The following is a 144,179-nucleotide window of genomic DNA, read 5'->3' as shown; positions in this document are numbered from 1 at the left end:
ATATAATCAATATAGGATAAGGAACACTTACCCCAATTTTTTCCCGTAAAAATCGCCCAAAAATCGCCCAAGAACCGTGCTCCAAAAATCCAAAACGAAATGAATGAAATGACCATTTTTGGTCCTTAAGTTTCTGCCAATCCGTCACTAAAAGTCCATTTTTCGTCACTAAAAGTGTACCAAAAATAGCTCTACCAGTCTTACTTCAATTGATCATAACTTTATGTACAAATGTCCAAATGATAAATGGTTTAACTTTAAGGAAACTAGAATCCACCAACTACAACTTTCATGTTTTGCAATTATTCTGATTCCTTATGAATTGCGAGATATAAGCTCCCAAAGTCGGCTGCATGCATCAGAATTTCTGAGAATTTCTGGCAAAATTCTGGTGAAACTACTCTACTAGCCTTCATTCAATCCATCATAACGTTCTGTACAAATGTCCAAATAATGCATAGTTTAACTTTCTGGAACCTATAATCAAACGACTACAATTTTTATATTTTGCACATTTTCTGATTCCTTATAAATTGTGAGTTATAAGCTTCTAAAGTTGGCTCCACGCATGAAATTTCTGCAACAGAAATTTCCAGCACTCTTTGTCCGAAATCCATTCCGTTTACCTTCCGAAATCCACCCGAGACCCTCGGGACCTTAACCAATTATTCCAGCATGTCCCAAAATACCATACAAACTTAGTCGAGACTTTAAACTACATCAAACAACATCAAAACGATGAATCGCACCTCAAATCAAAATCTATGAACTTTGAACTTTCAAATTCTATATCTTGTGTCGAAACACATCAAATCAATTCGGAATGACTTCAAATTTTGCACACTAGTCATAAATGACATAACTGAGCTATGAAAATTTTCAGAATCTGATTTTGACCCCGATATCAAAAAGTCAACCCCTCGGTCAAACTTCCCAAAAATTCAACTTTCGGCATTTCAAGCCTAATTCCACTACGGAATTCCAAATATAATTCCGATCATGCTCCTAAGTCCAAAATATCATACGGAGCTGTTGAAATCATCAAAATTCTATTCCAGGGTCGTTTGCACATAATTTGATATCCGGTCACTATTCGAACTTAAACTTTTAATTTTTAATCAAAATTCCATATCTCGGGCTAGGGACCTTGGAATTTGATTCCGGGCATACGCCTAAGTCCCAAATCACGATTCAGACCTATCAAAATTGTCAGAACACTGATCCGAGTCTGTTTGCTCAAAATGTTGACCAAAGTCAACTTAGTTGAGTTTTAAAGCTCTAATTCACATTTTAATTCATTTTTCACCTGAAAACTTTCCGAAAAATTACTACGGACTGCACACGCAAGTCGAGTAATGATAAATAGTACTTTTTGAGGTCTTAGAATACAGAATTAATTATTAAATTTAAAGATGACATTTTGGGTCATCACATTATACCATCCAAATACCATCGCTCTTACTTTAACTCTCCAACCATTTACAGATTTTTCAACATCTCTTATTATACAAATCAAAATAGAGAGACATTAGAAATCATAGATTTTGTGATTTGGAAGTTTAGGATATTACAAATAAATTAATTTGATGATTTTATCATTTCCCAAAGAAAATAATTAGTTTGCTGATTTTTGCTTGTTGCGAAGTTAAAAGGCGAGAGAAAACAAAATATAAATAAACTAAAATTAGATAGACATTAATTATGTAAATCTATGCAATGACTATCTGCACCAGAGCTTTCAGTGGCAAGAGGAGAGAGAAACAGTGAAAATTGTACAAAAGGTGATTGGTTTTGCACCTACGTACTTCTGCAACTCCCACCGCACGTTTTACTATTTTTGATATTCATTAACTCCATCGCATGTACGCTCCCTGCTACAATATACATCCATTCTAGGGAAAAGTTTATTCTAGGTCTTACTCAACCAACAAAAGTTGTGTGAGACCATATTATTTAAAATAGACACATGGAGATGGGTCCTATTAACCAATTTGTTTGCTCCTTTTCTCCTTTCTTTTCTTTTCAGATTTTCCCTTTTCTTCTCTTTCTAGACTATACAAGTGGCCATAATATCTTGAAGCACACAATCTCCAAGCAATACTTTCATCTTCATATTTGTATACTTATAAACCAAATATCAACAAAATCAAACTTCACTTGACACTCATGGATTTATCTGCACCGAAAAATAAAAATAAAAAAGAGTTATCTTCCTTCTTTCATGCCAAACTGGGACCAATAATCCAAATCAAAAGTACCCTTACAGACTTATTCACCCTTATACCTTCATTTCCTCCAAAAACTCATTTATACCATCCAAATACTATCGCTCTTACTTTAACTCTCCAACCATTTACAGATATTTCAACATCTCTTATTACACAAATCAAAATAGAGAGACACTAGAAATCATAGATGTTGTGATTTGGAACTTTAGGACATTAGAAATAAATTAATTTGATGATTTTACAATTTTCAAAAAAAAATAATTAGTTTGCTGAATTTTGCTTGTTGCGAAGTTAAAAGGCGAGAGCAAACAAAATATAAATAAACTAAAATTAGATAGACATTAATTATGTGAATCTATGCAATGACTCTCTGCACCAGAGCTCTCAGTGGCCAGAGAAGAGAGAAACAGTGAAAATTGTACAAAAGGTGATTGGTTTTGCACCTACGTACTTTTGCAACTCCCACTGCACGTTTTACTATTTTTGATATTCATTAACTCCATCGCATGCACGCTGCTACAATATATATACATTCTCGGGAAAAGTTTATTCTAGGTCTCATTCAACCAATAAAAGTTGTGTGAGACCATATTATTTAAAATAGACACATGGAGATGAGTCCCATTAACCAATTTGTTTGCTACTTTTCTCCTTTCTTTTCTTTTCAGATTTTTCCTTTTCTTCTCTTTCTAGACTATACAAGTGGCCATAAAATCTTGAAGCACACAATCTCCAAGCAATACTTTCATCTTCATATTTGTTTAATTAAAAACCAAATATCAACAAAATCAAACTATACTTGACACTCATGGATTCATCTGCACCGAAAAATAAAAATAAATAAGAGTTATCTTCCTTCTTTCATGCCAAACTAGGACCAATAATCCAAATCAAAAGTACCCTTGCAGACTAATTTACCCTTATACCTTCATTTCCTCCAAAAACTCATTTATACCATCCAAATACCATCTCTCTTGCTTTGACTCTCCAACCATTTATAGATTTTTCATCATCTCTTATTACACAAATCAAAATAGAGAGACATTAGAAATTATAGATGTTGTGATTTGAAAGTTTAGGACATTAGAAATAAATTAATTTGATGATTTTATCATTTTCGAAAGAAAATAATTAGTTTGCTGATTTTTGCTTGTTGCGAAGTTAACAGGCAAGAGCAAACAAAATATAAATAAACTAAAATTAGATAGACATTAATTCTGTAAATCTATGCAATGACTCTCTCCACCAGAGCTCTCAGTGGCCAGAGGAGAGAGAAACAGTGAAAATTGTACAAAAGGTGACAGGTTTTGCATCTACGTAATTCTGGAACTCCCACTGCACGTTTTTACTGTTTTAATTATTCATTTACTCCATCGCATGCATGCTGCCTGCTACAATATACATCCATTCAAGGAAAAAGTTTATTCTAGGTCTCACTCAACCAACAAAAGTTGTGTGAGACCTTTTTATTTAAAATAAACACGTGGCGATGGGTCCCATTAACCAATTTGTTTGCTCCTTTCCTCCTTTCTTCTCTTTTTAGATTTTTCCTTTTCTACTCATTCTAGACTATACAAGTGGCCATAAAATCTTGAAGCACACAATCCCCAAGCAATACTTTCATCTTCATCTTTGTATAATTAAAAACTAAATATCAATAAAATCAAACTTCACTTGACACTCATGGATTCATCTGCACCGAAAAATAAAAATAAAAAGAGTTATCTTCCTTCTTTCATGCCAAACTAGGACCAAAAATCCAAATCAAAAGTTCCCTTGGAGATTAATTCACCCTTATACCTTCATTTCCTCCAAAAACTCATTTATACCATCCAAATACCATCTCTCTTACTTTGACTCTTCAACCATTTATAGATTTTTCAACATCTCTTATTGCACAAATCAAAATAGAGAGACACTAGAAATCATAGATGATGTGATTTTGAAGTTTAGGACATTAGAAATAAATTAATTTGATGATTTTATCATTTTCCAAAGAAAATAATTAGTTTGCTGATTTTTTCTTGTTGCGAAGTTAAAAGGCGAGAGCAAACAAAATATAAATAAACTAAAATTAGATAGACATTAATTCTGTAAATCTATGCAATGACTCTCTCCACCAGAGCTCTCAGTGGCCAGAGGAGGTGACAGGTTTTGCACCTACGTACTTCTGGAACTTCCACCGCACGTTTTTACAATTTTTGTTATTCATTTACTCCATCGCATGCATGCTGCCTGCTACAATATACATCCATTCTAGGAAATTTTTAATTTTAGGTCTCATTCAACCAACAAAAGTTGTGTGAGACCTTATTATTTAAAATAGACACGTGGCGATGGGTCCCATTAACCAATTTGTTTGCTCCTTTCCTCCTTTCTTCTCTTTTCAGATTTTTCCTTTTCTTCTCTTTCTAGACTATACAAGTGGCCATAAAATCTTGAAGCACACAATCCAAAAGCAATACTCTCATCTTCATCTTTGTATAATTAAAAACCAAATATCAACAAAATTAAACTTCACTTGACACTCATGGATTCATCTGCACCGAAAAATAAAAATAAAAAAGAGTTATCTTCCTTCTTTCATGCCAAACTAGGACCAATAATCCAAATCAAAAGTACCCTTGCAGACTAATTCACCCTTATACCTTCATTTTCTCCAAAAAATCATTTATACCATCTAAATACCATCTCTCTTACTTTGACTCTCCAACCATTTACATATTTTTCAACATCTCTTTTTACACAAATCAAAATAGAAAGACATTAGAAATCATAGATGTTGTGATTTGTAAGTTTAGGACATTAGAAATAAATTAATTTGATGATTTTATCATTTTCGAAAGAAAATAATTAGTTTGCTGATTTTTGCTTGTTGCGAAGTTAAAAGGCGAGAGCAAACAAAATATAAATAAACTAAAATTAGATAGACATTAATTCTGTGAATCTATGCAGTGACTTTCTGTACCAGAGCTCTCAGTGGCCAGAGGAGAGAGAAACAGTGAAAATTAATCAAAAGGTGATTGGTTTTTCACCTATGTACTTCTGGAACTCCCAATGCACGCTTTTACTATTTTTGTTATTTATTTACTCCATCGCATGCATGCTGCCTGCTACAATATACATCCATTCTAGGAAAAATTTTATTTTGGGTCTCACTCAACCAACAAAAGTTGTGTGAGACCTTATTATTTAAAATAGACACGTGACGATGGGTCCCATTAACCAATTTGTTTGCCCCTTTCCTCCTTTCTTCTCTTTTCAGATTTTTCCTTTTCTTCTCTTTCTAGATTATACAAGTGGCCATAAAATCTTTAAGCACACAATCTCCAAGCAATACTTTAATCTTCATCTTTGTATACTTAAAAATCAAATATCAACAAAATCAAACTTCACTTGACACTCATGGGTTCATCTGAACAGAAAATTAAAATAAAAAAGAGTTATCTTTCTTCTTTCATGACAAACTAGGACCAATAATCCAAATCAAAAGTACCCTTGTAGACTTATTCATACCTTATACCTTCATTTCCTCCAAAAATCCATTCAAACCTTCCAAATACAATCGCTCTTACTTTGACTCTCCAACCATTTTCAACATCTCATATTACACAAATCAAAATAGAGAGACATTAAAAATCATAGATGTTGTGATTTGGAAGTTTAGGACATTAGAAATAAATTAATTTGATGATTTTATCATTTTCGAAAGAAAATAATTAGTTTGATGATTTTTGCTTGTTGCGAAGTTAAAAGGAGAGAGAAAACAAAATATAAATAAACTAAAATTAGATAGACATTAATTTTGTAAATCTATGCAATGACTCTGTAACGATCCGACTGGTCGTTTTGAGTATCACAACCCTGTTTTTCCCTTTACTACTCAAATTGTACTTCACAATTATTGTGTGAATTGCCGGGGTAAATGGTTCGGGTCTAGTGAGGTTTTGGAATGAATTGGAACACTTAGTTCCAAGGTTTGAAGCTTAAGTTAAAATAGTGATCAGATGTCAACTTATGTGTAAATCCCCGTAATAGAGTTTTGATGATTCCAATAGCTCTGTATGGTAATTTTTGGACTTAGGAGGGTATCCCAAAAAATATTTAGAGGCTCTTACCGGAATTAAGCTCGAAATGCCGAAAGTTAAATTTTTGGGAACTTAGACTGGGAGGTTGACTTTTTGATATCGGGGTTGGAATCCCATTCTGAAAATTGGAATAGGTCTGTATTGTGAAATGTGACTTGTGCGCAAAATTTGAAGTCATTCTAAATTTATTTGATGTGTTTCGGCACAAGATATAGAATTTAAAAGTTCAAAGTTCATAGATTTTGAATTTAGGTGTAATTCACCATTTCGATATTGTTAGGTGTGATTTGAGGCCTCGAGTAGGTCCGTGTTATGTTATGGGACTTGTTGATATAGTTGGTTGAGGTCTCGGGGGCCTCAGGTGAGTTTCAGATGGTTAACGGATTGAGTTTTGAATTAGGAAGACTGCTGGAACTAAGCCTTTTGGTGTAATCGCACCTGCGGAACAGTAGTCGCAGGTGCGACGTAATGACCCGACCGGTCTTTTTGAACATTTGCTCTTCGCTCGGTTGTTTGAGGGCATGCCTAGCTCCGTATGATGTACTTTGACTTGTGTGAATCGTTGGTTTCGGGTCGCAAATATTTCGGAATCGAATTGGAAGAAGGAATTTCATTGTTGAAGCTTTAAATTGGGAAAGTTGACCAAAATTTGACTCTTTAGCATTTAACCCCGGATTCAAATTTTGATAATTCCAATAGCTCCGTATGGTAATTTTGGGCTTAGGAGCATGTCCAGAATATTATTTGGAGGTCTGTGGTAGAATTAGGCTTGAATTGGCGAAATTGGAAATTTGGCGATTTCGGTCGGCAGTGAAAAATTTGATATCGGGGTCGGAATAGAATTTCGGAAGTTGTAATAGGTTCATAGTGTTATTTGTGACGTGTGTGCAAAATGTGAGGTTATTCGGACATGGTTTGGTTGGTTTCGACATCGGTTGCCGAATTTGGAAATTTAGAAGTTCTTAGGCTTGAATCCGAGGGTAATTTGGTGTTTGGATGTTGTTTTGAGTTATTCGAAGGTTCGACTAAGTTTTTATGCTGATATATGACTTGTTAGTATTTTTTATTGAGGTACCGAGGGCCTCGGGGTGATTCCGGGTGGTTAACGGATTTGTCGAAGTTGGACTTTGTAGCTGGAGCTGTTGCTTCTGCTATTTCCGCACCTGCGGAAGAAAGGGTCGCAGATGCGAGGCCACTGGTGCGCGTGGGGAGTACGCAGGTGCGGGAGACGCTGGGCCAAGGGTGGGAACTCAGGTGCGAAGAATTGGCCACATCTGCGAGCTCGCAGGTGCGAGGCCTTGAGCGCAGATGCGGAGATGAGAAGTTTGGACTGGTTTCGCAGATGCGCACCTGTGACCGCAGATGCGAGTCCGCAGGTGCAAGGAAGGGGTCCACAGATGCGTAATCTGGGTGATTAAGTGAGTTGCGCAGGTGCGGCTTCTTGGACCGAAGGTGCGGTCGCACGGGTGCGAGAAAATGGCCGCATGTGCGAAAAACCTGGGCAGAAACCATAAATAGAACCCTTCGCGAATTTGGTTCATTTCCACCATTGCTATTCGGTTTTTGGATCTTTTGGGAGAGATTTGAAGAGGGAATCAAGGGGATTTCGTTGAGGTAAGTTACTTGAGACTTAATACTTGTATATATGGTGATTTTCCGTTGTTTTAATCATGGTAATTAGTGAAAATGAGGGATTAGGGCTTGAAATATTTGGAGAGTAATTTAAGGATTTGAAGGACCAAACGATATCGGATTTTGATGAATTTGGTATGGTTAGACTTGTGAGTGAACGAGCTTTCTAGTTTTGTAAATTTTGTCTAATTTTGAAACATGGGCTCGGGGGCCGGGTTTGAGCCAATTTCGGGTTTTGGTATAATTTTGTAGTTTTCTTGTGGAATTCATTCCATTAGCGCGTATTGATGGTATTGTACTGATTGTCAATAGATTCAGAGCATTTGGAGGCCGAGTACAGAGGCAAGAGCATTTCGGGTTAGAGATTTGACCGGTTTGAGGTAAGTAATGATTGTAAATCTGGTCCTGAGGATATGGAATCCCGGATTTCGTATCATTCTTCTATTTTGAAGTGACGCACATGCTAGGTAACGGGCGTGTGGGCGTACACTGTTGGGGATTTGTGACTTGGTCCGTCCCGTAGCAACTGTAAAGTTGCATACTTTGTTGAAACCATTTGATACTTATATGTTCTAGAAAGAATTTCTGTAAATTGGGCTGAATGCCATGTTTGGGCATTGCGCCAAAGCTGTTTGGACCCTTAGGGGCTGTTTCTTACCATCCTCTCATTGTTTTCGATTGAAAATCTATACTCAGTCATGTTTATACTTGTTTACCGCATAACTCAGTTTTATGACTCTATTTTGATGCATATAAATGTTTCGGGCCGAATGCCCTATTTTACTGAAATGCCCGAGTGGCTTGAGAGGTTTATGACTGAGTGAGGCCGAGGGCCTTATTTGTGAGGATGAGTGTGGATCGGGGCTACCCGCCTGCAGCCTATTTATAACTGAGTGAGCACGAGGGCTTGATTTGTGAGGATGAGTGTGGATCGGGGCTGCTCACCTGCAGCATACTTTATTATTATAGCACGTGAGTTGTCCGTGCAGCACGTGAGTAGTCCGTGCAGCACGTGAGTTGTCCGTGCAGATTATAGCGCTTGGGCTGAAGGAGCCCCTCCGGAGTCTGTACACACCCCCAGTGAGCGCAGGTACCTACTGAGTGCGAGTGCTGAGTGACTGAGAGGCATGAGTGATTGTGAGTTATGCCCGAGTAGCATGAGTGATTGTGAGGTATGCCTGAGTGGCACGAGTGACTGTGAGGTTTGCCCGAGGGGCTTTATATGAGTGATGTTTTGCTCGAGGGGCTGTTTATGATTTCATCATTTTTGCTCACCTTTGCATTGAGCCTTTGTTTGAAAAACTGTTGGAAAAAAAATGTCTTTAAATGATTTTTACTGGAACTGGGTTTAAACGAGATGTTTGATTCAAATCCTGATTTTTAAGAGCATGTGGTATTTTACTAATATTTCCTGATATGAACGTTATATGTTTTATTGCTCGTCACTACTGCCCAGTCTTTATTTATTGTTGTTACTTACTGAGTTGGCGTATTTGTACCTTGTGTGCAGATTCAGGTGTAGCTGGACACGGTAGCGGTTATTGAGTGTTCTGGTTGCAGATTTTCTTGGAGATAGCAAGGTAGTTGTTTGGCGATCGCAGCCCTGCTCTTCTCCCTCTTATCTTCTTCTAGTTGTATTTAACCATTTTCCAGGCTGAGTTAGCCTAGATATTGTTAGGCAGATTGTAGCAGATGCTCATGGCTAGTGACACCCCAATGTCGGGCTTTTCTTTTCCGCACTTCTGTTTTTCTTTGATTTGAACTCTTTTAATGGAGGTTTTATGTTAAATAACCTTAAAATTATCTTTAAAATGAAAATATCGGTTTGTTTTGGAAATGAGTCAGCTTGCCTTGTTCCACGATAGGCGCCATCACGACAGGGGTTAGTTTTAGGTCGTGATATGCGAGCTCGCAAGTGCGAGCAGGGGTGCACTGAAGCGAGGTGCGCAGGTGCGGAAGGAACTTCGCAGGTGCAGAGTCATACCTGCGCAAGAAGGAGCACAAATGCGGGCAGAGGGCTGTGAGGCATTGGTCACAGGTGCGAGGGAAAATTCAGCACCGAGGTAAGTGAAGTCCACAAATGCGATATTTTGTTCGCACAAGCGGAGGCGCATGTGCGCAAATATTGTCCACAGGTGCGAATTTACTAGGTAGAACCCTTTAAATTCGGGGTTTCGTAATTTTCACCCATTTTCGGATTTTGGAGCTCGGTTTGGGCAATTTTGGAGAGGAATATTTTTCACACAACTTGGGATAAATGTTCTTCAATCCCTTGTGGTTTTAAATGAATTAATCTTCATTTTTAGTGTAATATTATCGAATCTTTAAGAGAAATAGAAGGACATTTCTATAATGTCACAAAATGAATTTTTCAAGTTTGAATACAGATTTGGAGTCAGATTTGAGTGAAATTAGTATGGTTGAACTTGTAATTGGATGGGTTGTCATATTTTGGGAGTTTCGTCGGATTCCGAGACGTGGGCCCCATGGGTATGTTTTGGGGCATAATTTCGGTGTTTTGTGGAAAATATTAGTATTTTGATAGGAAATTAATTCCTATAAATTGTGTGGGCTGAATTAAATTAATTGTGGCTAGATTCGAGCCGTTCGGAATTTAATACGCGTAGAATAGAATTTCTGGAGCATGGTTTAGCTTGCTCGACATTGGATTCGGCTTGTTCGAGGTAAGTAACTCTTCTAATCTTGGAGCTGAGGGTATGAACCCTGAATATATGTATTACGTGGATTTTTGGGAGGTGACGCACATTCTAGGTGATGGGTGTGTGGGCGTGCACTATAGAAATTGTGACATAATTGTTTCTGTGGAATTTCGTAGTTATATAATCTTGGCATTCTCCACGCGGTTTTATGTGTTAAAGAAATTGAGCTGAAAAGAATATTAAAAATTATATTGAGACTATGTGCCAGTATTTTTGGACCCACAGAGGTCATATTATTGTGAATTATTTATTTTAAATTGAAAATTTATATTCAGTCATATTCATTTCGTTTCATATCATATCTTAGTCTCTGTTGTTATTCATTGATACATCATATCATCATTTTTGGGCTATTCTCATGACATTGTGAGCGAATGTGAGAGAGACTGAAGAGATTGATGACTGAGAGAGGCCGAAGGCCTGATTGTGAGTATATTTTTGGGATCGGGCTGCACGTCGCGGCAGGCCATGTTGGCTTTATATATACTATTACTATTATATGCATCGGGGCTGCCCACCTATAGCAGGCCTTATTGGCTTATTATGGCACGTGAGTTGTCCGTGCAAATTCTGATATGATATTATAGCACGTGAGTTGTCCATATAGAACGTGAGTTGTCCGTGTAGATTATAGCGCTTGGGCTATAGGAGCCCCTCCGGAGTCTGTACACACCCCCAGTGAGCGCAGGTACCTGCTGTAACGACCCGACTTGTCGTTTTAAGAATTTACGCCCCGTTCAGTGACTTAAGGTCTCGAGTAGCTATGCAATATGTATTATGACCCGCGGGTGTGGTCGAGTTTGATTTACTGAAAATTCAGAATTAAATTAAAAGAACAATCCTTATTTAGAAGCTTAAATGAAAAGAGTTGACTGAAGAGTTGACTTTTGAGCAAACGACTCCGAAATAGAATTTTGATGTTGTCAATAGCTCCGTATGGTGATTATGAACTTAGGAGCGTGTCCGAAAATTTATTTGGAGGTCTGTAGTGGAATTAGGCTTGAAATGGCAAAAGATGAATTTTTGGAAAGTTTGATCGGGGGTTGACATTTTGATATCAGGGATGGAATCCGATTCTGGAAATTTGAATAGGTACGTTATGTCATTTATGACTTGTGTTCAAATTTGAAGTCATTCCGAATTGATTTGCCGTGTTTCGGCACAAGATATAGAATTTGAAAGTTCAAAGTTCATGGATGTTGATTTGAAGTGTGTTTCATCGTTTTGATGCTGTTCGATTTGATTTGAGGCCTCAAGCAAGTTTGTAATGTGTTATGGGACTAGTTGGTATGATTGGTTGAGGTCCCGGGGGCCTCGGGTGTGTTTCGGGTTGGTTTCGGATCATTTGGAGTTGTTTTGGAACTGCTGATTCTGGTGTCTAGTTTCCTTCTTCGCGTTCGCGAAGGAAGTCCTGCATCCGTGAAGAAGCGATTTTGGGGGTGCTGGATTTGACCTTCGCGAACGCGAAGGAGTGGACGCGAAGGAGAACGCGAGGCAAGGTTTGGTCAAGCTTACACGAATGCGACACAGTGGTCGCGAATGCGAAGAAGGAAGGGGAGCCGGGACATTGAGCCATTAACCCTTCGCGAATGCGAAGAAAGAGGGCAGTTGGCTACTGCAAACCTGAGAGCTTGAACGCGAACACGATGATGTGCATGGTAAGGCCTTCGTGCACGCGACACTGGTCACGCGAACACGAAGAAGAAAAGCCTGGGCAGATTATGACGTATTGGAGCTCGGGATTAGAGCTCGGGATGAAGCGATTTTTGGGAGATTTTCGGAGGAAACAACAGGGTAAGTGTTCTTAACTCAATATTGGTTAAATTACCCGAATTCATGGTTGTTTGTAATATTTAATCGGTGAATTAAGTTGGAAAGAAATTGTGAAAACCCTCTTGATTCAATTTAAGATTTGGAGGTCGAGTTGTTATTGGAATTGAATAAAATCGGTATGGTTGAACTCGTATCGGAATGAGCGTTCATATTTTGTAACTTTTGTCGGGTTCCGATAACACCCGCGGAGAATGTAACGACCCGACATGTCATTTTAAGAATATACACCCCATTCAGTGACATAAGGCCTCAAGTAGCTACGCAATATGTATTATGACCCGCGGGACTTAGTCTCATTTTCCGTTCTTAACTCAATATTGGTTAAATTACCCGAATTCATGGTTGTTTTTAATATTTAATCGGTGAATTAAGTTGGAAACAAATTGTGAAAACCCTCTTGATTCCCTTATTTAGTTGTTCTCCTTGTGCCTATCATTCTTTACTGTGGTTATTCCTTGTGAATGAGTTCTACCGTTCTTGTGATTTAAATTCTTGAGTTGATAATTATTCTCTTCTTCTATTTCCTTTTTAAATCTTACGGAAATTTTAGTCTGTTTTTTATAAGAAAACAAACATTTAATATCTATTTACAATTTTATCCAATGTAAATTGTATTTTACGAAGGGCAAAAAAGGCAAACGACATTTCGATAGGGGCTTCATGCTTTTAATATATATATATATATATATATATATATGTGTGTGTGTGTGTGTATGTGTGTGTGTGTGTGTGTGTGTGTGTTCACAAACACCATATAAAATCACTGTAAGAAGAAGAAGAAGAAAGAGAAGAAAAAGGCCTGAAGTTGTTTAAACTTTGGGTACAAGTTATTAAAAAATTAAAAATGAGTACAGGGTGTTAAGAGTGTATTTGGGCTAGTTTAACCTAATAGTAGATAAAAAAGTAGGATAAATAATAAAACAATAATAATAATAATAATAATAATAATAATAATGGTAATAAAATACTTGTCTTCTAGAAGCTAATTAACGTGTATAGATGTAACGAGTCGACCGGTCATTTTGAGTATTTACGCTTCTTTCAACTATTTAAAGTCTTGAATAGTTTCATATGATGTATTATGACGTGTGTGAATTGTCGGTTTTGGTTTTCAGGTGTTTCGAAATTAGTTCGGAAGAATGAATTTCATGCTTGAAGCTTTAAGTTGGAAGAGTTGACCAAGTTTGACTCTTTAGTATTCGACCTCAGATCAGAGTTTTGATGATTTCGTTAAGTTCGGATGGTGATTTTGGACTTGGGCGTATGCCCGAAATTTAATTTGGATATTTCTAGAATGATTCCACGTCGTTTTTTCAAGTATAAATGGTATCATATAAAGCAAATGAACTCCAAATTCAGTTTTGATTAAATCATTAGATCTGTATTGAAATTACGGAGCCATAGCAAAAAGAATCGTCGAATTCGGACATCGTATGAGAGAGTTATGCCCATTTTCGTGTCGGAAAAGATTGTTATTTTTATGGGGCAGAGGCAAGTCGCATTTGACACCTGTGACTTGCCTGGACAGATTCTAAAACCGGGGGTTTCGGCCATTTTAATACATTTGGATCTATGAAGCTCGAATTGAAGCGATATTTAGGCGATTTTCACCATATGGATTGGGGTAAGTGATTCTAACTCGGTTTTGGTTAAATTACACGAATCTATTGTTGTTTTTATCAACAATTTAGTGCTTTGAGTTGAAAATAGTAGAAAATTTCATAGACTTTAATTGAGGATTTGAAGGCCGAGTTGTGGTCGGATTTGAGTAATTTTGGTATGGTTGGAGTCGTGGTTGAATGGGGGTTCGGATTTTGTAATTTTTGTCGGATTGCGAGATGTAGGCCCCACCGTTGACTTTTGATTGACTTTTCAAGCGGAGTTAAAAATTTTTATAAATTGTTAAATTGCAAGCACCGGAGTATATTTTGATTAATTTGCACGTTGTTTGGCTAGTTTCGAATCGTTTGGCTTGGAATTGAGGAGATAGGAAGGCATTCGGAGGTTGGTATGAACGGAATAGAATTTTTGGAGTATTGTTTAGCTTGCTCGGTAGCTGATTCAGCTTGTTTGAGGTAAGTGTTTTGCCTAACTTTGTTGAGAAAATTTTTCCTACTAATTGCCAGTGTTTGTTACATGCGGGGGTGATACATATATGAGGTGGCGAACATATATGCATGTGTCAGGGTTAATCATGCTCGAGGGTAAATTATACGATTTATTGTGCTTATAGAATTATGTGACACTCTTGTTTCATGTCTTCTTTGACTTAGATTTCTATGAATATGACAGTAAATGCTAGAAACCCATAATTTGATTAAAAATCTGACGGACTTTTCTGAAAATTATTAATGTGCTAAATCTGGACGTTATTATACTTAGTCACAAATACTACTCTACGACCATTATTCTTGAGATTTTGAATTCTATACATGAGTTGAAGATCATTTTTGAGACTTTTTGAAATACTGGAATAATAAGTACTTAAAGTTTATTGAATTGTTATTGGCTTGAAAGTCGTGATTGATGTTCAATTTGGAACATTCGTTTAAGCACTCTCCTTGATGTTATTTATGTTTCCTACCTTGCTTGTTAATGATATACATGTGCTTAGTAAGGAAGAGTGTAAAGCACGAAGGGTAATGTCGTGTCATTTTATATAATTATCATGTGAGGGAGAGTGTAAAGCACGAAGGGTGATGTTGTGCCATTCATATAAATTAATATGCACGAAGGATAATGCCGTGCCATTTCATTTACATTATCGTGCGAGGATGAGAGTAAAAGCACGAAGGGTAATGTCGTGCCATTATTTCTATATTATCATATGTTCATGGTACGAATGGGTTTCTGTGCATGTGAGGACAAGAGACATGCATTATATTGTGATGGCTTTTCATTGTGTATACATCAATGCCTTTATCTTGAGCTGTTATTGTGCACCTATGTTTTTGTCACGACCCAAAATCCTAACATGTCGTGATGCCGCCTATTTCGAAACTAGGCAAGCCAAAAATCTCAATAAAACAAAACTTCTCTTTAAGGTTGAAAATATAATATTTAAATACAATACAAACACTCCCCAAAACCTGGTGTCACTGAGTACATGAGCATCTAATATGAATATAAGTGTGAAAAATATAGTCTATAATAGTCTGAGATCAAATACAGTAAACAAAGATATAGAGAAGGAGAGACAAGGTATGCGGAATACGGCAGCTACCTCAAAATCTCCTAAAAATCAACCACTCGAAAAGATCAACACCCGCTATGTCCGGAAACACCTGGATATGCACACGAAGTGCAGGGTGTAGTATGAGTACAACAAACTCATCAAGTAACAATAATAAATAAGGAACTGAAGATAGTAACGAGCTACACAGTTATGGTTCATTTCGAGTAATTCCAGTAAAGAATAGACATGCTATCAAATCTGGCATATTAAGGTCAAATCAACTTTTATACAGTTCCTGTTCATGTAATGCATATATCAACAATCTTTCAGAGATTTCACAACAATGACAGATAGCAACTAAGTGCAACAATAAATGAAAATCAACTACAACCTCTTAAGATACCAATCACTCACTGGGCTCCCATCCCTCATCAGTCCCTGGGATCCCAGCCCTCATCACTCTCTTAATGTGTACCTGTGCTCACTAGGGGTGTATAGACTCTGCAGGGGCTCCTACAGCCCAAACGCTATAATCTGCACGGACAACTCACGCGTTGCACGGACAACTCACGTGCCATATTATAAATATCTGGATCCGCACAGCCAACTCACGTGATGCACGGCCAACTCACGTGCTATAGTATAATATAAGGATCTGCATGGCCAACTCACGTGCTATAGTATCAATATCTCACAATCAAGCCCTCGACCTCACTCAGTCATAAATCTCTCTAGTCTCTCGGGCTCTCAATAATCATGAAATCAGCCCAAACAACAATGATATGATGTATCAATAATAATAATAACAGAGACTGGGATAAAATGTGCAAGTAAAAACTGAGACTGATTACATATAGCATTTAGCAGGCAATTCAACAAGTACGCGACCTCTGTGGGTCCCAACAGTACTATCACATAGCCTAAGCATGATTTCTAACATGATTTACAGTCAAATTTTATCAACACATAGAGAGCATATAGCTAACAACAAATTATTCAACTTTACAGTTTCCTGGGACGGACCAAGTCACAATCCTCTCAGTGCACGCCCACACGCCCGTCACCCAGCATGTGTGTCACCTCCAAAATAATCTCATGATGCCAAAATCTAGGGTTTAATACCCTCAGGACCAGATTTAAAAGTGTTACTTACTTCAAAACGTGAAACTCTTTACTCTGCTATGCCTTTGCCTCGCAGATCGGCCTCTAAATGCCTCGAATCTAGTCACAAATAATTTGTTTCAGTCAATAAAATTTATTGGAATTAATTTCATAAGAAAATACTATTTTTTCATAAATATCCAAAATTTAGCTCAAACATCGCCCGTGGGGCCCACGTCTCGGAACCCGACAAAAGTTACAAAATCCGAAAGCCCATTCAACCACGAGTCTACCCATATCAATTTCACCAAAATACTACCGCAACTCGATCCTCAAATCTATAAATCTTATTTCCAAATTTCTAAGTTCTAATCTCCGATTTATACCTCAAAATCATGTAATCTAGTCGGATTATTAGATGATAATTCAATATTATGGAGTAGAAATTATCACAAGGGACTTACCTCAAGTTTTACTTGAAAATATATCAAAAATCGCCTCTCCCCAAGCTCCAATTTGTCAAAAATGGCGAATGGGACAAAGTCCCTGTTTTTATAATTCTGCGCAGACTACCTCGATCTTGGCCTTCGATCGAGGTCCTCGATCCTGGGTCTCGGACATGCCTTCGATCGTAGCCCTCGATCCTGGCCTCAATCATGGATCTCGACCCTGCCTTCGATCGTGGCCCTCTAACCTGGGCTCGATCGTGGCTTCGAGCCTGATCCTCAACCCTGCCTTCGATGGTGGCCCTCGACCCTGGGATCGATCGTGGCTTCGAGCCTGATCCTCGACCCTGGGCTCGATCATGGCTTCATGCCTGATCCTCGACCTTGCCTTCGATCGTGGCCCTCGACCCTGGGCTCGATCGTCCTTGATTTTCTGGGCTCGATTTATTTGGGCTCGATTCTGGTAGAAGAAATTTCCAACATAAGAAAATTGCAGCAGCTGTTGTAGTTCAATTTTTGATCTGTTAACCATCTGAAACTCACTTGAGGCCCTCGAGACCTCAACCAAATATACCAACAATTCCTAAAATATCATACGAACTTACTCGAATCCTCAAATTACCTCAAACAACGCTAAAACCATGAATTGCGCCCCAATTCAAGCCTATTGAACTTTGAAACTTTCCATTTCTGCAAACAACACCGAAACTTATCAAATCACGTCCCATTGACCTCAAATTTTGCACACCAGTCATAAATGATATTACAAACCTATTAAAATTTTTAGAATCGGATTTCGATCCCGATATCAAAAAGTCAACCCCCGGGTCAAACTTTCCAAAAATTCAACTTTCGGTATTTCAAGCCTAATTCCTCTATGGACCTCCAAATGTTTTTCTGGAAATGCTCCTAAGTCCAAAATCACCATACGGAGCTATTGGAATCATCAAAATTCAAATCCGATGTCATTTACACATAGGTCCATATTCGGTCCACTTTTCAAAATTAAAATTTTTAATTATGAGACTAAGTGTCCCATTTCATTCCGAATTCCTTCCATACCCGAACCAACTAACTGATACGTCATAAATCAATTGCGAGGAATAAATTGAGAAATAAATGGGGGAACAGGGTTATAACACTCAAAACGACTTGCCGGGTTGTTACATACTCCCCCTCTTAAACAAACATTCGTCCTCGAACGGGTTTAGAACAATACCTGGAGTCTCAAATAAGTGTGGATATTTGCTCCGCATCTCTTGCTCATTCTCCCAAGTAGCTTTTTCGACTGTCTGGCCTCTCCACTGCACCTTCACCAAAGCTATGTTCTTTGATCTCAACTTTCGAACCTGCCGGTCTAAAATGGCCACCGGCTCCACATCATAAGTCAAATTACCGTCCAGTTGTACTATGCTAAAATCCAGAATGTGAGACGGATCCCCGACATACTTTTGGAGCACGGATACATGGAACACTGGATGAACACCTGATAGACTAGGTGGCAAAGAAAGTTCATAAGCCACCTCCCCAATTTTCTTAAGTATCTCAAACGGCCCAATATACTGAGGGATCAACTTGCCCTTTTTCCCGAACCACTTCATGGGTGAAATCTTGAGCAGAACCTTCTCCCCAACCATGTGAACAACATCACGAACCTTCCTGTCGGCACAACTCTTCTGTCTAGACTGTGTCATGCGAAGCCGTTCCTGAATTACTTTGACCTTCTCAAAAGCATCCTGAACCAAGTCAGTACCCAATAGTCTAACCTCACCAGGCTCAAACCAACCCACTGGAGACCGACATCGTCTCCCATATAAAGCTTCATACGGATCCATCTAAATGCTTGACTGGTAGTTTTATTGTAAGCAAACTCTGCGAGTGGCAGAAATTGATCCCAGGAACCCCCACAATCAATGACACAAGCGCGTAGCATATCCTCCAATATCTGAATAGTGCACTCGGACAGTTCGTCCGTCTGAGGGTGAAATATTGTACTCAACAGAACTTGTGTGCCCAATTCTCGTTGCACTGCCCTCCAAAACTGTGAGGTAAACTGTGTTTCCCGATCTGAAATAATGGACACTGGCACACCGTGTAGGCGAACAATCTTGCGAATATAAATCCCAGTCAACCACTCCGAAGAATAATTTGTACCAACTGGAATAAAATGTTCGGACTTGGTCAGCCGATCTACTATCACCCAAACAACATCAAACTTTCTCAAGGTCCGTGGGAGCCCAACTACGAAATTCATGGTAATACGCTCCCATTTCCACTCCGGAATTTCAAGTCTCTGAAGTAATCCTCCCGGCCTCTGATGTTCATATTTTACATGTTGACAATTTAGACACCGAGCTACAAACCCAACTATATCCTTCTTCATCATCCTCCACCAATAATGCGGCCTCAAATCCTGATACATCTTCACGGCGCCTAGATGAATAGAGTACCGCGAACTGTGAGCTTCCTAGAGAATCAGCTCACGCAAACCATCTACATTAGGCACACATAGCCTTCCCTGCATCCGTAATACACCGTCATCTCCAATAGTGACTTCCTTGGCATCACCGTGTTGAACCGTGTCCTTAAGGACAAGCAGATGCGGATCATCATGCTGGCGCTCTCTGATGCAATCATATAAAGAAGACCGAGAAACCACACAAGCCAAAACTCAATTCGGCTTGGAAATATCCAAACTAACAAACTGATTAGCCAAAGCCTGAACCTTCAAGGCTAAAGGCCTCTCTGCTACCGGTAATATGCTAAGTTGCCCAAACTCTCTGCCTTACGACTCAAGGCATCGGCCACCACATTGGCCTTTCCTGGGGGGATAGAGAATAGTAATGTCATAATCCTTAATACCTTCACTGGACACTATATGTCCCAAGAATGCCACCGAACTAAGCCAGAACTCACACTTAGAGAATTTGGCATAAAGTTTCTCCTCTCTCAGCCTTTGTAATATAATACACAAGTGTTGTGCATGCTCCTCCTAGCTACGTGAGTACACCAGAATATCATCAATGAATACCACGATAAATAAATCAAGATATGGCTGAAATACACTATTCATCAAATGCATAAATGTTGTTGGGGCATTGGTTAGGCCAAAAGACATCACAAGAAATTCATAGTGGCCATAACGAATCCTGAATGTCGTCTTTAGAATATCCGAATCCCGATTTTTTAATTGGTGATACAAACCTCAAATCAATTTTAGAGAACACCCTCACTCCCTGAAGCTGGTCAAATAAATCATCAATACGCGGCAATGGATATTTATTCTTGACTGTAACTTTGTTCAACTGCCTATAATCAATGCACATCCGTATAGTACCGTCTTTCTTTTTCACAAACAGAACTAGTGCACCCCGAGGTGACACACTAGGCCTAATAAACCCCCTTTCAAGGAGTTCCTAAAGTTGCTCTTTCAATTCTTTTAACCTAGCTGGTGCCATACGATACGGAGGAATAGAAATGGGCTGAGTGCCCTGCATCAAGTTAATACAGAAATCAATATCCTTGTCGGGTGGCATACCCGGCATGTCTACAGGAAATACATCCGGGAAGTCTCGCACGACCTGTACTGAATCAATAATAGGAGCATCTGCATCAACATCTCTCATAAAGGCCAAATATGACAAGCATCCTCTTCCAACCATACGTTGGGCCTTCAAATAAGAAATTACCCTGCTAGGAACAAGACCTAGAGAACCCCTCCATTCAACCTTTGGCAACCCCGGCATCGTCAACATCATGATTTTTGCGTGATAGTCCAGAATAGCATGACATGGAGACAACCAATCCATACCCAGGATTACATCGAAATCAACCATACCGAGTAATAAGAGATCAACTCTAGTCTCCAGTTCCCCAATAGTTACTACACACGAACGATACACACGATCCACAGTAATAATATCGCCCACTGGTGTAGATACACAAACAGGTGAAACTAAGGACTCACAGGGAATATCCATATAATGAGCAAAATACGATGATACATATGAATAAGTGGAACCAGGGTCAAATAATATAGAAGCCTCCCTGTGGCACACTGAAACAATACCTGTGATCACTGCGTCTGAGGCAACAGCATCTGGCCTGGCAGGAAAAGCATAGAATCGAGCCTGCCCGCCTCCTGATCGGCCTCCCCCTCTTGGGCGACCCCTAGCTGCCTGAACCCCACCCCGAGATGGCAGGGTGGGTGGTGTAACTGTTGGTGCTGGTGTTGTCGGTCGAGAACTCTGTTGTGAAACCCCACTCAATAGTCTAGGACACTCTCTCTTGAAATGACCAAATTCTCCGCACTCGAAACAACCCTTCCTTTGACAGAACTGCTGCTCCTGATAACCCGAGGAATGACCCGCAAAAGCCTGTGCGGACGAGGCATGATGAGAACTTTGCACTGGTAGTGCACTGAATGAAGACTGGCCTGAGTGAGCACTGTAAGAACCATGGCTAGCTGATGCACCACGATGAGCTAGACGACCCGTCTGAGCATGTCTGTAAGAACGACCCTTACCACAGTAAAACTGACCCCCTGAAGGAACACAGCTGTAATCACCCGGGCCATGAGGCCTCTTAGCCTCTCTCTCTCCACGTTCCTGGCTACGAACCATCTCTATCTACCTAGAAATGTCCACTACCTCATCAAAAGTAGCACCAGATACTCTCTCCCTAGTCATAACTAACCGCAACTGATATGTGAGGCCATCAATGAACCTCCTAATCCTCTCCCTATCAGTGGGAACCAACCAGACTGCGCGACGAGCCAAGTCAGAAAATTTTATCTCGTACCGCGTCACGAACATATCACCCTGGCAAAACTTCTCAAACTGTCTGCGCAGCTCTTCTCTGCGGGACTGAGGTACGAACTTCTCCAAAAAGACCACGGAGAACTGATGCCAAGTAAGGGGTGTTGCACCAACAGGCCTACGTCTCTCGTAAGTCTCCCACCATTTGAGTGCAGACCCAGAAAACTGAAAAATAGTGAATGAGACCCCACTGGTCTCCAAAATACCCATTGTCCGAAGCATCCGTTGACACCTATCCAGAAAATCCTGAGCATCCTCTGACTCAGTACCGCTAAATGGTGGAGGTCGAAGCCTCTCAAATCTCTCAAGTCTCTTCTGCTCATCATCTGCCATAACAGGAACTACTGGGGCCTGAGTAGCTGCAACCGGATGGGCTGGTAGTGCCTTCGGTATCTGAAGTCATTGTAGTACCTAGTCTGGAGTACGGGCAATAGGGATATGAGTACCTCCCCCAGCCTGAGAAATGGCAGGTGAGGCCTGAGCCGAAACCACCTGAGCAAGGCCAGTGTAGGCTACCAATATCTGGGCCAAAGTCTCCTGAATGCCTGCAATCTCAATGGGCACAGCTGGTGCCTGAGCTGATCCTGTCGACTCAACTATATCTGGGATCTGCTCCTGTGCTGGAACAACTAGTGGTACTATAGGTGCCATTCCAACTGTGGTACGAGCTACACCTCTACCTCGGCCTTGGCTTCTACCACGGCCCCGGCCTTTCGCGGCCCTAACTGGTGGCACTGATGGCTGACCGTCCAATTCGGTAGTACGTGTCCTCACCATATATGAGAGAATAGAATAGCAGAAATTTAGTTTCCAGAATCAACAGATTCGCACGACAGAATACAAGAAAGTGAAATTTTCCTAAGGGTTCTGCAGCCTTTCAAAGATAAGTACAGACGTCTCCGTACCGATCCGCAAGACTCTACTAAACCTACTCATGACTCGTGAGACCTATATAACCTAGGCTCTGATACCAACTTGTCACGACCCAAAATCCTAACATGTCGTGATGGTGCCTATCTCGATACTAGGCAAGCCGAAAATCTCAATAAACCAAAACTTCTCTTTAAGGTTGAAAATATAATATTTAAATACAATACAAACACTCCCCAAAGCCTGGTGTCACTGAGTACATAAGCATATAATATGAATACAAGTCTGAAAAATATAGTCTATAATAGTCTGAGACTAAATACAGTAAACAAAGAGATAGAGAAGGAGAGATAAGGTATGCGGAATACTGCAACTACCTCAACCTCTCCTGAAAATCAACCACTCGAAAGGATCAACACCCGCTATGTCCGGGAATACCTGGATCTGCACACGAAGTGCAGGGTGTAGTATGAGTAACACCAACTTAGCAAGTAACAATAATAAATAAGGAACTGAAGATAGTAATGAGCTACACAGTTTTGGTTCATTTCGAGTAATTCCAGCAAAGAATAGACATGCTATCAAATCTGGCAGATTAATGTCAAATCAACTTTTATACAGTTCTTGTTCATGTAATCCGTATATCAACAGTCTTTCAGAAATTTCACAACAATGACAGATAGCAACTAAGTGCAACAACAAATGGAAATCAAGTACAACTTCTTAGGACACCAATCACTCACTGGGCTCCCAGCCCTCATCAGTCCCTGGGCTCCCAGCACTCATCACTCTCTCAATGGGTACCCGCGCTTACTGGGCGGGTGTACAGACTCCGGAGGGGCTCCTACAGCCCAAGCACTATAATCTACACGAACAACTCACGTGCCATAATATAAATATTTGGATCTGCATGGCCAACTCACGTGCTATAGTATAATATAAGGATCCGCACAGCCAACTCACGTGCTATAGTATAATATAAGGATACGCACAGCCAACTCACGTGCTGCACAGCCAACTCACGTGCTATAGTATCTATATCTCACAATCAGACCCTCGACCTCACTCAGTCATAAATCTCTCTAGTTTCTCGGGCTCTCAATAATCATGAAATCAGCCCAAAGAACAATGATATGATGTATCAATAATAATAACAAAGACTGAGATAAAATGTGCAAGTAAAATTTGAGAATGAGTACATATAGCATTTAGCAGGCAATTCAACAAGTACGCGACCTCTGTGGGTCCCAACAGTACTATCATGTAGACTAAGCATGATTTCTAACATGATTTACAGTCAAATTTTATCAACACATAGAGATCATAAAGCTAACAACAAATTATTCAACTTTATAGTTTCCTGGGATGGACCAAGTCACAATTCTCTCAGTGCACGCCCACATGCCCGTCACCTAGCATGTGCGTCACCTCCAAAATAATCACATGATACCAAAATTTGGGGTTTAATACCCTTAGGACCAGATTTAAAACTATTACTTACTTCAAAACGTGAAACTCTTTAATCTGCTATGCATTTGCCTCGCAAATCGGCCTCTGATGCCTCGAATCTAGTCACAAATAATTCATTTCAGTCAATAAAATTTATTGAAATTAATTCCATAAGAAAATACTAATTTTTCATAAACATCTGAAATTTAGCTCAAAAACTGCATGTGGGGCCCACGTCTCGGAACCCGATAAAAGTTACAAAATCCAAAAGCCCATTCAACCACGAGTCTACCCAAACCAATTTCACCAAAATCCGACCTCAACTCGACCCTCAAATCTACAAATCTTATTTCCAAATTTCTAAGTTCCAATCCCCGATTTACACCTTAAAATCATATAATCTAATTGGATTATTCGATGATAATTCAATATTATGGAGTAGAAACTATCACAAGGGACTTACCTCAAATTTTCCTTGAAAATATATCAAAAATCGCCTCTCCCCAAGCTCCAATTTCTCAAAAATGGCGAATGAGACGAAGTCCCTATTTTTATAATTTTGCCCATACTGCCTCGATCTTGGCCTTCGATCGAGGTCCTCGATCCTGGGTCTCGAACCTGCCTTTGATCATGGCCCTCGATCCTAACCTCGATCATGGATCTCGACCCTGGTCTCGACCCTGCCTTCGATCGTGGACCTCGACCTTGGGTTCGATCGTGGCCCTCGACCCTGGGCTCGATCATGGCTTCGAACCTGATCCTCGACCCTCCCTTCGATCGTGGCCCTCGACCCTGGGCTCGATCGTACTTGATTTTTTGGGCTCGATTTATTTGGGATCGATTCTGACAGAATAAATTTCCAACAAAAGGAAATTGCAGCAGCTGTTGTAGTTCAAATTTTGATCCGTTAACCAATTTTAACTCACCCGAGGCCCTCGAGACCTCAACCAAATATACCAACAAGTCCTAAAACATCATACGAACTTAGTCGAATCCTCAAATCATTTCAAACAACGCTAAAACCATGAATTATGTGCCAATTCAAGCTTATTGAACTTTGAAACTTTCCATTTCTACAAACAACGCCGAAACTTATCAAATCACGTCCGATTGACCTCATATTTTGCACACCAGTCATAAATGATATAACAAACCTATTAAAATTTTCAGAATCGGATTTCGATCCCGATATCAAAAAGTCAACCCCCGGTCAAACTTTCCAAAAATTCAACTTTCGGTATTGCAAGCCTAATTCCTCTACGGACCTCCAAAACTTTTTCCGGACATGCTCCTATGTCCAAAATCACCATACGGAGCTATTTGAATCATCAAAATTCAAATCCGAGATCATTTACACATAGGTCCATATCCGGTCCACTTTTCTAACTTAAAGTTTTCAATTATGAGACTAAGTGTCTCATTTTATTCCGAATTCCTTCCAGGCTCGAACCAACTAACCCGATATATCATAAATCAATTGAGAGGCATAAATTGAGAAATAAATGGAGGAACGGGGTTATAACACTCAAAATGACCGGCCGAGTCGTTACAGTTTTCTTTGTGACTTGTAGTCGTTGTTCTTTCTGTGTCCTCTACCCCAATTGTTGATGCGTTATCCATGCCTTCTGTCTCTTTAACTTGCAAATATTATGATTTTCTTCTTGTTTGTTGTATTTGCATCTAAGCCTTCTACCATGCTAATTAGTAAAATTTATATCCCTCATTCCTAATTGCTGTCATAATTTCTATGCCCTTTTTCACATTTTGTTTTTGTGGTCCATATGTACTGCTTCGTTCATTGTTGCTTCCTGTGTATCTACTACTTTATTTCTTTTATTATTATTGGCATTTCTCCCACCTAGTTAGTACTGTTATATGTATGCTCAGTGAGAAAGAGATAAATGCACGAAGGGTGTTGCCGTGCCAATTGATTTGATCTACATATATATATATATATATATATATATATATCGGGTGAGATATATATTAGGTGAGAATGAGACAAGTGCACGAAGGTATTACTGTGTCATTCGATGTGATATCCTGAATATATTCCTCACACCAGGAAAGTTATGAATTTGCTATTGTGATTTCTCCTAGTAATCTTTTTCTGCCTCGCATAGTTGTTTCATTATACCCTTATCTGTTATGTTCTATAATTGTTTCTATTGTTAGTATACTGCACAGGTTATAACAATGAATATCGTTGTACTAAAAATCCTCGCCACTGCTTCGACGAGGTTAGACAAAATATTTACTGAGTACATGGGGGCGGTTGTACTCATACTACACTTCTGCACCTTGTGTGCAGATTTTGGATGTTGATGTTGTGGTGTATGGGGGGAGCTGGCATTGAAGATGTTTCCGCAAGCCGGTCATATCTGCCTCTTGTTCTTGGTAGCTTTTGAATCATTAATCTATTCATGTATACTTCAAACAGATGATGTATTTTATTTCATATCAGCTTTGCAAATTCTAAATCTTAGAAGCTCATGATTTGTACTACTACTCCTTGGGGAAAATAGAAAGGTTCAATTATTTTATCATTTATGTTCCTCGATAAACCTAATTAAATTGGATTGTAGTGAATTGGCTTACCTAACGGGTTTGGTTAGGTGTCATCACGATTGGTCGAATTTTGGATCGTGACAATAGATTCCCTTCCGATCGGCACTTGTGTTTCAGAAGCTTATCGTGCTAAATGATAATTTATTTATTTTTGGCATGAAAACAGAATTTTTTATAACAATAATCTCAGAATCAACGTAGTCTCACAAAAAGAAATGAAAGCCATATTCTGATCATTCTAAACTAGTTCTAATTCATGGCCTGAGTACACTTATATATGTTAGATTAAGTATTATCATTATCTAAATCGATGATTACACTGCCTTTTTGTCATGACCCCAAATTCCCTACGTAGGATGTCGTGATGGCACCTAATCTCTAAGACTAGGTAAGCCTATAAATGCGGAATAACAATTGAAATATGAAATAAATAAATCTGCAATTCACATAATTATAACTCCCGAAACCCGGTAGAAATAAGTCACAAGCTTCTAAGAATTTATCCTTAATGTATCTATATATATCAGGGTATAAGGTAAATTAGGAAGCAACATAATAATGATAGAAGGGAACTCCACAGTCTGCGGACGCTGGCAGATATACCTCAAAGTCTCCGTACACAGGTAGCTCACTGATATTTGGACTGGTAGGATGTACCTGGATCTGCACAAAAAAATATGCAGAAGCGTAGTATGAGTACACCACAACGGTACCCAGTAAGTGCCAAGCATAACCTCGGTAGAGTAGTGACGAGGTCAGGTCAGGTCCTACTGGAATAATAAAAGACAAGGTGAAATGTTTAACAATATAATAAAAATGAAATGACAATGGAAATGAATCAAGTAAGTAGTATGTCACCAATTAACTACACAAAATAATGACAAATAATACCTTGTGAAAATAAAACAAATTTTTTTTCAACTTTAAGAAAATCACAACAAAAATGAAAGGCAGTTGCAGCCATAAATCAATATCAACAAGGGCACTCCCGAGGTTTCGCCTCGTAGTACCAAATCATAAATAAATTCACAATATCTCATTTTCCTTATATCACTACGGGAGCCTTCACATTTAATTTTAAAGAAAAATATTTTTCCCGAAATAGCATCCCGCGTTTTAGCCACCCTTATCACACCGCATGACTTCTGGTAGTTCCCCTACTAGCCACGCGTATCAATCTACCTTTATCTCACCGCATGTGTTTCAACACCCAGACCTTATACCACCACATGCGTATCAATATCATAAAATATCACAATCTGCACCTCAAGTGCTCAAATATTTCAATTTGCCAAAATAAACAATATCAACAATATTTTCCACAACATGGAGCTCACGGCTCAATCACAAAAATAATATTTCAAAATTTTTAATATGTTGCCTCCGTACCAAATTTAGAATATCAAATACATCATATTAATATTATTTAAATTTAAGAAAATCAACCTTCAAATAATGCACATAATAAGAGAATCCAAGTTTCAACTAAACACGTAAATTAATTAGCAGGAAAAGGTCAAGCAAATTTAAAGTATAAAAATCAGATCAATGATAAAGAATATAACAAAATAAAATAATTTAATTAATATGCAACAGTGATCTACATAATTTAAAAATATAATCTTCCACATTTAGCCCGTGTACACACTCGTCACCTTGTGTATACGACTTTCAGCACATTACAATTATCACACCAATACCAATCCTATGAGAATTTCCCACACACAAGGTTAGACAAGTCACTTACCTCGACTTGCTCCAATTTAATCAAGTAGTATGCCTTTTCCTTGATTTTCCGATTTCGGTCGACTCGAATCTAGTCATAATATTTTGATACAGTCAACAAAAATTATAGGAATCAATTTCATAAGAAAATACTACATTTTTCAATAAAAACTCGAAATTAACTCAAATATCGCATGTGGGGACCACGTCTCGGAATCTAGAGAAACTCACAAAATCTGACAACCCATTCAATTAAGAGTCCAACCATACCAGTTTCACTCAAATCCGACTCCGAATCGACACCGAAATGTCAAAAATTTGTTTCTATGAGATTTCTAAAATTTTCCCAAATTTCCATCTCAATACAGTAACTAAATGGTGAAAACAATGATATATTCGTGTATATTGACCAAATCCAAGTTAGAATCACTTACCCAAATATTTTTCCTTCAAAATCTATTAAAAATCGCCTCTCCTCAAGCTCCAATTCGTCAAAAATGGCAAATGGGACGAAGTTCCCCATTTTATAACTTTGTCTAGGCAGCCCTCGGTCCTGCCTCGATCCTGGGCCCCGATCATGGATCTCAATTCTGGACTTTGATCATGGCCCTCGATCCTGAGTCTTGAACCTGGCCCTCGACCCTGGACCTAGACCCTGGGCTCAATTTCTGGGCTTCGATCCTGGGCTCGATTTCCGGACTTCGATCCTTAGCTCGATTTCTGCATTTCCAGTAGAAGAAAATTGCCGCAGTTTTTGCAGCAGCTGTTTAAGTCCAACTTTTGATCTGTTAACCATTCGAAACTCACCCGAGGCCCTCGGGACCTCAACCAAATACACCAAAAAGTCCTAAAACATAATACAAACTTATTTGAAACCTCAAATCACATCAAACAACGCTAAAATCACAATTCACACCCCAATTCAAGCTTAATGAAACTTAAGAATTTACAACTTCTACATTCGATGCCGAAACCTATCAAATCTAGTCTGATTGGCCTCAAATTTTGCACACAAGTCATAAATGACATAACAGAGCTATGAAAATTTTCAGAACTGGATTCCGATCCTGATATCAAAAGTCAACTCCCCGGTCAAACTTCTAAACTTAAATTTCCAATTTTAGCCATTTCAAGCCTAATTTAACTACGGACTTCCAAATAATATTCCGAACACACTCCTAAGCCCAAAATAACCATACGGAGCTTTTGGAAATATTAAAATTCTACGGAGCTTTAGAACTTGGAACTAAATGTTCCAATTCATTCCAAAACCTCACCGGACCTAAACCAATTACTCTGGTAAGTCATATATCAGTTATAAAGTATAGAATGAGCAGTAAATAGGGGAATGGGGCTACAACTTTTAAAATGACTGGTCGAGTCGTTACATCCTCCCCATCTTAAAACAATCGTTCGTCCTCGAACGAGCATTGAGACATACTTGAAGTGGTGAAAAGATGAGGATAACGGCTGCGCATATCCTTCTCGATCTCCCAAGTCACCTCCTCGACCGGATGACCCCTCCACTAAACCTTCACGGAAGCAATGTTCTTTGACCTCATATTTTGAACCTGACTGTCCAAAATAGCCACTGATTCCTCAACATAAGATAGATCCTTGTCTAACTGAACTGAACTGAAGTCTAACACATGAGACGGATCGCCGTGATACTTCTGGAGCATAGAAATATGGAATACAGAATGAACTACAGAGAGACTAGGTGGTAGTGCAAGTCTGTAAGCCACCTCTCCAACTCTCTCAAGAATCTCAAAATGCCCAATATACCTAGGGCTCAACTTGCCCTTCTTTCCGAACCTCATAACACACTTCATAGGCGAAATCCGGCAACATCACGAACCTTCCTATCTGCATAACTCTTCTGTCTAGATTGGGATGTACGAAGTCGATCCTGAATCAATTTACCTTTTCCAAGGCGTCCTGAACTAAGTATGTACCCAATAGTCTAGCTTCGCCCGGTTTGAACCAACCCACTGGAGACCGGTACCGCCTACCATATAAGGCCTCATACGGAGCTATCTGAATGCTCAACTGGTAACTGTTGTTGTAAGCAAACTCCGCAAGTGGTAAGAACTGATCCTAAGCACCCCCAAAATCTATCACACACGCAAGAAGCATATCCTCAAATAGCTGAATAGTGTATTCAGACTGTTTGTCCGTCTGAGGGTGAAATGTTATGCTCAACTCAACCCGAGTACCTAACTCTTGTTGTACAGCCCTCTAGAACCGTGATGTAAATTGCGTACCCAGGTCAGAGATGATGGATACCGGTACACCATGAACTCTGACAATCTCGCGAATATAGACTTGAGCCAACTGCTTAGAATAATAGGTAGTCATCACAGGAATTAAATTAGCTGACTTGGTCAGCCTATCCACAATCACCCAAACTGCATCAAACTTCCGCTGAGTCCATGAAAGCCCAACAACGAAATCCATAGTGATCCGCTCCCATTTCCACTCCGAAATTTCTAACTTCTGAAGCAATCCACTTGGCCGCTGATGCTCATATTTTACCTGCTGACAATTGAAACACCGAGTTGCATACTCCACTATGTATTTCTTCATCTGCCTCCAACAATAGTGTTGTGTCAGGTCCTGATACATCTTTGTAGCACCCAGATGAATGAAGTATCGCAAACTGTGAGCCTCTTGGAGAATCAACTCACGTAAACCATCTACATTAGGCACACATAGCCTGCCCTGCATCCGTAATACACGGTCATATCCAATAGTGACTTCCTTGGCATCACCGTGCTGAACTGTGTCCTTAAGGACAAGCAGATGGGGGTCACCGTACTGACGCTCTCTGATACAATCATAACAAGAAGATTGAGAAAATACACAAGCCAAAACTCGGCTCGGCTCGGAAATATCCAACCTGACAAACTGGTTGGCTAAGGCCTGAACATCCAAGGCTAAAGGCCTCTCTGCTACCTGTAAATATGCTAAGCTTCCCAAACTCTCCGCCTTACGACTCAAGGCATCAGCCACTATATTGGCCTTCCCGAGATGATAGATAATGGTGATATCATAATCCTTAAGCAACTCCAACCATCTCTGTTGCCGCAAATTAAGATCCTTCTGTTTAAACAGATGTTGTATACTCCGATGATCGGTGTAGACCTCACAATAGACACCGTACAAATAATGTCGCCATATCTTCAAGGCATGAACAATAGTTGCTAACTCAAGGTCATGGACCGGATAATTCTTCTCATGTACCTTTAAATGTATGGGCGCGTAGGCAATCACCCTACCGTCTTGCATCAACACTGCGCCGAGACCAATACGTGACGCATCACAATACACATTATAAGACCCTGAACCTGTATGTAATACCAACACTGGGTTGTAGTCAAAGCTGTCTTAAGCTTTTGGAAGCTCTCCTCACATTCCTCAGTCTACCTGAACGGAGCACCCTTCCGGGTCAATTTGGTCATAGGTGCAGCAATAGAAGAGAAACCCTCTACAAATCGGCGATAATACCCCACCAAGCCAAGAAAACTCTCAATCTCCGTAGTTGAGGATGGTCTGGACAAACTCTGCACTGCCTCAATCCTCTTTGGATCTACCTTGATCCCCTCATACGAAACTAAATGACCCAAAAATTCCACTGAATTAAGCCAGAATTCACACTTTGAAAATTTTGCATATAACTTCTTTTCTTTCAAAGTTTGAAGCACAGTTCTCAAGTGTTGCTCATGATCCTTCTGACTCCGGGAATACACCAGAATGTCGTCAATAAATACAATGACGAAGGAGTCAATATAGGGCTGAAATACATTGTTCATTAAGTGAATAAATATTGCTGGGCGTTGGTTAGCCCAAATGACATTACAAGGAATTCATAATGACCATACCGAGTCCTAAAAGCAGTCTTCGGGATATCTGATTTCCGAATCTTCAACTGATGATAGCCTGAACGCAAGTCGATCTTAGAGAACACTCTGGCACCCTGAAGCTGATCAAATAGGTCATCAATACGTTAAACCGGATACCTGTTCTTTATTGTAACCTTGTTCAGCTGGCGATAATCAATACACATCCGCATAGAACCATCCTTCTTTCTTCACAAATAAGATAGGAGCACCCCAAGGCGATACACTAGGCCGAATGAAGCCCTTATCAAGCTACTCCTGTAACTATTCCTTTAATTCTTTCAACTCTGCTGGGGCCATACGATATGGTGGAATAGAAATGGGTTGAGTTCCCGGTAACAAATCAATACCAAAGTCAATATCCCGGTCGGGTGGCATACCCTGAAGATTCGCTGGAAATACATCAGGAAAATCCCTTACTATAGGAACTGACTCCACAGTAGGAGTATCAACACTAAGATCCCTCACATAGGCCAGATACGTATCACACCCCTTCTCAACCATTCGTTGAGCCTTAAGAAATGAAACAACCTTGCTAGGAACATGATCCAAGGTACCTCTCCACTCTAGCCACGGTAGACCTGGCATAGCCAACATCACCGTCTTGGCGTAACAATCAAGGATAGCGTGATAGGGCGACAACCAGTCCATGCCCAAAATAATATCGAAATCCACCATACTAAGCAATATTAAATCAACTTTGGTCTCAATACCACTGATAACAATTAAACACGATCGATACACGCGGTCCACAATAATAGATTTACCCACAGGTGTAGATACATAAACAGAAGAACTCAAGGAATCACGGGATACACCCAAATACAGGGCAAAATAAGATGACACATAAGAATAAGTGGATCCTAGATTAAATAAGACTAATGCATCTCTATGATATACCGGAATAATATTTGTGATAATAGAATCTGATGCAACGTCCTCTATCCTAGAAGGAAGGGCATAATATCTGGCCTGACCTCCCCCTCTAGGGTGACCTTTACCTGTCCGACCTCCACCTCTAGCTGGTTGTGCAGGTGGAGTGGCAACTGGTGCAGTAATCATGGCCTGAGAAGTCTAAGGGCCCTGTGGAATAGGTGGGGCCTGAAAAGCCTGTGGAGGTGCACCCCTCCTAAGTCTGGGGCAATCCCTCATGATATGACGAGTGCCACCACACTCAAAATAAGCCCTCAAAGGGCATGGCTGCTGGGACTGGCTCGGGCCTGATCGACTAGACTGCGCGCTGAAGGCACCCCGTACATGAGGTACAAAAGACACTAGCGGTGCATAATATGGAACCTGAGGTCTGGGAGTAGCCGGAATACCACTGGAAGCTGGAAGTGCTGAATGAATAGGACAACTCACATAGCCTCTACCATGATGGGCTGCAGTTGGGGCACGAGAATTATTATATGTGCCAGAATCTCGGGGTCTCTTAGCTTCCCTCTCTTCTCTCTCCCGGATCGGCATACCTTCCAATCTCCTAGAAATTGACACCGCCTGTTGATATATGATGTCTATCTCTAGCTCTCTGGCCATACTGAATCTGATACTAGGGTGGAGACCCTCAATAAATCTGCGAACCCGCTCTCGAATGGTAGCAACTAAGGCTAGTGCATGCCTAGCCAAATCACACTAATCGGAGCGCATATTTTGTCACGGTCATAGAACCATGGCGCAGCTGCTCAAACTCTGCGTGCCATGCATCTCTAAGACTCTGAGGAACATATTCCATTAAGAACATATCTGAAAATTGAGTCCAACTAAGTAAAGTTGCCTCAGCCGAACTATCCAACTCATATGCTCGCCACCACTAGTAGGACGCTCATCTAAGATGGAATGCCGTGAAAGAAACCCCACTAGAATCCACAATACCCATAGTACGGAGGATACAGTGACATTACTCTAGAAAATCCTGAGCATCCTCTAAAGCCAAACTGATGAATGTGAGAGGGTGATAATTCTTGTACCTCTCGAGCCTGAGCTGCTCCCCCTCTGAAACTGACGTCTTAACCTCAGGCTGAACTGGGACAACTAGCTGCACTGCTATAACCTATGGGACATGGTCAACTTAGGCCCGTGGATCGGGAGTAGGGGCGGCGGGATTCTGTGCTCCTCCCCCAGCCTAAGATGTGGCAGGAGCAAGTGGGATCAACCCTGTCTGAGCTAGAGTGCCAAACATGCTTAAAACCTGGGCAAAGGTCTCCTGAAGTGCATGAGTAGTAATAGGCATCTCAGGTGCCTGCTCTCCAACTGGAGCTACTGGTGGCTCTGCTGCAGCAGCATGAGCAGGTGCTCTGGTCGCACCACGTGGTCTTCCTCGGCCTCTGGCACGACCTTTGCCCCGGCCCCGGCCCCGGCCTCTTGCAGCTCCAACATGGGGCACGAGTGTCTGATCATCGGATCCAGTTGTGCGTGTCCTCACCATCTGTAAGAGAATAGAAAGACAATGGTTTAAAATTTTATAAGTCAACAAATGCGCACGATATGGAATCAAAGAAGTGAATATTTCCTAACAGTTCCATAGCCACCCGAAGATAAGTACAGACGTCTCTGTACCAATCCGCGAGACTCTACTAAATCTGTTTGTGACTATAACACCTATGAACCTAGAGCTCTGATACCAACTTGTCACGACCCTAAATTCCCTTTGTAGGATGTCGTGATGCAACCTAGTCTCTAAGAATAGGTAAACCTATCAATGCGGAATAACAATTGAAATATGAAATAAATAAATCTGCAATTTACATAATTACAACTCCCAAAACCCGGTAGAAATAATTCACAAACTTCTAAAAATTTATCCTCAATATATCTATATATATCAGGGTCTAAGGAAAACAAGGAAGCAACATAATAATGATAGAAGGGGACTCCAGAGTCTGCGGACGCTGGCACATATACCTCGAAGTCTCCGTACACAGGTAGCTCACTGATGTTTGGACTGGTAGGATGTACCCGGATCTGCACAAAAAAATATGCAGAAGCGTAGTATGAGTACACCACAACGGTACTCAGTAAGTGCCAAGCCTAACCTCGGTAGAGTAGTGACAAGGTCAGGTCAGGCCCTACTGGAATAATAAAATACAAGGTGAAATGTTTAACAATATAATAAAAATGAAATAATATTGGAAATAAATCAAGTAAGTAGTATGTCACCAATTAACTACGCAAAATAATGGCAAATAATACCTCGTGGAAACAAAACAGAATTCTTTTCAACTTTAAGAAAATTACAACAATAATCAAAGGCAACTGTGGCCATAAATCAATATCAACAAGGGCACTCCCGAGGTACCGCCTCGTCGTCCCAAATCATAAATAAATTCACAATATCTCATTTTCTTATATCACCGCGGGAGCCTTCACATTTAATTTTAAAGAAAAATATTTTTTTCGAAATAGCATCCCGTGTTTCAGCCACTCTTATCATACCACATGATTTCTAGTAGCTCCCCTACTAGTCACGCGAATCAAGCCACCCTTATCTCATCACATGCGTATCGATATCACAAAATATCACAATCTGCACCTCAAGTGCTCAAATATTTCAATTTGTCAAAATAAACAATATCAACAATATTTTTCACAAGAGGGAGCTCACGCCTCAATCACAATGAGTACAAAAATCTCACAAAAATATTCGGGAATAAATAACTCAACAAAAATAATATTTCAAAATTTTTAATATGTTGCCTCTGTACCACATTTAGAATATCAAATACATCATATTAATAATATTTAAATTTAAGAAATTTAAACCTTCAAATAATGCACAGAATAAAAGAAATCAAGTTTTAACTAAACAGGTAAAACAATTAGCAGAAAAAGGTTAAGCAAATTTAAAGTATAAAAATCAGATCAATGATGAAGAATATAACAAAATAAAATAATTTATTTAATATGCAACAGTGATCTACACAATTTAAAAATATAATCTTCCACATTTAGCCGGTGTACACACTCGTCACCTTATGTACACAATTTTCAACACATTACAATTATCACATCAATACCAATCCTAGGGAAATTTTTCCCACACAAGGTTAGACAAGTCACTTACCTCGACTTGCTCTAATTTAATCAAGTAGTATGCCTTTTCCTCGATTTTCTGACTCCGATTGACTCGAATTTAGTCATAATAATTTGATACAGTCAACAAAATTATAGGAATTAATTTCATAAGAAAATACTACCTTTTTCAATAAAAATCTGAAATTAACTCAAAAATTGCTCGTGGGGCTCACATCTCGGAATCCGGCGAAACTCACAAAAACCGACAACCCATTCAATTATGAGTCCAACCATACCAGTTTCACTCAAATCCGACTCTGAATCGACACCGAAATCTCAAAAATTCATTTCTATGAAATTTCTAAAAATTTTCTAAATTTCCATCTCAATACACTAATTAAATGGTGAAAACAATTGTGTATTCGTGTATATTGACCAAATTATTTTCCTTGAAAATCTATCAAAAATCGCCTCTCCTTAAGCTCCAATTCGTCAAAAATGACAAATAGGGCGACGTTCCCGTTTTATAATTTCGTCCAAGCAGCCCTCGGTCCTGCCTCGATCCTAAGCCTCGATCATGGCCCTCGATCCTGAGCCTTCGATTATGGCCCTCGATCCTGAGCCTCGGCCTGGCTTCGATCCTGGCCATCGACTCTGGCCTTTGACCCTGGCTCGATTTTTGGTCTTTGATCCTGGGATCGATTCCCGGGCTTCGATCCTTGGATCGATTTTTGGGCTTCGATTTCTGCATTTCTAGCGGAAGAAAATTGCAGCAGCGTTTGCAGCAACTGTTTAAATCCAACTTTTGATCCGTTAACTATTCGAAACTCACCCTTGGCCCTCGGGACCTCAACCAAATACACCAACAAGTCCTAAAACATCATACGAACTTATTTGAAACCTCAAATCACATCAAACAACGCCAAAATCGTAATTCACACCCTAATTCAAGCTTAATGAAACTTAAGAATTTCCAACTTCTACATTTGATACCGAAACCTATCAAATCAAGTCCGATTGGCCTCAAATTTTGCACACAAGTCATAAATGACATAACGAAATTATGAAAAATTTCAAAACTGGATTCCGATCTCGATATCAAAAAGTCAACTCCTCGGTCAAACTTCCAAACTTAAATTTCCTATTTTAGCCATTTCAAGCCTAATTTAACTACGGAGTTCCAATTAAAATTCAGAACACACCTAAGCCCAAAATCACCATACGGAGCTTTTGAAATCATCAAAATTTTATTCTGGGGTCATATGCACATAAGTCGGCAACCGGTCACTATTTGAACTTAAACTTTAAAACTTGGAACTAAATGTTCCAATTCATTCCAAAACCTCACCGGACTTAAATCAATTACTCGGGCGAGTCATATATCAGTTATAAAGTATAGAATGAGCAGTAAATAGGGGAATGGGGCTACAACTTTTAAAACGACTGGCCGGGTCGTTACACTTTTTTAGCTTTATCTTTAAAGTGAACAGATGGGACCCACAAGTCCAATTGTCAAATAATAAAGAGCCTCTTATGAGTATGATTGTGGCATGTGAAACATAAAATAAAATTTCTCCATTTAACCTTTAATTAAAGAGAAAATTTGATTTTACTCCGATCACTAATACTAGTAGAAGTTATAATAAGAGTAAGAAGGGCTTGCTTTATATGCGATGTATATAGCTTTTTTAAAAATAAAAACATCAGGTCGCCTATACTAGAAGCAACGACATGCAGAGAAAATATTTTTAAACCAAAACCGCGGTATTTCCTTATCCCCATTTCCTTCGTTTTCCATTTCTCTACAATTTCTCAGCTATCTTCACTCTCCAAAAAGATACTTAACCATCACTCAACTCCGTGTATTGACAGATTCCCAGTTCTTTACTTCTTGCATATATGAATCTCACAAATTCACTCCCTCCAAAATAGAATATATTTCTAGGATTTGAGTAAAACTTTTCGAAAGTGACATAATGTCTACTTATCGTCATAGACTTATCCAGGATTTAAAGGTGGTAGGCCGCGGGGCACATGAGCGAGTTCGGAACCCAAATATTGTCTAATTAGACTCAAGCGACCAAACTATGCCGAAAAAAAGAGGAGAGACAACAATATGTATAATGCGATAATTTAATGCGCTATCTCCCTTTCTTTAACGGACGTTAACGTATCTCTTTCTTTGTTCCTGAAATCCACATGGCGCAGAAAAGACAGATAAATTAAAACTAATGTACTAAACGACAAGCACAGTGCTGGGTGGTGCAATGGTTAAAGGTTCAATATAGAGCTGGTTTGGGCTTGATGCCAAAGGTTTGATTCCTTTCACCAACAATATTTTATTTTTCTATTTCTTTTTTATTTTTTATTTCTTTTCATTAATTGGTTTAAGTATATAGATATAAATGCTTTAATATTTATAATTACTTTTTAAATATTTTTCTTTTTAAATTTAATTATTAAATTTTTATTATATTTACACTATATGAATTTTATAAATCAAAATTCTAATTATATTTTTTATGTCTCCTTTTATTCCTTGGATATTGTAATTGTATTATCCATTTAAATTTTTTAAATAAGAATAGGTTTCTCTTATTATTAAACATAAACTGATTATAACCATTTAATTTTTAAAATTATAATCCATTAGGATTATTATTAGTTAAGTAATGGAATATAATTCTTATATTCTTATTAAGAAAACTAATTAAATGGTTGCACATCGACTAATTTTTTTCTAATAAGAATTATCCTAAACTAAACTGAATATAACCATTTAATTTATGAAAAATCATTTAATTAATTTTTCTAAACTAAATTTTCATAAACTAAAATGTATTATAACCATTTAGTTTATGAACAATCATTTAATTAATTATCCTGATAAGAATATAAAAATCATAATCCATTACTTAGTTAATAATAATTCTTGGATTATAATTTTAAAGATTAAATAGTTATAATTAGTTTATATTTAATAATAGGAAACTTATAATATTTATAATTAGAATTTAAATTAATAAAATTCATATGGTGTAAATAGAACTAAAATTTTAATAATTACATTTAAAAAGAAAAATATCAAAAAATAAATAAAAATCAGGCAATAGATTAAACTGTATATCTTATTCTCTTATGAAAATTGTAACTATAAAATTAAATTCATAATCCTAATTTGAAAATAAAAAGAGAATAAAATAATTTTGTTTTACATATAATACAAAATAACAACTATTAAAAATATCGATAGATTATTTTAATGAAATAATAAAAGGCTTCTCTTTTTTTTTTACTTTAAATGAATTCAAAAATCATAATTTTCTAATAAATATTAAATTATTTTAATTACATTGAAATGTAATTATAAATATTAAATTATTTATATCTAAATACTTAAACCAAATAATGAAAAGAAATAAAAAATAAAAAATAAAAAATGAAAAAGAAATAGTAAAATAAAATATTGCTGGTGGAAGGAATCGAACCTTTGACCTCAAGCCCTAACTAGCTCTATCTTGAACCTCTAATTGCACCACCCAACACTCTGCTTCTTGTTTTGTACATTAGTTTCAATTTATCTACCTTTTCTGCGTCATGTGGATTTCAAAAACAAAGAAAGAGGTACATAGCGCATTAAATTACCGCGTTATACATATTTTTGTCTCTCCTCTTTTTTCCGCCATAGTTTGGTCGCTTGAGTCTAATTAGACAATATTTGGGTTTCGGACTCCACATGAGCCAGTGTCGCAATTGGACTTTTAATCTTAAGAGTTCCACGCAAAATATATGACCATTTTTAACATATATACACTTATATATTTAAAAAATTTGCCAAAGTTAATGCGTAGGTCTGCCTTTACAATCACAGAGAAGTGAGAGGATATGCCGTGATTTTTCATTTAGTAGCTAGGAAATGTAGAAACAACCATGTTCATGCTTTATGAAAAAGATCATTGACATAATTACTTACTATTTTATAAGTTGAACTTAGTATTAGTATAATATACTATTAATTTAATATCGTTGTTAATTTTATTTTTGTTTACTTCAAATAATTGATAAAACATTTATTCTATTACAATTTTAAAGAAATATCTTCAAGAAATCCTCGACGGTTCAAACCATTGTTGTGTTTCACTCTCATCAAATATACCTTAAAATGGTCCATATAGGAATATCACACGCATGAACTATCGTAAGAGATGACAATGTGTATAAATAATTGACCCTATATACGCCACAATCCAAAACTCGAAAATAAGAAGAATAAATTAACAACCGGTTAAATTGACTTGACTATGTAAAAAGCTTTATAATATTAGCGTATATAACTTAAATTCCAATTAACATCCGCATCTACCAAAATTTATGTGCATAGTTTCATTTTCATATAAAAATGTAACATGCACGCTGATTACCACACCGTGTATTAATGTGCTTAAGATGTGGTAAGGATGGTTAACCATCATATAAAGAATACTCCAATATATACATACCATCAACTGAATTGAGACTTAGCACTCTCCATATGTTTAGGAATATTGAACATTAGGAGTATGAATAATATAACATTGGGTCTAACATTAGGTAGTCCAACATAAAAAAAATGAGTAGGGCCGGAGCTAGAATACCGGTTACAGTTCAGTTAAATTCGGTAGCTTTGGATTAAATTTTGTATTCGTTTAAAAAATTTATTAACTATATACAAGTTATTAATTTAGAACTTAAAAACTTAGAACGACTGAAATTTCAAACTCACAAGCTTCAAATTCTAACAACGATGAATGTGATTCTAATACATCAGGCAAGGCAGCTGAAGGGCCAAGTAGGTAAGGCCACCCCAATTCTCTGGGGCCAATTTTCTAAATTATGTTTTCTATGATTGATTTTCTTTCAAAAATATTGAATAATATAATATAAAAAAGTATAAAATACTTATAGGAGATGAATAGATAACTATTTACTCAAGGATTGAAAATGAATGTTGGTCAATTTATGGTATGACATTAATATTGTCTTTTCCTTTTTTCATAATAAAACTTGTATTTTTTTTTATTTTTTTCTCGTACAAAGCTATTTATTCCATAAAATACAAGGACACTGAATAAATTAAATTGTACATTCATTGTCATTACTATTTCTCAAGTTTTCAAGCAAGCACAGTAACAATAATAATTAACTAAAGCAGTGAAACTTTGCTTTGCATTTTTTGTGTGTTTTCACTTCATAGATGTAATTTTTTTCATTAAAATTAGAATTCAAATATGTCAGTATGAATAAGGTTACTCAACTTAAAAAAGATTATTATTGAAACTTTAATACTTTCATGGGTGGTCAAAAAAGATTAAATATGTTATTTATATTGTCGAATATAAAAGAACGATTAAAATAAATTTTATATATATATATATATATATATATTTCATTAATAATTTTACATCTAAAAAAGTTAGACAAAATAGAATTAAAATAAAAATTATATTTGAACTTTTTTTAAAAGTTTAAAGCCTCTTAATAAAGTTTGGCTTTATGCCACAATTTTTCTTGAGCCGCCCCTAATATCAGGTAAAGAAAAGTAGATCTTATATTTGATCTAAAAGCAGAACTCCAAGACTATATAAAGAAACCAGACATATATGTACATATTTTGTTTCTAGTGTTGTATGGCTCTAGTTTGTCCAGAGCATATATGTGTTAAAAAGTTTATTATAAATATAATAAATAATTTATTACACTGATTACATTATCTAAAAGATACTCCAAATAATTATATGAATCATTCATGATAAGTAAAATTAATAATATAAAATTTACTCCGTGAGTATATATAGACACACACAAAAAAAAATAGTTTAAGTAAAGAATGTTGCAACCTACTCAAGCAATGCTAATATACCGATGGAGACCGATCTAGGAGTTTAAATTTATAGTGTGCATGAGTATATATTATTCCTATCAAGTACTCTTCCTTTATATGATATTTTTTCATTATTGGAAATTTATTTTCAAAAAAAAAATGATATATCCCTGAAATTAAAAATAATTTAACTTAAATTTGTCATTTTACTCATAAATTTTATTCTTAAATGTGAACTAATATAAAGTTTTTATCTTAATGGGCCCACAGACTACGAATATCAGGCCATCCCTCGAACTTTATTAAGTACAAATTAAATAGAGTTTAAAGGTGAATGACCAGATGGAATATATGTATCTGTTTTAAGTTTGAATAGTTACTTTGGAAGATCAGATCAGTACCTAAATAAATCTCACTATCTTTTTGAATATTGTTCTTTTCTGGTTTTAAAAAGGATGCCACTTTATAAATTTCATCACCGCTATATATTCCTTTTCCCTTTCTTATAAATAGGGTAGAACCTGAACAACCCCATTTCCATCTAAACTCAGAGCTTCAAAAAAATTATATACCCCTAGTACGTAAATCTTCCTTTTTAGTTTCTGTCCTCCTTACATATTATTGTGTAAAACAATTAGTCATCGGATCAAAGTTCAATTTGTTCAAGGTAGAGGAAAGAAGGAATTCAGGATAAGAGAAATAGAGAAAGTAGAGAAATTGGCATCAGAAAATGGAGTAATGATATTCAGCAAGAGTACGTGCTGCTTGTGCTACGCAGTGAGTATTCTATTCCGAGAGTAATTAGGGGTGAATGCGTACGTGCATGAACTGGATCATGACTCAGATGGGAAGGAAATGAAATTAAAATAGTACCAGCAGTTTTCATAGGAGGGAAATTGATTGGTTCTACTAATGAAATCATGTCTCTCCACCTTAAAGGCTCTCTCCTTCAACTCCTCAAGCCATATATGCCTGTTTGAAAATTAATGAAAGGTTAAGGTATGGAACCACTAATATTAATTAGGATTTAATAGAAGAACCAAAAATGAATAAACTTGGGTCCATCACGTGGAGATCAAGGTCTTGATCCAGAATATTAGATTACTAATTTAAAAGTAAACATACCAAATCAATCATTAAATATTTTGTACACTCGCGCGCGACAACTATATGAATAGCGAGTGATAATTAAAGAGGATGAATTTAAAGGTACAAATTAAGGAAAAGAGGATTATAATTAAACTGTGGGTCCTACTCCTATTTATAATCTTACCTTAATAAACTTTCCAATTTCAAAAAATTACCTCCCGCTTCTTCTTCATTAATTCCCTTCTTTTCTTTTCTTTTCTTTCTTTACCCTAATTAATCTCCGCTTTGTCTTCTAAAATTGCCCCTGTTCCTTTGGATCGTTTCGACCAGGTATTTGAAGAATTCATTTTTTCCTTTGCAATAATATCTTTTTTAAATCATAATTTTGCAAGTTTATATTGAATTTTCAGAGCGTCAAATTCTCCTCAGTCTTTAAATCCTAAACGAACATTGGTTGAAACTTTTTATATATTACACTTTCCTGTATCATCAACTGCTTTCTAATTCCCCATGCGACGCCGACTTTCAATTTTGGACTTGTTTGTTAAGGCTAATCGCCTCTGTCAATTTATTTATGCATGGAAATATTAACTTTTCTAGTGTTCAAGGTAAAAATTGGTGCCTTTCCCCCCTTTGCTTATGGGATTGAAGTTCTTCCGGATCATAAATCTCTATCTGACTTGTGAATATTTTATCTAGTTATATCTCTGTGATGTTGCTAGCCCCTAATTACTAAACTTTATTTGCTTCCATTTTTTTTTTCTAGTTGTTTACTTTATTAGAAGTGGTGAAATGAACACATCCTTTTCCTTTTATCTTTAATTTAAAATAGATACTATGAATAATCTAATATAAGACTTGTAAATCTAATATAAGAGTTACATAGATGATTCCCGAGTAGTGTCACGCCCCAAACCCAACCCTGGCGCAACAGTCATCCGACGCTAAGGAACCGCACCAGAAGCACCTTATAAGATAGAGATTATGATAATTGTCCCCAAATCATTTAATAAATTATTAAGCAATAATAAGGTCAAGTTAAGTCAAAATAGAATAATAATCCCAGTTAACTTGTCATCAAAAGGTCAAAATCAACTAAGCATAGCATTCTACCCGACACTGCAGACTAACCCAGTCAAAACGACAATATTACCCACAGTGCTAACATATGTCTATGGAGCTTCTAAGAATAATGAAAGATCATCTATACTCGGGACGTAGCCCGGAACTAATAAATGGCGGAGTCCCACGAACAAGCACGAATCTGAAGGCAGCAAGTACTCCTAATTCACGTGATCCTCATGTACCTGCTCTTCTATGTCACTTAACATACCATAAAAAACAACAATAGTATGTCTGAGTACTGGATATTCAGTGAGTGTCTTTGGGCAAGAGTTCATATAATAAGATAAGAATAATAATACATAAAGTGAAACATTATCGAGGGAACATTTCAAATTAAATAAGCGGAATGAATCATGTACTCAGTAGAAATCAGCAGCAAAAGATCAATGCATTTCACATTCATTGTCTGAAAGTCCCATCATGCCAATACATGCCAGTGTCATGGTTGTTCTCCTCTTTAGACCTTGAAGTGGTTTTTTGTGAAAAGTTGTCCTCTCCAGTTATGCTTGTTCATTTTCGCAACTTTATTTGAGATGCCAAATTTGTTTCTCTGGTGTTTATTTCAGCTAATCTCTTCGGTAATGAACGGTGGTGGCACCTTTCTACTTTTGTTCCGTGGTCGTGTACGTATCTGTCCTTTATGACTCTACTGGATTTTTCCGACCCTATTTACATGTGAGCTGGTTGTTTGAAACAAGACTCCATGACCGAGAAAGTTGGAGATGAAGAAGAAGAGACAAGGAAAGAGAAATTGGAGCACTTGGTCACATTGACCAAAACTCTTTATCTCCTTTTGATACAAAGCAGCTGTCCATTTTGTCCACATTGTCCACTTTTCACTTTAGTGCATGTGAGCACGTGACCCACAAATAAGGATAGTATATTTATTGAATAGAGTAGTTATTTTTATATACTTTTATATACTATGTAAATAAGAATGTAAAAGCACGGGGTAAAAAAAAAACAGAAACATTTTTTCATCACTATCTTTTCTTTTTCAATATTCTTACATGGTATCAGAGCAGTGAAAGCTCGATCCATCAGTCGTCTTCCTCATCTTCATATCAATTGTAAACAATGTTGGATAACACTGCAAACACAGTGGCTCTGAACACCACTGGAGGAATCCCTACCATCGACTCAAACCATGCATATTTTCTTCATTCTGCTGATGCACCGGGAATGTCTCTTGTCAACACAGCTTTTGATGGAAAAGGATTCCAAGGATGGAGAAGGTCTGTGCTTATAGCACTATCTGCTAAAAACAAAATAGGATTCATCAATGGTGCTTGCCCTGCTCCAGCTCTCACTTCCAGAGACTATCAGCCTTGGAGCAGGTGTAATGACATGGTAACATCCTGGTTGCTCAACTCATTGCCCAAAGACATAGGAGACAGTGTCATTTACTCTAAATCTGCTAAAGATCTCTGGACCAGCCTTGAACATAGGTTTGGTCAGTCAAATGGAGCTAAGCTCTATCACCTGAGGAAGGAATTATCAAGGTTAGTACAGGGAACTAGTGACATAGCAAGCTACTTTACAAAACTCAAACATTTATGGGATGAATTGGATTCACTTAATTGTGATGTGAAGTGCAGTTGTTTGTGTGTCTGTGAAGGGAAGTAAAAATTGGAAAAGTCACTAGATGATGAAAGGCTTATTCAGTTTCTTATGGGTTTAAATGATAGTTATGGCCAAGCAAGGGGAACCATCCTAATGATGAACCCCCTACCAAGCATAAACCATGCATATTCCCTAGTATTGCAAGATGAAAGCCAGAAAGAAGTTTTTTCTAACCTACTCATTTCCCCAGATTCTTCATCTTTCATGGCAACAAATCAAAACGACTTTGCACAAAGGAGTGCAAGGCATATGCAAAGGAACCAAATGCAACATCAAAAGTTTGGGAACAACATCCAAAAAGTGACTAACTCTACTCAAAGAAACATAACTTTCAAGGGAAAGAAAACTAAGTTTAACCCTAATGTAACATGCAGTCATTGCAAGAAAGTAGGTCATACTGTCAGTGATTGCTACAGAGTTATAGGTTTCCCAGAAGACTTTGAATTCACAAAGGGAAATCAAGTTCACGCCAGAAGCAATGGAGCATTTCAAATTGAGGAATCAGATCAGAACAGCAGCAATCAAAATGAAGTACTCAATCAACACCTCTCACATGATCAATTTTCACAACTGGTACAACTAATCAAGCAGGTTAAAGGTGCAGATTCAGGAAATTCTGAAACAAATATCAATGCAAATGCTGTGGCTGGTACTATTGCTAGATATTCTGGAACTTGTCTTTCACTTTTTAATTCTAGTTCATGGATTATTGATTCTGGAGCATTTGAACATATGTGTTTTGACTCAAATGCCATTATTTCCTTGGCACCTCTCCCAGTTCCATTAAACATAAATCTGCCTAATTCTTTCAAAGTCATTGTCACTCACATAGAAAGAATATCTATTCTTCCTCATTTCATTTTAGAAAATGTATTACATGTACTTAGTTTCAGATACAATCTATTATCTGTTAACAAGTTTTGTTTACAATTTCATTCTATCCTCTTTTTACCTCTAGTAACTGTATGTTGCAGGGGCTTTTAGTGAAGAGGGCACAAGTTTTTGGTAAGGCAAGGGATGGGCTCTACCTTTTAGAACCAAGTAGAGTTAGAAATAGCACAAGTTTGGTACCACTTTCAGTTTTAAATCAAAATGTCTTTAGTCAATTGTCAATCTTATCTGCAAGCTCAGTTTCAGATGTAAGCCTTTGGCACATTAGGTTAGGGCATTTGCCCTTTTCAGCAATGAAACATCATAGTTTTATTTCTTTACCTTCTAACTCTGATTGTTTCTGTAAAATTTATCCTAAAGCTAGGCAAACCAGAATTCCTTTTCCATTAAGTCAAATTAAATCAACAAGGGCGTTTGAATTAATCTATGTAGATGTTTGGGGGCCTTACAAGGAATCAACTTACAATGGTTTTAAGTATTTCTTGACAGTTGTAGATGATTATAGTAGGGCAGTTTAGACTTTCCTTATGAGCACCAAAAGCAATGCTTTTGGACTCCTTAAAAATTTTCTCACAATGGTGGAAAGACAGTTTGGTGTAAAGGTACAAAAAATAAGAACAGATAATGCTTTTGAACTTAGGAAAGGTTCTCAGGAGGCAGCATTTTTAGCCTCTCAAGGAGTGCTACATCAAACATCGTGTTTAGCAACCCCTCAACAGAATGGAGTCGTTGAGAGGAAGCACAGACATCTTCTGGAAATTGCAAGGGATTTGTTGTTTCAATCTAAGCTTCATCTTTCTTATTAGGGAGAATGTGTACTAACTGCAACATATTTGATCAATAGGTTACCTTCTAGAGTTCTTAAAGGAGGGACACCTTATTTTGTTCTATTCAAACAAAAACCCTCTTCTGAACTATTGAAGTGTTTTGGTTGTCTTTGCTTTGTATCTACTTTGACTAGCGGAAGAGGTAAGTTTGACCCAAGGGCAAAGCCCTGTGTGTTCTTAGGTTATCCCTTGGAGAAGAAAGGTTATAAAGTTCTAGAGTTGGATACAAGAAGAGTAAGTGTATTTAGAGATGTATACTTCTATGAAAATCAGTACACTTTTGCCTCTACTACTACACCTACAGATTCTTTTTTTCCTGTTACATAATCCCTAGAACATAATGTAGACTCATCATCAGAACACATAAAGGATGAGCCCGTTATTCCTAGCTCACCCTTACCTTCACTGCCTACCTTTTCAAACACAAGCAACTCTAGCACTCTTCCTTTAACCTCAGGTACAAGTTCTATTTCCCAACCTAGATCATTTCCTTATTCACCCTTACCTATATCCCTTCCCGAAGTCAAGAAATCCACTAGAACATATAATCCACCCTCATATCTCTAGGAATATGTGTGCAACTCAGTCTTTCTCACATACCTCACAAACTCTTGCTTCACTGCACCAATCCAGCCCATGGTTCTACCCTTCACAACTCTTTCTCCTATCAATCAGTCTATACTTAATTCTACTTCCTACCTTGTTGAACCTACTTCTTACTCACATGCATCTTTACACCCAGGGTGGCAGGAAGCAATGAAAAAAGAATTAGAAGCTCCAGAACTTAACAAAACCTGAGAGGTTGTGCTTTTACCTAGTGGAAAGAAAGCTCTTCCTTGCAAATGGGTCTACAAAGTGAAATACAAGTCTGATGGATATTTGGAAAGATTCAAAGCTCATTTGTTTATTAGGGGAGATATTCAAAGAGAATGGACAGCTTTACTGAGACTTTTTTCCCAGTTGTAAAAATGACAACAATTAGGTGCTTACTTGTTATTGCAGTGAAAAAGGGATGGAAGGTGTCACAACTAGATGTGAATAATGCCTTCTTGCATGGGGATTTGCAAGAAGAAGTGTTTATGAAATTTTTAGTAGGGACAACACCACCTTCACCCAATCATGTCTATCTTTTGAAAAAATCACTATATGGAATGCGGCAAGCCTCAAGGCAGTGGTATGCAAGGCTCACTGCAGCCCTAAATTTTAAAGGATATTCACATTCTTTAAATGATTATTCCTTGTTTTTTAAACAATCAGCAAGAAGGATTACCATAGTTGCAGTTTACGTTGATGATATTCTAATCACAAGGGATGACTCTACTGAGCAGGCAAACCTCAAATCTTTCCTTCACTCTGAATTTAAAATAAAGGACCTAGGGGATGCACATTATTTTTTGGGATTTGAGATTATAAGGGAAGCACATGGAATAATTTTGACTCAAAGGAGTTTTACCTTAGATCTCTTGTCTGAATTTGATTGCATGAGCATCCGCCCAGTTTCTTCTCCCTTGAATCCTACTCAGAAATTGCGAGCAGATGCAGGGACTTTGCTCCAAGATCCCACTTATTATCGTCGGTTGTTAGGAAAGTTGAATTTCCTAACACACACCAGGCCGGGCTTATCTTTTGCGGTGCAACATCTTAGCCAATTCATGCAAACACCCCGTCAACCCCATTTAGATGTTGCATTTCATTGCCTCAGGTATCTCCTCAAGGACCCAGGATTAAGGCTTTTTTCTGAATTCAAAGCCTAATTATCAGCTCCTTGCTTTCTGTGATTCTGATTGGGGATCTTGTCCTAAATCTCGCAAGTCCATTAGCAGGTTCTTCATCAGCTTTGGGGGTTCTCCCGTCTCCTAAAAATCAAAGAAACAAACCTTAGTGTCATTATCCTCTGCTGAAGCAGAGTATAGATCTATGCGGAGAGTCACAACAGAGGTTACCTGGTTAGTTCGTCTATTGACTGATCTTTCGATTTTCCCTCCATTGCCAATAGATCTCTTCTCCGACAGTCAGGCCGCCATTCAAATCGCGAAAAACCCAATTTTTCACGAGCGTACCAAGCATGTAGAGTTAGATTGTCACTTTGTCCGACAACAATTTCTGGCCGGAATCATCTCTCTTTCTTACATTCCTTCACGTTCTCAGGTGGCTGACATTTTTACTAAACCCTTAGCAGGACCGGCACACAACTCCATTATTGGCAAGTTGGGTGTGGTTACACACCCCTCCAACTTGAGGGGGGGTGTTGGAGCTGGTTGTTTGAAACAAGACTCCGTGACCGAGAAAGTTGGAGATGAAGAAGAAGAGACAAGGAAAGAGAAATTGGAGCTTTGGTCTGCACGAAGTAAAGCTTGGTCACATTGACCAAAACTCTTTATCTCCTTTTGATACAAAACAGCTGTCCATTTTGTCCACATTGTCCACTTTTCACTTTAGTGCATGTGAGCACGTGACCCACAAATAAGGATAGTACATTTATTGAATAGAGTAGCTGTTTTTATATTCTTTTATATACTATGTAAATAAGAATGTAAAGGCACGGGGTGAAAAAAAAGCAGAAACTTTTTTTCATCACTATCTTTTCCTTTTCAATATTCTAACATTACATGACAATTTTAGTGATGGTTTACTTGGGGGTTCATATACTTTCGTGGTACTCTGTATGTTACTAGCGTCGCGAGATGTCACCTTGCCGGTTAATTGGTGCGAAGGCGAAATTTATGGCCGAGTCCATCCCTATGGTAGTTGCAGCAGCCTTGCGTCACCTTTTGGAGTTCAATTATTGTCATTTTGGTCTACTGCTAGGCTGCACCACATATTTCTATATATTTGTCCACTTCTTGCACGCAGCGTATGATATAACAGGGAAAGATGCATTGGGTGCAATAGCAATGTTGGTTCTTGTTCACGAGCTGAACAAAGAACTATTAGTTGGTGCTTTAGCTTTGAGCTTCTGCCTTGGTTTAAGTTTCTATAGATACATGACGTATTCTGCTCCTGAATTACCTAATCATCCTAAAAAGGAGTTGGAGAAGCTGCCTTGTTGATCTGAAGGTGCTCGTTGAGGACCTTTGTAGTATCTGATAAGTTATGAATTATTCTCTCTTGCTTTTGGTGTGATGAGTCTTTGATTTACATTTATTTGTTCTAGCTTTATGCTGTCCCGTTGCAGCTGTACATCAACGGAGAAAAGGAAAACATTTAGAAATAACTTCAACTGATCAATGGCCAACTATTTTATTCATAGGAGATTGAAAGTAAGCTTTGGGTGCCTTAATCTAGGGCAAACTTGGCCTAATAGATTCCCTAATAGACCGCAGTGTATGGACAAGGTGTACCTTACAAACGTGTGCCTTTTTGCAGGTTTTATGTATGATATTTGACTCAAATTATAACGGGTGGGGATAACATGATCAAATAGTATAACAGATGGTATTTTTAAATCTTTTTCGATAGTAAAGAGATATATTTAGCCATGTTTCCTTTTTTTGCCATGTTCCGTTTATTAATCGTCTTCTTTAACATCCTCAATAAGTAATGTCATTCCTGCACCTTACTTTATTTAAAGGTCAGTGTGCACAAAACATAAAAAATCAGGCGACTTTCTACGACGAAATGGACGACTGCTAATTGATATTTAATTATTATTTTAATATTATATAATGTTTAGTCGTATCTTAATGCAAAAATAAAATTTAAACAAAACTGCTTCTTGTTAAGACATTATAGAACTTCGACTTACAAGTTACAATTCGAACTTCACGAGTTTTTTCTGAATTTTTAAAAGAGCAAATAAAAGAAAATAAAGAAACGGCCATGTGACTATTATCTTTGGCTAAATTTTGCTCTCACATGCTATAAAGTATTACTTTAGTCCAAAATTATTTGATAAACAATTCAGATTTATAAAAATAGACGATCTTTTTTAGTCATAAAAGTTATATATATATATATATATACTATATTAAAAGTACGGCGACCCTTAGCGAAATATCGTTCACCTTTGTTACCTTTTAAAAATAGAGTTCATACTGGATAAAATATTAATTTGATTATTTTTTTAATATTTAAGAATTGTCATTTATTATTTTTCAAATATTTAACACTTTAAAATACTAAAATTTAGATTATTAAATCTTTCCGTATTTAAATTATATAAGAACTTCTAATATTTATATAAGAATTTCTAATATTTAGAAACTTCTAATAGTTTCTTCTGTCTACATTCATTTGATGTTTTATATTGACTCAGGTTAGGTTCAAAACTACTAATAAACATCATGTCTATAACTTTCAGCTTGTCTTCTTTAATTTTAATAACATCTCAATTTTAGTAAATAAATAAATTTTATTTAGGTGAAACATAATAATTAATTCTGAGTACAGATTTTAGAGTCATCTATTTAAATAGTTGGAAATAGAAGTAGAGTGTAAACCAAATATGTCGTTTGTTCATTTATAACTTTTAGTCTCCTACTTAAATAATTTTTTTTGTTCATCTATTTTTTGTATGATATTTGAAAATTACACTCAATAATAATAATAGTAAATAAATAAGAAAAAATTTAAAAATTTATAAAAGAGAGAAAAGAGAGAAAAGGCATGGTTGATAAAAGTCAATAACACAAATAATTCTATAAAACAAAGATTTAAAAGTAAAATGTGAGAAAAAATTTATTTGTATCCTTTGGAAATATAACTCTTAGTAGATAAAATTATTATTACATTTAAATATTTAAAATTTTAAAAATTGCATGGGCGCCCTATTTGGTCGCCTCTTTTTAACTTATATCCGTTTTGTTTTTCCGTTTGCATCCGTACCCATTTTTTTGTTGAAAGCGTTTTAAAAAGATGATTTTGCCCTTCTTTAATAAAAGACTATTGACAAAACTATAGACTGCAGGGTAAAATTTCAGCATGTTTTGGTATGAACTTTTAGCAAATGAACTAAAAAACTTCAGCATGCATTAGAAAAAACTAATTGAAAAATTATATACTGCAAGACAAAAACTTAAGCATGTTTAGTCTGAAATTTTAGCAAATGAACTAAAAAAACTTCAGCTTGTTTAGACTGAAGTTTCGGATAAAACTCATGACAAAACTGTAGACTGCATGACAAATTAAAACTTCAGCATGTTTTAGTAATAAGTTTTAGCAAATGAACTAAATAACTTGAGCATGCATTAGCAAAAACTCATTAGAAAATTACATACTGCAGGACAAAAACTTAAGCATGTTTAGTCTGAAGTTTTAGCAAATGAACAAAAAAAATTAAGCACGTTTAGTCTGAAATTTTAGCAGATGAACTAAATAACTTCAGCATGCATTAACAAAAACACATTAAAAAATTACATACTACAAGACAAAAACTTAAGCATATTTAGTCTAAAATTTTAGCAAATGAACTAAAAAACTTAAGCATATTTAGTCTGAAGTTTTAACAAATGAACTAAATAACTTAAGCATGTTTAGTATGAAGATCGGTTTCAGAGTTAGGAATGAGGGCTAAAGCTAAAGCTTTTGACTTGGTGTTAGCTAATTTGTGTTTTCAATAGAGGGAGGAACACTTGGTCACTTTCTGGAGTAAGGTAGCCAGGACTCAGATTGATTACCTTCTCCTTAGGGTAATAGGGGCCTTTGCACTGATTACAAGCTTATCTCGAGTGAGTGTGTGTCGACGCAATATAGGCTCTTGGTAATGGACTTGGAGGTCAAGAGTGTAAGGAAGAAGAGTGCGGTGTATGGCCAGCCTAAGATTAAGTGGGGAGCCTTGAGTAAGGAAAATGCTCAGGAGTTGGGGGAGAAGCTATTTTTCATGAGGGTCGGGAGAAGTAGCAGGGACGCGAGTAGTGTCACGACCCAAAATCCTAACCTATCGTGATGGCGCCTATGTGTTGATGTTTGTGGGGGGGGGAAATGTACGCACGGAGTGACGAGAGTCCGTACGTAGCTACTATTCCTGTTATGTCCGGGTAGTCTTAGGCTTACACCATGCCTTGTTGATATGATTATTGCTTTATGTATATTGTTTGGCTTGAGAAGGGCGGAATGGAGTGTGCTTATTAAATGTTTCAAAAGGAACTTGGAATTGAGGAAAAATAATGGGATCTTAAAAGTTTTCATTTGAATGTCGTATTTTGAAAAGAATGGGAGAGTACTATAAAAATTTATGAGATTCTTTGTGTAACCGCATCGCATGTATGATCGCGAGCGGGGTAATTCCTTAAATTTATGTTTGACCGCGTCGCATGTATGATTCGCGAGTGGGAGAAAATATATGCATCTATGGTTCGCGCCGTTCGACCCTCGGCAGTGCACAGTTTAAATATTTTGTTGGATCGGGCCGTACGACCTCGTCATAATTGTGCATGCTAATTATTTGGAAATTTTTCATGGTTTATTCTTTTTAAATACCTTGAAATGTAAGTTGCTAAATGGTATTACTGAAATTTGAGTTATAATTATGAAAGAAAGACTTATCTCTTCCTGTTGTTGAACTGACAGTATCATTCATGATATCCATGCTTAGTATAATGCTTTAAATTACATTGTTATTGGCCTAGTAAGTGTCAAGTCGACCCCCCGTCACTACTTCATCGAGGTTAGGTGGGATACTTACTGGGTACATATTGTTTATGTACTCATACTATGCGTATGTACTTAATTGTACAGGATCTGAGGATGGTGCATCTAGTTACCCGCCCGCCGCGCATACCTGATTTTTGACTGAGACTTCACGATGAGCTGCCCTTCTGAGCCGTTCAGCAACATGCCGGAGATTCTCTTTTATTTTATCTGTCTATTCTGTTTCAGACAGTAGGATAGTCATCTTTTGTATATTCTACTAGTTGCCCACACACTTGTGACACCAGATCTTGGCACGTATTAGTAGACTTTAATTTTTGGGTTATAATTCGATAATTATAACTGCTTTTAGATGTTTCCGTTGTTTGCCTTAAAAAATCCTTTATTTATTAGATGCTTTAAATATAAGTAAAGCTAAATGTCGGAATTTCTTAATAAACAAAAGAAAAAGAACGGGAAATCACTGAGTTGTTCACTATTGGCTTGTCCAGCAATGATACTGGACGCCATCACGACCTGACATGGAGTTGGGTCGTAACATTTGGATAGAAGTGTTAGAGCTGAAAATAAGTTGTTCATGTGTTTGGTAAAAAGTGCTTGTAAGCACTTTTTTTGTTAAAATTACTGTAATATTCTCAAATTTGTTAACATTATAGAAGAATTTATTACTACATTCTTTTTAACTTGATCCGTTGCAAAATAATTTAAGTTTAAACTTCTAGTATTTAAATATATAATATAAATAATATTTTAAATGAGCATGGGGGGGGGGGGGGGTTGATGATTAGAGGCAGCAATGCTTGAATACCGATGAGAACGACAATAAAGACTACAATGTATGTTCTCACGCTCAAGTACTAAGTTCACGCCCTTTCATTTTTTTACGTCGCTTTATTCCTATCTCAATTAAAATAGCACTCAAAGTGGATTGATTTAATGAAAATGTTGCTCAAGAATAAATAGCTAAAACATTTTGAAAACAAATAAAATTAAAAAAGAAATATAAATATTCTAACATATGTGTGACAAGGAAGAAAGGGAAAAAGCTTCGCATAATAATCTAGAAGCACCAAATTAGCAATAGCATAAATAAAAAAATGAAGGATGATAGCATAGAAATGGAGATGTAGGAACGAAGACAGATATGGTAGAACAGATGGAGATGGAGAAGACGCAGAACAAAGAAGAAATCAATAGAAATTAGGGCTTTGTACAGAAGGGGTACTTTTGAGATTATAAAATAGTTTAAAGGATAATATAGTAAAATGCTGGGTCAAAGGAAAATAAGCTATAAGCTAAAAAATAATAAGTTGGGATTACCCAACTTATCACTTTTGGCTTGTTTTAGAGCTTTTGGCTTAAAAGCACTTGACCTTTAAGCATATTTTAAGTTTGCCAAACACCTTAATAAGCTAAAAAATGACTTAAAAGCTAGTTTGACCAGCTTAAAAGCCCATCCAAACATGCTCTATCTTTTAGAACCAGTTCGAATTTACACCGGGAAGGTTTGCTACAGAAGCCATTCACCTTGTGAGGAGATTGTTGGAGCAATATAGGGAGAGAAAGAAGGACTTGTATATGGTATTCATACCTAGAGAAGGCCTTTGATCAAGTCCCAAGAGAGGTTCTATGGTGATGTATGGAGGCTAGCAGTGTCCCGGTGGCGTATATTAGGGTGATTAAGCATACGTACAAGGGAGAGAAGACTCGGGTGAGGACTGCGAGAGGTGACTCGGATCATTTCCTAGTGGAGATGGGGTTGCATCAGGGATAGACTCTTAGCCCGTTTTTATTTGCCTTAGCGTTAGATATGCTGACGCGACACATAAAAGGCGGTGTGCCATAGTGTATGTTATTCACTGATGACATAATACTGATTGACGAGACGCGAGGAAGAGTTAACGCTAGGTTGGAAATTTGGAGACAGACACTGGAGTCTAAAGGTTTCAAGTTGAGTAGGCCAAAAACTGAGTACTTGGAGTGCAAGTTAAGTGATGGGATGCTTGAAGAAGAAGTGGAAGTGAAGATTGGTACTCAAGTCATCTCCAAAAGATATAGTTTTAAGTATCTTGGGTCTATTATTCACGGTAATAGGGAGATTGACAAGGATGCTACTCATCGTATTGGAGCGGGGTATTTGAGATGGAGGCTCGCTTCGGGGGTTTTGTATGATAAGAATGTGCCACTTGGACTTAAGGGCAAGTTATATAAAATGGTGGTTAGACCAATTATATTATATGGGGCTGAGTGTTGTCCCGTCAAGAAGTCCCATGTCTAGAAGATGAAAGTAGCTGAAATGAGGATATTGAGTTGAATGTGTGGGCATACCAAGAATGACATGATTAGGAATGAAGTTATTAGGGACAAGGTAGGAGTGACATCTCTGGAGGACAAGTTGCGGGAATTGAGATTGAGATGGTTCGGGCATGTGAAGAGGAAAGACATAGATGCACCGGTTAGGAGGTGTGAGGGGTTGTCCATGGCGGGTCTGAGGAAGGGAAGGGATATGCTTAAGAGGTATTGGGGAGAGGTAATTAGGTAGGAAATGTCATTGCTTCAACTTACCAAGGATATGACCCACGATAGGAAGGTATGGAGGTCGAATATTAGGGTTGTACGTTGATAGATAATAGTGTGTTCCTCCTAAGCTTACCAATAGTACTAGGAATATTTTTTGTATTATTTTAGTTATGGTTCTTTATTATTAAATATTATTTCATTCGCGCTCGTTACCATATTACATTGTTGTTACCATTGTTTGCTACTTGGTAGCTTTATCTTATCTCCATTGTTCCTTCAACCGAGGGTCTATCGGAAATAACTTCTCCATCTTTATAAAGTAGAGATAAAGTCTGTGTACACACTACCCTCCCCAGACCCCAGTTATGGGATTACACGGATTTGTTGTTGTTATTGTTGTTATTGTTGTTGTTGTTATTTTTTGAAGTTTGTTATAGACAAATTACTTTTCACTCTTGAAGTTTGTCTAACTTTATCTATGTGCAAAATATAGTAGGTCTCAATAGTGGTGGAGGCAGGATTTCTGCTAAGAGGGTTTAAGAAAAGAAAAGGAAAAAAATTAGAAGAGACCATGGCCAGTAGGAATTGAACAAACAACCTTATAAAGGTTTTTGTTACACCCCATATTTTCGTGCGTGAGAGTACGTCATAGGTCAATTGATGTAAGCTCAGAAATGAGTTCATATTTGGAAGTATATAAAGTAAGTTAATCGTGTTACCTTGGAGGTTACAAATAGTTAAGATCATGAATAACAAGTACCAAGAGGGTTGGAAGGCTTAGAAGCTAAACGAATTGATGAAAATAAGTTTCGTCGGAAGTCGACAAGTTGAGAATGTTATAACATTTACTTTTAGGGTGAGACTAGGATTATTAACATGATAAGGAGGTTATTTTATGAGTTATTATATTCATATGATAGTCGTATGTTGAGATTTGAAGTCAAGCGAGTTGTGGAATAAAGGTTGGCAAAGGTCATCACAAGTTACATTCATAAATGTGCTGAAAGTTAGGTCAAGTGTAGCAGAGCTTTTCTCTCAATATAATATGAATTATAGGGTATCCACCAATAAAATTGGAAGTCTAAGAGTCTCGTTTCCAATTCAGTAAACCATTCGTCGATACGACATCGAAGTAGAGAGATATTCACATTTTCGCGAGACTACGCAAGCAGCTCCCTATGGGATCCACTTAGGCGGTTGATACATCTTGATATATATGTGATGCCTAAAGCCCATTTTAGATCATTAGTTTTCACTATCTTTAGACCCTAGACACCTAAAAACTTTCTCTCAGAGTTCTCTCATGATCCAAGATACAAACCAAGGGCAAACAATACAAATCAAGTGTCGGGAATCCCGTGATGCTAGTGAGTTTCTTGTTCTTCTTGTAGTTGCTGATTTTGGTGTGGTTCCAGCTGGTGTGGGGAGTTATTTAAAGTGTTTTAAGTTCTGTAATATACTCTCCCAATGTTTTCATATCAATCCTACATGATTTCAAGTCTTCCAAAGTGATTCTAGTACAGAGAAACCCGAATCGATTGCTAGTTTTGCTTCCTTGTTCTTGTGGCTATTTTGGAGGATTCTTCAAGTGAAGTAACCTCATATTTCATGTTGTTCTTATTAATTAAGGTAATAATCAGTCCCTACTTCATATATATTAGAGTTTCAAGGTGAAATACAAGTATTTACACACCAACTTGAACACAAATCTTGATTTAGTCCCTCCTTCTTTATCTTTTTGTGGGTTGTGTTAAGACTATATATATAGTTTGTTGTGGCTAGAAATTGTTAGAAATAGTTTGATTATGTTATTGTTGCTGTTGTTAATCTTATATATGTGCTAATTAAGTTGATTGAAGAATATAACATAAAAAATAAGAGGTTGACGATAAATGTTAAGGGGCTATGCGTATGGACTATTTTTGAAGATTATTCTTATGATATTTTGGGCTTTAAAGGATACGGTAAGCATAAGTATGATATTATAGATGTTATAGAAAGATTCATGGAAAAGGAATTGGATTCAAACCATATTTTGTTAATCGTAAATCGAGTTTGCCACTCAAAATAGTTGTGGAAGTAATCAGAGAGCTTATTGTGAATTATATTATTATTGTTTGGGATGTTTGGTGACTTTTAGTTACTTATGGGATATAGTACAAACAGGGACACTGTTGTCCGTTTTCTTGTAGAATATATATTTTGAAATATGAGAGTTACAAAGCTTATATGATGACGATAAAGTCGATTTACTCATTGTAGACGTAAGAAGATCATATTGAGCTAGGTTGACAATTAGAGAGAAGATTGCAAAGGTATGTTAAGGAACTTCCTTCTTTATTTTGGAATGATCTACAGTGAAATGAACGTAAACGATACACTATTTCTTAATAGATCGACTCCTAGCAACTAAGGTTTCCAATGTTGTTCTTTCCTTATAAAGTTATTCTAAGCATGTATGTATGATCCTTGAATCCTATTGATGTTCATGTTGATGGTATGGATGTCCATAACGTGAATAGAAGGTGCAAAGAACCTACGTCACTCCGAAGATTTAGAATGTGATTCCATGAATCCAGCATGCATTATATATATATATATATATATATATATATATATATATATATATATATATATATATATATATATATATATATATATTATTCTACCGATTCGCGCTATAGTCGGCCGGGTATGGAACCTATTGTGCAACCATTGATCAGTTAAATGTTACTGAGTTCCACATGGCCGGATACCATTCTACCGAGCCTTATAATGGCCGGGTACATTTTTACCGAGCCTATCACAGCCATGTACGTTTTTACCGAGCTATTACTGCTGGGTACAACATGATGATGATGATGATGCCCACAGAGGTGTATGTTTTTAAAGGCTTATGTATATATATGTATCATGTATTTCATGTCATTAGCCCTCAGAGGCGCTCAGATGCTACATGTTGTATCTCTTTTATCTCTCTTTATATTACTATTCTTATTTATTCTTTCCTATCTTATATACTTGTTACTTTATTCATCTTGACGTCGCTTTTGCCTGAGGACGATGTGTTTTATGCCTGCAGGTCCCGATAGACATGTTGACAGTCTTCCTAGTAGGCTATCAGCTCAGCGGAAGATGTTGGCGCACTCCACTTGCTCTGGAGTTGCCTATTTGGTCAGTATGCTTGGACATGTATTGATTGTTATTGCGGGGCCCTGTCCCGATCTTTATAATGTTTATGTGCTCTTAGAGGCTTGTAGGCAGATGTCATGTATATGGACACTTGTATGGCCTTGTCGGCCTATGTTTTGAGTGTACAAATGATCATGTCGGCCTTATAGGCCAGTATGTCACATGTATAAGTTTGTATATCATGTTGGGTCGTCCTATATCGAGTATCCCTTTATGTTTTATTCTGTTTATCTCATGAGGCCTTTCCGGCTCATTTACCCATGATAGAATGATAAGAAAGATAGGTTATGTTGGTACTCTTGAGTAAGGCACTGGGGGCCCGTCACGACCATTCGGTTTGAGTCGTGACAGTTTTGAACTCTCTTAACCACTGAGTTATACTTTTGAGCGATGCCAAGGGTATTCAAACTATAAAATATAAAGGTACAAATCAGATTTTGCCTTATATGTAATGTGTAATTTTTCGATGAAGGGGATTCGGGTGAACCCCCTTCCGTCCCTGGGTCCGAAGTCCGAATAAACCAAAGGGATCTCAGTAGAAAATAATTTAACTGAGATGAATCCTTTGAATAGTGATTATATTGATGTCTTTTTGCATGTTTGGGTATATATGATCATTTTCTATATAAAAGTTCTCCCCTTTACTTATTCTCTTGAGGGAACTTGTTTGTTCTTTCCGCTTTTCCCTCTTTTCCGCAGTTGAAGTTTGTTTTAACTCTCTCTTTCTGCAAAGCATAGTTGGTCCCAAATCCGGTTAAAAGAGAAATATTCCAGCATAAAATACTTTAGCTATGATGAATCCTCTGAATATTGAATTTATTAGGAGAGCGAAATGGGCACAGAGAATTCATAAAACCGACCCTATCTAGTTTGTGATTAAGGCATAGTAGATTGGTTGATTGATTACCACTTGAAGTTTTCTTTGACCCAAGGAAATGTGGAGAATGGAATCTCTTTCTCTCTAGTTTCTTAGGTCTCGTTTTCACTTATTGTACAGTTTCAAGAAAATAATGATGCTTTCTTAGTTCATGTAACGATGTTCGACCTATAATGCATATATTTAATCATTATTGCCTTATATTCAAGCACTTTTGATCATCTTTTGAGTATTAATTATATTACCACATGCCTAATATTATATTTTAACTGTGTAGGAATAATGCGTGTGAAGATGTAAAGATTTGGAGCAAAATTGAATATAATACGGAAGAAAAAGAAAGAAAATTAAAAGAATAAAAAAGGGGACATCTTTTGGTGTTTGTCCCCCCCAAGTGGAAGACATAAAAAATAAGGAAATACAATTCCAAGCAAAGAATTAAAGAAAGAAAAAAAAATGTACCAGCAGCAAAGAAAGAATTGGAGGAGGCAGAAACTTACTGCTTTCTGCGCCAGGGCCAGCGCCTCGCTCTGCCATGGAAGCTGTGTTGCGGGGGTTTTTCTTATTTCGCCGGTACAAGGTTATTTCGGCCCTACACTGTTCCAACTCATATAAAAGGGGTCCTAAACCTAATTTGGAGGAGATAGAACATATTTTTGGGAGTAGAGACGCCACTTTGAGAGAAAAAGACAACCCACGGAACACTCGGGAACAAGGATTCTCAGTTTTTCTTCATCTTCTCTTCATTTAACTTTATTGGTTATTAGTTCTAGAGTTTGGCTGCTACATAAATGTTGTAGTTTGAAGCTTGAATTGTTCTTATTATTTTATCATATTAATTTATTTATTCAATCTTGTGCTTAATTATTTGATTGTTTGATCACCAATTGATAAACTATCTACGAATCTAGGATTGAACTCGGGAGAGGAAATTCTAGATTGCATATAAGATTGAGTAGAGCGAGATCTTGAACCTGGGTATCGAAAACAGATTTGCGGTTAGAATAGGAATATACATAATTGCCTTGCTTGGTTATTATACAGAAATTATTAATGCGTTCTTGCTAATCCTAATTCCATAGGCGAGTAGTAATTCGGGAGAATACTATGAGTAATATTAACCCTATTAACCAATGAACCAGATAAATTAATTAAACAATTTAAGGGGAAGATTCAACGGGATTGTTAGCTAACCCATAGCTCTAGAATATCAACTCCCATTGAATTCGTGTCTAATTTCGCAAACTTGTTTCCTTTAATCTCTTAGTTTGTTACTCTAGATTAATTTTAGTTAAATATTCATACTTAGAGATTCGCTTGGATAAATTAATTGTGTTAGTTTAATTTAGTAAATAGTTAATCACAAGTCCCTATGGGTATAATATCTGGACTTACAATCTTATATTACTTATATGGCTACGTATACTTGCGTGTGCGTTTGGGAGCAACAAGTTTTGGCGCCGTTGCTGGGGACTTTGAAATTGACTATTTTGCTAGATTAGATTTTTACTTTTTATCTATTCAAGTTTTAATTCTAGTTTAGTGTAGTACTTCTTTAATTATTTTTTCTTTTTTTACATGGCATCTTGGAATGAGAATTGGTCGAATATTGGTTACTCTTATTTTGGTGATCCCTGTCCATATTGTGGAGGACCACACTTGTGTAAAAATTGTAAATTTTAATCTTATGAGTGAAATTTTTTGTAATGTGTGTGGTCATCAAGGTGGCCATTGGGATGGTTGTCCTAATTCTTTTTACCCTTCTCTGAGCCCTTATTATAATTTTTCTAATAATATTTGTGAATTTTATAAGAACAATGAAGTGGAGGATGTGGAATGTGTTGCTCGTATTATGGACATGGTAAGGCAAGTAGGTAAGAAGCAAGATGAAAATCAAAAGGCTATACAAAGAATTAGTGCATCAATCACGAGAATGAAGGTCGAGGCGGAAGAATTGGCTAAAGAGATCGAGTTCCCACAAGAAGATAATTTTGAAGAAGCGGACATAGTGAGCCAATCGTGGCTAGAGGAACAAGCTCAACTGATAAAATTTTAAGTGTTTCTATAGAATGGTCTTTCAAATATGGCAGAACAATTGATAAAAGGAAGAACTGAGTTCAAGCAAGAGATAGACCAATTTGGCTCAGATATCCATGACATGCATGCTCAATTGAATAAAAAGATTGAGGCGTCTGATGCCCAACAATAAATTATTGTGGATACTGACCAGCTTATGGAGCAAAAAGAGGAGTTCCAATAATTCGACCAAAATAGTATTGATGATGCCAAGGTTGACAAAGTGTGCAAAAGTGAGGATGTTAAAAGTGAAGTGGTTTTAGAGTTTGAGCACATCAGACCTCATTCTAATAATTTTTCAACATTGTGCTTGGTTGGTGACACGAGAATTGATCCATTCGAGCCTATGGAGGAGTCAATGGATGGGGAACAAAGTACAAATATTCTAAAATTTGTAATGCCATGGAGACAAAATGATATCCCTCACTTAAGGGCCAAGAAGTGCAAGATGCGATATTTATTGCTTGATTCCTTTATTTTTACACTACCACCCCAGGAACGTAATAGAAAAATTGATGTAAAATTAGAGGCGCAATTTATATCCTCAAACTAGAAAGAAAAGTTGTGAAAGTGATGGCGTTGTGCCGCGACGTTAAATCAAGTGCTTGTTGGGAGGCAACCCAATTCTGTTATTTCTTTTTATTTTGCTTAATTTTTTTATTTATTATTGTATTATTTTGTAGTATTTTTTTTTTTGTGTTTTGTAGGAGTAGGAGCGTGGAATCAAAGCCAGTAGGCATGTGCCAAAGCGAGGAGGTGGTTGAAACTAAGTGTGAGGTGCCCGCACAAGGATCATACATGGGAGAAGTCTGAGTATCCCGTGAGCTGTTAGTGCGTCGGCCTTTGGCCTACCAGGGAGTCTCTTTTACCCTCTTATTATTTATTAGATGCATTGAGGACATTGCACAATTTTAAGTGTAGGCTGAGAAGATTGTCAGAGTGATTTTCTGTGCTATCCTAGTTTAGTTGTAGTACTCTTTCTTAGTGTAGTAGTTTTTGTGTAAAAGAAAATTGAAAAAAAAAACAAAAATTGAGGGAAAAAATAGAAATTTTGGATTTTTCCCGACGATAGATCTTGTGGATAGCTTCTTAAGGGATTAAAGTCCAACAAAAAAAATCCAAAAGAATTTTCTTTTTGCTATAGTTAGTTTTAGTTAGGTAATAACCCGCCTTGGTTTTTCTTTGTGCATTGGTTCTTTTCTAGGGGATGTAACTTGAACCGGGTAAGTTTTTTCATATTTAGGATTAGATTTTTTTTTCGAGTAGTAAAAGAGGGAGAAGAAAAACCTCGGTGACTTGTTTGATACTAGCATATTTAGGCCTGAGTTTGAGTAGCACTTTCCTTTGAGTGCTTGAGTTATGAATAAAATAGCAGATTTTCTGATACGTAGACTCAGGATTGTGACTCTGTATATAGCTTATTCTTATTTTGTCATTCGCTATGATCCTGTCTGTCTTAGAGTAGAATTGATCCATCTCGATTGATACTTGTGCCATGTGTGGTGAGAATTTCTTACGTATATTCCATATTTTGCATTTTGGTTTAGAACTTGCCCTGCATGTTATTGAAGAAAAATAAAAGTGTTGCTCTGTTTAGAAGATGATAATAAGCTTTCTTTGATATATCTTATGAATTTTAGCCTTTTCAGATATTGAACAACTAGTTAGCTCTTTGAGCCTGTAGTCTTTTGTCTGGAAGCCGTATTTTTGCCTTGATCCTTTTGTTGAATCTCTAGTTTTTGCACCCTGCTTCCTTGAACATTATTTCTTGGCTATGATATTAATTGATTAATTTGAAGAAATGGATGATTAAGTAAAAAATGGCGACCAACGATAGCTGAAAGTGATGAAAAGGCCCTCTTGAAAAGAATGTTACATAAAAAAAATATTTAAAAAAGGAGGAAAAAAATTGCTTTGTAAAACAAATAAAATTTTCTTGATATGAGGAGAATACTTGTAAAATAATAGATGAAGAGAGGGCTGGAAAATAAAATTAAGAGATGAAAATAATGGGTGATGAAGTCTAAAAGTGCAAAGTACTTAGGGAAGTGTAAGTCACTATTATATAATTATCCTACCCATCCACTAGCCAACATTACAACCCGTTAAAGCCATATTTGATTATATTCAAGTACACTTAATTAGTAGAGGTGTACATAATGGGCAAGCTTATGGTTCATTGTGTATACATGCAAATTCGTTTGAGTGCGAGAGTTGTTCTTTGATGCTAAGTCCTTAAATTATATTCAGTCTTTGATTTGAGAGTATGAACTTTTTTATTCATGTGAGGGAACTTGTTTCATGATAGATAGGTGATGTTATTAGCTTTATTTGACAGAGTTGGTGAGCGAGCTTAAATTTGGTGAGTTAGAGTCCCTCTCTGATGTTAGGAGGTTAGAAGTTTATTGTTTTTTTTGTGACTTGTATATCTTGCACGATGATGAGGAAGTGTATATCTGATGGTTTGAGTTGCTATAGGGCCTAATTGTTAGTATCAACCGAAGTGGTGGTCTTCCTAGGCTTGATTTATTGAGAGTGGTTTTAATGCTTACTCGAGTACGTGCAAGAGTCTAAGTGTGTGGTGTTAATGTTCGGTCAAAAATACATATATTTAACCATTATTGCCTCATATTCTAGCACTTTTGATCATCTTTTGAGTATAATTATATTATTGCGTGCCTAATATTATATTTTAACTATATAGGAATAAAGCGGTATGGAGATGAAGAGATTTGGAGCAAAATTGAATAAAACGCGGAAGAAAAAGAAAGAAAATTAAAAGAATAAAAAAGCGGGGACACCTTTTGGTGTTTGTCCCCCCAAGTAGAAGACATAAAAAACAAGTAAATACAATTCCAAGCAAAGAATTAAATAAAGCAAAAAAAAAAAAACGTACCAACAGCAAAGAAAGAATTGGAGGAGGCGGAAACTTACAACTTTCTGCGCCAGGGCAGCGCCCCGCACTGCCCTGGACGCTGTGTTGCGGGGATTTTTCCTATTTCATCCGGGACAAGGTTATTTCAGCTCTACACGGCCTCAACTCATATAAAAAGGGTCCTAAACCTAATTTGGAGGGGATAGAACATATTTTTGGGAGTAGAGACGCCACTTTGAGAGAAAAAGACACCCACGGAACACTCCAGAACAAGGATTCTCAGTTTTTCTTCATCTTCTCTTCATTTAACTTTATTGGTTATTAGTTCTAGAGTTTGGCTGCTACATGAATGTTGTAGTTTGAAGCTTGAATTGTTCTTATTATTTTATCATATTGATTTATTTATTCAATCTTGCGCTTAATTATTTGATTGTTTGATCACCAATTGATAACTATCTACGAATCTAGGATTGAACTCGGGAGAGAAAATTCTAGATTGCATATAAGATTGAGTAGAGCGAGATCTTGAACCTGAGTATCGGGAACGGATTTGCGGTTAGAATAGGAATATACCTAATTGCCTTGCTTGGTTATTATATAGGAATTATTAATGCGTTCTTGTTAATCCTAATTCCATAGGAATATAGGCATTAGGTTAGCTTGAATAGGCAAGTTGTAATTTGGCAGAATACTACGAGTAATATTAACCATGTCAACCAATGAGGCGGATAAATTAATTAAATAATTTAAGGGGAAGACTCAACGGGATTGCTAGCTAATCCATACCTCTAGAATATCGGCTCCCATTGAATTCGTGTCTAATTTCGCCAACTTGTTTCCTTTAATCTCTTAGTTTGTTACTCTAGATTAGTTTTAGTTAAATATTAATACTTAGAGATTCGCTTGGATAGATTAATTGTGTTAGTTTAATTTAGTAAATAGTTAATTACAAGTCCCTTTGGTTACGATATCTGGACTTACAATCCTATATTACTTGTACAACCATGTATACTTGCGGGTGCGTTTGGGAGCAACACGTAGAATAGATAGTAAGTTTTATGTTGTATGCTTGTACAATGTAGGAACAGAAAATCTTGCCATTGCTTGAGCAACAATTAAAAATTTAAACATTAGTTGTCAAACAAGAGATTTTTCGAAGATGTCTCCTTCTCTACATCAAGTTTTACTATTGAGTTATGAATCTTGTTTCCTTTTACCATAATGCCAAAAGTAATTTTTTTACAGAGCAGTATTTGCTCAAACTTCTTGCTAGGCTTATGGTCATCTATGTTCATTTTCTATTAGTACCGGTGGAATAGGATGCTGCTAAACATTATTAAACTTCAACTGAAACAATATTATGTCTTTTACATGGTAAGTCCAGTTGAAATGAAGTTCAGAACTAAGAATATCAGTATTGCAGATATAAAATTAATTACTTATCTGGTTGTGAGTACACTGTAACTCTGAAGTGTGTTGTTCTCATTTGGTTGTCAAAATTAAAGTATCTGGTTAATGTTATGCATGCCTCAAGTTACTGTTATTACGCTCAGAAACCTTAAATCATCACATTACCTTCCTATACACTATTTAAAACCTTATTACCCTCCCTACTTATGTTTCAATTTAATTACATGGCCATATACAATTTATCAATTATATACAAATAAGTTTTAAATGAGTATCCTTTTATATTAGGAATTGAATAAGGAATATCATTTATTTTTCTAAACCTTTATACTTGCCTACTCTCTCTCCGTTTCTCTACTCTTCTTCTCGGTTTTTTCCCCCAATTTTTCTTCATTTGATGTTCTCTATTTTTTTATACTTTCTTGTTGTATAGAGTTTTGATGGAATTCATCAACGGATTTAAATCGTTTTAACTTAGCAATTTCATTTCATGTTGCACAATTGGTATTCAAATTGAAATTGTCAATCAATAAATTTTGAAGATGTTTGACTCTCCACCATTGACATCCATTAAAAAATTTTGAAATCGAATTTGGGTTTTCAAAAATCATTATTTGTTTGGATTGAGTGTTGTTGCAAACAATTGGGAATATTGTTTGGAGTTTATATCTCAATTTTGAGAGTGTTTTGGTGAAGATTAGACTTGATTTTGGCTGAATTTCAGATTGAAACTCGAAAAAGAAGAAGAAGAAGAAGAAGAAGAAGAACACATGACATACAATATACTTACGAAATTGTAGTAAAATTGTATTATAATTGTATGTAAATTGTATTCTGTTGCAGTTATATATATACAACTATTATAATTATACAACTATTTTTCAAACTATTATAATTATACAATATATATAGTTGAAAAATAGTTGTATAATGTATGGATCGTTGTATAAAATTCGTATTTAAGTCATCAATACTATCTTTTTACATAAAGTTATTGATTTATATCAAAATTATATTAATAGAGTAAGTTTTGATTGGAATTTTAGAGAGGAAAAAGCACACACCACAGACAAAATATATACAAATCAGATACAAAATATATACAAAAGACATGTTGTATAAAATTTGTATTTAAGTTGTATGATATTGTAGTTGTATTTAACTGGGTAGAAATAATGTATGAAAGTTGTAGATAAGTTGTAAATAAGTTGTATAATATATAATTAGTTGTATGAAATTTGTTTTTACTTTGTATGTTATTATAGATATTCAAATTTGCGTTAAATTTGTACGAAATTTATTTTTAATTTGTATGTTGATGTACCATATATTGTTCTTTTCTCAGTTGATTTTATCTTCTCTGATGTCTGAGGAGATACTAAATTTTGTTCAGCCGCAACATTCGATGGAGGTTTTTCGTCGCCTACTTTTGGAGACATTACCTTCTCCTGGTTGTCCGAAAAATTCAGTCTTTAAAATACACTAGCTATAGCATAACACAATGTTTGCTCAAGAACATAACTTCAACACAAGTTTTGAGTTTTCTAGCTAGTCGCTGGCCATTTTTTCAGATGTGTTCTTTCATTTTTAACCATATTAATCTGTTGCGCTACCACTTGATCGAGACTTTCACAAAATAAACAAAAGTTTTTATGACAAGTAGTCAGCATAAATATCGTCATAAATCCTATTCCAGTATTAAATCCACCATCAATATAAAGAGAAAAAAATATCCAAAAAAGAAAGATGACAACTTCAGCAGTATCTCATGGATTTGACGAATGTATTTTGAAATAATTATCAAACATAAATCCCTAAATATAAGTTCGATCCGGAGAGAAGAGGGGAGAGAGGAGAGAAAAAAGGAAAAAGGTGTAACTAAATCCCTTGATTGAAGGTACTAATAATGGATTATGAGCCTTTTAAGGTGAAATGTATATAATTTATAAGTAATCCTTGTTTAGGTGGGTTATATATAAAATTAGAATAATTTTGGTAAATAAGTTTCAAATATTGTATAGGAACGAAAAAATCCCAATTTAAAATGCCAAAGTCCACAACCACAAGATCATCTAAATACTTCGGATATCAAGCACACTGAAAAATTTAAGATGGATTTTTCTGTTAAATTTGATAAATAGTGCACTTCAATATTTTATTTTATTTTTGAGATTTTGGTGTCAGTACAATTTCTTTTTATGTTTATTCATCTAAGAACCTTTCATTTAAGTTTTACCTTTTGATAATTTTTCTTTTTGAAGGGGAGTCTTGGCTTAATTGGTAAAGTTGTTGTCATGTGACAAGTAGGTCATATGTTTGAGCCGTGAAAACAACCTCTTGCAAAAATGAAAGGTAACGCTGCATACAATAGACCATTGTGGTCCGGCTCTTCCCCGAACACAATACATAGCGGGAGCTTAGTACACCGGGCTACCCTTTATAATTTTTCCTTTTGTTTTAAAACCTTGCTGGAAGAAGTTGATGCACTAGATGCTTCACTTGTAAATTTATAAAGAGAAAAAGGTTAAATTTTACTTTGCAAAATGATCTACATTTACCTTCCAAAGTTGGATCATTCGTAGCCTACCGTAACAAAAGTGGTACATATATACCCCTATTGACTAATAGTCAACTATTTAAAAAATAATTAGTTTCACACTATTTTGTTATCAAAAGAGGCAAATAGCATAGTGATCAATTATAACAACAAAGGTAGTCGAAAGAGACTTGTAAAAAAGAGCATGTTTCAGTTTAAGTATATATTTATTTTTTATTTTTTAATATTATTATTTTGATTATTAATTTATATAACCAAAAAGAGTACAATTAATTTTCAACTCAAGTACTAATATATAGATATAATCGTTAGAGACATATTTGCAAGAAATAGAAATTGGAGATATAATAAATTTATTTTATAATAGAAATATCAAGTGAAATCTAGATCCCAACAATTTTTCTTATATTGGTGGAAAACAAAAATACTTTTCTCTATTACTCCATTTGTGCATTATTTTTTTGTATTTAACTCACTATATTTTTTTTTCTGATTCTCTCAAATAGTAAATAAAACAAGAGTCATCTATAAAATAGATGCTGAAAAAAAATCTATAAAATAGATAAATTAATCTGTGGGATCGACATTTTTCTACACTACTATTTGACAGAGTTTAAAATTTACATATGCTAGTGACTCTTCACTATACAAGTTGCAAAGTTTCTCTAGATCTAATAAAACAGTAAGCGAATTGAAAAATATTAGCAAAAATCATTCTATTTCAACCCATAGAAATCAAAATAAGACAAACATGTTATGAATATCATAATTTATATCTAGTTTAGGCCATCTGTCAAAACAGTAAATAAAAACCACTTGGTAATGACCGTAAGAGCCAAAGTAAACTGTAAGAAGCAAAAGAGACACAGTAAGAAATATAAACAGAAGACCAGAGCAAATTGACATAACTATAAACCAAGTAAGCAGCAAATTTAGCAGTGAAGATTCAGATTCATGGTTCAAACTAAAGCTGTCAAACTTGCCGGTCTGGCCCGGGTCTGGCCCGGGTCCGGACCGGTTTTAGTCCAGACCGGACCGGTACGAAGGGGTCGGGCAGGGCTGGGTTGGGGCGGAGACCGGAATATGCCGGGTAGTATTTTGGTACCGGGTAACCGGAACGACCCGCTATGGTCAAGTCACATGGGAACCAGTTAACCGGACCGGCCCAGACAGGTAAAATGACTTTTTTGATTTTTTTTATAATTTTATCAAGTTGACGATTGTTATAAAAAAAAATTAAATAAACCCAGCCCGGCCCCTTAGGCCCGGATCGTTCCGGTTCAATATTTGACCGGATGGGACCGGACCCGTTAAGCCCGATTTGAAAAAACCGATAATCGGCCCAGATTGGTGACCGGCCGGTCACTTTTTTACTCAACCCGGCCCACCCCTTTGTCACCTATAGTTCAAACACAATGCTAGGACTGTAAAATCCCCAACCCAGCAAATAAACCTCTGGACATTTAGTTCTCAGCCCCTAGCCCTTTATTTTCTCTCAATATCCTCAAATCTGCCAGAAAATTCCTCCTTTCCATCCAAACCTAGAACCAACAAGAGTAGAAAAAGCGTCTAAGCAATTTACCAAAACATGTTTAGCAATCTCAATGATAAGTAAAACTAAAGGCACGTAGAATCTGTGAACATGACACAAACCAGTACAATATGCTCTCACACTTCATCCATTAGCTTTGAAGTCTTGATTTGAGCTCATCAGCCACCGCATCAATGAACTCTTCGGTGCTTAGGTAAATGATCTCTTGAGAGCCTATAAGTTTTTTTGAAGAGCAAAATATGAGAATAGCAACTCCAAGATAAAAGCTTAAAGAAAGAAATATAAACAATAAAAGACAAGAGGCAGACTTGGATCCATGAATGATAAGTGCAAGATCTTTCGTCATCTTTCCAGATTCCACTGCACCAACACATGCCGCTTCTAGTTTCTCAGTGAAATCTAAGAGCTTTTCATTATTGTCCAACTTTTCCCTGATAACAAGATATTATTATTGTTCAAGTTCAATAACCAATCAAGTGGACTCGAACAAGCCAACCAAATGAACAGGTCCAAGTACCAAGTTCAGCAAGTCAAAAATCACAATCTCCTACCTGTGTGCAAGTCCACGCGTCCAAGCAAAGATTGAGGCAATGCTGTTTGTGCTGGTTTCGCCTCCTTTCTGATGAACCCTATAGTGGCGTGTAACAGTTCCATGGGCTGCTTCAGCCTCTATGGTCTTTCCATCAGGACATATCTGACTCGAATAAATAAACCTTTTCACAATCCAAAATAATTTTTCATATCTCCAATATAAAAAAATTGATCTAAAGAGCCTGACAACGTATAGCAATAGTTTTGGCACTATAAGAGGAGAAGAACTGAGCAACTACCAAAAATCTATTTCTCGATAAAGCAAATAATATAACAAGAATGAGATAGATGCCCAAGAAACTACCGAAGTCAGATTATTAAAAAGAAAACAAAGATTAGAGGAGTTGATTTAATTGAAAAGTGTGAGAAAGACAACCAACCAGAACAGATGTCATCAATCAACCCAAGGGATCCAAACCCTGTTCCAAGAAAAAAGGAGGAATATTTATATCCCACATTTATGCAAATCGTCTGAACAACAAACTCAGCATTATCTTTTATGGAAAGGAAGGAAATGGGAATTTGATCTACTTCTATTAGGTGAAATATTCTTTCCTCAAGCCTTTGACACAACAAAGAAAGGAATTAAAATCGACATTGCAGTTCCTGTCTTTTGGAGAGATGGAAAAAATTGATGCGGAAGGATAATATCCTTCCACCTTTACATCCCCTCCTCCATCACTTATTTATGAAATGAACAACACTAGATTCTCCTCTTGTTTTACTAACCTACAATGGCTCATATTTCTCTCACCAAAAGCTAAGCAATTGTGTCTACATACCTTGCGCTAAGAAATCACTCTGTACATCACCATCATAGTTCTTGCAAGCCCATACATAACCACCTTCACTTTTTAAAGCATAAGCAACCATATCATCGATAAGACCGTTATTAAACTGTCAATGTTATGTGCAGGAAATAATACGACCAGTTTCACAAATTCAAAACTGAATGCTCACCAGATTCCTACTTCCTCAAACTTTGACTTCCAATTTGATTCATAAACCTCTTGAAATATATCCTTGAACCTTCAGAAGAGTAGAGAATGAGCAGATATCAAAAGAAAAATAAAATGGAATAAGGTGTTATCGTAGTCCATAAATGATGTGCAAGGACAAAAGAAAATACAAGTGGATCAACACTCGGGCCGCATACCTGCCATCATACTTCTTAAGGATGGTATTTTTTGTACTAAGATAGAGAGGCCATTTCTTTTGTAATGCCATGTTCATTGAAGCTTCAGCAAATGAGCGAATGGACTGAATGGCATCAACAAAGTGATAGCAAAATGATGTACAATAGTACATAAGTCTATCAAAATAATATGCCAATTTTGATAACATATGAAGCTTTTTCAAAAACAAACCTCGTCTGTGTTATACATGGATAGAGCTACTCCACCAGCACCTGTAAAGTTGTAAACTTCTAACTCGGTCTTCTCATCTTTCCCTTCCGGTACTGCAGAAAGGGAATACGTTTGAGCATACATTTTCTAAATGGAGTATAACATACTTCTTAATCACAACTAGAATGGGGCGGAGCATAAGAAACATTTAGCATTATGATCAAATAGGTAAATAACAACTAAAGGAATAACTTTACCGAAAACTAATTTGAGTTTCCCAGCTCCTTGAATAACTGTATCAGTTGCTCGATATTGATCTCCAAAAGCATGTCTACCAATGTATATCGGTTTAGACCAACCTTAAAAGATGGGAAAACCCAGCCAGATTGCTTAATATCTTATGTTCAAATGAACTTAAAAATGACTCAAAGCAGTAAGTATAAGAAATCAAAGTTACCTGGGACAAGTCGGGGTATGTTTTTGCAGAGAATTGGCTCTCTAAAGACCGTTCCTGCAGTAAATGCCAATTTCCATAAGCTATTTTCAAGTAAGCCATATTTTGAAGATACCATGAGAAAGAAAATAATAAGGAAAGAAATCCACAATTACCATTTAAAATGTTCCTGATTGTTCCATTTGGGCTCCTCCACATATATTTCAAGTCGAACTCCTTCATGCGTGCCTCATCTGCAAAGAAGTGGTTACATGAAGTGATATTCTAGTTATAATTTTTACAAGTAATTGATTGACGCCAATAATATGAGTGAAGTTTAAAGCATGAAAAGCATCCAGTTGGACACTATAATAAGCACCTGGAGTAATGGTTGCACATTTAATTGCAACATTATACCTGCAATTAAACAATATAATAATAAGACACAAAGATACTTGAAGAAGGCTGAAAATAGTGACTGGTGAACCTACTTCAACTAAAATAGAAAGGCAAATATAATGATATTCAGTGGTCATCAATAAATAAAGATGAATATCTAAACATACTTCAAAGTAGCTTCAGCACTTTCAACTGTAACCTTATCATCTGTGGCATCACGGTGGGGAAGGCCAAGGTCAAAGTACTTTATATCCAGCTCCAGAAAGGGTAAGATAAGCTAAAGCGCACAAAGAGAGTTTATCTATGAGCATCTCGTCAATTTTATTAGGAGTATAAAAATAAGAAATGATACTGTGTAGAAACAAGCCAAACGAACTTATTACCTTATCCTTAATTGATTTCCAAATAACTCGAGTCATTTCATCTCCTGAATCACATAATCAATAAGAACCAGATAAGAAAGAGAAAAGATCACAATTAGAGGTCAATAAAAAAAATACTGTGGAACAGCAAAAAACAAAAAAGATAGTAATTCAAAGTGCCATGACAATGTCTAATATGAAATCTATTTAAGTTTTGCTTCCTCTCGTCAACATCTAAAAGGCCGACTACCATTTAACTATCCTTTCCCATGAAAGCCAACATAGCATCGAGTTTGTAACCACCATACAAGAATAAGAACACCATCTCATAAGCAATAGGTTGCCCCCATGCAACAAATAATTACTTATAACTCTCCCAAGCTACATTAAGTTATTATTTTAAATGACTCTATCTGGATCAACTTGCGCCGACCTTGACTACTAGTGTCGGGCGTTCCTACCCACCAAATATGGAGTGGCAATACTAGTACTGAATCATGTACTTGATATTAAAACGTGGGATCTTATTCCCGTGCCCCCCCCCCCCCCCCAAGAACCAGAAGCTATGTAATGTATTTTTCTTTTTTATTTGTCTATCAAGGACACCAACATTTGTGTGACGCATTCATTATTTATTTATTTTATCTTTTCTTTTGTGACGGTGGTGTCCAGGTCAGATTATACGCACCTCCATTATTCCATCGGATACCTACTACCTCATAAGTTGACAAGCACAAGAAGGGGTAACATGTCGATCAAGGAGATTCTAAATTATAAATTTATACAATTTGCACAAGCACGAAAGCTCACTTTCATCCAACCATTCAGTGATTTTTTTTTATCACATTTAACAAATCACTTTACCATTTTACTTGGCCTAAAACTACTACAAGAAAAGTTTAATTAACTTCGTTAATTGGTCAATGACCATCGCATATAAAATTAGATGAGTAGCCACAAAGTACCCGTAACATGTTACTTGACTTACAATCAACTCAACACAAAACATTTATAAAATAACAACTAAACAATTGTCTAACAAACGACTTTTCTTATTGCGAGAGGATCTATTAATCAATTAACTTTCAGTAACAAATAGATCGGGAAGTGTAAGAGAAAAGAAATTAGAAAAAAGATGACAGAGAAAGATATCTGACCGTCCATTTCGACGATGGGGTTTATGACCTTGATCTTATCAAACGCCATTTTCAGGTTGATAGACGAAAAGGAAGCCTCTGAAAAGTTGGCGAAGAACTGGAGAGTGGGAAAAGAGTAGTAGACTGCTTTAAATTTGGGAGTTGGTAAAAAGAGCTGCGCCACCGGCTGATATTTCTATCCATCTTTTTAACTTTTTTTATAAAGGTTCTTTTTATCTTTTTGTGTTTATTTTTGTGTTTTCCGGTTTAGCCTAAATTTCTATGAATATGCTTTTCTACTGACAATTGATTTACCGCTCAATTCGTCGAGTAAAATCTAATAAAATAGTGGGAAAACAAATCTTATAGTCTCGTTAAATTTAATAATTCAAGTTTGTTAAATAATTAACGAATATAAAAAATAAAAAATGCTGTAAATAAAACGAATCAATCTTAATATTTCTCTCAATATGAAACCTAAACTTAGTAGGGCAAGCTAAATGAGTCCGGAATCAAAATAGCATAAAATTCAAATCGAAGAACTAAAGTAAAGCGAAAAAAGGAAGAACAATTGCATTGTGCTTGCTAGCATACACTTTACGAGCCTGACCAAACGTCCCAGGCTAACAGGTTTCTGGATAAGTTTGATGGGCCAGCATGCGCTATACTTCTCCTTTTTCCGGTCAGTTTTGTTTACCAGTAATACGGTATAATTGAATTTATACGTGATTTATAGATAAATGAATCGATTTGATCTAGGATGTGCCACCGGAAAGCAGGGGGCGATACCCATACCTTTCTTGGCGGGAAATTCTCTGATCCCCTCTGAAAAATTTCTGACGCTTGATTAGACGCACGTCTCTCTCCATTTAACGCCCCGAACATGTGTCATCCCACGATTCAGCAATAATTTCGTCGATTCTTGAGGTAATTATAACCACAATTTTAGCCGCCTATTCTTTTACTTATACACTTCAATTTACTTTTTTCTTACACTTCACAACCTCTTGGAACACTTTCGGCTTCTTTACTCAACTCCTTCTAACTTTCTTTACCCTTCCTCTTCAGAGAGACTTCTTACTCTTTTCTACTAAATATGACTTCTTCTTCCAAAAAATCCCAGATCCTCAAAGAACAAAGGAAGTGCTGATGATGATGCTCCTCCCACGGTGAGCACCATTATTCCCAGAAGGCTTATTACAACTAAGGACGTCGAAGAGAAGTACCCTTCTCCTAACCCTCGAACATGGGTCGTTGGTGTGTATCCTTCTTCTATCCGTCCTTCCGGCATTCCTGATGTGAAGGAAGATTGTGGTTGTCAAGATTTAAACATTATCATTCCTGACCTGGTGGAGCGGGTGACCTTCTATAAGAAGGGTTTTACGTATGTTTATACGTATACCTTTATTTTTGGCTCGTTCTCATTGAGCGGGGGGCTTGACTCCATCATCTTGGAGTTCTGCCTTCGTTACCAAGTCTGCTTGGCACAGGTGAGCCCTTCTGTGTGGCGGAATATTGCTTGTCTTCGGCGTCTATGCTAGGAGATGGGTAAGAACTCTCCTTAGCTCGGCTGATGAACCTTTATTCCTTCAAGATATTTTGTGGGGAATGATAAACTTCGGCAAACGTGATCACCATGCTTTGCTCACCAGCATGGATGACGATAACGACCGCGGGTAGATGGAGCGATTCGTTGTAGTTGCCACCAAGGATATCATTTTGGCCACGACTTCATCCTTTCCTGAATTATGGAACTGTACTCGTAAGTTTATCATTTGTCTTTTCTTCTAGTTAAAGATTGTCCCATGATGTTACTGGTTCTTCTTCTTTCACTATTTCAGCAACTCGGTGGACACCATCAAGGATTGAGGGCTTAGACCAATGGGTCCAGGAGATTTTGGATGTCACTATGCCTGAGACCCACATGTGGAAAGAAATATCACTTAAATATGGGTGGAAGGCCAAAAATCATGGTAGGTCGAACTCATCATGTTTTTACCTTTCGTATAGGAAAATTGATTAACCTTTCTCTCCTGTTGAATTCAGGTCTACCCCAGGATAATATTACAGCCCATATCACCATCTACTACCTCGAAGAGGGTCGTCTTCATCACTCATTCGGCATTCGTGGGTAGAAGGATTTCTCCTCGGGTTGTCACATTTTCCAGATTGAACCCGGCGAGGAGTTTTGTGGATGGAATGATACTTCCGGTCAACTTAGCCCATATCACCGTCTACTAACTTAGCTTGATCCACTGGATAATATTGTCCGAACTTCCCGTGTCCACCAAAACATGTTTAATCTTAAAATTAAGGCATTTAAAAAGATTACCAAGGCATCGTTATGCATCTTCCTGTGTGAAAGTAATGTCGTCCTCGGCGACTTCTTGGAGTCTCTTACTTTGGGTACTAATACATTCGTCTTTCTTGCCGACGAAAATGTCACACTATTAATCTCGTTTCCCCCGAAAATCATGTTAATCGTCAGACGATGAGGGTCTTCTCCTACCTTCCAGGGTTCCTCGTTATCACGATTGCGGTCGTAGTTATTTTTATCCCGATCACTTAAGAATTCTCTAAGATGGCCATTTTTCAACAACATTGCCACCTCCTCGCGCAAGTGCCGATAGTCCCCAGTTCGATGACTGTTGGTCCCATAGTATTCTCACCACAAATTTGGATCCCTTTGACTGGGATCGGATCTCATTGGTATCGGTAATCGTGCCTCCTTAATGTTCCTCATAGTAGACATTAATTCTACTACATTGATGTTCAAGTTGTGTTCAGAAAGCCTGGGGTAGAAAGAGTCTAGGGAACCTGATATCTCCGTGTCCTGCAACGATTTGTTATTCCAGCCGCGATCAACTCTCCTATCGATAACAAATCTATCCGCTGGCCGAAAACCTCTGTCGCGTCCCTCGGCCCGTTCATAAGGCAAAAACCGACCTCTTGAAGACCGTCGATCTTTGTCGAAATCATCCTTCATTTCTCCTTATTCTTCTTCCGATCTCGACCCTTGGTTGATGTCGGGAAACCGAGCTGATCATCCTTAATTCTGATCTTGGACTCGTACCGGTTGTGAACATCCACCCACGTTGTTGCCTGGAACTCGAGCAAACTTTCTTTCAATTTCCAGGAAGCATCCGAACTTCTCGGATTCAGCCCTTTAGTAAATGCTTCAGCTGCCCATTCGCCTGGTATGGTCGGGAACAGTATCCTTTCTTTCTAGAATCTGGTCACGAACTCCCGTAGCAATTCAGACTCTCCTTGCGCGATCCTGAATGTATCGGCCTTTTGGGCTTGTACCTTTCTGGCCCTGTAATGGGCTTTAATAAAGGAATATGCGAGCATCTCGAAGGAATCTAGTGAATGCCCATGTAAGAGTGAATACGATGTCAAGGCCCCCTTTGTAAGGGTCTCCCCGAATGTTTTCACTCAATCTCATGCGGAGCTAAATCGTTCCCCTTCACCGTCGTTGTATAAGTGGTGATTTGTTCCTGATGATCTGAAGTCCCATCATACTTCGGCACGTCTGGCATCTTGAACCGTTTCGGGATCAACTTTGGTGTCGCGCTTGGTCTAAACGACAACTGGTGTACTCTTTTTAATCCAGTCCTTTCAGCACTAGTGGTACACCCAAAAACTGATCCATTCGGGCATTCATTTCCCTCATAAACTGCATGAGTTCGGTTTTAAAGGGATCATTCTCATTGTTGTTACCGGCTCCGCTACTGTTCCCCCTGACCCTGTCAAAGCCGACTTCGCCCCTCGGGGTGTTGTTGTCGACCCTCTGCGTTGTTTGGTTTGTGGGAACATCGGGAGGAACTAGACCTTGTCCATTCACGTTGTTGGAAGCACCTGACAATGCATGCCTTAGTTCCTTCATGACCTGATCCTGTCGTGAGAGGTGGCCCATAATGGCTTTTTGTTGCCACCTCAAGATCCTGATTGTTTCAACGACGTGCTCTTCTTTGACATCATTAGGGGTTGCCTCTCAAACATGTCGTTGATATTGCCCGCCGTGGACCGGCGTGGCCTCACTCCCCTCATTGCGGGTATCACTGATGGAATCTTTGTCCTGAGGCTGATTTTTCTTGGGCCTCAACGTTGTGTGCGATATTAACATCGTTATCTGCCATTTTTTATGCCTTTTTCGAAGAACAAAGAATTAAACAAGTTAGTAACAGATGCAAGGATCAACTCAATTACACAATTATCTATGCCCCACGGTGGGCGCCAAATTGTTTACCCGTAAAATGGTACAATTGAATTTATACGTGGTATATAGACAAGTAAATCGATTTGATCCCAAAATGATAAATAAATGGAATAAGAATGTAAGACTAAGTTTGAAATCAAAATAAGACAGCTGAAATCCTTTTCCCGGGAGCAGAGCTTCCAAATGCAGTCGTATCAGTATTAATGAGCAAAAAGGTAAAATATTATTGAACTATGAACAATGTATAGTATGAGCTTGTCCGAGAAAATCCCCCCTACAATGGTTGTTGAATTCACTGTTTATAGTTGCACCTAGGGAATAAGGTCCTAGGATCAAGCCCATCTTAAATGTCAATTATGGGGGTCATTGAAGAAAGTATAATGAGAGGCTATGAATGGCATATTCTCTTCAACGGACCATGTACTTAATGCCATAGAATATTCTCCATTAAATGTTACCGGGTGACAGACATTTACTTTGTCTTTTTGAGAAATATTCCTTTCGGGAGCAAATGGGATTGCTATCCTCGAACTTTACTATTATTTGTTTCGTTTCTCATCTGCCTTTGGCTCCACGTGTCACTTTATTACGCGAGTATTTAATACAAACATATTTTCTCCTATACAAGTTTTATCCGTAATGATTATCATGTCCTTTCAATCATATCCTTCCAACTGTTATCATCTATATAAACTGGACTTGTAATCATGAAGAAATAACATTTCATTATTCTGATACAAAGTTACATTTGTATTTCTGCTTCATCTATAGATTCTGATTAGTTGACCTACATTATTAAAGGCTTGAAGTGTATAATTAAAATTGAGCTCAATTGAGGTGTCTATCTAGTCATTGGAGACAACTTAAAGGGGTCGTTAATACATTTCGCTCTTTTTAGTCTTTCAACAATAACGAATGAGCGACGAATTAGGGTTACATTATATTGGGGCAGTGAGATTGTGTTGGAGTACCACTCATTGATATCTTTTTTAAGTAAGAAAAATGTCACGACCCAAATCTAATAATAGGTCGTGATGGCGCCCAACTATGCTGCTAGGCAAGCCAACACGTGAACCTCCTCTTAACTATCCATTTAAAAATTTTAAACTCAGGAATTTCATTAAGTACATAGAATAAAATCTAGCACTCATAAAAACATGTGCTTTTCTTTACCGAATTTCCGAATATAAATAAATCATAAAGTGAAGTGATAATAATAATGTGAAATAAAATAATGAACAACCACAAGGAACCCCCAAAACCCGGTGTCACAAGAGCATGAGCTTCTACTAGAACTATACATCACTACCATAATATCTGTCTGGAATATAAAATAGACAAGATATAATAACCGAAGAAGATAGAGACTTCGTGTGCTGTGAATCGTAGCATAAAATGCAACTCACCATAAAGTCCCCTCAGCAGATGCGCCAAGATGACCACCTAATGTACATGCCTCAGTACCTGCACATTCAGTGTAAAAGTGTAGCGTGAGTACGTAAATCAACGTGTACCCAGTAAGTATCTAGCCTAGCCCCAAAATAGTTGTGATGAGGGATCGACATTGATACTTACTACTGGTCCAATAAACCAAATATAATAAGGTAGACAAGTATGAAACATGGCAAATAAACAATGAGAACAAATATAGGCAAATAATACGGTCTATAACTGAACAGTGAACACAAAGTCCTCAATTATCAGAAACCTCCTCAAATGGAATATGTAATGGTGAATACCAAATCAACGGTCATATCTCAAGTCAAGAAACTCACGAGTACGCGAACTCCTTATTAAGTATTTCGCACGATTCTGTCGAGGCGAGCGGCCCGATCCCATAAGAGTGTTTCATAGAACTGTTGAGGCGAACGGCCCGTTCCCATAAGAGTGTGATGCATAATCCTGCCGAGACGGACGGCCCGATCCCATAAGAATATGTTACTCTGCCGAGGCAAATAGCCCGATCCCATAAGAATATGTTACTATGCTGAGGCGAACGACCCGATCCCATAAGAGTGTGTTATATGATATTGCTGAGGTGAACGACTCGATACCATAAGAGTGTGTTACATGATACCATCGAGGCGAATGACCCGATCCCATAAAAGTGTATTACATGATACCGCCGAGACGAACGGCCCGATCCTATTAGAATATGAAACTTTTACGGGTCACTGACCCCACTCACGAATATACGTATGAGTTATAAAATTCAAGAAAAACTATCAGACGAATACGCACAATGTAGAAGAAATCCGTAAAGGAAAGTACAATTCCCACGGCTAATCAAGTAGCTCAACAAGTATCTAAAATAGCAAGTCTGATACTCTACGCGAGTCTAGTCTCAAGCTAAATGGAAATTAAAGCAGTTAAACATGCAAGAATAACTCAAATAGTACAATTAAAGCATAGTGTGAGTCTAAGTCTACCCAGACATAATCAGAAATTCTAGTATACGCACGGACACTCATCACCTCATATGTGCGTGGATCCCACAACATGTAGCACATAATAAATATAACACCTACATGGTAAATTCCCCCTAAAAGGTTAGACATGAGAGTTATCTCGCTCCGAAGTTCTATAACCGGCTCCAACACCTCTCTAACACCTTAAACCAATGCCCGTCGATCTGAAACTATTCAAACAATACACAAACCAATAAAAATATACCCCAACACTCATAAGAAATTAATTTATAACGATTCCCAACTCCACTCGGAAAGTCAACAAAGTCAACCCTCGGGTCCGCATGTCCGGATTCTGAAAATTATCAAAAATAAATATTACTCATAACTTATATAGTCTATATCCAGAAAATTATCCAATTTCGTCCATGAATTGACTCTGAAATCAGGGATTTATCATTTCTTAACTTTGGGGCTCAAAATCCTAATTTCTACAATCCAAAAACGGATAAAATAATAATCAACAAAAATAATCATGAAAAACATCAAAATAAAGGTCAGATATTTACCGCCTTGTTGATACGAGAACAACGCCATGAAAAGTACCTCAAACGGAGCTCTAGAACTCAAGATATGCTCAAAATACTAAAATTCTCGGTTTAAAACACTACCGAGGTGATTTTTGTTCTTCGCCTTCGTGGGACACCTTCGCGTTCGCGAAGAGCAAATTTTCGCTTTGACCGGTCAACCCATATTTCCTTCTTCACGTTTGCGGGACCATCCTAACATTCGCGAAGAACAAAGCTCGCACCAGAAACTAACAATCTTTTCCAGCATGGAAATGGGCATAACTCTCTCATACGACCTCGGAATTCAACGATTCTTGTTGCTATGCTTCTGTAGTTACGATAAGATCTAATAGTTCAATATAATCAAAATTCAAAGGTTGTTTGCTCAATATAGTACCCTTTATACCCAAAGAAACGACATTGAAACGTCAAATAAGAGCTCGACACAACCCAAACACATCTGAAACACACCCGAGGCCCCCAGGACGCCGCCCAATCACACAAAATAGTCCCAAAACATAACAGGAACCTACTCGAAGCCTCAAATCACACCAAACAATATCAAAACCATGAATCGCACATCAATTCAAGCCTAATGAACTAATGAACTTTTAAACTTCTAAAACTCATGTCGAACCATACCAAATCAACCCGGAATGACCTCAACTATTGCATGCAAGTCCCAAATGACACAACAAACCTATACCAACTCCCGGAACCATAATCCAGATCCGACAATAACCAAGTCAACTCTCGGTCAAATCTTTCAACCCTTTAAACCTTCAATCTTCTAACTTTTGCCAAAAAGAATCAAATCAGCCTACGGACTTCCAAATCCAAATTCGGACATACGCTTAAGTCCAAAATCATCATTCGGACCTAACAGAACTATCAAAACTGCGATCTGAGGTCGTTTATCCAAAAGTCAAACCTTGGTCAACTCTTCCAACTTAAAGCTTCCAAACTGAGAATTATTCTTCCAAACCAACTCTGATCTTCCCGAAAATCTAATCCGACTACACGTGCAAGTCATAATACATGAAGTGAAGCTACTCAAGGTCTTGAATCCCCGAACGACATGCTATAGTTTAAAACAACCGGTCGTGTCGTTACATTCTCCCCCACTTAAACATACGTTCATCCTCGAACGTGCCAAGAACCGTTCCAAAGTTGCCCAAAATCACCGTTTAACACATCGTGCACCTACCCGTGCCACCACAACCCATATGAGCACATTAACTCAAGCCAGACTGAAGATCCTTCTTGCTACCTTAGCCCACGTTCCTTAGAACTAAATTCCAACATCCGGAATTCTCTACTAGGTCTGATTCTAACATACACACGCTGTATCAATCTCAACATGATGTACCAAAACATAATCATGCACACATGCTGAATTGACGCTATGCACCGCATAATTCGTTTGCTCATAATAATATCATCGAACCATGATAGCTACAAATTCACGAAGCTGGTGCACGAATATACCTCATAACGCATATAAGCCATGTTCTAACCCTCGCAATACTGCAATGATAAAAGATATTTGTAGAAACTCATAAGTACCTGCCAAATCAATAACTCATGGAGTCTCTTCGCTTGGCGAGAACCATTGCCTCATTCTTAATTGATTAGTGATATTTTTTCTCTAATATACATTATATAAATCTGATTGCACTAATTATAGGTCCAATAACCTCATCTTACCAGTACAAGCTGCTCGGGCAATAAGCCACATCAAACACCATCTAAAATCTCATACGATGTCATCAATGCGCCACCAAGACACAACTCGAATATGACTAATAAGGAATAACGAACTTGAATACAAGAACTATCCGGCCTACGCAACGAACAAAAAAACCAAACTAATGCTATGAACCTATCTCAGAGATGAAAAACAAAACACATGAAAAGTATAAAGATCTGTACTCAACACCTCACTGTTGCGACCTGCATCCTGATCTAAACATCATGCCCGTGGCGGCGTGCCACCCGATCCACACATAACAATCAATAAGGAAATACCCATCGAGTCAAAATGCTCATACTTACGAAATGCCCGAATATCGACCAAAAGAACGCCAAGTGCATAAACACAACCCTGGAAAATAGGTAGCGCCATGCCCTACGAAATGCCAAACACGACTAAGGTGCAATAAATGACCTACATCTCGAGAGCCATCTTGCTCACATAATACCACAAGCTACACAGGATTACAACACATGTGTGAATAATCAAGTTGTCTCACAACCCATATTGCATAAAATAGTAGCACCCCAAATAGATAAAGGCAGGAATATCATCCACTATGCCCAAAGACCCATCCATAAGCGATGATATGCCGAATAAGCATATTTGATCTAGTATAAAATATACATTCACATTAGGTACCAACGGACCTCAAGCCGATTCCGATCATCCCAAATGGGCTAATAACCTTCCAAAGATCCATAATGACCCTATTAATGGCACATACGATCTATCGTCCAATCCGGAACAAACTCCCACTGTTCGCAACCAAAGAAATAGAGCGCCTCTCAGACATAAACTCTCCCATCAACGATAATACTATAATCTCCATACCTGATTTCTATATCTACCACATAAATGGCTGAAACATCACACTTATACTATCATCCCTCGGGAGATACTCCCATGACCTTCTGCACCAGGTAGAAAAATTTGCATATTCATGGCTACCAACTATACTATTACTATAATGCAAATCAAGAATCCATAAATTAATACATAATGCCTCTTCCATAGAACACCATTCTCAGGTGACACAAAAATAATGCAAGCATACTCTAAACATCTAAAATCTCTCCTCCGCTCTTCCGAGCTTGTGACATTCCTGTCAAAATTGGATCACAACCTTGATCCTCAAATTCCAATTCCATACCGCTCACTACACCTATAATGTTGCTATGCAGAGTACTAGAATTTCATCATAACTCTTGAACCACTGGTAGAATAAACATTTTATCGGCTAGAACCTTTTACTTAACTCATTTTAGCAGAAGAATCGCAACACACAACCAACTTCCCATAGCCAAAAAAGACATAGAATTCAAGTCGTGTTCTAAATTGCCACAACTCTTCCAGAACCCATTTACACATAATTGAAACCATCAGAATCAAATACCTCCAAATAAATCAAATTACGGAGGTTGTCAAGCCCGCACGTACAGCCACGAAACACCTGTATTGCCTTACTACACCGAAGGAACCGATCATTCCCTTAACCATGCCGATCCAAACCACTACTAGGCTGACTCAGCTTCTTCCAATTTCTTCTTGACTTGACTTCAGAATCAATACCTCTATTCAATCACATAACAGATCTCAATCATCACTCGTCCTGAGTGACCCAATTCATGAGACCACGTCATTTTTAATACCCATAAGCCATACCTTCCTCATGTAGGCTATAGTAACTCCAACTGATACACCTACGCTAATTGGATCTTCTGCGAATTCAAAACTATTTCTCTCATTTTTCTAACACTACACTGCAGACCCATTGATAACATAGAAATTCTCCAAGTACCCTTCACACTCTACTGCAAAACCCAATCCTCAGCCACATAACGAACCTGAAAATTTTTAAGCACCACACCTAAAATCTCTAATCCACTAGAACCATTATTGAAAGTCGCCCACTCTAGTCCAATCCTGATTATTTAACCAAACCACTAGTGCTCTGTTAGCACATGAGCACTCCAATGAAGCAACGAGATGAATACTTTCCCTTATATATCACATCCATAAATCCCCTACTCAAATTACCCTTGATATTTTCTTCCCTTAGTAATAACTAATCCACCAACGTAACGATAACCTGAAAATGCAAAGGTACATCACCACGTGACCCAATCATAGCCGGTAGGCTCCCCCACTTATCTTTAGGCCACAATCACATAAATGCAAAACCCACAATGACTCCTCCTCGTTAGTTACCATGATATCGCACCGTTGCTCAGTCAAATTTCTCATAATTTCTTGTTGCACTCCAATTCATGTGGATATGATATTATATTATACTATATTCGACTAGCGAGCATATTTAAGTGTGTGTTTTGCGCTAGTCAAATTTTGGTGTCGTTATCGAGGATTGTCAACCAATAGTGTTGGAAATAGTTTGTAGTGCTAATTCAGGAATTTTTCTTTTTATTTAATTTTTTTCTCTTTTTACGTTTGGTGTTCCTTAACTCTGCGCAGGCTACAGGTAAGAGTGGTGCATGACTCGATCCTCTGGGAAAGAATTGCTACCTTACGACCCAGAAATAGAAAAATAACTGTGACAGCTGAGGAAGGAAAGAAACCCTACGAATATAGAAAAGGTCGGCCAATCCTCAACCAAAGAGAATATGGCTAGAGATGATGATAATGTAGATTTGGCTGCACGAGAGACAACCCAACAATGAGAGAAAGCTGCAAGGGATGCTGAGGAAGTAGCTATTAGGGATGCACAGATAATCTATGAAGAAGAGAGAGCTCGGAGAATGGCTCAGAATCAACCTTTGGCTACAAACCAGTTCGAAAATATAGCTCCCGGTGCTGGGAGACCACTTGGCAATTATTCTAGACCGGTCTACAACCAAGTCTTATCAAGTGTGAGACCACATCCGTTGCAGCTAACAATTTTGAGTTGAAGCATGGGTTGCTTCAAACTCTGCAAAATAGTTGTGTCTTAATAAGAAAGATGAACGAAGATCCAAACAATCATCTGATGGACTTCGAGGAGATTATGAACACCTTTCAATACAATAGTGTGTCACAAGATGCAATCTACTTAAGGGCAATCCCCTTCACACTCAAGGATGATGCAAAGCACTGACTTCGAAGCTTACCTAATGGATCGATTAGAACATGGGACGTGATGACCAGAAAATTTCTTGATAAATATTTCTCATCAGCTAAGACGGGCAAGTTTAGAAGAGAAATCCATAACTTTTGCCAGAACGAGACCGAAACTGTGTTTGAAGCTTGGGAGAGGTTTAAGGAGATAGTGCGAAAATGTCAACATAGTGGGATTGAACTCTGGATGCAACTCCAGGACTTTTGGGATGGATTGACACCCGCTGACACCCGCGACACGTAGAACATTGAGCAATGCAGCTGGAGGCCCATTGATGAAGAAGACTCCAAAGGAGATAGTCACAATTCTAGATGAGTTATCTGAAGATGCAAATCAGTGGCCCTATGAGATTGCTGAAAGAAGAAGATCAACTAGTGTTCACCAAGTTGATGCTAACACATCTTTGCAGGTACAGCTTGATGCCATGGCCAAGGAAATAAGGAAGTTGACCTTAGCTTCAGTACATAGTGAGCCCTACGCAACTTGTGATATATGTGGAAGAGGACACCCTACTCATGAGTGTCAAGTCTCAATTGAGGAAGTTAATGCTGCTAGGAATTAAAACTTCAATGAAATGGGTCAGAAGCACCCCGGGTTTTCGTGAAGTTCACTTGGGGGTACTGCAAATGCATGGCAATAAAACAACTCTAGATTCCTGGGACAAGGAGCCCCAAGCTTCCAAAATCAGCAGAGGCCGCAGTTCCAGCCTCAACATTCCACTCAGCCTGGACTAGAAGATCTAATGAAGTCGTTCATTGTCAAAGAAATTGGCACAGGGTTGCGAAACTTGGAGAAGCAAGTGGGGCAAATTGCAACTGTATTGTTCGAGAGAATCCCAGGTACTCTGCCAGCTGATACTGAAAGAAACCCCAAAGAAACAGTGAATGCTGTGACATTGAGAAGCGAGCAAGTGTTAAAAGATGTCACTCCAATCCAATATGAGGTGGTACCTAAAAAAGAAAGCGAGGAGAAGCTGAAAAATGAAGTTGATAAAAATAAGAAAGCCAAAAAGGGAGCTGACAAAAAGAAGAAGGAGGACACTTCGAGAAAGGAGGATCGGAATGAGAGCGAGCACATGCCTGGTCTACCTTTTCCCCAAAATCTATATAGAGAAAAGCTGGATAAACAGTTTGAGAGATTTTTGGATATGCTGAAACAGGTTAACGTAAATTTGCCATTCTTATAAGTGCTCTCTCAAATGCCAGCTTATGTCAAATTCTTGAGGGATATCCTTACAAAGAATAGGAAGATAGAAGATACCTCAGTGGTCAAGCTCACAGAGCATTGCAGCGCAATCTTAGAAAATGAACTCCCACAAAAGTGTGGATATCCAGGGAGTTTTACTATACCTTGATCGTTAGGCACTCATAATTTTGGCAAGTCTTTGTGTGATTTTGGTGCCTCAATTAATTTAATGCCTTTGTCTATTTACAGGAAGCTGGAGAATGAGATTGGAGAGATAAGGTCTACATAAATATCTTTGCAGCTGGCAGACCAAACAACTATCATACCCGAGGGGATAGTGGGAGATGTCTTAGTTCGGGTAGATAAGTTTGTATTTCCGGTAGACTTTATAGTAGTGATGATGGAGGAGAATAAGGAGGTCCCCCTCATTCTAGGAAGACCATTCTTAATGACGGGTAGAGCAATATTGGACATACATGATAGAAAACTCATGCTTAGAGTGGGTGAGGAGATGGTGTCTTTTAAGATGAATGTAGAAACGGGGGTGAAACAGGAGAAGCCAGCTGTAAGTATTGAGTAGAAGGTGAAGAGTTCAAGAGATAAGGCTCCAATGATTGAGAAAGATAAGTGTGGGGTGTATCCCAAGAAGACTGAGAAGAAGCTGTCTGCATGGATGTGCGCATTAGTTCGGGCGAGAAGAATGGAGCCCGACTTTGATTCTGACCCCGACTAGATATTCAGGGATGTTTCCTTTACCTTATGATTTTTAATTGTGTGTCATAGGGATATGCCACAACTTAAAGTGTGGGGTGGGGGATAACTGTTTGTTGTATGTATATGTGTTAGTTTAGTTTTTGTTTAGTAGGTTAGAGATAGAAAAAAAATTGAAAAATCATTAAAATTTTAAAATTTTCAATTTTTCCCAACGATGGATATCATTCGACAGGTTTCTTGAGGGATTAAGTCGAAAGGAAAAGACCAAAAAGATTGTCTTTTGTAGGGTAGTGTAATAATTCTCCCTTAGTTTTTCTTTGGGTCGCGGTTCTTTTCCAAGGGTTTTGCTTGAACCGGATGTAGTTATTTTTAAATTTTTGTTAGTAGTAGGAAATATTGTGCTATGATTTGAATTGAAGACAATGTCCCTTAACTTTATTATGCCTTCAGAATAACGGGTGCTTTAGTTGTGATGCTTAGGCTCACTTTTTGACTCTTGTATAAGTACCTTAAAGTGTATGATCTTAACTTTGCTTTACTGCTTTGACTAGAGTTTCTTGATGATCCAATCTTGAGTGAGTTATGTGCCATCTGTGTGTGAGGTTTGTGTCATTCTGTGCATTACATTTGATGTCTAGAACTTGCCCTGTGAGTTTGCAAAGCGAAATAGTAATTTTATGCAGTCTTGAAAGTGATATGGGCATTTTTTGTTGAGCCAGATATATGTGTTTAGTTACCTAATTGGTACGTATTTTAGTTAACCCATTTGAGCCTGTGATCCAATTTTTTTGGCAACCACATTACATGTCTTACCCATTTATTTGAATTGACCATCTAGTTGAACCTTGTACCTCTCATGAGCACTTGGAATTTTTATGAAGTGTGTAAAAGTTGGAGTGTGGGTGATTGGTTTGACTTTTGAGTGAAACTATTGAAATATGGAGAAAGATGCATTGTTTTTAAAAAAGTGAGAGCCACTTGAATTGAAAAAGAAAAGAAAAAAAATAATTATATGGCTGTGAAAAATATTCCTTGATAGTGGTAACTCTTGATGTAATTGTACTTAAAGAAGTAGGGAGTTAATATATATTGATTTGAAGGTGGAATTTATGGTTTGACATAAGTGTGGGGTTTTGAAAGGTAAATTATATGTATTAAAGTGCTTAGGGAGGTGTAGTAACTCTTATATCCAAATTGTATCCTACCCATCCCGCAGCCTACATTACAATCAATTAAAGTCATCCTTGATCCTTGACTGTAGGGGTGGCATCTGGGCCAGGTCCGGTCCAAAAAGGGCTTCGCGGGCCCGGTCCTAAGTGGGATGGTCCTAGGCGGGCCGGTCCTGAGCGGTCTCGGGCTTCGCGGGCTTCTTGTTGGAACCATTCCGGGACCGGGACCACGAACTAACGGTCCCGTGTTAAGTGGGCCGGTCCCGGGCCCAAACGGTTCTAAGCGGGCCCAAGTGGGCCCAACAGATACTTTCTATTTTTTAAATTATTTTTATACAAGTTAGAGAAAAAAATGGTAATAAAAATATCTAAGGCAATTCCTAGTAAATTATATTATAGAATTGTCACCTAAATTTTTTAATTCAAATTTAAAGACAAAAATATTGTAAAGAGATATTCAAAGTAATGCGTTATAATAAATGTATATATTGTAAAGAGATATTCAAAGCAATGCGTTATAATATATATACTATACTATACTATATATACATCTTAAGATATATAAGCTATATTCGATTTACTATATATACATCTTAAGATTTATACATTAATATTCGATTTATATACTATATATACATCTTAAGATATATATATATATATATATATCTTACTATATTAAGATGTATATATAGTATATCGTAAGATGTATACTATCGAATATGGCTTATATACTATGTATATAGTAAGATGTATATATATATAGTATAGTATAGTATAGTATATACTATATATATATATATATATATATATATAAGCTATATTCGATAAGCTATATATACATCTTATATACTATATATAAGATATATATATATATATAAAAGCTATATTCATATATATATATATAGTATATACAATATATATATATATATATATATATAAGCAATAAGCTATATTCGATAAGCTATATATACATCTTATATACTATATATAAGATGTATATATAGTATAGTATATATATATATAGTATAGTATAGTATAGTATAGTATATACTATATTATACTATATGTATAGCTTAAGATATATAAAAAGACAAAAATATTGTAAAGAGATATTCAAAGCAATGCGTTATATTTTTATTATAACATTAAAAAATCATGGCAGTATCTTTCTTAGTCTTCCTCCCCCTATGGAATGAGCACAACAAGGTGCTAATACCACCATTGAGAAGAAAAAGAAACTAATCAAGATGTGCCAAAATACAAGTTACATATTAATTTACATGGTATCTTTTACAAATTTCATAAATCCTTCAAGGTCCGGAGGAATTTCCGTTGGTGGTGGCGAAAATGAAGCTTGATCATCACCGCTTCGAGGCGAAGCATCATCCTCCGCAAGTTCAGCTAGCATTTCTTCATAAGCTTCGTCTACCTCTGGTTGTGATTCAGCAAGTCCAAAATTTCTTCTTTCCGAACGGATCCAATCCCTGAAAAGTACTGATTTTTCCAAGCTCTCCCTCATAGACGCTCTATAATCACCGAGTTGAAGTCTTGCTTGACTGAAAGCGCTCTCTGATGCCACTGTTAAAGCTTGAATAGTTAAAATGTCTCGGGTCATCCTTGAAAGAATCGAAAAGTGTTTTTCTTTGTCCTTCCACTATTCCAAAATATTAAAGGAGCCGTCGGGATTCACTTTCTCAATTCCCTGTGACAAATAAACTTCAAGCTCATTTAGTTGTGAAAAATCACTAGTACTAGAACATTGAGAACCCCTGAACCCTGCCCAAGCACTAAGTGCTCTTACTCCCACAGTTCTTTTAGATGATTGAGAACTAGAAGAAGAAGGAGTTGGAACATTTGGTCTAGTATGATCTAATGCAACTTGATAAGCATTATAAATAGTTTGAACATTTATTTTAATTGAGGCTATTGCGTCCGCAAGTTTAGACAACTCCTCATCTTCAAGTGCTAAACCATTATAAACAGTTTCATACCAAAATTGAGGACCTTTTAATTTCATAGTAGGATTTAAAAATGCAGCAACACCATAAATAGGGGGAATAGGGAAAAAATGTTTTTTAAATTGTTTTCTCATGGAATCAATAGCAAGTTGATAAATTTCCCCACCCTCTGAAAAATGATCAAACAAATTTGCAAGTTCTGCAATATAAACTAAACAGTTAGAAATAGTAGGATAATATTGCCCAGAAAATTCATTTGTAGCAATAAGAAATTTTTCTAAAAAATCTACAAGCATTTTAACATTATCCCAATCCGCATTTGTAAGGTGCTCATCATCATCACTTACATGAGCATTAAACTTTGAGTTTATGAGGTTTCTATATTCATATGCAACAACTAAACTTTCATACATGTAATTCCATCTAGTTGGACAAGGTTTAAGAACCTTTCTTTCTCTTAGGCCAAATTTATCGCATCTTTTAAAATATTCTCTAAGTCTACTTCTACGGTTTGAATAAAAAAGCCAATTAAGAGCCATTTTAACCTTTTCAATTTCAACATTTAAAATTCGCATACCATCTCCCACAATTAAATGGTAAATATGACAAATACATCTAACATGAAAAATGTTACTAAATGCAGGACTTAGTGTAGTAGTAAGCAAGGCTACAACATTTGTGTTACTAATGGTATTATCCATTGAAACTGACATTATTTTATCACTAATGCAAAAATATCTATAAATATCCGTAATCGTGCTAGAAATAAACTGTCCTGTGTGACGTGAATTAATTATTCTATAAGCAATAATGCGCTTTTGCATTATCCAATCCTCATCAATCCAATGACTGGTAACAGTAAGGTAATTACAGTCATTACCACTTCTACCAATATCAGTTGTAATAGCAACACGACAATTTATATGAGTAAATAAATAGCGCAAATATTATTCATATTCATGTTTATATTTATAAACATCACTCTTTACGGTTGTGCGAGGAAAACCTTTATAAGTAGGATTATAAACTTTTCTAATATAATGCACAAAGTGAGGGTTAGAAGGAAAACTATAGGGTAAGCACATAACAGTAACCATTTTTGCCAATTCTTCCCGATCTCTTTTTTGATCATAATATAAAATACCACTGGTAACCGTGTTAATTCCCGGTTGAAATTGATTTGACCCGGTACTAAGGTTAGCCTGACTAGGTGCACTTGTCCCCTCGGCCAAAGCTTTCATATGAAAATATCTAGCTTTATCTTGAGGGTGTAGCAATATGTGTCTAGTCAAACTTTTCGTCCCCCCCGACTTCCAACATATTTAAAAATTAACTCTTTACCACAAGTTTTACACTTAGCCCTTTTTTTTCTCTTAGTTGAGTAAAAATAGCCAAACAAGAGATGTTTCTGCCCGTTTAAAAAGTTGTCTAGAAAAAGTAGGGGCAGTAACATGAGGGTCAGACGGGGGATCATTTGGATTATTATTAGTTGGGTTAACTTCAGGAGCAGGACTAGTGGGTGTATCGTCATCCGGTTGCATTTCATCAAAATCTATTTCTTCGTCATCATTTTCATCAATAGTTGGATTACCATAAAGAGCATTCATATATTCATGGTTTAGTTGTTCACCGGGTGCAATATTATGGCAAAATTGACTCTCGGTAAATTGTAATAAACTATTATCGCTATCAAGAATAGGAGGTGTAGGACGGGTAACAGGTTTGGGCCGGGGAGCCGGGGGAAGTGGAGGAGGAACAGATTGGCCATTAGATTCACCACTCTTGGATTTTCCCTTATTTTTACTATACATTTTTTAAGGAATACGCCATCTTAATTAATCAAGCAAAGTAAATAAAACAAACAAAACTATAATATTAAAACTTAAGAGTTGGAACGAGTTTACCGAATTGACGAATAACTTGTTGAAAAATAATTATCGTTGAAGACTTGAAGAATTCAATTCACCAACTTCACAATTTTGCACAAATTGTAACATTTAAGTAAGCAATTATAGAAGAATATTAGAGAGAGATTGAGAGAGATTGATGATTTTGTGAGAAAAATAAAAGAATGAGGGGGTATTTATAGTTGAAAATAGGGAAAAAGTGTAATTATAAAAAGTTTGGGGTTAAAATAAAATTTGGGGGGTTAAATGGCTATTTTGCAAATAGCCAACGACTATTTTGGCAGACCAAATGGCTAGTTTTTAAATGGCCAAACAGTCAATTTTTTTTTTTAAAAAAATTATCCGTTGGGCCCGTTTAGGACTGTTTAGGACCTCTTGAACCGACCCACTTCTCAGCCAGTCCCGGTCTCGCGGGCCTCACTTATGAGACCGTTTAGGCCCACCGCCCATGTGGGCTTGCGGTCCTGGGCTGGTCCCGGTCCTAACCGGCCCACATGCCACCCTTACTTGACTGAATGAGCTCAATTAGTAGAGTAGTACACTACGGGCAAGCCTATGGTGCATCTTTTGTGGCATATGGATGTTGTTGTTGAGAGTGAGTGATTTCTTTCTATCTTGAGTTCCTAATTGTTCTTATTTTCTATTGTGTGTGAAACTACTCTCGGTTGTTGTGTGAGGGCACTTAATTCATGAAGGAAAGGTAATGTTATTGATCTATATGTTAGATTAAGGGAGCGGATTATAAATAATGCGTGGTGCTTGTGAGTCAAATCTTGAGTCTAGGATGTTACACTAGTGTGCTTAGTCTATTTTAAATATGCTTGGTATGATGTGTTATGAGAGTTGTTTAAAAAGGTCGTGTCGTTATAAAGTGTAGTTTGATTGCTCGAGGATGAGCAATGGTTTATGTGTGGGCTGCTGATGGTAGGCTATAGTCTCGTGTTTAAGTCGCCTATTTCACTCTAATTTAATGCACTTCAATTGAGTTTGAGCTTTAATCGCTAGTATTTTGCACTAATTATATGTTTTATACCTTGTAGAAGTGAAATCGAGCTATGTAGATATTTTGGAATGAATTCGAGCTATTCTGAAGCTTTGAAGTCTGAGTAAAAGCCGAAGGATTAAGTTGGAGTCATGTTCGGGGATCAGCGGGCAATAGTACACTTAACGGGAGAAACAAATAGCGAGCAAGAGGTCACCCAGGTGCGCGATCACGCACTGTGCGCGCAAGTAAAGCAATACACTATCCAAAGTGCGCAGTCATATGCGCAAGCACACCTCCAGGTACGCGGCCGCACACGTCCAATCCCGGAATTGTCCTATTTTGCGTAGGAAAAGGTGTGTTCGTTTGGGCCCGACCCTAATTGGTATATATACATGGAAAAATGGTATTTTCTGGACTTTTTGGCACATTTATGACATAAGGAGGCTAAGGAGAAGTTGGAGAAGAAGGAGCACTAGGAATTCATCATTCAATCCTCACTCAAGATACGAGTTTGGAACGTTTTATGTTTTTATTTACTTTAAGCATATTTGTGATGAATTACTCCATGTCTATGTAGTAGTTCTCCTTAGGGTTTAATGGATTTGGTGTATTGATACTTGTTTGTGGATGATAACTCTTGTTTTTATGTATTGAATCATTTTAGATGTTTTAATAGTTGCATCTATATTCACCAATTCATGTAATCGAGAGAGGCATAACTTGTGATGCTTTTGCATAATATTTTGTGGGTTGAATTCATTAATTCTTCTTAGTAATCGAAAGAGGCTAGTTGAGTTGTTGATAAAATTTAGTTAGGAGGATAATCGAGAGAGGTTCTCCTAAAGACCAATCCACTACGAATTCTTGCATATCTTCACGAGCTTAACTTAGTTCATCTTGCAAGGCTGAGACTTAATCGAGAGAGGAGTTTCTTCTAAATGTGTGAACTGATAATTGAGTGAATTCGAGAGACTCCTTGAACATTAGAAGTGAATTATCAAGAGTTAAATCCCAAACAATTATCTTGCACCTATTCCACCAAAACCCTATTTTTTCCCATTGATATCTTTCCTTACTTCTTGTTCATTTGTCATTAGTCAATAACCGTAGATTCTTAGTTAATTGTAGTTTTTAATCACATAATTCTCAGCTGTTGATCATCTTGGATAGCAACCAAGCTATAAACTACGAAAATACTGTTAACTCCAATCCGGATAGTGGAATTGAACTCTAGATGTAACTCCAGGACTTTTGGGATGGATTGACATTGGCCTTGCGTAGAACATTGAGACATACAGCTGGAGGCCCGTTGATAAAGAAGACTCCAGATGAGATAGTCACAATCCTTGATGAATTATCTGAAGATGCAAATCATTGGCCCTCTTATAGTGCTGAAAGAAGAAGATTGACTGGTGTTCACCAGGTTGATGCTAATACATCTGTGTAGGTACATCTTGATGCTATGGCCAAAGAAGTACAGAAGTTGACCTTAGCCCGATACAAAATGAGCCTCACGCAGCTTGTCATATATGTGGAAAACGACACCCTACTCATGAGTGTCAAGCCTCAACTGAGGAAGTGAATGTTGTGGGGAACTATAATTTTAATTCAATGGGACAAAAGCACCTCGATTTTTCATGGAGTTCATCTGGGGGTGCTGCAAATGCGTGGCAACAAAACAACCCCCGATTTTAGGGACAAGGAGCTCCTAGTTTTATGAATCAGCCGAGGCAGCAGTTTTAGCCTCAACATCCAAATCAACCTGGTTTAGAAGATCTTATGAAGGCCTTCATTGTGAAAACTGATGAAAGATTTGAAATACAAGGGCCATCAATTCGAAATTTGGAGAAGCAAGTGGGACATATTGCAACAATATTATCTGAGAGGGTTCCGGGAACTCTCCCTACTGATACTAAGAGAAATCCCAAAGAAACAGTGAATGCTATAACCTTGAGAAGTGGACAAGTGTTGAAAGATACCACCCCGATCCAAAATGATGTGAAACTTAAAAAAGAAAGTGGGGAGCAGCTGAAGAATGATGTTGATAAAAAGAAGAAGGGCCAGATGAAAGCTGAGAAAAATAAGAAAGAAGAATGAAGAAGGGAGGAACCTGAGGAGAGCCAGTATATGCCTGCTTTACCCTTCCCTCAAAAGCAAAGTAGAGAAAAGCTGGACAAGCAGTTTGGGAGATTTCTAGATATGCTGAAACAAGTTCATGTGAAATTACCATTCACAAAAGTGCTCTCACAAATGCCTTCTTATGCTAAATTCTTGAAGTAGATCCTTACAAAGAAGAGGAACATAGAAGAGACCTCAGTGGTCAAGATCACAGAGCATTGCAGTGCGATATTGCAAAACAAACTCCCACAAAAGTGTGGAGATCCAGGGAGTTTTACCATACCTTGATCATTAGGAACTATCAATTTTGATAAGTTTTTATGTGATTCTGGTTCCTCAATTAACTTAATACCTCTATCTATTTACAGGGAACTAGAGAAAGAGATCAGAGAGATAAGGTCTGCACCAATATCCTTGCAGCTGGCAGACCAAACGATTCTGATACCCGAAGGAATAGTGGAAGATGTGTTAGTTTGAGTGGATAAGTTCGTATTTTCTATAGACTTTATAGTGGTGAATATGGAGGAGAACAAGGAGGTCCCCCTCATCCTAGGAAGACCATTCTTAGCGACGGGTTGAGCTATATTAGATATACACGAGAAACTCAGGCTTAGAGTGGGTGAGGAAAATGTGACTTTCAAGATGGATATAGAAAAGGGGGTGCAAAAAGAAAAACCAACTGCAAGTGTTGAGTGGAAAGTGAAGGGCTCGAAAGAGAAGGATGTAATGAACGGGAAAGATAAGTGTGGGGTGTACCCCAAAAAGGCTGAGAAAAAGTTGTTTGCATGGATGTGCGCATTAGTTCGGGCGCGACGAATGGAGCGCAACTTCGACTCAGACCCCGACTAAATGATCAGTGAAGTTTCCTTTACCTTATGCTTTTTAATTGTGTGTCATGGGGACATGCCACAACTTAAAGTGTGGGGTGGGGGATAATTGTATGCTGTATGTATATATGTTAGTTGTTAGTTATAGTAGTTAGAGATATAAGAACAAAAAAACATAAAAATTTTAAATTTTTTGATTTTTTCCAACGATGGATATCATTCGACAGGTTTCTTGAGGGATTAAAGTCAAAAAGAAAAGACAAAAAGATTTCTTTTGTTAGGTAGTGTATTAATTCCCTTGGTTTTTCTTTATGCCGCGATTCTTTTCCAAGGATATTATTTGAACCGGGTGTAGTTAGTTTTTATTTTTGTTAGGAGTAGGAAACCTTGTGTTATGATTTGAATGAAAGGAAATATCTCTTGACTCTATTACACCTTGAGAATAGTGAGTGCTTTAGTTAAAAGCCAGCCCGCTAGTGATATTTTCGCTCTGGGCCTAGGCCCTCACGGGTTTAAAATGCGTCACTAGGGTCTAAGGCTATTTATTGTTTGAAAGTGATCTATCAATATTCATAATAATATTCTTGAGTGTATGCATAGCATAAGAATGAAATAAAATTACTCAAAGTATTTTTAAAAGTTCTATCTAACTCTTGAAACTTTAACATGTAAGATCACGTAATAAAGCATAAAAATATGGAAATATGACGATTATACTTCTTGAGAAAAATATATAACCTTTAACTAGAATATACTTAGTCAATATGTATTCACACGTTCCAATTAAGCATATGTTGACTCTTTAAAACATTTTATCAAGCATTTTGTGGGCGTGTTTCTGTGAGTAGGACAATATCACTAGTGGGCTGGGCTGTTACAGATAGTATCAGAGCCATTCTTGTGTCAGCCTTGTCGATGGTGGGTCAAAGTTGAACTGAGTTTAGGCAATTCCCGGTTAGTCGGGGCAAACCTCAGTGCTGAATCTAGGCGAATCCCATGCGGTGGGGGCAAACCTCAGTGAGGACGCTGAGTCCATAAGAGGGGTGTATGTAATACCCCAGACTTTAGACAGAGTCCCACATCGGCAAAACACAAGAGGGATGTTGGGTATATAAGTTAACAAGCCTTAGACCCTAGTGACACGTTTTAAACACGTGAGGGTCCAGGCCCAGAGCGGACAATATCACTAGCGGGCTGTGCTGTTACATTTAGTGTGACGCTTAGGCTTAATTTTTGACTCGTGTAGAAGTACCTTAAACTGTATGATCTTAACTTTGCTTAATTGCTTTGACTAGAGTGTCATGATAATCCAACCTTGAGTGAGTTATGTGCCATGTGTGTGTGAGGTTTTGTGTATTCTGTGCATCGCATTTGATGTCTAGAACTTATCTCGTGTGTTTGCAAAGCTAAATAGTAGTTGTATTCAGTTTTGGAAGTGATATATGCATTTCTTTGTTGAGCCATTTATATGCTTTTACCCACCTATTTGTTATGTATATTAGTTAACCTCTTTTGAGACTATAATCCTGTTTCTTTGGCAACCCCATTACAAGCCTTACCCATTTGTTTGAATTAACCATCTATTTGAACCTTGTACCTCTCGTGAGCACTTGAATTTGGTATGAAATTTGTAAAATTTGAAGTGTGGGGTGGTTGGTATGGCTTTTGAGTGGAACTAATAAAATAAGGAGAAATGTGCACTGTATTGAAAAAGTAAGAGCCACTTGAATTGAAAGAAAAGAGAAAAAACAATATTGTATTCTTGTGCAAAATATTCTTTGATAGTAGCGACTCTTAATGTAATTGTTCTTAAAGATGTAGGGAGTTAATGTATATTGATGTGAATGTGGAGTTATGGTTTGACATAAGTGTGGGGTTTTGAACAATGAAATGTATGTATTAAAGTGCTTAGGGAGGTGTAGTCACTTTTATATCAAAATGTGTCCTACCCATCTCGCAGCCCATATTACAGCCAAATAAAGTCCTACTTGATCCTTGACTGAATGAGCTCAATTAGTAGAGTAGTATACTACGGGTAAGCCTATGGTACGTCTTTTGTGGCATATGAATGTTATTTATGAGAGTGAGTGAATTATTTCTATCTTGAGTTCCTAATTGTTCTTAATTTCTATTGTGTGAGGAACTACTCCCTATTGTTGTGTGAGGGCACTTGATTCATGAAGGAAAGGTAATATCGTTGATCTCTGTGTTAGAGTAAGTGAGCGGGGTATAAATAATGCGTGGTGCTTTTGAGTCAAATATTGAGGCAAGGATGCTACGGGTTTGTGCTTAATCTATTTTAAATATGCTTGGTGTGATGAGTTATGAGAGTTGTTGAAACATGCCATGTTTATTTGAAGTGTAGTTTGACTGTGCGATGACGAGCAATGGTTTAAGTGTGAGGTGTTGATGGCAGGCTTTAATTACATATTTTAGTCGCTTATTGCATTCTAATTCACTGCACTTTATTCGTGTTTGAACTTTAATTGGTAGTGTTTTGCACTTATTGTGTGTTTTATGCCTTGTAGGAGTGATTCCTAGCTATGTTGAGGTTGTGGAATGAATTCGATGATTTGGAGCTTTGACGTCTGCATAAAAGCCCAAAGGATCAAGCCGGGATCATGTTCGGGAGTCGAGGACCAAGTCTGGACGTTAAAAATCAAAGTTTGGTCTGTACTTTGAGAAATCCCCACAGCCGTGGCGCGTGGGGCGTCGCGCTTGTGCAATTCCCTGTTGTCTGTCAGAACTTATCTCTCAGGATTTTCCCACTAATGCCCCACATGGAGAGTGGCCCCATGCGGCGCGCCTGTAAAATATTTACAGAGTTATTTTCCTATTTCGGCTAGGAGAAGGTGATTTCGTCTGGGCCAACCCTACTTGGTATAAATAAATGGAAAAATGTTAGTTTCTGAACTTTTGACACATATTTGACCTAAGGAGGCTAAAGAGGAGTTGGAAGAACACGAGCACAAGGATTTCATCATTCCTTCCTCACTCAAGGCCCGAGTTTGGATCGAATTTATGTTTTCCTCTACTTTAACTTTATTTGTGATGTATTTCTCCATATCTATGGAGTAGTTCTCTTTAGGGTTTTATGGATTTGGTGTATTGATGATTGCTTGTGGATTATAACTCTAGTTTTATATATTGAAGCATTTTTGGATGATTTAATTATTGCATCTATATTCACTTGTTCATGTAATTGAGAGAGGCATAACTTGTGATATCTTTGCATTATATTGTTGGTTGAGTTCATAGATTCTTTTAAGTAATCGAAAGAGGCTAGTTGAATAATTAATTAAACCTAGTTAGGAGAATAATCAAAAGAGATTTTCCTAAAGACCAATCCACTACGCATTCTTGCATATCTTCACGTGCTTAAATTGGTTCAACTTGTGAGGTTAAAACTTAACCAAGAGAGGAGTTTTTGTTGAACACTTGAACTAATAATTGAGTGAATTCGAAAGACTCACTTGAACATTAGAAGTGAATTATCTAGAGTTAGATCCCAAATAATTATCTTGCACCTATCCTATTAACCCTTATTTTCTCCCATTGATAACTTCCTTGCTTATCTTTGGTTCGATTGTCATTAGTCAATAACTTTAGACTCTTAGTTAATTTTAGTTAGAAATCATAAAAATCTTAATTGTTGATCATCTTGGATAGAAATCAAGTTAGAAACTACGAGAATACTATTTAAATCCAATCCTTGTGGATACAATATTATACTATACTATATTTGATTAGCTAGCAGAATTTAAGTGTGTGTTTTGCGCTTGTCAGAATTCTAATATACACACAGACACTCGTCACCTTAAACGTGCGTAGCTCCCACAACATGTAGCACATAATAAATGTAACACCTACGGGGTAAATTCTCCCTAAAAGGTTAGACAGGAGAGTTACCTCGCTCCGAAGTTCTATAACCGGCTCCAACGCCTCTTTAACACCACAAACGGATGCCCATCGATCCAAAACTAGTCAAACAACATGCAAACCAATAAAAATATACCCCAACACTCATAACTAATCAATTTATAACAATTCCTAACTCCGCTCAGAAAGTCAACAAAGTCAACACTCGGGCCCGCGTGACCGTACCAAAAATTATTAAAAATAAATATTAACCATAATTTATATAGTCTATATCCAGAAAAGCATTTAATTTCGTCCATAAATTGACTCTCAAATCAAGGATTTATCATTTCTCAACTTTGGGGCTCAAAATCCTAATTTCTATAATCCAAAGACGGATAAAACATAATAATCTACGAAACTAATTTTGGAAAAACATCAAAATAAAGGTCAGATATTTACTCTTTGAGATGAGAACAACGCCGCAAACATTACCTCAAACGGAGCTCTAGAACTCAAGATATGCTCAAAATACTAAAATTCTCAGTTTAAAACATTGCCCAGGTGATTTTTGTTCTTCGCCTTCCTGGGACACCTTCGCATTTGCGAAGAGCAAATTTTTGCGTTGACCGGTCGACCCAGATTTTCTTCCTCGCATTCGCGGGACCACCCTCACGTTCGCAAAGAACAAAGCTTGCACCAGAAACCAACAATCTTTTCCAACACGAAAATGGGCATAACTCTCTCATACAACCTCGAAATTCGACGATTCTTGTTGTACGATACAGATGTAATGGTTCAATCTAATCACAAATCAAAGGTCTTTTACTCAATATAGTACCCTTTATACCCAAATAAATGACGCCAAAACATCAAATATGAGCGTGACACAACAGGGATATGAGCGAAACACACCCAAGGCCCCCGGGACCCCGTCCAATCACACAAAATAGTCCCAAAACATAACATTAACCTACTCGAGGCCTCAAATCACACCAAATAACATCAAAACCATGAATTGCACATAAATTCAAGCCTAATGAACTTTTAAACTTCTAAAACTCATGTCGAACCATACCAAATCAACAGGGAATGACCTCAACTTTTACATGCAAGTCCCAAATGACAAATCCAAATCCGGACATACGCCTAAGTCCAAAATCATTATCTGGACCTAACGGAATCATCAAAACTCCGATCCGAGGTCGTTTATCCAAAAGTCAAACCTTGGTCAACTCTTCCAACTTAAAGCTTCCGAATTGAGAATTATTTTTCCAAACTAACTCTGATCTTCCCAAAATCTAATCCGACTACACGTGCAAGTCATAATACATGACGTGAAGCTACTCAAGGTCTCGAACCACCGAACGACATGCTAGAGTTCAAAATGACCGGTCAGGTCGTTACATAGGTCTTAATAGGCGGTTGGTGAAACTTAAGATAACTGGAAGATTTTCATATTCAGTTACTCCACAAGGTGTGGCTAGTTTCGTCGAGTTCAATATTCATAATAGTAAAAGTTTGTAAGATTTTTTAAATCACCAGAGAAATATAGGGGTTTAGTTGTGATAAGCATGCTTGAAATATATGTTAGCTCTGAAATTATGAACCGTAATGAAGTTCCACCTACCCCGACAAACACTCATCCATTTATGATGTTTTCGAAGTTGTTTTATCATAATAAATACCATACCAAAGAGTCTAGCCTGATCTAAACCTTTTCCACTGAATGAGGAGTCAGAACTGACTCTTCCTCTGATGCATGAACAATCAAATTACGGCGGGATAACAAATTGGTCGACTTACAGTCTGATTGGTAAAGGCTTATTCATTGTCTCTATTATTGTTATTATTATTATTATTATTATTATTATTATTATTATTATTATTATTATTATTATTATTATTATTGTTATTATTATCATTATCATCATCATCATCATCATCATCATCATTATTATTATTATTACTATTATTATTATTTTGCTTATATGATATGAATACAGAAGCAAAAATACAAGAACACAAATAAAAAAGATAGAAATATAGAATTTAGCAAAAAACTAATTAGGAAATTGAAAGAACACTTGAAATCTATTTTAAATACCCATTCAATTAAAACCTAATTAACCCTAGACTATAGGATAACCCTCAAGGGGAAGAATCCACATAAAAGCCACTTGAACAAGTTTGTAATCAACCAAAGAATTCATCCTTGCCCTTACTCAAGGAGTTCAACATTCATTAATATCAAACTAAGCTAAGTCGAAAATGAGAACCTTAAGGGCTATTTATACGAGGGAGCTAAGTATTACAGGTATAGTCACCAAATGTAAGGTAAACTTTAATTGTTGGCCAATTTGCACATATAGCCCGCTCCGTCATGAAAGTAGCCTCCAATTAGAATCCAAAGTACTTGATGACTATCTAAATTGTCTCATCCTCCCTCCGTTAAAAGAAATTCATCCTCGAATTTGGACCTTTAAACAAAAGAAAGGGAGCTTCCATTAGTAAAATTTCAACTTGGGCATAAACAGTTGCCTCAAACCAACAAGCAAGCCATATTTTTACAAATTTATGATAAATTTGAGCATCCAAGCCAACAAGCAAGACAAACCTACCATTCGAACTAAAATTTAATGATACCCATGACCAAAACAAAGCATAAAAGCTAACCAAATCATGGGAATTACCATGAAATACCTCCAATTCACACACCAAGTGTGCCCCAATATAATAATCATCAAGAAAAGTATTATCTCTCGTAGCTTTATCAAGTCCAAGCATAAGTATAAACCAAATAGACAACTCATTATTGAATTCAAGTCGATATGAGAAATCAAGAATAAGAATGGTATGTTTGTCATGACCAAAATCTCACCTTTAAGGATCGTGATGGCACCCAATCTCTAAGACTAGGTAAGCCAAATGCATGACGAGATTAGCAGAGTAAAATAACTTATCTATTTAATAAAAAACTAGTAAATGACACAACATAGTCGAAAAATGATCAATAGTCATACATCCCAAAACCGGTAGTACGAAGTCATAAGCTCTACTGAGAGTACACTAGAAATCTCAAATACAAAATTGTTCTGAAATACAATAAACATCAGTAAGGAAAAACAATAGAAGGTGACTACGAGGCCTACAAGCGAAACAACAGGTATACCTTGAAGTCTCTACAACAACTCAAAATTAGCTCATTGACGATGAGTACGCTCTAAGGTACCTGGATATGCACAAAAATATGCAGAAGCGTAGTATGAATACACTACAATCGGTACCCAGTAAGTATCAAGACTAACCTCAATGGAGTAGTGACAAGGTTCAAGTCCAGTCACTTACTAGACAAATAACATGTGCTGAATATCAATATAAAACTAACAACAAAAAATATAACCAAATAATTAGTAACAAAGAATAGGCATGCGATAACACAACAATTTAACTAGAACTTGTAAAAAAATAAAGTGAAATCATTTAAGGAAAACAATAGCATGTTCAAATCATAAACTCGTCTCAACACAAGAATAACAACAAGAATCACCTTGAAGCACCACGTAACATAATCACGAATCACCCTTATGACAGCCGCATGAGCATCAAGACAACAATATATAGCCACGGCTCAACATAAGTACAAGAATAACAATAATAACACAAGGTACGAGGAGTGAATCAACAATGAAAATGTGTTTCATATAGCAACAATGTCAATTAAAGGTATATTAATACCCTAAGGATCTGATCGGTCAATTATGACACATACTCTCGTGTACACACTCGTCACCTTTTGTACACGTCATTTCATATAGTACAAATAATGTAATTAGACCAAATCCCAAAGGATAGTCCCCCACACAAAGTTAGGCAAGATACTTACCTCAATTAGGCCAATTCAATACTCTTAAAATTCTTTTCCTTTAAAATTTACCTCCGCTCGGCTCAAATCTAATAAAAATGACTTAATAGTATCAAACAATGCAAGAGAAATCAATTTCGATTAATAAAGTTAACATCTTTATACAATTTTCCAAAAGTCAACCCAGGCCCGCCCGATCAAAACCCGAGTCGAAGGGTAGATCTCAACTATCCATAATCCCTTGAGTTCATATATGTGTTTGGTTTTCAAATCCGAGTCTAATTTGACTCTCAAAACTCAAAATTTAATTTTCCAAAACATAGTCAAAAATCCCCAAAACTTTTCTTCAAATCCCATGATTTAGATGCTAAAAATTATAAACAATCATGTTATACAGTCAAAACTGAGTCAACATCACTTACCAATAGCTTTGTATGAACATCTCCTCCTAAAATTTCCTCCCACTAAGTCTAGGGCTAAAAAATGTGATGAAATGAGACCTAGGGTTCGCAAATGGAACCCCTCGTAAATGCGTAAAAAGGATCGCTAATGTGGTCCCTAATGTACCCAGAAAATGTTGCAAAAGCGAGCCCCCTCTTCGCAAAAGCGATGTCTCAGCTGCTATCCCCCTCTATGCAAAAGCGACCACATGGTCGCAAATACGACCTACCCAGCCCATGACCCCTCTTCGCATTTGCGATGATGGCTTCATAAATGTGAACCTTTCTTTCCGAGCCCCCTTCGCAAATGCGATGTTCCATTCGCAAATGCGAACCGATGCTCGCATTTGTGATAACTGCAGCACCAACACACCACGTACTATGAATGTTGATACCCAATTTGCCCTCATACTTTATAAAATATTTTATATACTTTCAAATATCATTTTGCACTATTACCAATTTATAGGGGTCATATAAATGATTTCTATAATTTTAAAGCTTTTAAAATTGATTTCTTGCATTTTGTTTTATTATTCAAATATTTACTAATTACTCAACAAATTATTTTTAAGGAATTTAAATCAGTCATTATACCCATATACACATTTTATAACATTTTACTCCATTTATATAATTACATTTGCATTTTTATACTATGTATATATTTTTCTTACAATAATGGCATATACTTTACAATTAATTGCATTTACTATTTATTTAGGGTTAAAATAATTTTTTTATATTTTTTATAATCTTCAACTATTATTTTTACAACAGTTATTTGATTGAATAATATTTTATACTTACTTAGCTATTTTATTAATTTATTCTTTTCTTTAAGTTCTTTATTTAAAGAATTTGGCCCAGATTAGGCCAATTCCGGACCAATTTAATGGCCCAAATGCTCAAAACCCCGGTCCCGACTCCCCTAGTCCAAACCAAACGACCCCTTTATTTTAACCCGATCGCGACCCGTCCTTAAAACCGCCCTGCCTTCCCTCTTAATCTTGGTCGTTGATCTCAAATTATCAACAGCCCACGACAAACCCTTCCCTTTACTTATAAGCATGTTCCCAAACCCTAACCCCATTTTGCACCCGTGCGCCGCCCCCAGATCTTCTCAAACCTTCCCCCTTTCTGAAAAACCCTAGCCGCCTCCCCCTTCAACTCCTCTCCTAATCCCGTTGATAATGGAATTCCTTTATTATTTACTTACCATCTTTGTTCATCTCGCTCAGTTATGGTAACTTGTGTTACCGCTTCACTTATGGCAAGGTCGATTCTCCTAGATGCAGTCTTGACTCTGCGGATTTGGGTATGATTGTGGCTCTATACGCTCAGAAATAGAAAATCTCCTATTAATTATGGCATATTTCCTCTTGTGGACGATTTTTCCTAAATCCAATTTCAACTAGGGTTTCCCCGATTCTGCTCCTATTCCAGATTCTAAATTGATTTTGCATGCTAGTCTTTCCTTTATTATGCTTGATTAGTTATTTTTCCTTGTTTGTTCATTTAGGTTTTACTACTATATAACCCCCCATCCCCCCTCCAATTCCCCTAAAACAGAGATGAATCTACTGCTATTACTCTTTCATTCTACTATTCTGAAACTTGAGACCTTGGCCGGCTGGAAGCCAAGGCCACCGGAATTCGATTGTTGATCTTTTTCAGTGTGAGCACTGCCCGGGGTTCACCTGAAACCCTTGGGAACTTTGACGTACTGAGATTTTGGGAGTCCTGTTGTTCTCTCTCTACTACTACTAGTTGAACTACCGTTGGCACTTAATTTTCTCCTTTACTTGCTCGTTAATTTGCAAATTGGTGAGTACCTTGATTCTTGCAATTTTATTCTCTTTCACTTGTGTTCATGTTGTGTATATCCATGTTGTTTGAATTTTTGTGAACCAATATGATTTTGTGTTGTGTTATCTTTATTTGCAATCCTATCCGCCTTGAAGTTGGTCTGTCGTCATGTATTTTCTAGCATCCAAACCTGTCTAAATCATAAGCTTTGATATCTGCTCATTATGTATGACTTCTAATCATCTTGAACCTGCTTAGTCTACTATGTTTATGTATACATGAGTTTCCTATATTTGTTGCTTACCCATCTTCATGCCTTGCTTTTGATTCCTATATTAAAACTCCTAGGAAACTAATTCGTGCCCAAAATTTGTTCGAATGTACTTCTAAGTCCTTCATATACAACCTGCTACTTTCCTGAAATCAATCTGTGATCATATGAATTCCATATGCCAATAATGTTTCAATTCCTAGGCAAAACTTGTTTCCCTACTATTTGTGAACTTTGATATTGTGCTATCATTAAGTGCTCACTGGTTGCTTAAGACTCGTAGGATGAGTTCCAATATACATTTAGCCTATTCTTCCTATGTGTAGTCAACTAGAATGAGTCTTGGTCTTCTTCATATGATGCATGTTTGCCATGTTAACCTGGAAGTTGGCCTATTTTCATCTGCCATGAGTTCTTACATTACTTTTAAGATTTAGAACCTTTGTGTTATGACTGATATTTGCCTAGACACTCTACATATTAAGTTTTGCATGTTAAAACTGAATAGATGCTTGCCAACTATTTGGGACCATGCCCACTAGTCTGTTTCTTAGTCCATTTGGCTGCAAGTTAGTTATGATCATGTCTTCATTAGGCTCTCATGTTAAAGTTTTTCTTGTAAAACTGTCCCACTTTTTTTCCTAATTATGACTCTTCTAGACTTCCATGTTAAGACTCTTATGGCTAAAAACCCCTTTAAGCTAATTCTGAATCATGCTTACTTTAAAATTCTGCTTAATATGGTTTGCTATTCAATCCTGTCACCTTGAACTTGTTTATGAAAAATATAGTATGTATCCACCCTGAGTATGTTGTGTGTGCTTGCTGAAACTTTGTGTAATCCTGTCTGTGTGCCTTTGGTTTGGAAACTTTTGTTCTCTGTTAGCTACAAACTTAAGAACTTAGTATGTAGATTCCAAAGTTGTTTAATTGACCTAGTATATAGCTTGTCACTTGTACGGTTAGTTTGGCATTTAAATGGGTAAGCCAGGTATTTATTTGGGCTTGATTATTGGGCCGGCTTGGTGCTGAGAGCTGAAGCATATCGACAGCTATCCGGAGTATGGGATTGCTCATCCATATGAGGCTCCATGTTTTGGTTGAAAGCCCATAAGCATCCTTGATTTAATTTGTATCTGTATTAGGCATGTAATTGTCTTAGCTGGGCATGTGATCATTTATTTTAGCTTGTATTACTATATTTGGGCCTGTAATAATTGTAAAAATGAATAATGAGAAATTAGTGAAAGTGGGGGGCCGGGATACTTTAATTCATGCATGAAAGAGTAGGAAACATGTCTATAGGAGCTAAATGCTTATTTTACTATTTGCTCAACATGCTCCATCTCTATATGTTGTTAGATAGCATGCCTATAGAATCTAAATACTTATTTTACTACTTGCTCAATATGCTCCATCTCTATATGTTGTTAGATAGCATGCCTATAGGATCTCGTTGAGTAGTCAATAATCGCTTACCTTTTGCAATTATGTGGCTCACCTAGGAAGTATGCCTACAGGACTAATGAAACAAACCTACATTAAAACAACTTATTTCCAAATCTGACCATCTAGGGATCATGCCTATAGGACTTTGATTGAGATTGCTGCTACTACTATCCTTATCATATTGCCACCTAGATGATATGCCTATAGGACTAAAATGAAGTCAATGTATGTTCTCAATTACTTTGTTGGCCGAGTATTATTATCCATCGATGCTATATGATTTCGCTATTCATTTAGAAATCATGTTTATAGGATCAACGACAAATAACTATGTGTTTTCAATGATCCCACAGCCCAGTCATAAGTCACCTAGAGATCATGCCTATAGGATTTTAATAAGCCATTTGTTAAAATCAGCAGTTCGTAGGATCTTATGTCAACTCTTGGACCGTCCAATCACTTAGAAACCATGCCTATAGGTCTTGAACAATTTTAATGTATCTTGACTCCAAATCTACCCTACCTATAGCCGTTCACTGCATAATCTGGAACAATGTTAACATAAGGCCTATAACTGTTTGCATGCATTTGTGTCTATGTGAGGAGGCCAAGTTGAGCCCTTAACTGTTGACTATGTGCGGTCCTACTTGCTTTGATTGTGTGCCTAGTTTTGTCATTCTTGAGCATCCTAAGTAAAATCTAGAACTACCAAAGTAGTAGGTCCACAACCTCCTGGACCATAGGCATGGGATGGGTAAAGTACGCGTAGGACGCAGTTTAGAATTGAACTAAAATGCTTTAGGTAAATAGCTTTAAGATAGTAATCGGGTAGCAGGAGATAATAGTCTGTGCCCGTTAAGTAATATGAGCAACTCTTACCTTTAAGGGAGTTGCAAAGTATTTTTTTTGTTGCACGGGGTGATCCTTTAGGCTAAAAATCTTAGGACCCCCGTAAATGGTCACCACTTGTACATTTGTTTATTTGAACTGAGATCAAGCTAGGTTGCACCTTGTAATCCTCAAAAGATTTGTACCGATCACTTATTGATGTATAATCCACTTCTTTCATATGTGCAATCTCTTTTAATGATTGTTTTACATTGTAAATGGATATTTAGATTCCTTATCTTTCTTAAACTTATATGATAGGATAGTTATAAGTCAATAATCCCACATAGCGTAAAATTTGGAAGGGACCCACAGTTGTGGACCTCAAAGAGTGCCTAACCCCTTCTCTTTGAGGTAATTTGAGCCCTTACCCGATGTTTGGTGACACAGACTAGTTTAAATCAGAGTTTTTTTGCAAATAGGTGTCCTAACGCACCTTGAAAATTGTTAGGTGGTGACTCTACTCTTTTAGTACCCATTTAAAAGAGTTGTCACATGTCGAAACCCGCTTTCGCGAGAAAAAGGGCGCAACAATGAATCAAGTTTTAACCAATCCGAAACACATCTAAAACTCACCCGAGCCCTCGGAGCTCCACACGGAACATCTACACAAGTCTAAAAATATCATACGAACTCGCTCGCAAACTCAAAACACCAAAATAACATCCGGAACCACAAATTGGATGCCAAAACACATAAAATTCACAATGAAACTCAAGAATCGCTAAAATCACAACCAAGCATCTTATTCCTACCAAATCAACTCGGAATGACACCAAACTTAGCACATAAGTCCCAAATGAAAAAAAAGACTTATTCCATGTCCCGAAACTAACATACGAACCCGATCGTCATAAAGTCAAGCCATGGACAAACATAGGAAAATTCTAAACCTTCAAATTGCCAACTTTCGGCAAAAAGAGCCATTTTAACCTAGGAACCTCTAAATCCAATTCCGAGCATACGCATAATTCCAAAATTACCATACGAACCTATTGGAACCATCAAAACACTGTTCCCCTATCGTTTTCATAAAAGTCAAAACTCGATGAACATTTCCAACTTAAGCTTCCAAACTAAGAACCAGTTGTTCCAAATCAACCCAAAACGTCCCCAAAATGAAACCAACGATCCTCACAAGTTATAAAACCACAAATACACATGGAAAACTTCAAAAGGGGAAACGAGACTCAAATATAAAAAATGACTGGTTGGATCATTACATTCTCCCCTTCTTAAATAAATATTCATCCTCGAACGTGTATATAGACATACCTAAAGTGCCAAAAAGATAGAGGATAGCGGCTCCACATATCATGCTCAATCTCCAAGCCTCCTCCTCGACCGGTTGACCTCTCCACTAAACTTTCCCCGATGCAATGTTCTTCGACCTCAACTTTCGGACCTGCCTGTCAAAAATGGCAACTAGTTCCTCAACATAGGTCAAATCCTTGTCCAATTGCAACCGGATGAAATCTAACACATGTGATGGATCACCATAGTACTTTAGAAGCATGGAAATATGGAATACCGGGTGAACTCCCGGTAAGCTGGGTGGCAATAAAATTTTGTAAGCCACCTTACCATCTCTCTCAAGAATCTCAAAAGGACTAATATACCAAGGGCTCAACTTTCCCTTGTTACCAAACCTAATCACACCCTTCATGGGTGAATTTTTAAGTAGAACCCTCTCACCCACCATGAATGCAACATCACGAGCCTTCCAAATAGCATGACTCCTCTGTCTGGACTGCGCTGTACGAAGCTGATCCTGAATCAACTTCACCTTCTCCAAAGCATCTTGAACCAAATCAGCTCCCAACAACCTAGCCTACCCAGGCTCAAACCAACCAATCGTAGCATGACATCGCCTCCCATATAAGGCCTCGTATAGAGCCATCTAAACACTCGACTGATAGTTGTTGTTATAGGCGAACTCTTCTAGCGTTAGAAACTGATCCCCATGAGCCCCCAAAATCCATAATACAAGCACGTAACATGTCCTCCAAAATCTGAATAGCAGGCTTGGATTGTCCGTCCGTCTATGGATGAAATTCGTACTCAGCTTGACTCGTGTACACAACTTATGCTCTACGGCTCTCCAAAAATGCAATGTGAACTGCATGCCTCAATCAGTAATAATGGACACCAGCACAACATGAAGGCGAACAATCTCACGAAGATAAATCTAAGCTAGTTGCTCTGGAGAGCAGGTAGTCATGACTGGAATGAAGTGTGCAAACATGGTGAGTCTATCCACAATGACTCACACTGCATCAAATCTCCTAAAGGTCTATGGGAGTCCAGCTACAAAATCCATAATGATACGCTCCTCGGAATATCAAGCCTCTGAAGCAACCCACCCGGTCTAAGATGCTCGTACTTCACCTGCTGACAGTTCAAACACCGAGCCACATACTCCATGATGTCTTTCTTTATCCTTCTCCACCAGTAGTGATGTTTGAAACCATGGTACATCTTTGCGGCATCCCGATGAATGGAATACCGCGAACTATGGGGCTCTTCAATAATCAGCTCCCACAACCCATCCACATTGGGTACATAAATTTGTCCTTGAGTCCTCATCACCCCATCATCACCAATAGTCACCTTGTTGGCATCACCGTACTGCACTATGTCCTTAAGGACAAGAAAGTGGGGATCATCATACTGACGTGCCTTGATGCGCTCAAAAAAAGAAGACTGTGAAAGAACGCAAGCAATAATCCAGCTAGGCTCCAAAACATACAACCTCAAGAACCTGTTGGTTGAAGCCTGAACATCCAAAGCTAACGGTCTCTTCCCAACTAGAATGAAAGCAAGACTTCCCATGCTCTCAACCTTCCTACTCAAAGCGTTGGCCACTACATTGGCATTCTATGATGATAAAGAATGGTGATATCATAATCCTTTAGTAGCTCAAACCACCACTGTTGCCTCAAGTTCAAATCCTTTTGTTTGAATAAGTGTTGTAGACTCTTGTGATCCATGAACACCTCACATGACAGGCCGTAAAGATAGTGATTCAAAATCTTCAGCACGTGAACAATGGCTGCCAACTCCAAATAGTGCATTGGGTAGTTCTTCTCATGGGGCTTCAACTGACGTGAAGCATAAGCAATCAATCTACCCTCCTGCATCTACACACTTCCAATGTCAATCCGTAAAGCATCACAATAAACTGTATAAAAACCCGATGCTGAAGGCAAAACCAAAACTGAAGCTGTAGTCAAGGCAGTCTTGAGCTTCTGAAAGCTCTCCTCACACTCATCAGAATGCCTAAATAGGGCACCCTTCTAGGTCAATCTAGTCATAGGAGCTACGATGGATGAAAACCCTCCATGAAACAGCGATAATACCTAGCCAAGCCTAGAAAACTACGGATCTTAGTAGTGATAGAAAGCCTGGGTCAACTTTGAACTGCCTCAATCTTCTTCAGATCCGCCTTAATCCCCTCATTGGACACCAGGTGGACCAAAATTTCCACAGAATTAAGCCAAAACTCGCACTTGGAGAATTTAGCATATAGTTTCTTCTCCCTCAAAGTCTAGAGCATGATCCTTAAGTATTGCTCATGATCCTCCAAACTGCGAGAATACACCAATATATCACCAATGAATATGATGACATATGGCTGGAACACGTTGTTCATCAAGTGCATAAAGGCTGTTGGGGCGTTGGTCAACCTAAATGATATCACCAATAACTCATAATGGCCATAGCGGGTCCTAAAAGCCGTCTTTGGAATTTCTGAAGCCTGGATCTTCAATTGATTGTACCCCGATCTCAAATCAATCTTCGAGAATACCTTAGCACCCTGAAGCTAATCAAACAAATCATTAATATGCAGTAGTAGGTACTTTTTCTTGATTGTAACCTTGTTCAACTACCTGTAGTCAATACACATCCTCATAAAGTTGTCTTTATTCTTCACAAATATAACTGGAGCACCCCATAGTGAGACACTCGATCACCCTTACCAAGGAACTCCTAAAGTTGTTCCTTTAATACCCTCAACTCCACTGGTGCTATGCGATATGGTAGAATAGATATAGGCTGAGTGCTCGATACCAAGTCAATACCAAAATCAATATCCTTATCGAGTGGCAATACCCAGTAGGTCTATTGGAAACACATCTAGTAACTCTCTCACTACCAGAACTAACTCAACGGTAAGTGTAGCAACATTAACATCCCTCACAGAGTCTAAGTATGCTAAGAACCCCTTCTCAACTATCCGTTGTGCCTTCACAAAGGACACCACCCAACTAGGAACATGACCCAATGTACCCCTCTCTCCAACCTTGGCAACCCCAGCATAGCCAACCTCACGGTCTTAGCGGGAAAATCAAGAATAGCGTGATATGGTGACAACCAATCCATGCCTAAAATCACATCAAAATCCACCATATTGAGTAATAGAAGGTCCACCCTAGTCCCATAACCCTCGATAGTGACCAAACACGAACGATTGACACGGTCTACCGTAATAAAATCCTTAACATGCATAGACACATAACAGGGATACTCAAAGAATCACGAGATATATTCAAATATGAAGTAAAATAGGATGACACATATGAATAAGTGGAACTCGGATCAAATAAAACTGATGTTTCTCTACGACAGACCGGAACAATACATGTGATGACATCATCTGATGCAACAACCTCAATCCTACCAGGGAAGGTATAACAATGGTCCTTGCCTCTCCCTCTAGGATTTCCTTTACCCGCTTGTCCTCCTCCCATAGCCGGCTGTGCAGGTGGAATAGCAACTGGAGCAAAAACTATAGCCTGAGTACCCTACGGAGGTCCACCCTCCGAAGCCTGGAACAATCCCTCACCATGTGTCTAGTATCACCACACTCAAAACAGCCTCTCTAGGGGTATGGCTACTGGTATTGAGTCTGACACGGATGGCTAGAATGACCGATATAGGCTGCCCGTGCAGGGTGTGCACTAGAAGATGGCTGTCCAAAATTAGTACTTTGAGGTCCCTGAATAGCTGGAGCACTGTGAGTAACCTGAAGTGCAGGATGAATCGGTCGACTGATATAACCTCTACCATGACGAGCTGAAACTGCAGAGCAGGAACCACTAAATGCTCCAAAAGCTCGAGGCCTCTTAGCCTCCCTATACCCTCTCTCCTGGTTGCGAATATGCTCTAACCTCCTAGCGATCTCCACAACCTGCTGAAATAGAGTATCAGTCTCCAACTCCCGTGCCATCCAAAATATGAGGTCATAAACAAGTCCCCCAATAAATCTACTCTCTCTCTCTAATTTTGGAAACCACAATAGGTGCATGGCAAGATAACTAGCTAAGCCTCATAGCATGCTAGGACATAGTCATAGTCCCTTGGTGCAACTTCTCAAACTCGGTGCGCAACGCATCCCGAAGGGTCTATGGAATGAACTCCCTAAAAAACAGATCAGTGAACTTAGCCCAAGTAAGTGGCATTGCACCAGCTGGCCTACTCTCCTCATAAGACTGCCACCATCTATATGCCGACATTGTCAGCTGGAAAATAGTAAGGCTAACTGCATTCAACTCCACAATGCCCATGGTGCGCATAATATGGTGACATTGGTCTAGAAAACCCTGTGTATCCTCAGAATTTGCGCCTTTGAAAATAGGGGGAAAACACTTCTTGAACCTCTCTAACCTCTTCTGTTTCTCCTCTGACGCCATTGGCCTGACCTCAAGCTAAACCGCAATCACGGGCTGCACCAGCATAACACCCGGAGCCTGATCAACATTAGCCCACTGCTCTGGAGTACTAGCGGTGGTAGTCTGATCTCATCCCCTAGCCTAAGAAGTAGCTGGTGCAAGTGGGATTAGTCCCGCCTGAGCCAAGGTACCGAACAGGCTTAGAAAATGCGTGCCTCTATTGCCAGCTCCCAACTGGAGCTACTGGTAGCTCCTCAGTCGTGGCCCTAGCACGACCCTTCGCTGCAGCACGTGCTCCGCCTCTGCCTCGGCCTCTACCCCAGCCTCTAGAACCACCGGCACTGGGGGCAGCATCATCACTAAATGAAGCTCGTGCCCTCACCATCTATGAGAGAATAAATAAACAAAGGCTCAAATTTTGAAATCAATAAATCCTCATGATAAAGAATGAAAGAAGTGGAATTTCGTAATAGTTATGTAGCATCTCAAAGATAAGTACAAGCATCTTCGTACCGATCCGCAAGACTCTATTAAACTTGCTTATGACTCGTAGAATCTATGAACCTAGAGCTATGATACCAACTTGTCACTGCCCAAAATCCCACCTTAAGGATCGTGATGGTACCTAATACTAGGTAAGCCTAACACACGACGAGATTAGCAGGATAAGAAAACTTATCTAGTAAATAAAAATTGGTAAATGACACAACATAGTCAAAAATTGATCAACAGTCATACATCCCAAAATCAGTATCGGGTCATAAGCTCTACTGAGAGTACACAAGAAATCTCAAAATACAACACTATTTTGGAATACAATAAAAAATAGTAAGAAAAAATAATAGAAGGTAACTCTGAGGCCTACGAGGGGAATAACAGGTATACCTTGAAGTCTCCACAACAACCCGAAATCAGCTCATTGATGACCCTTACACTCTGAGGCACCTGGATCTGCACAAAAATATGCGAAAGTATTGTATGAGTACACCACAATCAATACCCACCTAAGTATCAAGACTAACATCGGTGAAGTAGTGACCAGGTTCAAACCGAGACACTCACTAGACAAATAACTTTTGCAGAATATCAATATAAAACTAACAACGAAAAGCATAATCAAATAATTAGCAAAAAAATAGGCATATGATAACACGACAATTTAACTAGAACTCATAAAAACAAAAAGTGAAATCATTTAGGGAAAACAATGGCATGTTCAAATCATCAATTCGTTCCAACATAAGAATAACAACAAGAATCACCCCGAAGCACCCCGTAACATAATCACAAATCACCCTTATGATGCCGTGTGAGCTTCACATTTAAAACATTTTCCCTATATAGCTTCACGCGCATAAGACCCCTTATCTCGCCGTGTATGCATCCTAATGAAGTATTTTCCCCAATTAGACTAATTCAATACTAAAATGCTTTTTCCTTAAAATTCACCTCCGCTCGGCTCAAATCTAACCAAAAATGACTTAACAGTATCGAACAATGCAAGAGAAACCAATCACTTAATAAAGCTAAGATCTTTATACAATTCACCAAAAGTCAATCCCGGGCCCGCCCGGTCAAAACTCGAGTCGAATGGTAGATCACAACTACCCATAATCCCATGATTTCATATATGTGTTTGATTTTCAAATCCGAGTCTAATTCGACTCTCAAATCTCAAATTTTTATTTTTTAAAATATAGTCAAAAATCCCCAAAATTTCTCTTCAAATCCCATAATTTAGATGTTAAAAATCATGTTAAATAATCACAATTGAGTCAAAATCATCTACCCAATAACTTTGTCTGAAAATCTCCTCCTAAAATCGCCTCCCGCCGAGTCTAGGCTAAAAATGTGATGAAATGAGACTAATTCAAAAATCCCACTACTTTGTTCAGTTATTGATATTGCTAATGCGATCTGGAATTTTCAAATATGACCCCTCGCAAATGCGAAAAAAAGATCACAAATGCGGACCCTGATGTGCCTAGAAAATATCGCAAAAACAACTCCGACTTTGCAAAAGTGAAGTCTCAGCTGCCATTCCCTCTGTGCAAAAGCAACCACATGGTCGCAAATGCGGCTTGCCCATCTCCATACCCCTCTTCACATTTGCGATAATGGCTTTCCAAATGCAAAGCCTGCCTTTCCCAGCCCCCTTCGCATGTGATATTCCATTCGCAAATGCGAACCGGTGCTTGCATTTGTGATAATTCCAACATTATCACACTATGTGCCATGAATCAAGTCCTAACCTATCCGAAATACGTCCGAAACTCACCCGAGCTCCCGGAGCTCCACACCGAACATCTACACAAGTCTAAAAATACCATTCTAACTCGCTCATAGACTCAAAACATCAAAATAACATTCGAAACCATAAATCAGACACCAAAACACATAGAATTCACAATGAAACTCAAGAATCGCTAAAATCACAACCAAGCATCAAATTCCTACCAAACCAACTGGGAATTACACCAAACTTCACACATAAGTCCCAAATAACAAAATGAACATATTTCAAGTCCTGAGATTAAAATTCGAACTCGATAGCCATAATGCAAAATCATGGCCAAACTTAGAAAATTTCTAAACCTTCAAATTGTCAACTTTCGATAAAAAGAGCCAATTCAATCTTGGAACCTCCGAATCTAATTTCGAGCATAGGCCTAAGTCCAAAAAATCACCATATGAACCTAGTGGAACCATCAAAATATCATTCTAGGATCGTTTTCACAAAAATCAAACCTCGATCAATATTTCTAATTTAATCTTTCAAACTAAGAACTAGTTGTTCCAAATCAATCCAAAACCTCCCCGAAATGAAATCAGCCATCCCCGCAAGTCATAAAACTATAACACACATACGGGAAGCTTCAAAAGGGAAAACGAAAGTCAAATATATAAAATGACCAGTTGGTTAGTTATAATGTTCCAACAAAATAAGTCTCTTGGCTTCACCAATATTTTCATTCAAGAAAGATTATAACATGCCTTTTTTTAAACTCATCACACCAGTTCATATGAAAGTTCTCAACTTGTTTTAAACTCAAAGCACTAGTGTAGCGGAACAAGTTAGCTCTATTAAATACATGAGTGAAAAAAGTTAGAAAGTTTACACTAGTATTCAAGTCATATAAATAATTTTTTTCTTTTTCAAAAAGTTTACCTTCCAAAACAATCTCATTAGTAATCTCAAATGACTTCTCAAAAATGGAACCTTTCATTGGTAAATCCAAACAAAACTCAAAAAATTTCATCTTACAATGAAACAAAAAAGAATCAAATGGCTTAAAGCTTGAAACTTTACCACCCAATTCACCTTCAAATAAGCAACCATCACCAATTAAAGAATGATCCTCAAAATAGAGAGCATGAACAATAGGAATCAATGGATCAAACTCAATAAAATCACATAAAGATGCAATCTTTACACTTTCCTCAACCTCAATCAATTCTTCTTCATAAGCAAATAGGTTATTTAAACCATCAAAACAACTAGAATCACTATCTAGTATATCTTCACAACTCAAAGAATCATTATAGTCAATAAATGTATCAAAACTAACACTTGAAATATCACTATGCTTATAGCAAGAAGAAAAAGTGTTAGGTTTAGCAATCATACCTTGATGCACTTCTAAAGATGTTATTTTACCTCCTTGAAGAATGAAAAAATCTTCACTTTGAGCTAGGGTTGATTCGGTCACCTCACTTGGAGCTCTTTCTTGAAGACTTCCACTTGAATTTTTTTCAAAGTATCTACACAATAAACCAAACAACTAGCAAGAAATGCATTAGTCGTGAAAGAATTATAAGAAGGATGTTCCTCACTTAAATTCTCTTATTTTCTCTCTTCTTTCTTTTCATTATTCTTTTCAATCTTTTCGTTTCCTTCTTTCTTGGCTTTCTCACTCAATTCTTTCATATGCCTATAATCTTCACTTACTTGAAATTAAGTCAAAGGGGTAAGACTTATCTTCTTGCCATTTCCTCAAAAGAATATTTATTAGTCCTTCCATCATGCAGAGCACCCTTGTCATATTTCCATAGCCTTCCCAATAATAAATAACATTATTGCATGGGAACCACATCGCAAAGAATCTCATCAATATGCTTTCTAATTTTGAAACTCACCAAGACTTGTCTAGTCACTTTAAGTTTACCACATTCATTAAGCCATTGGAGTATATAAGGACGAGTATGTCTTTGAGTCTTCAAATTCAACTTATCAACTGTATAAGCACTAGCAATATTAGCACAACTACCACTATCAATACTCAAATAACATGCTTGATCTTTAATCTCACACCTTTAATGGAACAAGATCTCTCTTTAGTTCATATCTTCTATCACTTGTGCACTCAACACTCTCCTAACAACATACATAGGTAAATTAGGAGTGTTATATTCTACTTCATAATCACATTTGCCTCCTTCTTCTTCACATGGTTCTCTACTTTCTTCCATTTCATAAGCTTCTTCCATAAGGATTATGGTTCGTCTATTGGGATATTCACTCATTTTATGACCATAACCTTGAAATTTAAAGAACCTATTAGAGTTAGGATTTTATAAGTAAGATTTAGAATTGTTACCTCCCTCCTTAGCTTCCATATTTGGTTTGCCTTTGTCATTTTACCACTTGGAGACAACTTTTGGCTTGTTTTCATTTGAAAGAGCTTGTCAAGTTTCCTTGTTTTTGCTCCACGAAGTATGTAGCTTTTTGATTTGCTCTCTTTAAATTGATTCTCTTCTTGGAATTTATTTTCGGCCTTGATAGCCCCTTGGAGTACCTCATGTATAGTGGCAAATTTGTGCAAAGTCATTTGGCTAGAGATTTCATACTTAAACCCCGCCAAAATATAGAAATCATAAGTCTTCTGTTATCATCAAATTCTAGTTGTCTCCAACTCTTCAAAGTAAACCTCCAAATTCTTATTTCCTTGCTCCATGTTGTAAAATTTATTAAGAAAGTCATTCATATACTCTTTGGGCACAAATATTGCTCTCATAACCACTCTAAGAAACTCCCAAGAGTTAATGGCAATATCTCAATTTCTATCTATATCATGTTTCTCTTTCTCCTGCCAAGAAGAAGCATAATCAACAAGTTTAGAAATGGTATACTTGAACCTCTTTACTCGGATACATTTTTAAGTTCAAACACCCTTTCTATTTGTATTTTCCATTCTAAGAATTCCTCGTAATCACTACTTCCTTTAAAAGTAGGAAGTGACATTTTGATGTTGTTAAGACTCCGATCTTCTTCATCTCCCACCTTCTACCATGTTTCTCATTACCAATATTTCCATCATAAGCATCATTCAAGTTTTCTATCTTGATAATCCCTACCATGCCTTTCACCTCTCCCTCTAAAATATCCATGTCCATTTCTTCTAGGTTTGACTCTAACTGGTTCATCATATTACTTATCATAGTCCAAATCATCATCAAAGTCATTTTGTGATTGTTGTGGCCTAAGAGGTTGTTGATCATGCTCAACTCTTGATTGTCTAGCTTATGGAAATGCACTTTGTATTGGTACTTGATTGTTAGCAACTTGGGGGTGATTGATTAGTCTTGCAATGTGCGGTGGGAGTAGAACTAGTTTGTTGTGTTGAACTAGTTCCCATTCCTTAGTTGGAACTAGGTGACAATCCTTTCCATTGGTTAAGAAGGTTATCATGAGACTTGACCACTTGTTTCATGTTATCAACTTTCATAATCAAAGCTTGTAAAGCCTTCAAAATGGTCTCATTAGAGACTCCCTCCCCCGGAGTTGAAGTATCTCCAATATTCAAACACATAGTACCTACAAATAAAGAAAACAAGTTTAAAATAAAAAAACCCTCTCTAAGTCACTCCCTTAGTATATCCCTCAAAGATTTCACTCAAATGTTACCACTCGTGTATTACTCTTGTGCACTTGGATTTTAGGTACACACTCTAAAAAATCTCACCACTCAAGCATTTATTCACTCTGGGATAAATATCCAAAGTTGATATCAAACTTAATCAAGGCAATTCTTAGAGGTTCTTCTAACTTCGAGGCGCCATTATAGTTTATGTGACTCAATAAAGAAGTTAAAATAACTAATGGATAGTGGAAACAAGAAATTAACAACGAAACTAAGAGAGAAAAGCACGAAAGAAATAGCACAAAAAAGAAATATGGACGCAAACAATTAATGTGAACTAGTATTAATGTTATCTAATTAAAGAAGCCGAAAGAAAGTGAAAAAAAAAATTAAAAAAAATTAAATCAAGGTTGTAACCAGAGACTCTCAATCAGCAACTGAGTTCATTGCCAAGCACTTGTTACAACCATCAGTAGCAGCACTTTATCCACCCGCTCAATTCTGTTCCTCCAGTTTGTAGGTTTTACTTCAAATGTTTAGAGAATGTTTGGAAAGCAATCTAGGAATTGTATTTGAGTGTAATTGGGTGTAATTATACAATTTGGCATGTTGTCTGGCCAAGTAATTACTTGGTCAACCTGGAATTAGGTGTAATTGGAGAGGTGTAATTATACTCTCCAATTCTCAAGAGGGAGGTGGGAATTGGTGGTAATAACACTGTGTAATTACAACGTTACTTTTTAATTTCTTTTCTTTTTATTTTATTTAATTTAGTTTCTTTATATCTTTTTATTTCCATTATTTTAAATTCTTTTTATTTTAAAATTTTTTATTTTATTTTTACTTTTTAATTTCTTTTTAAATTTTAAAATATACCTTTTTTATACATTATTTATCTACCTTTAATTCTTGTTATTCTATGTAATTGCTCGTATATTTTATTTCTTATTTGTTTTATTTTCTTCATTTAGTGTAACTACGTTGTTATTCTAGTTTTCGAAACTACACTTTAACGACCCAACCGGACGTTTTGCTTTCTAGATCCCTATTCCCCTAAATAAGACTCCCCATATGTGCTCTTACTGTTTAATGACATGCGGGGATGGTTAGCTCGGGATTTAGAAGGGTTCTGGTCGAAATCGGAACGCTTGGTTCCTTAGTTTGTCTATAAAAGGCTAAGTTTGACTTTGGTCAATATTTTGAGTAAACGACCTCGGAACCATGATTTGATGATTCCAATAGGTTCGTATGATGATTTTGGACTTGGGTGTATATTCGGATCGGGTTTTGGATGACTCGGAAGCGTTTCGGCGCTCAATGTTGAAAGTTGGCTTATTGAAGGCTTAAAAAGTTTTAAAAATTTGGTTTGGAGTTTGTTTTGGTGTTATCGAGGTCCGTTTGGGATTTCGAGTCTGGGAATAGATCCATATGGTGATTTAAAACTTGCACGCAAAATTAATTTCAAGTAGTTTAGGTATGTTTCGGAGTGTTCGGAGTAAGTTGGAAGAACTTGAAGTTCATAAGTTGATTCAATTTGGTTTGGGGTTTGATTCTTAGTTGTGATGTTGTTTTCTTCATTCCAAGGGTGCGAGCGAGTCCGTTTTATGTTTATAAACTTGTTGATACGTTTGGACGAGGCCTCGGGGGGCCTTGGGTGCAATCCGGATGATGCACAGATCGAATTAGGACTCAAAAGGGCTACTAGTGCACCAGTTCTGGTGTGCCCGCTCCTACGATCTTATGGACGCAGGTGCGAGCTCGCAGATGTAAGCGCAAAAGCGGTGACCCGCAGAAGCGGCTTTGGGGTAAACGGAGAAGCACGCGCAAAAGCGTCCTCGCTTCTGCGATGACTAGCCTGCAGGTGCGATTGGGCCGCAGGTGCGCTTGACCATCCGCAGAAGCGGTACCGCAAAAGCGGTGACCCGTCCGCAGAAGCGGGCAATGCTGGGCCTGGGGAATTCCGCAGAAGCGGACCTTTCTCTGCAGAAGTTGTGCCACAGATGCGGCCCAGTGACCGCATATGCGAAAGTCCTAGAGGCAGAAGGATTCATTTATTACAGGACTTAAGCCATTTCTAACCCATTACTCTCACCTTTTGGGCGATTTGGAGCTTCTTGAGAAGGGTTTTCACCTAGTAATTTAGAGGTAAGTAATTTCTATCCAATGTGAGTTAAATACATAGATTTTGGTTAGGTTTTAATGTGTAAATTTGTGAAAATCATGGGTTTAGATGAATAACCCTAGGTTTTGATAAAAATGGGATTTACCCACGAAAATAGTTATGGGATTGGGTGAAAATTATATATTTGAGTCTGTGAGGTTATGGGTAACAGCTTTCTTCGAAAGTTCCGGAATCCGGGCACGTGGGCCCGGGGGTAAATTTTAAGAATCTTCCAATTTGAGTTGGATAATTACTCTAATAGTTAAATTATGAACTTTGGAACATATATTGATTTATTTATACAATATTTGACTAGTTTCGGATTCTTCGGCATCGAGTTGAATGATTTAGAGCGAATTTGAGACCGAAAAGCAAGCTTTGAGATGAGGTAAGTTTCTTGCCTAACCTTGTAAGAGGGAACTCGTACCCTTAGGTGTATTTTTGTTGTAAATTACTTGTGTGGGGAGCTACGTATGCACTAGGTGATGAGAGTCCGTGCGTAGCTATACTCCATGTCATGTCTGGGTAGTCTTAGATCTACATCATGCTTTGTTTACATTGTTATGTTGATTACGCTTATTAATTGTCTTAAATATAACCGAGATTAAGGATTTTTAGATTTAAAATCCCCAGTTTGGATTTCATATGTTTGGGAAGAATTGAACAGTTTTATAATAACTTTAAGAAATCTATGTTCACTCGCGTCGCAAGTATTTCTGCGAGTGAGGTAAATTCCTCTACTCTCATGGGAGCGGGTCGTTCGCCTCAGCAGGTTAATAGATGCATCTATGGTTCATGTCGTTCGACCCTCGGCAGTGCAGTATATTTTTGGATCGGGCCATACGACCTCAGCATAAATCGTGCGTGATAATACTCGGAGCCTATTGATATTAATTTATGGCTTGAGCGGTTATAATTATTTAAATGACAGGAATTGACTTGGAATTTATTATTAGTGAAGGAATCCCTCGTCACTACTTCTTCGAGGTTAGACTAGATACTTACTGGCTACATGTTGTTTATGTACTCATGCTACACTTCTGCACTCCGGATACTCCGAGACTTAGCGGTGAGCTGCATTCCGATCCTGTTCTGCAGCACCCGAAGTCTTTCTTTTTTTTGTGTTTTGCTTTCTGTCTACTTTATTTCAGACAGTAGCTTAGTATTTTTTATATTCTACTAGTAGCTCATACATTTGTGACACGAGGTCTTGGAATTTTTGCTAGTAAACACTTGGTAATTTGTGTATTTATTTCACTACACTTGATCTTATAATTGGTTACACTTCATTTTATTAAATTTTCTCATCTCTCACTTATTTAATGATTAAAATCAACAATCCCTAAAATGTTAAAAAAATAAACACATGGTTAGTGTACCGTTGGCTTGCCTAGCGGTGTCGTTGGACGCCATCACGGCCTATAGGGAATTTGGGTCGTGACATACACCTCCTAATATTAGAAATAATGAGTCATTAAAGCAGAATTTTATTGTCGAATAAGGTTATAAACTTATTATGTTTCCTAATCTTAAGTTGTATTGGAACTTATTTTTATTATGTTGGAATTTGACATATGTTAAATTATTAGTTTTTGGGATTTTGAAATTGTTTTATATTTATGGTTCTAATTTACTTGTTTTAGTAGTATTGTCTTGTTATTTCACATTGGATATTGTTCATTTTTTTAGTTTGAACTGATAGATTAATTTTGTCAAACATTTGCATAATGTTATGACATTATATTTATAAATATTAATTTATTTTATCAAACATGCATTCCATGATGTTCTTACAAAACGTATGTTTTTAGTTTTATAATTAATTAAACTAAATATTATTAATTTAGAAAATATATATTAATTATTTTATAATATTAATTATAAACATATGACTACTAATTAGTGTATATTCAAGAAAAATATGCAATCTTAAATACCAAACTTAGAATCATTTATACTTATAAAAAATTATTTATAGGCATATATTAATTAACTTTTAATTTTTTATAATCACTTCATTTAAAATATAATCTAACTGTGTAATTACACTTGCACAATCAAATAGTACGCTTGTAATTACACTATAATTACGCTATGACAAACAAATATATCGTTTGGACATTTAAACCATCCATCAATAATTTTGTGCATTATCGGTTAGTCATCTCCATAGACGGCACACATGCATGTGAGAATTATGACATAAAATTATTGATTACAGTTGGAGTAGATGCAAATGGCCAAATATTTCATCTAGTGTCACACCCATTTTCTATACCCAAAAAGATATTGTATTTTATAGGTTGTGGGTTAAAGGGTTTTTCCAATTAAAATGACAAACTTGATTAGGGATTATTTTATTTACAGAGTCGCCACTTGGAATTGATTTTTCGGTGTTCCAAGTCACCTTTTATTTGAATCCCTAGTCAAAGGAAGGTTTGACTCTATTATTATTGGTCTGCGAAAACAAAGTCCGGATAAGGAATTCTGTTGACCGGGAAGAAGGTGTAAGGCATTCCCCAAGTCCCGTGGTTCTAGCACGATCGCTTTATTGACTAAATTTGGCTTATATTATTTTTGGATAAACTGTGTTTTATTGGTTTTCATATTTTACCTATGTCCGCTTTCATTGCTTGATTATTATTGAAGGACAAAATTACATTGTAAATAACATTATAATTTTATTATGACTTTGCATTTAAGGTCAAGTTACACAAGCGTGCACTCGAATTTAGAATTACGTACCATGATTATGCCACAGAAACCGTACTCATAGTCACGATAATTTATTATTGGCCACACCTAAAGCACACTACGTTATTCAAAGTTGTTGAATTATTTGCTAAGTTTGGGATTATATTGAGGCTCAAAGGTTACGGGATAGAATTACGGAAAAGGTAAGATTGATTATTAAAGATTACTAGAGGTATTAATTATGCCGGGTATAGGTCTGATAATGTGATAAGAAAATAAATCCTACTTATTCATTCTACTTTATCTATACTTAAAAAAATTAATGGAATAAAGTGAAAGCTTGCTAAACTCCAACGTGATCTCTACCAAATCAAACAATAGCTCATTTGACTTTTTCAATTCATGATTAATACTCACACGCAACATGAAGCCATAGGAACCCCACTTGACAAGAATAACTATTAAACAAGATATGCACTTAGTAAAAGATTGATTCAAAACACAGTAGCATTTATCGTTGATGAAGCAGAGAGCAATAAACCACTCAGACTTTCACATTGATTCAACAGTTAAACACACCACATAATCACACCGATAATCCAAAACATGAAACTTTAATGAAAATACTGATAAGAGCATGGAAACGGACATTGAATATGCAACGGTTTTCAAATATATTGATGAGAAAAAATCTCCTACTCGTACATAATCTCGTTCAAAGTGAAGAGATCCAGAAACAAAAATGAGATTTTCGTCGTCAACTCGTAATTAACTGTACGCCGGAACCTCGAACCAAGACCTCGTCGGGAACTTTTTCCGGATTGTTTTCACTCAGATTTTAGCGACCAAGAGTGGCTTTTTCCTGCTGGTTTTGTGATGTTTGCGAGCTGGTTTTTAGAGGGAGAATCACTGCGTTTTTGCGGCAGTTACGAAGCTGAAAATTGGTGTTAATGGAGGTAGGTTTTGCAGCTGTTTTGCTGCATTTGTGGGCAGCTTTTGCTGTAATTTCGGGCTGCTTTTTTCTGGAATTCAGGGTGAGATTCGTTGCTATTTTTTGCTATGTTTTGGGGGTAGTTTCAGTTGGATTTTGTAGCTAAAAGGGTGCTGGATTTTGAGGGTAGTTTAAGGCTGATTTTGAGGTGGGTGTTAATGGAAGTTTGGTGCGTTTTGTGCTGGGGGAAGAAGGAGGTAATCCGTTTTTTTCCCTTTTTTGTGTGTGTACATATAATAATAAAATATGAGAGGAGGAGTATTGAAAATGAACCATGGGGCAAGGAATAGTGACACGTGAATAGTGTAGTAAGTGAGTGATGGGACAAGGGAATAGTAAAAGGGGAGTGAGATGTGATACATGAATAGTGTAGTAGGTGGGTGATGGGACAAAGAAATAGTGTAGGGAAGGTAGGAAGTAATTTTATTAGATTTGGTCAGTGATTCAAATAAATTCTTCCGCCCTCTATGTAATAGACTTTGTTAAAAATATTACATATTCTCTAATAAAGCCTACTAATAAAAATAGTATAAAAGTTAAAATATCAAAATTAAACTTAAAACTATTTAAATACTAAAAAAAAAGTGATGAAAATTTTAAATATAGTCAAAAATTAGGTGCTCACAGCATGCCCATCTTTGCTTGGAAACATGAAATGTTTTCAGGCAAAGAAAGATGAGCGATATGACTAATTTTTGTCCATACCATTATTCAAAAGGGAAGAGAGAAAAGAGTGCAATCGAGTCCTGGTTTTGGATGGTGTAATTCAAGGAAAAGGATGGAATGCTGAGTTAGAGAGTCGAGTGAGGTTCCGTCGAGGCTCCGGCCTGTAGTCGTGTTATTACATCAAAATCAAAAGAGAATAAACAAGCCTATCAGCTATGAGTTACAAGATTCATATCTATAAGTCTTCTAAAATTTGATCTTGAGTCTTGACTGGTTATACATGCACACTCTGATCTGAACCTTGATGTTTGCTCACTGCAGATGCCAGTTCATTCATCTACGACCTCTTCTGATGAAAACGGGAAATGCAATGCTCGTGACTTCAGTCATGACTTGAGTAGTTCACATCTTTCATCCGCTTCTGCATTCTGGATTCACTTCTTTTTGTTTTATTTCCTTTATTTTTGGATTGAGACTTCTTTTATTGGTCATCTCGAACCCGTGCTTCGAGGTAAAACCTGCTCAGACACCAAAACAAACGAACGAACAAAAGTTTTCTGCCCCAGTTTTCACTAGGAAATTTTCGTGAGTTATTTGTAACAAAACTCTATACTACTTCATTATTGAAAGCAATAAAAGGTAGGGATTGGTGTACCCTGGGAAAACATGATTCTTTGGGAATGGTATGCCCTGATTGTCTAAATAGAGCCTCAACTAAGGATTGGTGTACCTTATGTTGGGGAAATGCGATGGGGAATAGTATATCTTGATACTGGTAAGGAGACTAAGGAGTGAAGACCCTATGTCTAAAAAATAAAAATTAACTAAGGAGTGGAGACCATATGTCGGAAAATAGAGCTAGGGATTGGTGTCCCTGATACTGGTGAGGAAAAGTAACCAAGGGTTGGTACTCTGTATTACGAAAAATAAAATATAATCAGGGATTGGCGCCTTGTATTACTGAAGAGGAAATGTAACCAGGGTTTGGTACCCTGTAGTACTGAAAGGAAAAATGTAATCAGGAGTTGGTACTCTGTATTACTGAAATGAATGTAACCAGGTGTTGTGTCACGACCCAAAACTAACCCCTGTCGTGATGGCGCCTATCGTGGAACTACGCAAGCCGACTCATTTTCAAAATAAAACTATATTTTTATTTCAAAGATAATTTCAAGGTTATTTAACATAAAACCTCCATTTAAAGAGTTCAAATCAAAGAAAAACAGAAGTGCGGAAAAGAATAGCCCGACATCGGGGTGTCACTAGTCATGAGCATCTGCTACAATCTGTCTAACAATATCAAGGCTAACTCAGCCTGGAAAATAGCTAAATACAACTAGAGGAAGATAAGAGGGAGAAGAGCAGGGGCTGCAATCGCCAAACAGCTACCTTGCTATCTCCAAGAGAATCTGCAACCAGAATACTCAATAACCGCTACCGTGTCCAGCTATACCTGAATCTGCACACAAGGTGCAGGGAGTAACGTGAGTATGCCAACTCAGTAAGTAACAACAATAAATAAAGACTGAGCAGTAGTGACGAGCAATAAAGCATATAACGTTCATATCAGGAAATCTCAGTAAAATACCACATGCTTTAAAAATCAGGATTTGAATCAAACATCTCGTTTAAACCCAGTTCCAGTAAAAATCATTTAAAGATATTTTTCCAACAGTTTTTCAAACGAAGGCTCAATGCAAAAGTGAGCAAAAATGATGAAATCATAAACAACCCCTCGGGCAAAACATCACTCATATACAGCCCCCCGGGCAAACCTCACAATCACTCTTGCCACTCGGGCATACCTCACAATCACTCATGCCTCCCAGTCACTCAGCACTCGGCACCTGCACTCAGTAGGTACCTGCGCTCACTGGGGGTGTGTACAGACTTCGGAGGGGCTCCTTCAGCCCAAGCGCTATAATCTGCACGGACAACTCACGTGCGATAATAATAAAGTATGCTGCAGGCGGGCAGCCCCGATCCACACTCATCCTCACAAATCAGGCCCTCGGCCTCACTCAAACATGAAGTATGTTGACGGCGGGTAGCCCCGATCCACACTCATCCTCACAAATCAAGCCACTCGGGCATTTCAGTAAAACAGGGCATTCGGCCCAAAACATTTATATGCATTAAAATAGAGTCATAAAACTGAGTTATGCGGTAAACAAGTATAAACATGACTGAGTATAGATTTTCAATCGAAAACAGTGAGAGGATGGTAAGAAACAGCCCCTAAGGGTCCAAACAGCATTGGCGCAAGGCCCAAACATGGCATTCAACCCAATTTACAGAAATTCTTTCTAAAACATATAAGTATCAAATGGTTTCAACCAAGTATGCAACTTTACAGCTGCTACGGGACGAACCAAGTCACAAATCCCCAATAGTGCACGCTTACACGCCCGTCACCTAGCATATGCGTCACTTCAAAATAGTAGAATGATACGAAATACGGGGTTTCATACCCTTAGGACAAGATTTACAATCGTTACTTACCTCAAACTGGTCAAATCTCTAACCCGTAATTATCTTGCCTCTGGACTCGGCTTCTAAATGCTCCGAATCTATTCACAATCAGTACAATACCATCAATACGCGCTAATGGAATGAATTCCACAAGAAAAACTACAAAAATTAGACCAAAACCTGAAATTGGCTCAAACCCCGGCCCCCAGGGCCCACGTCTCTAAATCCGACAAAATTCACAAAACTAGAAAGCTCATTCACTCACGAGTCTAACCATACCAAATTCATCAAAATCTGACATCATTTGGTCCTTCAAATCCTTAAATTACCCTCCACAAATTCCAATCCCTAACCCCTCATTTTCACAAATTACCATGATTAAAACAACGGGAAATCACCATATATAAAAGTATTAGGGCTCAAGTAACTTACCTCAACGAAATCCCCTTGATTCCCTCTTCAAACCTCTCCAAAAAGCTCCAAAAACCGAGTTGAAATTGTGAAGAATGACCAAAATTCGCGAAGGGTTCTATTTATGGTTTCTACCCAGGTTTTTCGCACCTGCGGCCATTTTCTCGCACCCACGCGACAGCACCTGCGGTCCAAGAAGCCGCACCCGCGCAACTCACTTAATCACCCAGATTCCGCACCTGCGGACCCCTTCCTCGCACCTGCAGACTCGCATCTGCGCTCCCAGGTGCGCATCTGTAAAACCAGTCCAAACTTCTTATCTCCGCATCTGCGCTCAAAGCCTCGCACCTGCTGGCTCGCAGATGCGGCCAATTCTTCACACCTGCATTCCCATCCTTGGCCCAGCGTCTCCCGCACCTGCGCACTCCCCACGCGCACTAGCGGCCTCGCACCTGCGACCCTTTCTTTCGCAGGTGCGGAAATAGCAGAAGCAACATGTCCAGCTGCAATTTTCCAACTTCAACAAATCCGTTAACCACCCGGAATCACCCCGAGGCCCTCGGGACCTCAACCAAAAATACCAACAAGTCATATATAAACATACCAACTTAGTCGAACCTTCGAATCACTCAAAACAAAATCAAATCATCAAATTACCGTCGGATTCAAGCCTAAGAACTTCTAAATTCCCAAATTCGGCAACTGATGCCAAAACCAACCAAACCACGTCTGAATGACTTCAAATTTTGCACATACATCACAAATGACACTACGAACCTACTCTAACTTCCGGAATTCCATTTCGACCCCGATATCAAATTTTCCACTGCCGACTGAAATCGTCAAATTTCTAATTTCGCCAATTCAAGCCTAATTCTACCACGGACCTCCAAATCACATTCCGGACGCACTCCTAAGTCCAAAATCACCTAACGGAGCTAACTGAACCATCATAATTCAAATCCAAGATCATTTACACATAGGTTAATATCCGGTTGACTTTTCCAACTTAAGTTTCTACTTAAGAGACTAGGTGTCTCAATTCACTCCGAGTTCCTTCCGGACCCGAACCAACTAACCCGATATAACATAATATAGATGAATAACACAAAAAGAAGTAGAAATGGGGAAAATAAGGCTATAACTCTCGAAACGACCGGTCGGGTCGTTACATCCTCCCCCTCTTAAACATCATTTCGTCCTCGAACGGGTCTAGAAACATACTTGGAGTCTCGAATAGGCATGGATATCTGCTCCGCATCTCCCGCTCGGTCTCCCAGGTGGCCTCTTCCACAGGTTGACCTCTCCATTGCATCTTCACTTAAGTTATATACTTTGACCTCAACCTTCGAACCTGTCGATCCAAAATAGCCACCGGCTCCACATCATAAGTTATATCACCCTCCAACTGAATCATGCTGAAATCCAAAACATGGGACGGATCTCTAATATACTTCCGGAGCATGGAAACATGAAACACTGGATGCACACTCGAAAAGCTGGGTGGGAAAGCAAGCTTATAAGCCACATCCCTATTCTCTGAAGCACCTCAAAAGGCCCAATGAACCAGGGGCTCAACTTGCCCCTCTTCCCAAACCTCATAACACCCTTCATGGGTGATACCTTCAGAAAGACCTTCTCCCCAACCATAAAACACACATCACGGACCTTCCTATCCGCGTAGCTTTTCTGCCTAGACTACACCGTGCGAAGCCGCTCCTGAATCAATTTTACCTTATGTAATGCGTCCTGAACCAAGTATGTACCTAAGAGCCTAGCCTTACCTGGCTCAAACCATCCAACCGGAGATCTACACCTTCTCCTATACAAAGCCTCGTACAGATCCATCTGAATACTCGATTGATAACTGTTGTTATATGCAAACTCCGCGAGTGGCAGAAACTGGTCACATGAACCCCCAAAGTCAATGACACAAGAACGCAACATGTCCTCCAATATCTGAATAGTGCGTTCGGACTGCCCGTCCGTCTGAGGGTGAAAAGTTGTGCCTAACTCAACCTGAATACCCAACTCTCGCTGCACGGCCCTCCAAAATTGCGATGTGAACTAAGTACCCCTATCTGAAATGATGGAAACTGGGACACCATGCAGGCGAACGACCTCTCGGATGTAAATCTTAGCCAACCGCTCTGAAGAGTAAGTAGTACCAACTGGAAGGAAGTGCGCGGACTTGGTCAGCCGATCCACAATAACCCAAATAGCGTCAAACTTTCTCGAAGTCCGTGGGAGCCCAACTACGAAGTCCATAGTGATCCGCTCCCACTTCCACTCTAGGATATCTAACCTCTGAAGTAAGCCACCCGATCTCTGATGCTCATACTTAACCTGCTGACAGTTTAGACACCGAGCCACAAACCCAACTATATACTTCATCATCCACCTCCACCAATAGTGCTGCCTCAAATCCTGGTACATCTTTGCGGCACCCGGATGGATGGAATACCGTGAGTTATGGGCCTCCTCAAGAATCAACTCTCGAATCCCATCTACATTAGGCACACATATCCGGCCCTGCATTCTCAGCACGCCGTCATCACCAATAGTCACATCCCTAGCATCACCTCTCCGAACCCTGTCCTGAAGAACGAGCAAGTGGGGGTCATCATACTGACACTCCCTAATACGGTCATAAAGAGAAGACCTAGAGACCACACAAGCCAATACCCGGCTAGGCTCCGAAATATCTAATCTGACGAGCTGGCCCGCTAAGGTCTGAACATCCAATGCCAAAGGTCTCTCTGTTGCTGGAAGATATGCTAAACTCCCCAAACTCTCTGCCCGGTGACTCAAAGCATCGGCCACCACATTGGCCTTCCCCGGATGGTACAAAATAGTGATATCATAGTCCTTAAGAAGCCCCAACCATCTCCGCTGATGCAAATTAAGATCCTTCTGCTTTAACAGATACTGCAGACTCCGGTGATCAGTATAGATCTCACAATAAACCCCATACAAATAATGACGCCAAATCTTCAAGGCGTGAACAATGGTTGCTAACTCAAGATCATGGATAGGATAGTTCTTATCATGGGTCTTCAACTGGCGCGAGGCATAGGCAATCACCCTACCCTCCTGCATCAAAACACAACAATGCCTATCCTCGAGGCCTCACAATACACGGTGTAAGAACCTAAAGCTGATGGCAAAACTAACACTGGAGCTGTGGTCAAAGCAGTCTTGAGCTTCTGAAAGCTCTCCTCACATTCATCTGATCACCTGAATGGAGCACCCTTTTGGATCAATTTGGTCAAGGGCGATGCAATAGATGAAAATCTCTCCACAAAGCGACGGTAGTAACCCGCCAAACCAAGAAAGCTCCTAACCTCCGTGGCTGAGGACGGTCTGGGCCAACTCTGCACCGCCTCTATCTTCTTCGGATCCACCTGAATACCCTTACTAGACACCACATGTCCCAAGAATGCTACTGAACTGAGCCAAAACTCACATTTAGAGAACTTTGCATAAAGCTTCTCCTCCCTCAATCTGTGCAATACAACCCTCAAATGTTGAGCGTGCTCTTCCTGGCTACGAGAGTATACCAGGATGTCGTCAATGAATACAAGGACGAATGAGTCCAAATAGGGCTGGAATACACTGTTCATCAGATGCATGAACGTTGTTGGGGCATTGGTCAGCCCAAAAGACATCACCAAGAACTCATAATGGCCATATTGGGTTCTGAAAGCTGTCTTGAGAATATCTGAATCCCGAATCTTAAGCTGGTGATAAGCGGAGCTCAAATCAATCTTGGAGAACACCCTCGCTCCCTGAAGTTGGTCGAATAAATCATCAATACGAGGCAAAGGATACTTGTTCTTGACTGTGACCTTGTTCAACTGCCTGTAATCAATACACATTCTCATGGAACCATCCTTCTTTTTCACAAATAGAACCGGTGCACCCCAAGGTGACACACTAGACCGAATAAACCCCTTATCAAGGAGTTCCTGAAGCTGTTCTTTCAATTCCTTCAATTACGCCGGTGCCATATGATACAGTAGAATAGAAATGGGCTGAGTGCCCGGCACCAAATCAATACCAAAGTCAATATCCATGTCAGGCAGCATGCCCGGTAAGTCTGCAGGAAACACATCCAAAAAATCGCGTACCACCGAAACAGAATAAATGACAGGAGTCTCTGCACTAATATCCCTCACAAAAGCCAAATAAGATAGGAAACCCTTCTCAATCATGCGCTGAGCCTTTAAATATGAAATCACCCTACTTGGTACATAATCTACAGAACCGCTCCACTCAACCCTCGGAATCCCTGGCATAGCCAACGTCACCGTCTTAGCATGACAATCTAGAACATCATGACATGGAGATAAGCAATCCATACCCAATATCACATCAAAGTCAACCATACTGAGCAATAATAGATCTACTCGGGTCTCCAGACCCCCAATTGTCACCACACATGATCGATATACGCGGTCCACAATAATAGTATCACCCACAGGAGTAGATACATGTACAGATGAAACTAAGGACTCATGGGGCATATCCAGAAAATGGGCGAAATACGAGGAAACATATTAATACGTGGAACCAGGGTCAAATAATACTGAGACATCTCTGTGGCAAACTGAGACAATACTTGTAATCACAGCATCTGAAGCAATAGCATCTGGTCTGGCAGGGAGAGCATAGAAACGGGCCTGACCACCCCCTGATCTGGTAGAAGAACCTGGCATGGAAGAGCCCTGAACAGGTGGAGCACGGGATGAACTCTGAACTGGAAGGGCACTAAGTGATGAGTGGCCCTGATGAGAACTGTAAGAACCATGTCCAGATGATGCACCCCAATGAAATGGCCGAGCTAACTGAGCCTGTCTGAAATGACGACCTCTACCGTGCTGGAACTGACACCCAAAAGGAGCACCGCTGAATCCACCCTGACCACGAGGCCTCTTGGCCTCCCGCTCAACCCTCTCATGACCGCGAACCATCTCAATCTGCCAAGCAATGTCGACAACCTTATCAAAGGTAGTACCCAAAACCCGCTCCCTGGTAATGAGCAAATGTAGCTGATAAGTGAGGCCATCAATAAGCCTCATGATCCTCTCTCTATCCGTGGGAACCAACCAGATAGCATGATGGGCCAACTCGGAGAACCGCATCTCATACTGCGTCACAGACATATCACCTTGGAGGAGCCGCTCAAACTGTCTACGCAGCTCCTCCCTGCGGGATCGAGGCACAAACTTTATCAAAAAGACCACGGAGAACTGTTGCCAAGTAATAGGTGATGCGCTAACAGGCCTACGCCTCTCGTAAGTCTCCCACCATCTGAGTGCAGCCCCAGAAAACTGAAAGGTAGTGAATGAGACCTTACAAGTCTCCAAAATTCCAGCAGTACGGAGTATCCTCTAACACCTGTCCAAAAAGTCCTGAGCATCCTCTCTCTGTATGCCACTGAAAGGTGGTGGCTGAAGTCTCCCAAACTTATCCAACCTACGCTGATCATCCTTAGGCATAGCAGGAACAACATAAACCTGAGCAACAGCAACCAGCCGGGCTGGTGGTGCCTTTGGTGTCTGAAGTCCCTGAATAACCTGCTCGGGTGTGCGAGCGACGGGAGTTTAAGTCACTCCCCTGGCCTGAGAAGTGGTTGCAGCCGTCAAAATAGAGACCGCCTGAGCAAGGCCAGTACACGCTGTCAGAATCTGAGCTAGGGCCTCCTGAAGGCCTGGAATCACAATAGGCACATGTGGTGCCTGAGCTGGTGCATCAACAACTGGAACTTGGTCCTGATCTGGGACAACCGGTGGATCTGTAGGTACTACCCCAACTATTGTACGAGCTGCACCTCTGCCCCTACCATGGCCTCTACCGCGGCCTCGGCCTATCGCGGCCCTGGTTGGTGGTACTGGTGGTTGGCCCTCCTGACCGGTAGTACGAGTCCTCACCATATGTGAGAGAATGAAACAACAGATGTTTAGTTACTAGAATCAACAGATTCACACGACAAGAATTCAAGAATGTGGAGTTTCCTAAAGGTTCTGCAGCCTCCTGAATATAAGTACAGACGTCTCCGTACCGATCCGCAAGACTCTACTAAACCCGCTCATGACTCGTGAGACCTATGTAACCTAGGCTCTGATACCAATCTGTCACGACCCAAAACTAACCTCTGTCGTGATGGCACCTATCGTGGAACTAGGCAAGCTGACTCATTTCCAAAACAAAACGATATTTTCATTTCAAAGATAATTTCAAGGTTATTTAACATAAAACCTCCATTTAAAGAGTTCAAATAAAAAAAACAGAAGTGCGGAAAAGAAAAGCCCGACATCGGGGTGTCACTAGTCATGAGCATCTGCTACAATCTGTCTCACAATATCAAGGCTAACTCAGCCTGAAAAATAGTTAAATACAACTAGAGAAAGATAGGAGGGAGAAGAGCAGGGGCTGTGATCGCCAAACAGCTACCTTGCTATCTCCAAGAGAATCTGCAACCAGAACACTCAATAACCGCTACCGTGTCCAGCTATACCTGAATCTGCACACAAAGTGCAGGGAGTAACATGAGTACGCCAACTCAGTAAGTAACAACAATAAATAAAGACTGAGCAGTAGTGACGAGCAATAAAGCATATAACGTTCATATTAGAAAATCTCAGTAAAATACCACATGCTTTAAAAATCAGGATTTGAATCAAACATCTCGTTAAAACCCAGTTCCAGTAAAAATCATTTAAAGATATTTTTCCAACAGTTTTTCAAACGAAGGCTCAATGCAAAAGTGAGCAAAAATGATGAAATCATAAACAGCCCCTCGGGAAAAACATCACTCATATACAGCCCCTCGAGGAAACCTCACAATCACTCTTGCCACTCGGGCATACCTCACAATCACTCATGCCTCCCAGTCACTCAGCACTCGGCACTCGGCACTCGCACTCAGTAGGTACCTACGCTCACTGGGGGTATGTACAGACTCCGGAGGGGCTCATTCAGCCCAAGCGCTATAATCTGCACGGACAACTCACGTTTGATAATAATAAAGTATGCTGCAGGCGGGAAGCCCCGATCCACACTCATCCTCACAAATCAAGCCACTCGGACATTTCAGTAAAATAGGGCATTCGGCCCAAAACATTTATATGTATTAAAATAGAGTCATAAAACTGAGTTATGCGGTAAACAAGTATAAACATGACTGAGTATAGATTTTCAATCGAAAACAGTGAGAGGATGGTAAGAAACAGCCCCTAAGGGTCCAAACAGCATTGGCGCAAGGCCCAAACATGGCATTCAGCCCAATTTACAGAAATTCTTTCTAAAACATATAAGTATCAAATGGTTTCAACCAAGTATGCAACTTTATAGTTGCTACGGGACGGACCAAGTCATAAATCCCCAATAGAGCACGCTCATACGCCCGTCACCTAGCATGTGCGTCACTTCAAAATAGTAGAATGATATGAAATTTGGGGTTTCATACCCTCAGGACTAGATTTACAATCGTTACTTACCTCAAACTGGTCAAATCTTTAAGCCGTAATGATCTTGCCTCTGGACTCGGCCTCCAAATGCTTCGAATCTATTCACAATCAGTATAATACCATCAATATGCACTAATGGAATGAATTCCACAAGAAAAACTACAAAAATTAGACCAAAACCCGGCCCCCCGGGCCCACATCTCGAAATTTGACAAAATTCAAAAAACTAGAATGCTCATTCGCTCACGAGTCTAACCATACCAAATTCATCAAAATCCGACATCGTTTGGTCCTTCAAATCCTTAAATTACCCTCCAAAACTTCCAAACCCTAACCTCTCATTTTCACAAATTACCATGATTAAAACAATGGGAAATCACCATATATACAAGTATTAGGGCTCAAGTAACTTACCTCAACGAAATCCCCTTGATTCCCTCTTCAAACCTCTCCCAAAAGCTCCAAAAATCGAGTTGAAATTGTGAAGAATGACCAACATTCGCGAAGGGTTCTATTTATGGTTTCTGCCCAGGTTTTTCGCACTTGCGACCATTTTCTCGCATCCGCGCGACCGCACCCACGGTCCAAGAAGTCGCACCCGTGCAACTCACTTAATCACCCAAATTCCGCACCTGCGGACCCCCTCCTCGCCCCTGCGGACTCGCATCTGCGGTCCCAGGTGCGCATCTTCGAAACCAGTCCAAACTTCTCATCTCCGCATCTGCGCTCAAAGCCTCGCACCTGCGGGCTCATAGATGCAGCCAATTCTTCGCACCTGCGTTCCTAGCCTTGGCCCAGCATCTCCTGCACCTGCACACTCCCCACGCGCACCACCGGCTCGCACTTGTGACCCTTTCTTCCCCAGGTGCTGAAATAGCAGAAGCAGCAGCTCCAGCTACAATTTTCCAACTTCAACAAATCCGTTAACCACCCGGAATCACCCCGAGGCCCTCGCAACCTCAACCAAAAATACCAACAAGTCATATATCAATATACCAACTTAGTCGAACCTTCGAATCACTCAAAACAACATCAAATCAACAAATTACCATCGGATTCAAGCCTAAGAACTTCTAAATTTCCAAATTCGGCAACCGATGCCAAAACCAACCAAACCACATCTGAATGACCTCAAATTTTGCACAGAGGTCACAAATTATACTACAAACCTACTCCAACTTCTGGAATTCCATTCCGACCCGGATATCAAATTTTCCACTGCCGATGGAAATCGTCAAATTTCCAATTTCGCCAATTCAAGCCTAATTCTACCACGGACCTCCAAATCACATTCCGGACGCACTCCTAAGTCCAAAATCACCTAACGGAGCTAACGGAACCATCATAATTCAAATCCGAGATCATTTACACATAGGTCAACATCCGATTGACTTTTCCAACTTAAGTTTCTACTTAAGAGACTAGGTGTCTCAATTCACTCCGAGTTCCTTCCGGACCCGAACCAACTAACCCGATATAACATAATATAGCTGCATAACACAAAAAGAAGTAGAAATGGGGAAAACAGGGCTATAACTCTCAAAACGACCTGCCGGGTCATTACAGGTTGGTACCTTGTATTACTGAAAAGAGTGTAAGCAGGAGTTGGTACCCTGTATTACTGAAAGGAAGAATGTAACCAGGGGTTAGTACCCTGTATTACTGAAAGGAATATAACCAGGGGTTGGTACCCGGTATTACCGAAAGGAGTGTAACTAGGGGTTGACATCATGTATTACCGAAAGGAGTGTAACCAGGGGTTGGCACCATGTATTACTGAAAGGAGTGTAACTAGGGGTTTGCACCCAGTATTACTGAAAGGAGTGTAACCAGGGTTGGCACCCTGTATTACTGAAAGGAGTATAACCAGGGGCTGGTACCCTGTATTACTGAAAGGAGTGTAACCAGGGGTTGGCACCCTGTATTACTGAAAGGAGTGTAACCAGGGGTTGGCATCCTGTATTACTGAAAGGAGTGTAACCAGGGGTTGGTACCCTGTATTACTGAAAGGAGTATAACCAAGGGTTGGCACCCTGTATTACTGAGAAGGAATGTAACCAGGGGTTGGCACCCTGTATTACTGAAAGGAATGTAACCAGGGGTTGGTACCCTATATTAGCAAAAAGAATGTAACCAAGGGCTGGTACCATGTATTACTAAAAGGAATGTAACCAGGGGTTGGTATCCTGTATTACTGAAAGGATTGTAACCAGGGGTTGGCACCCTGTATTACTAAAAGGAAATATAACCAGGGGTTGGTACCCTGTATTACTGAAGAGGAATGTAACCAGGGGTTGGTACCCTGTATTACCATAATGAATATAACCAAGGGTTGGTACCTTGTGTTACTGAGAAGGAATGTAACCAGGGGTTGGTACCTTGTATTACTGAAAGGAGGCGTAACCAGGGGTTGGTACCCTGTATTACTGGAAGGAAATGTAACTAGAGGTTGGTACCCTGTATTTGTGAAGATGAATGTAACCAGGGGTTGGTACCCTGTATTACCAGAAGGAATGTAACCAGGGGTTGGTACCCTGTATTACAGAGAAGAGTGTAACCAGAGGTTGGCACCCTGTATTACTGATAAAATATTGAATCACATGGCCAAAAAGGTTCTACCTGGGTTAAACTACGAAAAGCAAGCCTGGGTGAAGAGTATTTCTACCCGGAAGTATGAGATGAATCCCCCTAGGCGAAAAGGTTCTACTTAGGTTAAGCTACAAAAAGCAAGCCTGGGCGAAGAGTACCTCTACCCGGAAATATGAGTTGGATCCCCCTAGGCAAAATGGTTCTACCTGAGTTAAGCCACGTAAAACAACCTGAGCGAAGAGAACTTTTACTTGGAACTATGAGCTGGATCCCCCAAGGCAAAAATGTTCTACCTGGGTTAAGCTACGTAAAATATCATGAGCGAAGAGTACTTCTACCCGGAACTATGAGCTGGATCCCCTAGGCGAAAAGGTTCTACCTGGGTTAAGCTACGTAAAATATTTTGAGCGAATAGTACTTCTACCCGGAACTATGAGATGGATCTTCCTAGGCGAAAAGGTTTTTACCTGGGTTAAGCTACGTAAAACATCCTAAGCGAAGAGTACTTTTACCTGGAACTATGAGCTGGATCCCCCTAGGCGAAAAGGTTTTTACCTGTGTTAAGCTACATAAAACATCCTGAGCGAAGAGTACTACTGCCCGAAAATATGAGCTGGATCCCCCTAGGCGAAAAGGTTCTACCTGGGTTAAGCTACGTAAAACATCCTAGGCGAAGAGTACTTCTACTCGGAACCATGAGCTGGATCCCCCTAGACGAAAAGGTTTTACCTAGGTTAAGCTACGTAAAACATCCTGAGCGAGGAGTACTTCTACCCGAAACTATGAGCTGGATCCCCCTAGGCGACAAGGTTCTACCTGGGTTAAGCTACGTAAAAGATCCTAAGCAAAGAGTACTTCTACCCAGAACAATGAGATGGATCTCCCTAGGTGAAAAGGTTTTTACCTAGGTTAGGCTACCTAAAACATCTTGAGCGATGAGTACTTTTACCCGGAACTATGAGCTGGATCCCCCTAGGCGAAAATGTTCTACCTGGGTTAAGCTATGTAAAACATCCTGAGCGGAGAGTACTTCTACCCGGAACTATAAGCTGGATCCCCCTAGGCGAAAAGGTTCTACCTGGGTTAATCCATGTAAAATAGCCTAAGCGAAGAGTACTTCTACCCGGAACTATGAGCTAGATCCCCCTAGGCATAAAGGTTCTACCAGGGTTAAGCTACATAAAACATCCTGAACGAAGAGTACTTCTACCCGGAACTATGAGCTGGATCCCCCTAGACGAAAAATTTCTACGTGGGTTAAGCAACATAAAACATCCTAAGCGAAGAGTACTTCTACCCGGAACTATGAGCTGGATCCCCCTAGGCGAAAAGGTTCTACCTGAGTTTAGCCACCTAAAATAGCCTAAGCGAAGAGTACTTCTACCCGGAACTATGGGATGGATCCCCCTAGGCAAAAATGTTCTACCTGGGTTAAGCTACGTAAAACATCCTGAACGAAGAGTACTTCTACCCGGAACTATGAGCTGGATCCCCCTAGGCGAATAGGTTCTACCTGGGTTAAGCTACGTAAAACATCCTGAGCGAAAAGTACTTCTACCCGGAACTATGAGTTGGATCCCCCTAGGTGAAAAGGTTCTCCATGGGTTAAGCTACGTAAAACAAACCTGGGCGAATAGTACTTCTACCCGGAACTATGAGCTGGATCCCCCTAGGCGAAAAGGTTCTACCTGGGTTAAGCTACGTAAAACAAACTTAGGCGAATAGTACTTCTACCCGGAAATATGAGCTGGATCCCCCTAGGCGAAAAGGTTCTACCTGGGTTAAGCTACGTAAG

General features: G+C 38.1%; 1 protein-coding gene, 1 long non-coding RNA gene and 2 pseudogenes across 2 annotated transcripts; 1 reads left to right on the top strand and 3 right to left on the bottom strand.

The window, feature by feature from the left end:
- The first annotated feature begins 43,007 nt into the window (after positions 1–43,007).
- LOC117277127 (glutaredoxin-C13-like) lies at positions 43,008–44,326 on the top strand (annotated as a pseudogene).
- A 568-nt stretch (positions 44,327–44,894) lies between these two features.
- LOC138903565 (uncharacterized) lies at positions 44,895–50,291 on the bottom strand. Its single transcript, XR_011412841.1, has 3 exons — positions 49,921–50,291; positions 49,431–49,833; positions 44,895–46,118 (listed from the first exon to the last, which is right to left on the bottom strand). It is a non-coding gene; the product is annotated as an uncharacterized lncRNA (long non-coding RNA).
- Positions 50,292–70,598: 20,307 nt separating this feature from the next.
- LOC104097838 (isocitrate dehydrogenase [NADP]-like) lies at positions 70,599–76,096 on the bottom strand (annotated as a pseudogene).
- A 36,659-nt stretch (positions 76,097–112,755) lies between these two features.
- On the bottom strand, positions 112,756–116,625 carry LOC138910739 (uncharacterized). Its single transcript, XM_070201885.1, has 5 exons — positions 116,328–116,625; positions 115,552–115,730; positions 114,392–114,535; positions 113,784–114,272; positions 112,756–113,181 (listed from the first exon to the last, which is right to left on the bottom strand). Exons 1-5 carry the CDS (start codon positions 116,623–116,625, stop codon positions 112,756–112,758), a joined length of 1,536 nt encoding a protein of 511 aa, XP_070057986.1.
- Positions 116,626–144,179: the final 27,554 nt, after the last annotated feature.

This window comes from Nicotiana tomentosiformis, chromosome 1 (assembly GCF_000390325.3).
Source record: "Nicotiana tomentosiformis chromosome 1, ASM39032v3, whole genome shotgun sequence".
Taxonomy (NCBI): domain Eukaryota; kingdom Viridiplantae; phylum Streptophyta; class Magnoliopsida; order Solanales; family Solanaceae; genus Nicotiana; species Nicotiana tomentosiformis.
Note: the sequence above shows the minus strand (reverse complement) of the source record. Positions and strands in the feature narration are given on the sequence as shown.

What these genes read in the sequence shown, in the direction of transcription:
- LOC138910739 (XM_070201885.1), bottom strand. Translation starts at nt 116,625, where the DNA reads ATGGCACGGGAGTTGGAGACTGATACTCTATTTCAGCAGGTTGTGGAG. An exon ending in TGCACGGGCAGCCTATATCG is followed by an intron (nt 115,731 to 116,327) that starts GTCATTCTAGCC and finishes TTTCCCGCTAAG; the next exon opens with ACCGTGAGGTTGGCTATGCT. An exon ending in GGTGTTTGAACTGTCAGCAG is followed by an intron (nt 113,182 to 113,783) that starts GTGAAGTACGAG and finishes GCTTTGGAGAAG; the next exon opens with GTGAAGTTGATTCAGGATCA.